This window comes from Chiloscyllium punctatum, chromosome 37, assembly GCF_047496795.1.
Source record: "Chiloscyllium punctatum isolate Juve2018m chromosome 37, sChiPun1.3, whole genome shotgun sequence".
Classification (NCBI taxonomy): domain Eukaryota; kingdom Metazoa; phylum Chordata; class Chondrichthyes; order Orectolobiformes; family Hemiscylliidae; genus Chiloscyllium; species Chiloscyllium punctatum.
Window position 1 is genome coordinate 17729233 of NC_092775.1, and position 144179 is coordinate 17873411.

Below are 144179 nucleotides of genomic sequence, written 5' to 3' on the forward strand. Positions count from 1 at the left end.
CTGTGAGCATGGCTTGTGGCTGCTGTGCCTTGACTTTGCCAGTGAGGGTCAATGCCTGATTGCCAACATTTGCCTGGATACACAGTGCTCTTTAAAAGATGGCACAGGCACAAGGGATGTCAGTCTTTCAGCAGATAACCACTGTGTGGCAATATGTGCCAGGAAGGGTTGCTTGATAAGGTGGGAATGGAATTGGATGTGAGGGATACCATAAACATTGGTTAGGTATTTAATGAGATGCGTTTAGGTAGATACTCAAACTCATGCTGAAAAATCCATCACAGATCCAACCAATGCAACTGTCACTTAACCAAGATTCTGAATGGAATGTCAATGCAATGGTTGAATTAAAGAGCTATGGATGTCCATTGACAGGATAAATGGGTTCCTGATGCACTAACAACATTTTCACTGCATGAGGATTTGTGATAAGGAGATTCCATTCAAAGTCTTAAAAATGCAATTACAGTTTGCAGTAGAGGAAATAGAAAGAGACTTTTTTTCAGAGTGCCAGATCATTGATGAGAACAGTTCCAGGTCATTGGCAAAAGAACCGTAGGGAAGAGGAGAGCAAAACATTACACAGCAAGCTGTTACAGTTTAGAATGAAAGATGGAAGTAGATTCAATTGTTGCTTTTAAAAGCCAGAGGATGTTCTTTCCAGGTGAAAAAGTTGAAGACCATGGTGAATAAATAAACGAATGGACCTAATCAGACAACGTTATAGAAAAAAATACTGAAGGGCCTCCAAAATGAATCTATGATCCATTCCAAGCTGTTGTTCCATACAATCTATAATATGACAAACAAACAAACAAGCAAATAAATACATTATCGGGAGAAGGTGATGCCATTATTTGCATGTCATCATTGTCTTGTCAACAGGACTGGAGCAATCTTGCTTATTCCTATTGACTTAAGCACTGCTCTCAATGAGCTAGTCCATTTATCACTGCTGGTGTCATGTACCAGCAGCAAAGAGAGTCAGAGGTGTGCAGACATGCGTTTTGACACATCAGAAGCTGTCCTAACACAATCAGCTTTATCCCTAGCTAAGTAACACAATACATGTGTGTGAATGTGTTCTGTGAAAAACACCTCACAATTACCTCAACCTTAATGAGTTTTTTTTTGCGCAGGTTCATGTGTTTCATCTTGTCATTGTTCCCATGTGGGGAGAAAAATAAATAAAACTGAATATTTCTGCACCGAATTTCTGGCATGTTCCTCCACCCTCCCTTCCTCGCCCCTCCCTCCCCCCACAACAACACTGATTTCTTCAGTTTGCTCTCCTCTCTCCTGAAAGCTTTGAGTTTTGCTGAGATATTGTTCAATGGGGGATTTCAAGGCCACAGAACCTTACACATTTGAGACTCTTAGTGTTGAGGAGATTGACAGCAGGTTTAGAAAGTCTGCTACCTCCCCCGATGGAGTAATTAGTTCTGATAGTGACTAATTAAAGCATCTAGGTCAGGAGAGATCTGGATTTGCTCAGTTGGCTGACCAAGTAATCTCCCCACCACCTTCACTGGGGGTGTTGTTTATGTTGTACAGATCGAGTTTTACTTCCATGTTATTAGGATGGGACAAGCAGCTTAGTTTCCTGCTCCTGACTGATATCTGCCAATCCTTGTTGAAGTGCATCTGTGTGGATATCATTGTGGGGAGAATCAGATTTGGTTATGACACATTTCCACATTGAACAACCTGTTAGCACTCTGTCAAAGCTCAAAACAAATGTTGAAAAATTCTCAGTAGAACTAAACATTATTACAAATCTAATTCTAATACATTCTGATGAAGCTTTCAAACTGTTGCAGAAACATTTTTGCATTATAACCTTGACACTATAATAGGATCTAGTGCACAAATCTTCGATTGAAGTAAATTCTGTCATGAACTGTCCTATCGAGGTTCATTTCTAGCTCAGTTTTAGAGTCATAGAGTTACAGAGGTGTGCAGCACAGAAACAGACCGTTCAGTCCAACTTGTCCATGCCAACCCAGATATCCCAACCCAATCTAGTCCCACCTGCCAGCACCCGGCCCATATCCCTCCAAACCCTCCCTGTTCATGTACCTATCCAGATACCTCTTAAAGGTCAGATTTAAACTACGCATTAATCTAACTCCAAATGAACTTTCATTAATCTCACAGATTTTAAAAGGCACCAAACCCATAAATAAAAATTAAAAAGGTAAAGGCCAAACAGGAAATGAATATTTTAATTTCTGTGAGAACAAACAAACTAATTTATAACCTTAGAGATAATAGATTAATAATGTCACTTTTTAAAATAAAAAAAGTCAAATTTAAAATGAATTGAATGAAAGTAAAATGACATTTTTACTTTCTCTATTTTTTAGTCATAACACTAAAGCATTGTTCCAACAAGCACTCCTGGGTCCTGAACAGCTTGAATTAAATATTGATTAAAACATCTTCCACATTTTTGAAAGTGATTCAGGCTTTATTCACTTTTTGTAAAATATTCTTCAACAATGAGCTGCCAGAGGAAGTGGTGGATGCTGGTACAATTGCAACATTTAAAAATCATCTGGATGGGTATGTGAATAGGAAGGCTTTGGAAAGACATGGGCCGGGTGCTGGCAGGTGGGACTAGATTGATTCAGGATATCTGGTCGGCATGGACAGGTTGAGCCAAAGAGTCTGCTTCCTTGCTGTACATCTCTATGACTCTATGACTCTAAGTCCAATAAGAGTCGAACAGTATTGTCCAAGAAAGTTACCCGGCAAGTGATTGAGCTGTCGACCAGAAGGTCACAGACTTGATCCCTGATCTATTCTAATTTAATTACTCACAATCAGCACCTTTCACACTGATCTTATCCCACATTGACTTTTACAATTTTTTTTCATTCTGAAGAGGATACATCCAGCTTCTCCTTCCTGCATTGGCAGTGCCTACTTCTCCCAGTGGTGCTACAGATCGCCCAGAGGCTCAGATGATCCAACTGACTATTTGTAGAGTGCTTTACCTTCCATAATGCACCACATGGCCTATCAATTGACTACCTCCAGGAAGGTTGCCGAGGTGTAGGAGGCAGACATCATTCAGGCTAATGTGAGTTTACCTCCAGCAAGGTGTTTTACCTGATACAACAATATTTGTTATCTTCCACAAAATGAGAAACTGAGCGTGGATATCGTGTTATTGAAGGATCCAACAGAGTTTACTAAAACTAACTATTGTGTACAAATATTACATTCACAGGCACGTAAGTACCTAAACCAGAATTAAACAATTAGATTACAATGAGCAACATGTTTCCAGCAGAGTGTCATGCTTCAAGTGATCTCACAGTAAGAGTCTTACATGTTTATATTTAATTACTCTATGATACAGTGATGATATCATGAATAGGTCCCTTAAAGGTACACTGATATACTGACCATGAGATAGGACACAATAGGGATCAGGATTTGCATATGCTCCTAATACTTTAAAACTTTCTAAGGTCCAATAATTCTGCCCATTATTAAGTCTTACACATGAATAATGATATTAATGTCAGATACCAAAGTACAACTAGGTTCACATGAACTGAAGCAAAAGAGTCAATATCCTCAAGAGAAATAGTTACTGAAAAAGAATTCTTTACTTTATCATATATAATCGTAGTTTGGTAATACTGAGTTTTAAACCCATGTCAATAATATCATTCAATGTCATTATAAGCTATACAGTGATGAACTGTGTCTTATCCAGTGATAATTCTTGGAACGTTTAGCAGTGGATGGACTAGTTTATCAGTGCACAATCACACACTGAAGAACCATGACAAGAAAATAAATTTTGTTGTGGCTGTGTTATAAGAAATTTCATGCACTACAAGTACGGGCCACTGATCAGTGTCAGACAAGATAGATTGGCAGATCCTTGAGGCTGCAGTTCATTCCTATCATTGTGCTGTTATGGTTGAGAGATTTGTTTGATTTTCCATCAGATGTGAACAGAACGATTCTTTAACAACTAAAAAACAACCAACTTAGTCGTCAGGATTGTGCTTTATATTCTGAAGTGCTGAGTGGAACAAGAGGAAAGAAAGACGCTTCTTAGTTATCACTTACGTGACTGCATCTCTGGAGCATTCACACTTTATACAGTGTAATACCTGACAATCTATTGTATCAGATGGTAATGTCAAATATAAGAATAAATTGACATGATATAACCTGAGTTGTGTTTTTTTTACTATAAAGTTGAATAAGTATCTGTGATCTAAATAGCAGATGCCCAGATTCATCCCATCAGCAATAATCGCAAGGTTAGATCTCTGGCCTTTTAGAACACTTTAAGGAACAATTGACAGCTCCAAAAGATTTTGTCTGTCTATCCCTGTTGACTCACTAGCCTATTGCTTGTTGGCTTATGTTAATAAGGATAATAATCTTAAATGAGAGCACATGTTGCCATTAGGTAGCCAGGCCAGTCTTTCAGGAGCTGGGGAGGGGAATCTCATAGAATCCCTACAATATGGAAACAGGCCATTTGGCCCAACAAGTCCACACCAACCCTCTGAAGAGTAACCCATCCAGACCCATTCCCCTACATTTACCCTTGATTAATGTACCTAAACTGCACAGGGCAATTTAGCATGGTCAATTCACCTAACCTGCACATCTTTGGACTGCATGAGGAAATCCATGTTGACGTGGGGAGAACATGCAAACTCCACACAGACAGTCACCCAAGGCTGGAATCAAACCCAGGCCCCTAGTACTGTGAGGCAGCAATGCTAACCACTGAGCTACCATGTCGCCCTGGATGCTTGTGGAAACCATGTTGATTGTTCCTGGTATTGTGTCAATATTTGCTGAGGCTCCTCGATACAGTAAAGTTTGATAACTGCTAATGTGAGAAAAAAAATGAAGGGGAATTGAACCAAGATACAATTTTGACAAGAAAGATATCATTTGTATACAATTTAAAGATTCTGTATTCCCATCATGTCTATGTTCCAGAGCAAATTGTAATGTATGTGCCTGAACCTCCACTAACAGGCCCATTATGTCAAAAAAGTACAACTTCAGGTACATGTCATAGGGATAGTCCTGGAAATTCCTCTGAATGCATTTCCTATCAACAGGTGGGACCCAAACCTGTTCCCCTAATATTGTTTTAGCAGAAACCAAGTGCTGACCACATATCTACCAAAGTTACAACAAATGGAGGGAGAGAATCTTGATTTAAAATGTATGTGATTCAATAATCATCGACAGTGGCATGTGAAGGTTTTCCACAAGCAACTGGCAGTAGTCTTTCTGACAACTTACCAAAATGTTTCCTGAAGCACACTGAAATCACTTCCTGAGAAAATTTTGGAATAAATTTACAACAGGAAGTTCAGGAAATTAAATGGCTTAATTAAAGGCTCTAGTCACTGATTGCACCTATTCAGGAAATTCTGAGTTGATACATTCTTAAGTGAAGAGGTTGATAATAAATATCGACCACGATGAATCAGAACAGTTCAGAAGAATGGATATATGCGTGCACCTCCGTGGATGCTACAGCAATTCGAAGTTCTAATCAATCTTTTGATGTTACTTTCTTGCCATCAGATATTTGCACACGACCATTCCATAAGCCTTCTGGCAGCTCCACCCCTCCATCGGTTGGCATGGTAACACCAGATGTGGTATTATTGTTGTTTGTTTTGTTACTGCATCTGACAGCCCATTCAGTTCTCTAGTGTCCATTGGAGAAGAAATCTGCCATCCATACCTGGTCTGGCCTACATCTGACTCCAGACCCTCAGTAATGTGGTTGACTCTTAACTGTTGCTATGCAATTGGTGATGGAAAATAACTATCGGTCTAGCCAGCAATGCCTACATCACCATAAATGAATAAAAATAAATAAAGCTCTTGATCACCTTTGAGGAGCAGGTAATGGAGTTGGCAGATGAATTGCTGCTCACATTTTCATTGATAGTCTACCCTACAACCACCTCTAAATATTGAGATGCATCCTCCATGACCTGGTTTTCCCATTCTTCATACTGCCCAGTCTTGATCTTTATATTGTCATTCATTCATGTGACAATTAGTTGAATCTGACTCTTGGGTAGCCTTCATTATCCCCCTACGATACAGCCATAGAATCATGGAATCCATAGCCTGCACATATCCATACCTTTCATATTCATGGGCCTGTGAATGCCCCTGCATGGACCTGTGAGTAATCTCCCCACCACCATCACCACTAATAGTGAACTTTAGATGCATTTCTTCTCAAAGTGTAAGAATGATGGGGTAAAGTTGGGATGTTGGTGTTTGAAACTTGCCTTTGTGAATGTTTCCCTTTGATTCGAAGCTCTTGACAGAATACTTGTGCAATAATATTGTTCACTTTCTGTTCCGATTCCCACTCTTAATGAGCTTGCATTGTGCAAGAGCTCCTGCAGACAACACAGAGGCCTTGCCATTTGTATTACATATTTTCTTCTGTGATCTGATTTTGGAGAAAAATGGGCCTTTGACAGTTTTCACTCTCTGCCCTCGCCCTCTGGACAACCCTTCACCCCTATCACTGTAGATGAAAGGCATTCACCTTTTCTTTGAGACCTTCTGTGTCCTCCTTCAATCTGCCCTGTGACCATTGGCACTTCCATTATGTTCTTTAGTATTTCTTTTCTTACCCCAATCCCAATCCTACCTCGATCCCAATATCCAAACATCAACCATACACTGTCCCTTATTCAATTCACTGGTGCTTTCTCTCCCAGCACATATAATTTACCCATGTGTTCCCACCTTAAATATGTTTTGGTGACCTTTGCCTCTAGCACTGTGACTCTCGTCTCTGCATTGTGGTTTGCTCCATACCTTTCAGTACCCTCAACAACTAAGTGGACATTTAACCGTATTGTTTCTTTGCATCTCCATCTCATGTTTTTGTTTACTTTTATTATCTATCTTGTGTGGCTGTGAGTGCGTGAAAAGCAAACACATTTATCTAGCTAAATTCAAAATGAGTTTGTATTGTTTGCGATATGGTGCAAGGATCATAACTAAATTGCGAGATCATTTTTTTGGAATGAACTCTTTAATGACTTTAAAAGAAGACACTCTTTATGTTCCCATTAATGATTCAGATAAATATCATAAAATCACAATAAGATGGTCATGTAAGTCCCTCCCTGCGCAGCAAAATAAACCAATGTAGAAGAGACGATTTTGTTCCACATTCAGGATCAAGGAGTTCCTCCTGATATAAAAAAAAAGTGTCTACTTTTTGATACAAAGTGAATCAAAACAGGAAGTTGTTTTCTGTCATTCTATCCTGCAATGTAGATGAACATGGAACTGCTGTTCTGAAAAGTCAGAAGAATATGCAGGAAATCGCTTTTCTACTTCTCTTCGAAGTCAGCTAGTGAGATATGCTAACTCGTTCAGATCAATGTTACAAAATAGATCTGCGCAGAAGAATGTCTCAATCTATCCTGTTCTGTAATGTGGCCCAGTGCCTGAAAGCCCATTTTGATCCCAGTCATGCGTAACTAAATTAGCTGGGAGTACTTTAGTTTAGAACCATTGGCAACCCCCCAGTGAGTAATTCCTTAGTGCTGCTCTGTGTGCACTGTGCGTCTCTACCTGACAGCAGGACTGGCAGTCAGTACACAAAAGAAGTGCTTTCTAACAGCCTGATGTGTTTTCCATACAGGAAGCGGCTTATGAATAACTCTAAACTGTGATTCTCAACTCCCAGTGCAACACTTGAGAGCCATGTTCACAATATAGAACACAAAGCAATTTTAGTTGGGCTAAAGAACAACATAATGTAGTTATCACTTCCCTGTGATTGAGTTACTTTCTCTTTAGGGAGAGAACATTTAGATGCTATCAAAGAAGAGTGAGCTGAAATTACATTCCAGTTCAATTTATTTTTGTAATTTTGATGATTCTGTTAGACAAGAAGCAACTGCTCCAATTAATACCAGGTTATACTATTTATCAAACATGTCAGCATGAGTTGGATGCAACATAAGTTCGATTCACTTGTCAAGGATTGCTAATCCTCCGAGAAGGAGGGAGGCTATTTCTCATGAATGCATGGACTAGAAGATAAAAAGGATTTGAACAAAAACATTTATGAGATTAGATAAAGCACAACAGGAAGGAGAATCTGATTGGTCTGATAAACTGATCTCTGAAAACTATGTTTACTATGTAGTCAGCCAAATCCCACATCCATTAAACAGGCATTATCCATTCCTAACATTAGACATAAACTGAGCTGAATTGAGATCTGGCTACAAAAATCTGACAGTAAGGATTTTATAATGTGGGATACATCAATCCTTTTGCTTAAATTTACGCATAGTTACAATTTAAAATAAAGTCATCATTGTGCCATTCTCTTATTGTGGTGAGTTTAACCTGAGGAAGCCGGATCTACATGGCAACCGCAGCTAGTGCAGAGATTGAGCCCATGTATTTGGCATCACTTTGGAAACCAGCCATCTAGTCAACTGAAGTCAAGATTAGAGTGGTGCTGGAAAAGCACAGCAGGTCAGGCAGCATCCGAGGAGCAAGAAAATTGACGTTTTGGGCAAAAGCCCTTCATCAGGAATGAGCCAGGGAGCCTCCAGGGTAGAGAGATAAATGGGAGGGGGGTGGGGCTGGGGAGATGGTAGCTAAGAGTACAATAGGTGGATGGATGTGGGGATGAAGGTGATAGGTCGGAGAGGAGGGTGGAGCGGATAGTTGGGAAGGAAGATTGGCAGGTAGGACAGGTCATGAGGATGATGCTGAGCTGGCAGGTTGGAAGTAGGGTAAGGTGGGGGGAGGAAAATGAGGAAACTGGTGAAGTCCACATTGATGCCCTGAGGTTGAAGTGTTCCGAGGCGAAAGATGAGGCGTTCTTCGTCCATGTGTTGGATGGTGAGGTATTAGCGGTGGAGGAGGCCCAGGACCTGCATGTACTCGGCAGAGTGGGAGGGGGAGTTGAAATGTTCAGCCACAGGGCGGTGGGGTTGATTCGTGCGGGTGTCCCAGAGATTTTCCCTAAAGCGCTCTGCGAGAAGGTGTCCAGTCTCCCCAATGTAAAGGAGACCACGTTAGGAGCAATGGATACAATAAATGACATTGGTGGATGTGCAGGTGAAACTTTGATGGATGTGGAAGGCTCCTTTGGAGCCTTGGATGGAGATGAGGGGTGAGGTGTGGGTGCAGGTTTTGCGATTCTTGTGGTAGCAGGGGAAGGTGCCAGGAGGGGAGAATGGGTTGTTGGGGGGGCGTGGACCTGACCAGGTAGTCACGGAGGGAAAGGTCTTTGCAGAAAGAGGATAGAGATGGAGAGGGAAATATATCCCTGGTGGTGGGGTCCGTTTATAGGTGGCGGAAATGTCGGTGGATGATGCAGTTTATGCGGAGGTGGAAGGTGAGGACCAGTGGGGTTCTGTTCTTGTTGTGGGTGAAGGAGTGGGGTTTGAGGGCGGAGGTGCAGGACATGGATAAGATGCGTTGGAGGGCATCTTCAATCACGTGGGAGGGGAAATTACAGTCTTTAAAGAAGGAGGCTATTTGGTGTGTTCTGTGGTGGAAATGGTCCTCCTGGGAGCAGATACGGGATAGCATTTTTGCAGGAGTTAGGGTGGGAAGATGTGTAATCCAGGTAGCTGACCAGTCAACTGAGCTAACCAACCATACAAGCACAATAATTAGAACTGATTGATGGAAGAGTTTTTCCGATGCTGTTGGTGTCTTTCCCAATTAAGGCCGAATTCAGATTTCAGGCTAATAAGAAACTGGTATCATTGGCAAATTCATCCTGAGAAAATGGATAAGGAGGGGAGATAGAAATTATGTCAAGGATGCACAGTTTGGGATGGATAAGCTGGTTTCAGTCTTTCCAATGTTAAATTGGAGGAAATTGCAGGTCATCCAAAATGATGAACAAGCATTCTTACAATACAAAGATGGTGGTGGATGTCTGAAGGAGTAGAATCCAAAGAGAATCTTTCAGTACATTGTGGGCAAAAGAGTAACTAGACACAGAACAGAGCCCTTTAAAGATCAACAAGGCAGTCTATATGTGGAAGATGACTGAGATACTAAATGAGAAGTTTACAGCAATATTTATTGTGGTAAAGAATATGAAAGCTGGAGAACTTGGGGTAATATATACAATAGTTATATCTTGAAAAATATCCATATTATAGAAGCAGAGACGCTGAACATTGTAAAATGTATAAAGGTGGATAAATTCCCAGGACCTGATTAGACGTATTCCAGGACTTAGTGACAAGCTAGCGAAGACAATGCTGGACCCCTTGCTGAGATATTTACATCATCGATAACCACAGGTGAGGTGCCAGAAGACTAGAAGTTGACTAATGTGGTGCCATTATTTGAGAAAGGCTGCAAAGAAAAGCCAGGGAACTATAGAATGGTGAGCTTGACAACAGTGGTGGGTAAGTTGTTGGAGGTGATACTGAGGGACAGGATTTATATGCGTTTGGAAAGGCATGGACTGATTAGGGATAGTCAACGTGGTTTTGTGCGAAGGAAATTTTGTATCTCACTAACTTGAGTATTTTAAAGAGTGATAGAAAAGATTGACGAAGGCAAAGTGGTAGATGTTGTCATTTGAACTTCAGCAAGATGTTCAACAAGGTTCCTCATGGAAGAAATGTCAGTAAAGTTAGGTCACGTGGAATCCAGAGGGAGCGAGCCAAGTAGATACAAAATTGGCTTGAAGGTGGTGGTGAAGGGTCGTTTTTCAGACTGGACACCTGTGACCAGTGGTGTGTCTCAGGGATTGGTGCTGAGTCCACTGCTTTTTGTCAATTATGTAAATGATTTGGATGTGAATATAAGAGGAATGGTTAGTAAGTTTGCAGATGACACCAAAATTAGAGGCGTATTGGATATTGAGGAAGATTATCTCAGAGTACAATCAGACAGATCAATGACTAAGAAGTGACAAATGAAATTTAATTTAGAAAAATGTCAGATGTTGCATTTTGGCAAGGCAAATCAGGGCATGACTTAAACAGTTAATTGTGGGGAGAGTTGCTGAACAAAAAATGACTTAGGGTACATAATCCCTTGAAAATGGAGTTGCAGCTGGACAGGATGATGAAGAAGGAATTTGGTACGTTTGCCTTTATTGGCCAGTGTATTATATATAGGCATTTGGAGGTTACGTTGCATCTGCACATGACATTGGTTAGGCCACTTTTGGAATACTAAGTTTAATTCTGGTCCCCCTACTATTGAAAAGATGTTGTTAAACTTGAAAGAGTAAGGTTTGAGCTATAGGGAGATGCTGAACAGGCTGGGGTTATTTTCCCTGGAGCTTTGGAGGCTGAGGGTGACCTTATAGTGGTTCATAAAATCATGAAGAGCATAGATAGGGTGAATAGCCAAGGTCTTTTTTTGTCCAGGGGAAGTCCAAAATTAGAGGGCATAGGTTTAAAGTGAGAAGGGAAAGATTTAAAAGGGACCTAACGATTAACTTTTTCACAGAGGGTGGTGTGTATATGGAATGAGCTGCCAGAAGAAGTAGTGAAGGCTGGTCCAATTACGACATTTAAAAGGTATCTGGTTGGGTCTACGAATAGGAAAGATTCAGAGGGATGTGGGTCAAATATTGGTAAATGGGACCACAGTCAGTTCTGCTTTAACACGATATATTCTCGAGCAATCCCTTATTATAAGAAAATCACGTAATATTTAAACTAATTAGGCTGGAATTGAGTTATAACCAATACATGCTCTAAAAGTTCACGCTATAGAAACAGAGCCCCCAATTCGTCAATCGCATTATAGCCTATTCTCGTTAACGAAACACACGTTATAGCAGAACAACCTGTCTCTCTGTTTAGGATATCTGGTTGGCATAGATGAGTTGAATGGAAGGATCTGTTTCTGTGCTGTACTTCTCTATGACTTGTTGATCCTAACTGGGTGTCATCAGCATAATTAAAGATGCAGCAACAATGTCCCTTAGGAGAATCCTATAGATGCCAGATCAGGTCAAGTACAGATCATTTCTTAACTTATTTTTAATTGGCTCATGGGATCCGAGCATTGCTGGCCGGGCAAGCATTTATTTCCATCCATTACTCCCCTTGAACTGAATGGCTTGCTAGGCCATTTCAGTGGGCAGTTATGAGTCAAGTGCATTGCTTTGGATCTGAAGTCACATTTATACTAGACCAGGTAAGGAGGTTAGATTTCTTTCCCGAAAGGGCATTAATAAAACTAAATGGATTTTTACAACTATGGTCACTATCCCACTCGCTTTTAATTTCAGACTTCTATTGAATTCAAATTTCACCATCTGCCTTATCCCAGAACACTCAGGCCTGAGGATTAGTCATCTAGTGACATGACCACTACATCACAATCTCCCATATGGTCATAATGAATGGGACAAGGAAGAAAAATCACAGAAATGTTATGTGTACAAACAGATAGGAAAGAGTCAAATTAATTAAGGATAAGTCCATTGAGCTGAACAATGAAAGAAAAAAACTGCCTGAAGGGAGAGTGTAAGGCTACTGCAAAAATGGCAGAGAAGTCAAGGAGGACAATTTGTACAGAAGAGTTCGTCACCATTTTTCTCAAACCTTCCCATTTTTAAAATATTCTGACTGTGGATTTACAGTCTAACTTTCCATTATTAAGAGTCACATTTACACGTTAAATTGGATATTCTCACTCATCAACAACACTGAACCTCATGTTCACCACAGTACTATCGAATCAAATCTAAAACAGAATGATACTTTTCTAAAAACCATCAGAAACTTTGGATGTCCTGTATTTATTTTGGCTGTGTCCGAGTTGTGTTCAGTGTTTGGGACGTTTTTTTGCCATGAGGCCAAGTATATTTTCTCACCCTTTCTTAACAAGCCAACTTCATCAGTTAACGACCACATCCCAATGTTGTCTCTCGCGTCTGATTGCCACCTCCATCTTACTTTGCCAAACACCCTACTCAGTGGATATCTGTACAAGGACTGATCTCTCATGTGGTCTGCACCATGTTTAAAATGTGGCAGTGCACCTGGATAAACACTGGCATAGATGGATATTCAGACAATAGTGGAGAAGGGAATGATGGCACCACATTTCTCCAACAGGGACATGAATTCCTAGGTGGGCAGGTTTGAGCAGACAAATCTGGAAGAAGAGACCACAACACCAGACCTTGACAGCCAAGCCCAAGTGTCAGTGCCAGCTCCCAGATGCAAAGGGACAGTCAGCAGAGCAGAAATGAGGTTAATGACCTTCTCCACTTTCTGATGGTAAATGCCACTCTCTTCTCTCTGCCACCTCACACTCACTCTGTTGCTACTATTACACCCATTACCCACCAAAGCTCATGTCCCACCACCATCAATGGTACCTACTCCACATTCTCTCACCTTTTCTTTTCGCCTCGGTCACACGCACACCCATCCTCCTTCCCCTCTGTGCTGCGTCCTCAGTCTTTTGGAACACATCATCGCCTTCCCCTGACATGCACCTGCACTAACAGCCATGTCACCCATTTTCATCTCACTCATCCCCCACTATTTCGCATTACAGGTTAAAGAGACCTTTAAATCCAGTATAAAAGAAGGTGAGAGTGAGTGCTCCTCCTCCAGTGACTCTCAGCGTGGGGTTCCCTCCATGTGCTCTAGCTTCCTCCCACCCTCCAAAAATGTGCACGTTACATGGATTAGTCATGCTAAATTGCCCATTGTGTGCAGTCTAGGCTAGGATTAGCCATGAGAAATGCAGGGTTAGAGAGTATGGGGCTGGGGCTGGGGCTGGTTAGGATGCTCTTCGGAGAGTTGGTGTGGACTCATTGGGACGAAAGGTCTATTTCCACACTGTAGGGATTCTAAATTTAAATAAACAAAATAAAATCTAAATATCCCTGGACGCTACAGGGTAATTTAGCATTGCCAATCTGCCTAGCCTGCACATAGATCTTGGGACTGTGGGAGGAAACCCACGCAGACACGGGGAGAATGTGCAAACTCCAAAGCAATAGCTAGCTGAGGCTGGAATTGAACTTGGGTCCCTGGTGTTGTGAAGCAGCAATGTTGACCACTGAGCCACCATGCGATGACTCTGCTAGCTTCACAGCTCATGTTCTGCTTCTGAAAATCAGGTAGAAACACTATCTTTGTGATAAATTTGCATCCCCTAACCGAGAATTAAACCCACACTTTGGCGGTGAGAGTACCGAATCCTAACCACTACAGCACCGAGGAAGATGAGATGAGAAGAGGAAGCAGAGTCAGCAGGATTGAAACCTGTGCAGGCAAACCCCAACAGATTTACAATCCATCGCCTTAACCACCCACTCGGCCACATAACTAACATAAACACACATAGGGACTGAATAAACGTGCCCTCATCAAGCATTTACTGAAGCAGTGACAATAGTGGGATTTGAACCCACACGTACAGGGCAAAATAGATTAGCAGTACATCGCTTTAACCATCTCATCCCATTCCTTGAAACATTGTTGCTAGTATCCAGCATGAAGGTCAATTAAAGCAGGTGGACAGTTGAATCCACCAGGTACACACTTTGGTTTCTTTGTCATGTTTTCCCGATATCTAACTTTTCTTTAGCAAATTTGAGAGATGGGAGTCCAAGTCTTAATTGGGCGGGTTGTGGCATTAACAAGATACTTATTTCCTGTCAATCGGCATCTCACCACCACCTCGCGAGAATCTCTCCGTGCTGCTCATGAAAAGCATAACAAATGGAGCAAGATCATTCTAATGTCGAGATGGGCGTCATTGGACGTATCACCTGATTCTTTCACATATCTGCAATAGCCCACATCCTTCAGGCCCCTAAATGGTTCCACCCAAAGGAATAACTCCACATCTATAGCTTTAGATTCAGTTTACATATTTAAACCACTCAACACAAGTCATGCAATTGAGATTTACAAAGAAAACCTTATTAAAGTCTTTATATTTTATTTATTTCTGCATCATGTTATTCCCCATATGCACTTTTTGAATCCCTCATTGAGATTATTGTAGCAAATTGCACTTGATATGTGTAATTTGCAAATACATAATTATTTATTTGAGAAAATCCACAAAATTGCCATTACATAGAATAGATTTCCATTTTTTTGTGTCAGAGGCCAAATAATTTTTCTATTTTCAAAATACTGAAGTTCTTTGGATGTCATCTTTTTGAATGATAGCATAGACGCTGATCATTGTGCAGTGTTCTGTAGAGTAGCTATTAATAACAGAGCAAACATTGTCACTGGCTGAAAATTTGCTTAAGGAAATATGATAGGCTGGGAAAGGTTACAAAGTTTAGCAAACATGCTAGGTATTTTAACTAATGTCCATTGTTCTACTTACAGAAGAATAGACTGGCAACTGAGCATACTGTACACAATTTAGCAAATGATGAATCTACATGGGAATGGCAAGAGCAGGAAGCAAAGGCTGATGGGGCTTCCTGCAGCCTTTTCCTCTGTTGGTCACAGGACTCATTCTGCTTCAGTTATCTACGCTCAATGAAAGTTGATCCATTTCCTACGTTCGAGTTCTGTCACTACAATTATAAACAATTATGCACCCTTACGATCTTCCTTCCTCTTCAGTTCTCTTGGAGAAGCCAGGCTGGATTTTTCAGGTTTACCTTTCATCGTGCAGACTAGTCCCAATGGGCTTGCTTCACCTTTTGTTGATGGAAAACTTTCAGCCTGCAATGGAATCTAATCTTGTCAGACCCAGAATATCCTGGAAATAAACAAAAGCTGCAGCTTGGTGATGAACGGGTTTTTATCGCTATTATTCCTTCCAGTTTTTCTAACTTTGAGAATCCTAGTCCATTCAGAAATAGGATGCCTGAACTGATTTAAGAAATGAAATGACCCCATTTCACATGTTTTTGAGTACAGTTACAGGCAGGACTCTGTCTCACAACAATTCAACATTGAAGATCTAACATGGCTTCAAACCTATTTTGCACTTATTATCATTGGGCCATCCGAGGACTTCACAGATGTACCTAAGCTTTTTTTTTACATTACTGAAATGTTACAGTGCTGAAGGAGAATACACAGGAACCTTGATTATTCGAACAAGATGGGCTGGCACTATTACGTTCGGATAATCGATTTTACTTTAAACAAAGGTAAACATAAGCATACTGATCTAAAGCTGTGCTCTACTGGAAAATTTGTTTAAATCTATAATTTTAATGCATCTGCCATTTAAATAAACTAACACTTGCAGTCTGCAAATTACAGGTTAAAATGAGAAGGACTTACCATCACATAAATACTGTATATAAATCCCAGCATAAAACAAGGTGCCGGACAGCTTCTTTGATCGCAAGAGCATTTGTCAGTTTTTGGGAACTCAGTCTCACGATAGAGAGACAGAAGCATCCAGTCGCTGATGCTTGAGCTGCTTGTGTTTCTTTGTTTTTGCCAGCGTTTTCACATGCTCTTCAGTACAGGTAAATCAAATACACTCACCTCTTTGATGTAACATTTTTGTGAGACCTTGAGATCTTGTTCGGATAATCCGAAAATTGGATAATCGATATTTGGATAATCGAGGTTCCTCTGTATTCGGCCGTGTACCAATATGTTTGGAGACTTTAAATATCACACTCATGGTGACAGTATGATTAGAATTCAATCTCTGCAATCACAGCTCAGTTTGGAACATCAAAACATAGAAGGTAGAAGCAGGAGTAGGCCATTCCACTCCGAGAGCCTGCTGCATTATTCATGGCTGAGCATTGAACGCAATACCCTAATTCTACCCTCCATCTATGTCCCTTGATCCCATTAGCCACAAGAGCTATATCTACTTCCTTCTTGAAAACACCTGGTACAGAGTTCTGGTTTGGCCTTAACCATTTTCTGTGGAAGTGAACTCCATAGGCTCAACACTCTCTCGGTGAAGAAATTTCTTCTCATCTCAGATCTAAAAGGTTTACCCCTTCTCCTTCAACTATGACCCCTGGTTCTTCCCCAGCATCAGGAATATCCTTCCAGGATCTAACCTGTCTAGTCCTGTTAAAATGTTATTGGTGTCCATGAGATCTCTTCTCATTCTTCTAAACTTAAGTGAATACGATCCTAACCAACTCAATCTCTCCTTATACGTCAGCTCTGCCATCCCAGGAAGCAATTTGTACAATTGTGATATTGTTACCTTTACCCCAACAACAAACTTTATCACAAATCTAAAGATGCTGTCAATATACCACCTGTACTTTATTATCTACGTTACCTAGCTAGTGCATAGGGTTATGAATTACTTTACATAGTCTGCAATGTTTATACTCCACACTCGTGTCTGTCACTATCAAGTATGATAGAGGCCAGCTCCAACATGGCACAAGAGTAGAGTAGAGTAGCTTTTATTTTTCATTTCTACCATACACAACTGATACAGTAAAAATGAGACAGAGTTCCTCCAGGACCACGGGTGCTACCTGGACACAAACTCCACAATCGTACACGGCATAAAGTGCACAAGGAGTGCAAAACACGCAAGTTACAGTGTAATAAGAGAATGATAAATAATAAACATTTTTCTAGCAGCAATTCAAATTCATGCAAAGAACTTCTGATGGGAAAGAGTCCAATCATAAGGAGCCTGATGACTTGGGGGAAGAAACTGTTGCACAGTCTGGCCAAGAGAGACCGAATGCTCATGTATCTTCTGCCCGTTGGCAGGAGGGAAAAGAGTTTGAGTGAGGGGTGTGTGGGGTCTCCAACAATGCTTTTAGCCTTTCGGATGCAGCGTGCGGTATAAATGTCTGTAATGGAGGGAAGAGAGATCCCAATCTTCTCAGCTGTCCTCACTATCTGTTGTAGGGTCTTAAGATCCAAAATGGTGCAATTCCCGAACCAGGCAGTGATGCAGCAACTCAGGGTACTCTCAATTAATCCTCTGTAGAATGTGGTGAGGATGGGGTGGGGGTGGGAGGTGGGCTTTTCTCAGTCTGCACAGAAAGTACAGATGCTACTGGGCTTTCTTGGCTATGGAGCTGGTGTTGAGGGTCCAAGTGAGATTTTCCATCAGGTGAAAGCCAAGAAATATAGTGCTTTTCATGATCTCCAAGGTAGAGCAGTCGATGTTCAACGGAGAGTGGTCGCTCCATTCCTTCCTGAAGGTCAACAACCATCTCTTTCGTCTTGTCCACGTTCAGAGACAGGTTGTTGGCTCTGCACCGGTCCGATAGCCGCTGCACCTCCTCTCTCTATGCTGAGTCGTCGTTCCTGCTAATGAGACCCCCCCCCCATAGTCGTATTATCAGTGAACCTGATGATGTAATTCGACCTGTGCATCACTGCACAGTTGTGTGTCAGCAGGGTGAACAGCAGTGGACTGTGCACACAGCCCTGGGGGGCCCTGTGCTCAGTGTGATGGTGTGGAAGATGCTGCTCCCAATCCAGACTGACTGAGGTCTCCCAGTCAGGGAGTCCAGAATCCAGTTACAAAGGAAGATATTTAGGCCCAGCAGACTCAACCATCCAATCAGGTGCTGAGGAATGATAGTGCTAAATGTAGAACTGAAGTCTTTGAACAGTAGTCTGATGTCGGTGCCCTTCTTCTCCAGGTGGGTGAGGGTCAGATGGAGGGTGGTGGAAATGGCATCATCTGTTGAGTAGCTGGGTCGATATGTGAACTGCAGGGTGTCTAGTGAGGGGGCTGCAGGGTCTTAATATGACTCACCATGAGCCTCTTTAAACACTTAATGATGATGGGTGGTAGCACAACAGATAGGCATTGAGACAGACGCTGAAGACTTCTTTAGCACGGGGACGATGGTAGTGGTCTTGAAGCACTTTGGAACTATGGCACAGCTCAGGGAGATGTTAAAGATGTCCATGAGAACATTCACCAGCATGTCAGAGCATCCTTTGAGCATTCTGCCAGGGATGTTAGCTGGTCCAGCAGCCTTACGTGGGTTGACTCTGCATAGGTTGGTAAAACATAGCACTTGGTCCTTGGGAGGGGGGTGGACTTCCTCACTGCCATGTCATTCCATGTCTCAAACCCATGCATAAAAGTTTTCAACTCATCCAGGAGGAAGACATCACCAGCACAAGCAGGCGATGCTGTTCTATGGTTGGTATGGTCTCAATTCCCTTCTACATTACTGCTCTGTCCTGAAAGTGGCTGTGTATTCTCTGTGCGTGTGCACTCTTTGCCTCTTTGATGGCCCAGGTCAGGTTGGCCCTCGCTGTTGTTAGGGCTGCCATGTCATCTGCTCTGAAGGCACTACACAGAGCTTTTCTTTTTGTTCATTCATGGGATATGGACATTGCCAATGCCGACTCTAACTGTCCTTGAGAAGGTGCTGGTGAGTTGCCTTTTTGAACGACTGTAATCCATGGGGTGGGTGGATATGCTCATAGTTCTATCAGAAAGGAGTTTCAATGTAGAGACCATACTTTCCTCAATGGTAGTGATGGCTAACTCCATGACTTGTGAATCTAGCCATGGTGGCTACTGCTGTGTCAGCTTTCACTGTAGGCCAGGCAGAAACCACCTGCATCTTAGTTACATTAGAAGCTCAGACAGACATCATGAAATTCATAGTCCCTACCATACAGTTTCAGACTGTTGTCAATAGGTCCACACATGTTAGTTCAAAAGTGGGAGCTGGTAGTATACTGGTAATATCATGGCATGCGTAACATAAAACCCAAGACAAATATCTGAGGGACATAGTTTTGAATCTCACTATGGCAGTGAACATTTGAATTCAATAACAATCTAGAATTAAAAATTAGCCTAATAGTGACTAGGTAACTTCAGTTAATTGTCCTAAAACTTCATCTGGCTGACTAAGGTGCTTTACAACAGAAAATCTATCATCAAGATCTAACTTCAAAGTCACCAGTGAATACAAACAGATTCAGTAGGCTTCAGGAAGAATTTACTTACTTCTTACAGATTAGGATTCTTCTCTCAGAACATTCAGCAATTTCTTTTTTAAACAGGACAGAAAAAGAGAGTATAAAAAACAGAAGCTCGTCCCAAAGTTTCCAAAACTCACTCTGCCCCTGCCAAAGTCAGTTTACTCCTTCCCTTTCATTTTTTAATCAATATTCTCTGTAGTTGACTATTTAACATCAGTCCTCCCTTGATTGACTAACTAAACATCCAACCAGCTGCCAACCTTGGGCACAGCCACACATGGTGTCAAATCGTCCACAATGCTCCTGAGTTAGGTCTGTTACAAACTGCCTATAGAATCCTTACTGTCCTTACTGACATTTGGCCCATTGAGTCCACAATGGCCGTCGGAAGGGAACAACGCCAGCCAGACCCATCCCTGTCACTTTGCATTGCCCATGGTTAATCCCTGGACACTATGGACAATTTGACTTAGCCAACCCACCTAACCTGCATACCTTTGGACTGCAGGAGAAAACCCGTGCAGACACAGGGAGAATGTGCAAACTCCATATAGACAGTCACCTGAGGCTGGAATTGAACCTGGATCCCAGCCACCAGCAGCAAACATGCTGGCAGGTGGAACTAGATTGGGTTGGGATATCTGGTTGGCATGAGTGGGCTGGACTGAAGGGTCTGTTTCCATGTTGTGCATCTCTATGATTCTATGACTGTATCTGCATTTGTTTTCTTCCCTTTTTAAAACACAAACCTGTTCAAAGTATGACTAACCCTAACCTCAGCACAGATATCAACCCAAAAAAGTGAGAAAAGTAAAGGTAGTAAGGATCTCCACACACGCACAAATCCACATTAATAAGCTTCCTAATTTGGAACTGCATTGGGAATGCCAGAAGCAGTGGCTGCCAGGGAAATTGAACCGGTGACACTGTGGAACCTAATTACTCAGTCTTTGATTCGGATTGTGCAGTGCTAGTCTAGTTACTTACAGCATCGCTGTAAATCCATTTGTCCCTGATCCCAATTGCAGGCATATTAGGTTTTCCACAATAAAACCCAATATGGGTTCCAAAAAAAAACCGTGAAATCATTTCTGTCACCAGGTTAATATACCAAGCAGATTTCAGCTCCCTGGGGGATAGGGAGTTATATTATCTACCAACTCAGGAGAAGGCAGTCCTTATTTTAGAAAACATTCTCTGAAGCATTCTTTTTCTCCCTAGCACAAGCTGCAAGGTAGCAAAACATAAGGGTCCAGAACACTGATGTCCATTTTAAAATCCAATTTGCATAAGGTATTATCACTGAGCTGCAGAATTATTCAAACTGCTTTGCAAAGTTCACTCACAAATCACATTTCATTCTGCCCAACTCTGCACTTCCATCTGAGTTTTGAAAAAATAAATTCAACTATTGAGCAAATATACCCAATGAAGATGTATGGAGGTTGTTTAAATGTTCCAGACTGCAGAACTAGGATCACTCAGCTAACCGGCTACATCGACAGTAAAATCCTGGATCACAGAACTGCAGCCAAATTAACCCTTCAGCAGCAAGGTTACTGCAAGAATTCACAGTCATAAGGAATAAATATTAAAACAGAAAATGCTGGAGAAACTCAGCAGATCTGGCAGCATCTGCAGAGAGAGAAGAACAAAGTTTATGTTTTGAGTTTGAAGATGAACAGAATCACAGAATCCCTACAGTGTGGTTGCAGGCCATTTGGCCCATTAAGTCCACACTAACCCTCTGAAGAGCAACCCACCTTCAATTCCTTATGTTTGATAAGTTCAAAGCATCTCAAGCCTCTGGTACATTTACACAGCACGTGATCAGAATCATCTCATGCATTAAGCAATGATACCCATCACTGATCACCAGGTTGTATGTAATGAAATGCCAACCACTTCTTGTGGTTAACATCGTTTTCTGCAAACATCCGTCTTCTTTGACTAGGCCTAAGAGCCTGCTTGATTTACAGTGGTATGTGATGACTTTCTTTTTTTTTGTTGTATCCATTTGATCTTTATACAACAGGGAAATTAGCCCAGTAAAGCAGAGATCACAAAACACAGAAAGAAGTGAAATTAACAAACAGTTCATTAACACAGTAATATCGCGGAAGAGAAATTGACTAAGCTGAAACAGCACAGACAGTCTGTCCAGGTAGCCAAAACTCTCTTCCCTGAGCTGAGAATCAAGCCAGGTTTTATAGGAATCTTGTACAATGAGGTTAATTTAAAATAGGAAAAATACATTGTATTTGATAATTAAGTAATCCAGTTACAATGGTGATAATCGCAAAGCAGTTATCAGAAGAATGTCCTGATTATAAATACAATGTAGCATCCTGACAGCATCAAACCGTTTTTAATGGGATCAGGAAATTCCAGTTCTCTTCAAGGGTAGGTGAGAATGTTCCTTTTCTTGGCAGTAAGATGTTTCCATTGTTTCTGTCCTGTGAGCGAGGGATTGTGGTACCTCTCCATCTGACCTGTCCTTTGTGCGGCTTTGGTATCACTGGGGTACGAGACTGCCCTTTGGGCTTTGGGACAGCTGTGTTCATTGGGTCCAGGAAGCTTGGTCCCTGGTCTGCGAGTGACTATGGTCATGTCTGGTTTCTCTTGTCAGCTTGTTTGCTCAATGCTGAGGCATTCTGGTGTTCCTTGTCTGGCTTGAACAGGCTTGATTTCTGTGTTCTGTGTGGCCATGCTGTGGGTAGGTCAGGTGGCAGATCTTTTCCCACAACATAGGAGCCAGAAATCTGTGCATTGTAATACTCAGGCAATCGGATGCTCCAATGATTGCTAGTGGCTACATTCAAACTTGCTTTAAAACAAAGGTGAATTTATTGTGAGGTTTTCACTAGGTCACTAAAAACAGCTCAATCGCCACAGCTCAAAGGTGACAGACACGGTAAGACCATGTGTGAATGTGTGAGTAAAATAGTGAGAGAAAAGAGAGAGGGAGGGAGGGACAGAGAGAAAGAGGGAAAAGCAGACTCCATAATCAGCAGTATAGCTGATTTAGATAACTGAGCTGCACTAGTTCTGGACTCAAGAGGAAGGAGTTCCAAGTATACAAGGGGAGTTCTGTGCCATTAAGTTTTGGAAACTGCATGATGCAATTGAGAACAGTTAGAGCTTAGGAAAGTGTCTAGGGGTAATACTAGCTCAGTGAAGTTGGCTATCAGTGAAAAGCCTGAGTTGTGTGAATCAGTCAGTGGCCGCAGGAGTGCAGTTTCCACAATCCAGGGGAGCGTGGCTCAGGGAAAGGCAATGATCAACCAGCATGTGACCTGTTGTTGAGGCATTCCATGATGGAATAGCTCTAGAGGGAGTTTCAAGACCAGAACATGATAACTGAAGGATTGTTAACTCTTGTGAAGCTTAAATGAGATTTGATGGCCACTGCAACATTGACTGCTGGGCGAGATTACTGAAAAATGGTAGCTGTCTTGATGACATTTGCTATTTGATGTGCGTTGTTGTTTATACAGACACATTTTATCACTTTTTTATCTCATGTGATTTCTGGACTTTAGAATATAAGTAGCTTATATATAGTAGATTACACTACTATTTAACTTTATCCAGTAAAGTTTAATTTGTTTGTACAATACCATGGAGCCTTCTGGCTTTATGATCTAAGTAAATCCAACATTGTCTACTTTTTAAAATATGTACTGGTCACTAGCCTAATCATACCTGAAAGTTGGTGGTTCAGTCCAGAAGCACAGCATAAGTTGAGGGCTCTTATGGAGTTTGAAATCCATAGACAGATACATGATCTGGGATTTGTTGAGATTAAAGCGGTAATATTTTCACAGTGAATGTTCCTGTACATATTGAAAATGAAAAGGGCATTGTCATTTGCTATGTGGAATAGAGTACAGGGCTAAATATTTATGGTGAACATGTATAAAGGCACCAGTTAGACCTCAGCTGGAGTATTGAATGCAGTTCTCAGTACACCTTTTTGGAAAGGTGTCAACACATTGGAGAGAGATCAAAAGAGGTTTATGGGAATGTTTCCAGGGATAAGAAATGTCAGTTATCAATATAAGTTGAAGAACTTGGGATGGTTTTTTTTGGGTGGAGAGGCAAAGGGGAGACTCCATTGAAGTTTTCAAAATCACAAGGGGTCTGGAAGAAATAAGTAGGCAGGAACTGTTTCCTCTCACAAAAGGATCAAGAGTGAGAGGGCACAGATGTACAATGCTTTGCAAATGAACTAAATGCAATGTGAGAAAGAAACTTTTTCATACAGTGAGTACTGTTATGACATGGGGCAAACCCCCTGCTAATTTAAACCAGCAACACAGAAAAGATTTTCCCCATGCGGTAATCTGTGAAAAATGTAACAGGCAAAGAATGATCCCAAAAGTCATTATTTACAGTAAAAAATAACAACTTTTTTCAAGTCCATCAGAGAATATTAACAACTGTTTACAACTCATTTATGTAAACCTATCTATTACCTTCTCCAGTACAATACTGGTCCAATGAAACCTCCCCCCCACCCCCACCCCCACCCCCGATTATGATTTACCAAAAAATGCAAATTTCAAAACCAGCCAGCTGTGGAATCTTCTCTTTGTATCTTCCTCTGTAGATTTGCTCTCCAGGTCGGTGTTGATGTTTTTTCTGTGCAAACCTGCTCTCTGGACAGGTACCTCTCTGAGAGGTCTTACTAGCAGCTTATATCTGTTGGTTTTTTTCAGTAGTTCTCTCTCAATTGTTCATTTTTTTCCAGTTTTTTTCTCAAAACATCAGTTCATTTCATTGGTTTTAATATTGTCAAAATATTAAATTCAAACTCGATTGGCGATTGGTATCTTGGAGTATAATTTAAACTGATTGGTGAATTTGAATTTGTTTTTGTCTCATAGCAACCCAGCCTGTGCTAGCTGCTTTGACCAAGTGTTACATTCTTACCTTGTTCAGGACTCCCTGTGCCTCTCCGAGTCCTTGCTAGCTTTCAACTGTCTTCAGGGTACAGAACCCGTTATACCTTCATAACAGTAGTTAAGTTCTGGAATACATTGCCTGAAAGTGTAATGGAGATAGGTTTCAGTTTAGGCATTCAGGATAGCAACAGATGGTTATTTAAATCAGAACAATATTCAAGGTTAAGGGGAGAAGGTAGGAGAAGACCCTCAGTCATAATGCACTGTCAGAACCACAGCAAACACAATCGTCCAAATAGCCTCCATTTGTGTCATAAATATTCCGTGATTCTGACTTTTTACTGGCGTGGAAAGATTTATTCTGAGTCATGTACAAAGGCGAACCAAGGCTAGGATAACTTTGGGGTTAGGTGGGGGCAGGGATGTGGTTGTGGAATTGGAGTTAGAGCTAAAGCAGGGGCTATGAAAGCAGAAGGAGATGAGGTAGTAGAATAATTTCTGGGATTGGAAAATAAATTCTAACCAAAGTGGAACACAATTTAAGTTAGTTGCAACTCAATTATAGAAAAAGCAGTTTGAAATAGACAGGAAGAAGAAATGAGAACATTTGAATTTGAAAGAGAAAGGTGTCTATTTGTACTTGAACTCCACAGGGAGAACTTGGCAATGGAGGAAAGGGATAAGGGAACTGTAAGAGAACTTCAAAGGCAAGAGGAAATTAGAAAGCATGCACTGGCAAAGGAAAAGTTTAGGTTATATGATTCAAGGGAAGCCATTCTAGTCATTAGAAATAATAGTACAGAGAATAGAAGTGATGTTGGGAAACCATGACTTTTGTTTTACCACAAGACAAGGCATGTAAAAGGAAATTGTTGAAAGTCTATTAATAAACCAGTGGTAATAAGAATGTAGAAGGAGTCTTCAGAAAAGATAGTAGCACTAACTAAAATTAAAACATTGATAATGGTGCATGTGAAATATGTTTCCTTATAACTTACTAGAATGGGCAATATAGTTATAGGATAATTATAGGAATTCTGTCTTAGATACTCCAACAGAAAGTCAGATTACTGGAGGTTTTGGCTTTAAGGGAGAAGTGTTCCATTAGTCGCAGCAACATTGAGAGTTACTGGGACAGGTCAGTTGCTGATCATGGCTGATGATGCATGTTGACATTCTAGATGGTTTGCTGAAACAGGAAGTGTTAACAATGTATTGCTATGGGAATTATGAACATGTTCTTTTGTACAAAGTGAATTTAAGAAGTGACTTAGTGAATGGAATTGTTAGGTTGGAAATTGTTCCTAGTTCACATTTTGAAGGGGTAGATTTTATGCCAGGCAATTATTTACAGATTTGACACATTATTAACATCAACTAGGTAAAAACAATGACTGCAGATGCTGGAAACCAGATTCTGGTTTTCCTCCTCCTCCTCCTCCTCCTCCTCCTGCTCCTCGGATGCTGTCTGAACTGCTGTGATCTTCCAACACTACTCTAATCCAGAACATTGTTAACATCTCCAATTGTTTCAAGAGAGCCAGCTAAGGTGAGAGAAATGGAGATTTTGTCAAAGGAATATCCTGGACTGTTCCTGATTGCACGGTAACTACACACCAAACTTGAAAGGCTACACAGGATAAAATGGAAAAAGACTATCCCAGGAGTAAGAAAGGTAGAATCAGAAATATTAGAATGTCAAAGGCACCCTCAGGAACTTGAGTCTCCTAAAGAAAAATAAATCAGAGCAGAGAACTAACTTTCATGCCTGAAAGATGAGTTTGCCATTGAGAAATTTAAACCGGTGCCATATTTTAGCACCAGTCACAGAAAATAAAACACTTGAATGAGACTGAAAACATCTAAATGATGAATGTTTAGAAGCAAAAGCAACCAAGCTAGATCTTCAACTAAAGCCTGATGAACTTCAAGTATCATAGGTCTCTATGAGTACTAAGAACAATGTTTTGAACAGGAGAAGGACTGCTAATGAATCAGAAAAATTGGCTGAATGCAGAATTAAAAGCTTAGATTGACAAATCACTGGAACTTCATCTTGAAAAGACCAATGAAAAGTTTGAGCCAGTCTGGTGCAATCTGAAAGAACAATGTGGGAGAGCAGATCCAGACTTTAAAAGCAACTACAAAACTGTTTTAAGTAAAGGGAGGAGTGGCATGTACAGTGAAAGTGTCTAAGGAGCAGTCAGAAACTATGGAAGAAAATGTCCAAAATGAACAGAATATCCACGTCAATTGGTCAACCTTAAGAAACATTTGACTCTGAAACCAAGGCAACTAAACTGATCAGAGCTGCTGCTAAGCTGAGAGGAAAAAAAAATCAACAAACTGGCAGATGATTTGGAAATTAGGAGATTAAATACATTTTTGGAGGAAATTGTCAAATAATTGAAATTGAATGTTCCGCTTTTAAAATATCCATGGGAGTAAAGTGAATGTGCGCAGTAAGTTAAGATAGTGAATGACTCGAGTAAAGAGAGCAAAACTCCATCAATGTGAGTTTAATTCATCTGAAGTGGCAGGATCTAACACAGAGGAGCTAATTAGAGATGATAACTCTGAAGTTGGCTGTCAATCAGCAAACTTAAAGGATCCAGTGAAGCAAGTTTTTCTTTCAACAGAGGCAAAAAATAAGAAGAAATTGACATTCCTCTGTATTCAAATTGAAAAATTTAGGCAAAAATCATTTGTTTAGACCAGCTTAACATACATCCATATGTGAAGAGGGAGGGGCCAGCAAAGTATTGGTCTGCAGTTACACCTGAAAGGTTAAAAACCATTAATAAAAGTATAAGTTGATCAAAATGTTTCTCACACAGATTGCCACTGTGCTCCTTTTTAACTAAAGAAGGGAACTCCGCATTTCTGAGAGAAGATTCCACCCAGAGCTCCCTCAGAAATGTGGAGCCACACATCCATTCTAACAGTTCGATCATAGCCCAGAACTGTAAGAGGAAGGCAAATCACATCTTGGTTTCACAGCAGTCATTTCTGGATTCAGAAATGAAAATGTCTGGAAACACAAATAGACACTTTGACAGCTGCTGACTAAAAATCAGTACGTAAAGTAAGCATGATGTCAGGGTCCTGGGAGGGTACAGTGCCAGCTGGGTGGAGGGTGCAAGATGCAAGAATGTCACTTAAGTAGGGTACCAACTGAGTCAAATGCCAGGTGTGTAGGAAACAAAAAGGATAGGGTGTCAATTGGTTAGGGTCCCAAGGTGCAAGGTGGCAATGGAACCAGGTAAGTGGTGCAGCATTTAGGATAGGTCACAATGGGCAAGATGAGCCAGGTTGAATGAAGGTGGAGCATGAGTTATGGGGGAACTAGGGAGATGAATATCAGATTCAGAGGCTGTGGTTTAGAGTGAGTTCAGATCAGGTCTAGCAGTATCAGTGGTGGGGGAGGGCCAAGGCTTGAGTTTGATCTGGTGGTGGGAGAGGGAGGATATGGATCAAGGTGGGTTTTGGACATGTCAGGTGATAGAGTTAGGATTTTGAATACCAGGGTGGTATCAGTTGCAGAGAGGTATGTCACATTCCCAGGGTGGTGTCAGGTCTCTGAATGGTTGGGGGTGGGGGATGGAGGGTAGTGTTAAGTTGGGGTGGAGAGAAATCAGGTCCTGGAGTGGATGTTGGTCAGGGTTTAGAGAGTTTGAGGCATCTGAATAAGGTGTAGTTGGAGTATGTGAGGTAACTAAGGGTATTTTAGGTAGTTCCTCAGGAATTAGGCCATGCATTTAATGTCTAATTATTCCTAAGTAACTGTTTTACTTAATTTCACTGGAACCATCTAAATTCTCTGATTTAAATGGAGACTTTACAAGGGTTCCAAGTTTAGTGGAATTGTCCATTGGAAAATTCAATTTCCCAGGCAATTCCTTCAGAGTTTACTACAGAGAGGATTCCGTGGGGTCACCATGCTCATGTCAGATCGATGTTGACATAACAACTGTCAGGCCAGCAGAAAATCCAGGCTAATATCTCAAAAGCTATTTCTGAGATATTTGTGATGATAAGCTGTTGTTGTATTTTCAAATTGTCATTGTAAGGAACTCTTTATTACTGTGAAGCTCTGCTTTTTCCCAAAGAAGATGCTGTGATGATTTTTGAAAAGTTATATCCATTTGATCTCTGTAGGAGCCAGCAATGTATGAATTGTGACATTCGGGGAACTGAGTTTTTCAATGGTCACACAAGGATGGGGCTGGTTGTGATGTTGTCACTTGATTATGCAAAACAGTTCAAAGGTCATTTAATGGCATTCCAAAGGTGACAGACACAGTAAGAGAGACTGTTTGTGTGTGTCTGTATGTATAGAATCATAGAGATTTACAGCACGGAAACAGACCCTTCAGTCCAACTCATCCATGTCGATCAGATATCCCAACCTAATCTAGTCCCACTTGCCAGCACCCAGCCCATATCCCTCCAAACCCTCCTATTTATATATCCACCCAGATGCCTTTTAAACGTTGCAATTGTACCAGCCTCCACCACTTCCTCTGGCAGCCCATTTCACACACGTACCATCCTCTGCGTGCAAAACTTCCCCCTAGGTCTCTTTTATATCTTTCCTCTCTCATCCTAAACCAATACCCTCTAGTTCTGGACTCCCCCACCTCAGGGAAAAGACTTTGTCTATTTATCCCATCCATGCCCCTCGTGATTTTATAAACCTCTATAAGGTCATCCCTCAGCCTCCGATGCTCCAGGGAAAACAGCCCCAGCCTATTCAACCTCTCCCTATAGTTCAAATCCTCCAACCCTGGCAACATCCTTGTAAATCTTTTCTGAATCCTTTCAAGTTTCACAACACCCTTCTGACAAGAAGGAGACCAGAATTGCACGCAATATTCCAAAAGTGGCCTAACCAATGTCTTGTACAGATCCAACATGTTCTCCCAATTTCTGTACTCAATACTCTGACCATTAAAGGAAAGCATACCATATGCCTTCTTCACTATCCTATCTACCTGTTACACTACTTTCAAGAAGCTATGAACCTACACTCCAACATCTCTTTGTTCAGCAACACTCCCTAGGACCTTACCATTATGTGTATAAGTCCTGCTAAGATTTGCTATCCCAAATTGCAGCACCTCACAGTTATCTACATGAAACTCCATCTGCCACTCCTCAGCACAATGGCCCATCTGGTCCAGATCCTGTTGTAATCTGAGGTAACCTTCATCGTTGTCCACTACACCTCCACTTCACTCAGAAATAGTTCCAATGCCTGAGAAATCTAAGACTCTCCATCCTGTCACTATCTTTCCAACCACACATTCAACCTTGCTATTGTTCTTTTCCTTCTGCTCACTACTGTGTGACACTGGGAACAATCTGGAGATGGAGAGAGAGAGAAAGAAGCAGGCTCTATGATTAACAGTGCTGCTGTTTTAGTGCAGTGTTACAAAGGCAACTGAACGATCCTGATTCATTTTGTTGGAGTTCAAAAAGAATGAGGCTATAAAGGATTCCAACTACTTAAGCTTATTAGTTACCCAGGAAAACACAGAGGTATTAAGACTTGTTCAAACTCCTGGGTAACTATTAAACTGAACTCCCACCTCACCACCGATACCCACCACAAATTCCCTCCTGACTCCTGACATCCCCAGACCTAATCATCCTCCCACTCTAAGATGTGACCTCTATCCCTGATCCTGCTAGACCTGATAATGCCTCATGATCCTGCCTGCCGTCCAAACCTGACCCCCATTACCCAAACTGACCCAACCACCAAACTTTCCCCAACCCTGCTGGAGCACCCCAATTTCCACACAGATTCACCTTAAAGTGACACATTCACTACTAACCCAACATTCCGTCACCCTCGACCTGACTTTGCCAGGCTGACTCTGCCCCACTAGTCGACCTGATTCCTTGCCAACACAACACCTAACTGATCTGATACATCCCGTCACTCACCTGCCCTCATCAGGCCCCACACCTCCCTTCTGACCTAACTCCAAATACAGGAGATATCCACTCACCTATCACTCTGCATCCTCACCCACCTGGCCCCTTCCTCACCTCATCCACCTACCATTCTACCCTCCCTAATGCACCCCTGCACCCCCCACCCTGCCACCACTCTACCCCACACTTAACTTACTCAATTATCTTCTTGCTCTAGTCTTCAAGGTGAGAATCAGTGAATATGGTATTCACTGCTGGAAAAGTGAACATGGTTTCCTCACTGATACTCTATACTCCTATCTTAGACATTAGGATATAAGAGCAGAATTAGTCCATTCAGTCCATCAAGGTAGCTGCTTCACTATTTGATAATGGCTGCTTCTGATTCTCAACCCCATTCTCCTGCCTTCTCCCAATAGCCCTTACTTGATCCCTTAAATAATCAAAAATATCTGTCTTAAATACACAATGATGTGGCCTCCACAACAGTCCGCAGCAATGAGTTCCACAGATTCACCCCCTCGAGCTGAAGAAATTCCTCCTCATCTCAGTTCTAAATGGTGGTCCCTTCACTCTGAGGCTGTGCCCTCGGGTCCTAGTCTGTCCAACCAGTGGAAACACCTTCTCCACATCTATTCTATCTAGGTCCCTCAGTATTCTGCACATTTCTATGAGATCCAACCTCATCCTTCTAAACTCCATTAAGTGCAGACCCAGAGTCCTTTACCTCTCCTCATATGACAAACCCTTCATTCCTGGGATCATTCTTGGAAAGGTAAATTCTTGTCACGGATTACTGCATTTGTCTATGCTGCTCTTAAAGGGATGGCTTTCGGCCAGGAAGGAGCAGGAAAAACTCCTTTGAAAGTTTTTATGTGTCCAATCAAGATGGGAACTAAGGTTTTTGACTAATATTAAATAATTCAGAAGTACAAAAAAGAAGACAGGAATTAAAAACAGGAATACGTGAATGGAAGTTAACAATATTTGATCAAAAATGTTCAAAAAATTAGAAAAGGAAATGTCATTGAAGAGAAGTACACTGCCATCTGGAGTATATTCCTTCCAAAAAAGTCTAATTGGCACTGTAGGAAGAGGAACATTCTGGTAGGGTAATGGCTTTGGAAACTTACTTTTGTAATGTACACAGCATGTAGGGAGACCCAACCTTTGCTTCAGATTGGAATATATTCCACACACATTGTAGGGAGAGATTGTGAACTGATTTCATTCTTTCATTATTCAGTCCTCCCTGAGTCATTTCTGGGCAAGAATCATGTTTCAGGTCCAATTGTCCAGCGTTTCAATGGGTTGTCTGGAAATTTCGAAACTGAATGCCAAGTCCGATTTTTAAAATAAAAGGCCTACTTCCACTCACTTGCTTTTGTGTCTAGTGGTTTTGAAGCATTCGCTGTTCAATCTTTTTGCAAAAATTCATCATTGGCAAAGCAAGGTTTTGTCCCGGCCATTGTTCAGTTTGACGAAGAGCAACTTTAATAAATAGGCAGTGAATCAGGGCAAGCATAATTCAGGGAAGGTTCATAAAAGTAACTCTTCAAGTTTGAAGGAAAATTACAGTCAGTGGGAATATGAAGAATGGTCATCAGCTATGAAAAGTCTAGCGTAACAGCAATCTCCACACAGAGAGAAAAAGAAATCAGACAAGAGCTACACATTTTATGCAGCGGGGGAACAAAAGGCCGTATTGAAGACCATTTTAAAAGTTATATTGTGTTGTAATAGGAATTTGTACACTTGTAACTGATTTCAAACAATCAAACATTGCAGTAGAATGACAATTTTTTGAAATTCCAAACCAAGTAGTCCAGTTTCTCCATTTTTCCCCGATAGAGTCAGTTGTCGCATAGTTGCCTCTGAGTCAGACGCTTGTGGCCCAATCTAGTGGCTTAGCAGCTAATGCTAAGTTGATACTTCAGGGCAATGCTGAAGAAATACTATGGCAAGAGCTGCCATCTTCCAAAGCAGAACTGATTGATTATGTGAGGTGGATGTGAAAACATCTCACTACACCATTGAAAGAAGAAGAGGGAAATTCTCCCCAGTCTCTTGGCTAAAATTTATCACTGAGTCAATAATGAAAATAGATGATCTGGCCTTTTATGTTAGTGCTGTTTGTGGTAACTTGCTGTGTACAAATTGGCTGCAGTCTTCCTACATTACATCAGTGACTGAACTTGAAAAGTACTTCTTTCAGGATTAGATAATAACAAAGAACTGCATAAAAATAAATCACTACATCCATTCTCTATGTCTAATTATCTTAAATATGAGTCCTATCATTGATGGCCCATCCATGGGGAAAAACAGCTTCTCCTTTAAAAGGGGTGGCACGATGGCTCACAGTGCCAGGGACCTGGATTTAATCCCAGTCTTGGGTGACTCTCTGTGTGGAGTTGGCACATTCTCCCTATGTCTGTGTGAGTTTCCTCCGGATGCTCCTATTTCCTTTCACAGTCCAAAGATGTGTCGGTTAGGTGGATTGGCCATGCTAAATTGCCCGGACTGTGCAGACTAGGTAGATTAGCTATGGGGAGTGGTGGGGAGGCGGTGGGGGGGAAACCTTCTGAGGGTCAGTGTGGGTTCAATTGGCCAAATGGCCTGCTTCCACACGGTAGCAGCTCTTTCTTCCATCAAAACTCTTGCAATTTTGAACACCATTATTAGTCCGCTTTGTGCATCTCGGCTTTAAGATTCTTTAGTTTCTGCACAATTGGAGTCCTCCTTGCCTTTTATTCCAACCCCTCCCCCATGAACACCCCACTCCCCCGTAAGACCTGGGAGCTACACTGATCACTAATTGTTACCTTTAGACCTGATAGCCACCATCTCTCATCAGGAACAGTTATGGTGCCCTTCAGAAGGATACAGCTGTCAACATTGTAGAACCAGCCCCACATCTTTTGAGCTGCGGCCTGGAAGTTGTCAATATAGGTGAGTAATTGTGAAGACAGCATGGAGCCAGATACACAGAGGATCATGCAGGCTATCCATATGGATACTATTGACTCACAGATATTGACCACAAGGCTGATGCCCGGACGATTTGTACAAAGTTCAAACAAGGTGTCAGGAAACAGTTTGACACTGAGATGTGACAAACACATATGCTGCAACAACAGGACATCATTTCAATATTATTCTAGCAACTATCATGTCAGCAGCTCAGCAATACAGTACAAAGTCTTTAGAAAAAAAATCACCTTCTCAAAGTTGTGCTTCTGAAAGGAAAAGAGAATGGCTGAATCAAATTAATTTGTTCACTTCTTTACACATCATGTTTATCTGTAGGGTATCTGCTGAATTTATAAAATGAAAAGTTAACAAGGCAGGAATTAGTGAAAAGGACATAATACAGGAAAAAAATTATATTACAAAATATTGTGCACAGTGGGAAATATAAAACATACAATATAATATACTCAAGCCGAGAGATTACCACATTAAGGTATTTCTTTGTCCATTGTTTTAATAGATGGATGTTAGTGTCTCTGTCAAAGTTAGGCAAGTTACTTTGGTTCATTAATTGTTCAACCATCATATGTAGGTCAGAATAAATAGCCAAATGCTGATCCACAATAAAATCCTTCCAGAAATAGACAATAGCTAAGATCAAAACAACAGCTACTACAAGGCACAAATTGTGGACTTATACAAACAGACTATTTGGCACATCATACCTATGCCAGCTCAATTCATCCCACTTCCATAGCAGTGCAATGTTGCACCCTTCAGGTATTTATCCAATCCCCTTTTGAAGATTACTGATATATTCAGCACCTACCTTCCTTTTGAAGCACCACACACCAAATTGCATCAAACTACTTTTAAAAATCATCTCACCTCATGCTTATCCATAACTTCAATACATATGGGCGGCACGGTGGCACAGTGGTTAGCACTGCTGCCTCACAGCGCCAGAGACCCGGGTTCAATTCCCGCCTCAGGCGACTCTCTGTGTGGAGTTTGCACTTTCTCCCCGTGTCTGCGTGGGTTTACTCCGGGTGCTCCGGTTTCCTCCCACACTCCAAAGATGTGCAGGTCAGGTGAATTGGCCATGCTAAATTGCCCGTAGTGTTAGGTAAGGGGTAGATGTAGGGGTATGGGTGGGTTGCGCTTCGGCGGGGCGGTGTGGACTTGTTGGGCCGAAGGGCCTGTTTCCACACTGTAAGTAATCTAATCTAATCTAATCTGCTGCTTACCAACCTACTTGCCATTTGATACATTCCACCAGAAAAACCTACACCCAATATCAGATAGACAGTATTGCAATAAACAATGCAAAAAAAACACTATAAATTAGGTGTTGAATTGCAAATTGAAGTGTTGCTCCCAGATGCAGACAAAAATGGCAATATGCTTTGGACCAAGTTCAACACACAGAAAAGATAAACAGCATTGCAATACATCTGAAGCAAATTCCTACATGCTTCAGTGGGCTTTATAAGTGTATAATGAATAATTTGAAGTCAATTCTTTGCATCTTGAAAATGCCAAGTTCCATGTGTTGGAGAAATTATCGAATAATACGGCCAAGCTTTCATAAATATGCAAATGAGTTTGTGTGTTTACATGCATATTTGTAGATAAACACATGTTAATTTTCACAATTATGAAAATTCGCTAGCAGCCCTGATAATCATGGCTTTTCATTATCACAATTACCACAAAACTAATACAAATACAAATGATCATTTATCACAATAATTCTATTTGAAGCCAGCAATGAGATTTAATTTGTTTGTAGGTGTTTATTGACCATGACCATGTAATTACAACATCAGGTTAAAATGAAGAATGCTAAGGATTTTTTAATTTAATCATCATAATGCAACTAAGGTGACCAATATTCAATTTTCATGCTTTGATTTCAACACAAAAGACTTTCCTGGACTGAAGATAAAGTAAAATAAAACACCTGCTGACCTAAAGTGGCTGCTGTAGAACCTAAAACACCTGGCAGAAACCCACACAGACATAGGGCAAACATGCAAACACAGTCACCTGAGGCTGGAATTGAACCCAGGTCCCTGAATCACTGAGCCACCACACCATCCCAATTAGTTGCAACAAATTTCTGTTTGACTCTTCAATACCATGATAACCAATCTCAGTTAACACTGCCGCATTAGGTAAAACACCCTATTAGAGGCAAACACACAGCAATTGGGATTTCAACAGTAAAGGAATAATTTAGAGGAAGAGACAGACTTTGCTGTACAGTTCAAAGCAGTCTTAGTGATGGGCAGGATGCAGCATTTGAAAGTCACCTCCACATCAAAGAGAATAGTACATTGATGAATTATATCTGATTCAGTCAGAGAGTCAGGGACAGAGATGGAATCAATGGCAAGAGAAAGCAGGTAGTGGCCTAATCCAAAAGGTGTACCTTCAAATCAAATCAAAACTTATTTAAGACAGTCCAGTAAGGGGCAAGTTCAGCAGCATTTGCAGCTTCAATCATAGTCTGCCATCTCTCCTGTCTTTTCTATAATATTAATCTGATGGGTCACCAAATTGCTACATGTGAAAGTCCTTTTAACAACCTTTAATCGTTTTTAATGATTTTTTTTTAAGGGACCAATTTTGTGAAAAACCAAACCTACAGCCCAGCTCTTTAATATCTACTACCTTGTCATAAAACCCAAGGTGAAATACTACATTTAATCACACACAACACTTGTACACTGTGCAAATTAGCTGCCATCTTTATTTATGGCTCTCTAAAAAAATACATTTATAGAGCACAAATTAAATTTTGTAAGATGCTGCTCAGTGTTTCTGCAGCTGGCCAGCGCATTTTAACATTGATTTCTCATGGAATGAAGTGAGGCCTCTGTCTCTTTACAGGAAGCACTCAAACTACAAACAGTGGCATTTAAAAATGAACTATATTCCGTCTAACAACTATAAGGTTCTTGTAGATACAATTAGATGCTGGGAGCTGAATGGAAGTGTCAATCAATGCACCAGTCCGCAAGTAATCCATAATGTGGAGCAGATTATAAGTTAGCAGGACAAGACATATGTGGATGCACCTCCTCATAGTAAGTACACAAATACAATCAAGCTAGCATTATAATGAAGAACATCTAACCTCAGTGGAAAGAAAGGGTTTCTAATATGAATGATAAAACAACCCTACAAGATTCCTCTTTTCTCCAGATGGTTGTAGGGCAGCCAATGTTCCCACATCCCCACTGACCCTTTAGCCAGGGGTTAGGGAAACGGCACCTAATATAATTCAGTCCTTGAAATGCTGTGAATAATACATACTGTAAAAAAGATATTGAGACACTGGAGAAACTGCAGATGATATTTGCTAGAGAACAAAGAGACCAGAACTGACAGGTTAGATCAGTGTTAAAAGTTTGAGCAGGCTGGGGTACTGTTTCATACAAAAGACATGATGAAGGGATGGTCCAACAAAAATGTCCAAGATTATGAAAGGATTTGTTGGGGTGGAGATAGAAAAGCTGCTTCTTTTTATTGACCAGACCACAACCAAGGTCTACAAGTATGAGACCATCAATAGTAAATTCAACAGGGAGCAATTCTTTACTGAGAGAGTAGTGAGACTATAAAACATGTTACCTCAGGGACCAGGTGAGGCAAGTAACATGGGTGCTTTCAGGGAGAATCTAAATAAGCAAATGATGGAGGAAGCAATAAAATAATCTGTAGTTACAATCAGATGAAGAATGAAGCAAGTGGAACATACACACTGGCATGGATCTACTGGGCTAAATGGCCTGTTACTGTGTAGGAATGCTTTGCAACCATAAACAGGAAAAATAGCCAGCTTCAACTAAAGTGAAAGGAGGCAGAAGTAAAAAGCTGCTGCTGAGAGCAATGAGTCAACTAGGCAACCATGTTGAACCTGAACAGCTGCTGTAAGTATCATATGAATATTCACTGTCAAGGTCCTGAGGATGTGTCAGCTTTACTCTTTCTGAGTGATGGAAAGTATAGAGTTGCAATGGTTGGGGTGAGGTGTGGGGACTGTAATGGAGGTAAGGGTAGTGAAAATGGGCTCCTGTGGCTTAATTGGAAATCCTCTTCCAATTGTGGGTAAGGACTCGATGATAAGGAGTTCTAGATATTCATATGTTCATTGCCTGAAGTGTAGTTACACGCCAAAGTCAGTTTTGCAGTTAAGCAGCCCAGGAAGATTCTGCTGTTTAATCAGCTGTACAAAATGCAATATTATATCTTTCAATTTCATTTCATTATACATCAGAGGATTTCGATGAAGCATTTAATCTGATAGCAAGTGCTGTTGACACTGATTTAATAAAACAATAAAAATAGAGCTACATATGTAAAACAATCAAAGCGACAGATAGATATTGAACATGAAGTGAAATTAGCACCATCTCTCTAATTTATACACAGACATTTCATAGTAATCAATTGGGACCACATTAATATCTAGATATAGCTATTCCGTGTCTTCTGGGCTTGGAATCTCACTTGGTGTGTAACTGCACATGTCCATACATAATTAAGTGGTGTATTCTCATCCTGCAGATGTAACAGAAAGCTAATTGATAAAGGAGTGTAGCCCCACGATATTTCATCATTGCTCAATCATTTTGTGTAATCCATGTGGTATGATATTCATTGTTCCAACTCAAAGAAAGTTGTGGAGTATGTTGAAATAGGTAAAGGCTGTTCTGGAGCTCAAATTTATCCCTGACAGCTGCATGGTTCCTTTCAAGTTTCCAAATTTTCCTCATTGGAAGGTCTGGTCTGCTCAACAGCTCGTGTCTTGGGTCAGGGTAGGGGTAGGAGTGTCACTTAGTGCATAGGATTAGTGAAGCGAGAGACATAAATGGGATGGTGTTGGCAAAAGGAGGAAATGGGGGATGTTGAAGTAAAACAGAGATGAGGGGTGTTGGTGGGGAAAGGGGAAAGGAAAGTGTTGGTGAACAGTAAGAGGTAGATGTTGGGATGTTAGAGAAGGTGGAGTGAGTGGAGGTGTTGAAGAAGGGATGTGGGACTGAGGTGTGGGTAAAATGAATGGGAGATGGTGGATTTTGGATGAAGGTAGCGGATGAGAAGTATTTGTGAAGGGAGGGGATTATGGGAGTATTGGTACAGGGAGTGGAAGAGGATCAGTGATGGTGAAGGGAGGGGTGTGTATTCATGAAGGGAAGTTTATTTCTGAGGGAGGGTCAGTGGCGAAGAGAAGGGGAAGAAGTTTGTTAGTGAAGAGAATGGGAGAATGGCTGTTGGTGAAGGGGGAGGGATGAGGGGCACTGGTGAATGAAAAGGGGGTTAGGTGTAGGGAGGGGGAGATGGGAGATACACTCAACTCCTTTTAAGCTTCACTGCTAAAATGAAAGCCCTCCTCCTCAGGCCCTGTTCACCAACACGGCGTCATATGAAGTCTGGGGCATGGAAATGGGATCACACCAGAAGAATGTTCAGGCAGCACTGCCTCACCCAAAATCAAAGCAAGATTCCTTCCTTCAGTGATGCTGTATGAGCTGACAAAGAGCTACCAGAACCATTCTAAGGAGACAGCTGATGTAGTTTCGAGGAAAAGCACCCCTGTCAGCATGATATAGTCTGATTGTTCTGTATATGTTAACCCTTATAACATATACCTCAAAGATTGAGTTCTTGATGTGATAAATGTCTTGAAGTGTATTAATGATGCCAACTATTAACACTGCTATACAATCTCAGCATTGCATATGGCTTGAGTTCTGAGCTTACTGACCACATCGAGCAGATTGTTCCTTCATCTACTCATACTGATATTAGTGCTGAGGTAAGTAACTTTATGCTGGAATGTCACAAGTTATTATGTTATCTAGCTGTCTTAAAGATACATTGTCTGTCAAGTCTGGGAGCTATCTGATAGCACAACATTCCCCCCTTTTACTTTTAAAGAATGGCGACTCGATTGCAAAAAGCAAATTATCTCTGCACATCAAGGTAATCCCTTAGCAGGCAAATGATATGATCAGACCTAGTCCATATGTGGTTCTCACACTTTGGCTGTGTAGTTTCAATCTGCAATGTATTGCCTGTCATTGTGGATAGATACGTTTGTCGTACATGTCTGAATGTCTTCTAGCACCAACATAATAATTTCTAAACCCAATATGACATCTCATGTGAGAGATCATATGCATATAGAAATGTTGTCTATTCCTTCAAGGGATGTAACCGTTGCTCATTATAAAATGAGGAAGAGTTAACATTATGAGTTCCGTATGACTTTTCTTCAGAACTATTGTTTCTCTCTCCAGCTACTGCCAGACCTGCTGAGTTTCTCCAACATTTTCTGTGCTTGTTTCAGCTGACTTAATGAATTATTTAATCCTTATAAATGCTGGTGACATACAACACAGTTTCATTATGCAATACACATCCCAATCTCAATCTTGCATTGGAAACAAGAACTAAAGACAGAATCACATATTACTTTGACTGGGACAACAAGAATAGAATGACTCAAATATTCTTATTAGGAAAACCCTGTTTCTGATCCTGATTGTATTAAAAATTATCCACTCGTCTGTAGATGTCTTCAGCAGTGGAGATACCTGAACTCTCTCCTGTTCTGAACCTGTCCAGGAATCCACAAATCCAACAGCAAAGTAAATCTTTGTAGAAAGCATATCCCTTCTTGCAGTTGTCAATGTGTCATGGAATATGATTGAAATGTCCAAGTGCACAAGCAGACACTTGGATAGCTCCTGTGAAATACTGAGTACGCAAAATAAGGCTAGACTGCCAGCTGACTGAGGGGAGATAAGTGGCAAGTTTGTGAGGCCAGTAGAATGCCAGTCAGAAAGATACCACGTGGCTGCAGTGCTGGGTCTGGGGGCAGTGGGGTCAGGTCATTCGGGGAGGAATCTTAGTTCAGGCCACAGTCCATTTGGTGGTGAGAGGTGTCAGATCTTACACGTGAGTGGTCAGATTTTATATGTGAGCAGTAATTTCAACTCCAGGAGCTACCAGAAAAATGGAATGCAACGGAAGAAGATAAGTATGTGTAAATTTGTTTGTGAGTGGCTGTCTCTATGTGTGTGTGTCTGAGTGTGTGCGTGTGCGCAAATGTGTGTATGTGTATGCGTGTGTCTCTGTGTGTATGTGTATGTATATGTGTCTGTGTCTGTCCGTGTGTGTATGTGTTGCACGTGTGTGTGCGTGTCTATGTTTGTGTGTATGTATGTTTGCCTGTATGTATGTGTCTGTGTGTTTCTATTTGTGTGTATCTGTGTGTGTGTGCGTGTGTGTGTTTGTCTGTGTGTGTATGTGTCTATGTGTTTGAGGGGAGGGTAGGGTGGGGATGTGGTTGTGTAAGACGAGACAGGTAAGTTGAGGTCAGGGTGTTAGTCTTTGGAAGATATTGTTTCCAGCTGTTGGGGGGTGGGGGCTGCGGTGGTGTGAGGTGTCAGGGCCAGCAGGGTACACTCAGAGGGCAGAGTGTTTTCAAGTTGGGTGAAAGAAGGATTGTCTTGACGGTGGGTGACAGGATTCAGGAGAGTACAAGGGGAGGGGGGGGGGTGATGGTGTGGGTCAGTGATGAGTTGTGGGGTAAGTTTGGTAGTTTCTCAAGAGTTAGAGTAGATTTTTAAACTTCTAACATCTCCTAGTTATCTGTTACATGAAATGAGTTGGAACCCTCTAAATTCTCTGACTTTAATGGAATCTTTTGAAGGGTTCCAGATGCAGAGCCATGGTTCATCAGAATGTTCAACTTCCTGGGCATTTCCCATGGAGTTGGCTGGATTGGGGAATTCCACATGGTACTGACGCACAATTGCAGACTGTGCTTTTCCAATGACCTATTGGCAATCCAAGTATCTGGACCAATGTTACAAATGTGAGATGTTATAAAACAACTATGTTTTAAGCAGCCTCCAGTAATTCAAGTCAAAATGGAATAGTTTGATGGGGGATTGAGCCTCCTATGAAATCCATATGATCCCATTCTAAGTGTGCCTGGAGACAAACCCATGTAACCTGCTGTTATGGAGAAAAAAAACACAAAGAAATTTATTGAAGGTAAGGTGCAAATGTTGACACCAGGATACAAAGGAAAAGGCAATTGGTTTTGCTATGCCAAGACTGACTGACTCTCATTCTGGATTAGTGGTGCTGGAAGAGCACAGCAGTTCAGGCAGCATCCAAGTAGCTTCAAAATCGACGTTCCGGGCAAAAGCCCTTCATCAGGACTCTCAGTCAGTGAAATAGCGAGATACAGGGAAGCAGGACTATAGCAGTGCTGCTATATCAGCGAGAAGAAAAGGGTTGTTTCTGAATGGATCAACGAGCAGAGTGCTGGTGAGAACAGGTCTCCTCTAGAAATAAATAATGCTTCTTTGAGAGTTCAAAACCAAAGATTCACCACAGGATATTTTGTGATTGAAAGTCGTTTCGAATATGTTCAGTACATTGAGTGAGGAGACTTTCTTTGAAAGGAGATTCACTCTGGTGGATCAGGGAGGAGAGATCACATTAAAGCCTCGAGGAGTTTATTCATAAAGCTACATTTCTATAGAGAATGTGGTATAACGTGTAAGTGTTTTTTGGCTGTATTAAGGAGTTAATGGAGACAATCTTGTATCTAATTTTTTTTGTATTATTAGTTGCTTACAAAGTAATATTTAAGTTGATTTTATTTCCCATGTTATAGCAGAAGTCTGAACATGTGAAAGCTTGTTATGTAGTTATTTACTGGGAATTCATACCTCATTTTAAAAGTTATCAGTCTCTACAAGGATTGTAATAATATAACACCATAATAGACAATAGACAATAGACAATAGACAATAGATGCAGGAGTAGGCCATTCTGCCCTTCGAGCCTGCACCGCCATTCAATATGATCATGGCTGATCATTCCTAATCAGTATCCTGTTCCAGCCTTATCTCCATAACCCTTGACTCCACTACCTTTAAGAGCTCTATCCAATTCTTTCTTAAATGAATCCAGAGACTGGGCCTCCACTGCCCTCTATTTACTGCTGACTTACAGTCAAGAGACTGATGCCTATCCTAAGCCATAGAATATGTCAACATGGGCAATAAATACTGGCCTAGACAATGATGCGCATATCCCATGAACAAATCAAAAAAATAATTCAGGAACCAGAGAAACTTAAAGAAGGCATCCTTAAAATTTGTGCTATTTACAGAATTAGAATGATTCCCATGTACGCTTTGGAGAATATCCAAAAGTGCTAGTTCAGGTAGAAAAACCGAATCTTAATGACTCAATTTACTATATTCTCTGACTATTACTGCCTCTGGACCTCACTGTTGTATGGCACAATGCTTGCTTTCATGTCACAATTTGTACATAAGGTAGGGCTTGTGATAAAAGAATGTATGAAATATGAATTCCATTCTCATAAATTAGAAATAATTGCAAAACATATGAAATTCTTAATGGGTTTGCAAAATAACTGATCAAAAGTCTATGAACATATATAATAGGTATCCACATTCTGAAACACTTGAACTTCAAACTGAAACGTATTTATGAAAGATTATTAATTTACAAGACTACTTATTTTGGATACATTAACGTGTGTGCCATAAGAAGTCCATACCATTAGGCTTGTGTTATTTAGGGTAAGGTGTCGGTGTGGATATTTCCAGAAAGACAATACAGTCTAGAATTAATGTCAATACATCCTGGCAAGATTGGGGAGGGTAAGTATATATACCATTTGTAATACATAAATTGCGCAAAAACCATTAAGATCATTGGAACACAGATGAAAATTGAGTGAAAAACAGATGTTTCTACTTACATCATTAAAAAATAACCTTGAGGACAAGCTGTGTTCCTTGTTCATACGTCTGTCTGTTGTCATGAATGTTGGTCATGATTATGACTCAATTTCTCCTATTGAAAATTGGTTTCTCAACATTTCCTGTGTAATATTGTTTTGACAACAGTCACAATATATTGTAGGCTTTGCCTGCTAAAATGATCCAGCTAACTTGTACATTAATAAAGTCTTTATTCAGCAATTGGCAATGAGGAAAATCACTGATATAACGATAGGCCTGTATTTGTGCCGTGAATAAAGTTCAAGAATTAGATCATTTCATTACAGGTTGTTAATTCGTCTTCAAAGAGATGCATCTCCACAATGTGTTTGAACTTTTAACGGCCCTCTAAAATGGCCTAGCAAGCCATTCAGATCAAGGGCAGCTAGAGGCAGGCAATAAATGCTGGCTGATTGATCCCAGATCCCATGAAAGAATTAAAACATGTACATGCAAAATCTTAAACTGGCTGGGATTGTCAGGTAGCTTTGCTGATGGAAAATATCAAATTTGGCAGAGTTTTCAACTTCTGTTTTAATATCTCACAGAATCCAGTGCTATAAGAGTAGAGTAACATACAACAGCCATTGTTTACTTTATTCTTTTGTAGGGACTTAGGAATTACTGGATGTGAAAGGACCATGAAGCATCTAAATCCATGTTGGTAGTCACATGATACAAGGATCATGGAGTTTGTGGCTAGGCCTAAGCAATTATTGTCTGTCAATCATTCTACAAAAGCTGACACGAGATGAGTAACGATATAATGGAACACTTTAGGACCTAGAAGCTCAAAGCCATCTGTCCTGCCAAACATAGTACACTAACCACACAGATTTTTGTCAAGACATCAGGAGAAAGTCATCCATACCTTGCTCAACTCAGGCACTTGACCAGCATTGGGCTTTCCCCCCTTCCTCGGATATTAATTGTCCATTTTCTTTAGATTGCCTACAGTGTAGAAACAGGCACTTTGACCCAACAAGTCCACACCGACCCTCCGAAGAGCAACCCACCCAGACCCATTTCCCTCTGGCTAATGCAGCTAACACTATGGGCTATTTAGCATGGCCAATTCACCTGACCTGCACATCTTTCGACTGTGGAAGGAAACCGGAGCACCCGGAGGAAACCCACAGAGACACAGGGAGAATGTGCAAACTCCACACAGACAGTCACCCAAGGCTGGAATTGAACCTGGAACCCTGGTGCTGTGAGGCAGCAGTGCTAACCACTGAGCCACCATACCACCCATGGTGCCTCAATTAGCAATCATGCAAAGTCCTCTGTGCTATGGCGTTAATCAGGTTGGGGATGAGAAGGTGTTTCTATTAGTCCCTCATGCTCACAACTGAACGCCCTCTCAAACCCACCACTCTGCCAAACACAAGATTCCATGCCATGTTCAATTTCTCAAATTCCTTTATTAATTCCTGGTGAGAGAAAGTCAAAAACAGATAATGTATAAACTGTTTTCATCTGGAAATTAAATTCACAAACTTTCAGCCTCACTCAACAGAGAGATATCAACACTGGTAAAGGACTGACACATTTGTTGGATTGATTGAAGCATTTACAACCATTGAGCTCCCCCAGATTACAACAGGAACATCTCACAAAGGCAAGGTATAAAGCTAAAAAATCACTGTTTCGTAAATTGGCAGTTTACAAATGATTATCAATGAAAAAAAAAGTATGTGCATTTATAATTGTGCTCCTCATAGTCTCAAGACACCTCAGAGCGTTTTGTATTCATTGAAATGTAATCACTACAGTAACGTACAGCTAATAGCCCCAGTACCAACAGGAGGCAAAAACAATAGCTGATATGGTTGGAGAATGGATTTTCATTTGCCTTTAAGTAGGAAGAAAAAAATCTATACATTAAAAAATCAATACATTAAATAAACAAAATTGCAAATCTATCTCTTACAAAATGTTGTATGATTTCATATCAACTGCACCCATATTGGGAATAAAAACAGAAATTGCTGGAAAAGCTCAATAGGTCTGACAGTATCTGTGGAGAGAAATCAGAGTTTTCTCTCAGAACATCTTATTGGGAACTGGTTCCTAGTCTCAATACTCCATTACAGATTGAAGTACTTGGGATTCAACCAGGATCTTTAGAAACACACCATTCTAACCTTAATTTTTTATGAATGAGCCAAAAGTGAATTCACAACCTCTTTTTAATATACAGAGGTCAGAACCATATTCCAGGAGCTGAATCCATAACCTTTATCATTACTCTCTTGGGCCTGAATGTGAAAACATGGAAAGAAGTCTTTTGGTAACAAACTTCAAAAATTAGATAATCCTGACCAAAATACAAAGGCACCTTGCAGTCCTACCATCCACTCCCTCCCCTCAAATTCCACCCCATACCTCCCCAAAGCTCCAATCCCTGGCTTCTGGTTGAATATTTTGACAGCTAACTCAAGACATCTTCACTCCCTGGTGTTTTCATGTCAAGAGAAATGGAAATCTTTTCATAAAGCGTTGGTGATAAATTGATCCTTTCATCAATTTTACAGTAGATGGTGGATGAAATTTGTTATCACAACAGAGAAAAGACAATTACTGCCACCTGAAGTGTCGAGCTTTTAGCTGGAAAGGTGAGGGAATAACCACAAACATCGACATTGTGCTATTCTCAGAAACAAATGGATATACATGTTCAGATTCCCCCACGACAACTTGATGCATTATTTGAATCTTGTCAAAAGATGTCAAGGTGATAAGGTTTTACTCTTGTGCATTTAGTCCCCTGGGTTAAAGTTCAGTCAGTACATGTCCACTGAGATGAGATACGGTCATTCAATTTGTCATGATGGAACCACTGAGACATCCCCCTCTCATTCATAAATTGTCCCAGCTGTTTGTACCAGCACAGAATTACCCAAAGTGATGGCAGATGTAACTGTAGAAGATTAGATTTTCGATTTTATTGTCACATGTGCTCAAGTACAGAAGTACAGTGAAAGGTGTATAATGTTGCCACATATGGCACCATCTTAGGTACTTAGGTACAAGAAAAGCTGAGGTTCAAAGTAGTAAGAGAAACAAGAGTTAAAAAGTTAACCATTATTTCATAAAATAGTAGAAAAATAAAGAATTAGGTAATAGTTTACATTTAAGTCTTCCATAATTGAAACTAGGAAAATAATGGAATAAGACAAAGGTTCAACAGTCTTTGATGAGTTCTCCAATTATCTCGCTCTGTTGTCTGTTCTTGGCACTATACTGCAGATACTGTCACTGCAGCTGGCACCACTGCCTCTCTGATCTTTTCTGGTGCCTGGAACATGTCCAGTCAGGATCCTCTCGTTCACCAAGCCGAGATACCACCATGTGCCGCCAAGAGACTAGCTGACATACTCCTGAGAGACCAGGCCGAGCGCCGCCGAGAGATCAAGTCTGGGACCCACCACTGAGAGATCAGGCTGAGAGCCACTGAGAGACCAAGCTAAGAACCACGGAGAGACCAGACTTTGGACCTGCCACCCCAACGAGAGACCAAGCCGAGAGCCACCGACAGACCAGGCTGAGAGCCACAAAGAGTCCAAGCTGACAGCAATTGAGGGATCAATCTGAGAGCCACCGAGAGACCAGGCTGAGAGCTGCTGAGAGACCAGGCCTGGGACCCGCCACCCCAAGGAGAGACCAAGCCAAGAGCCACCAAGAGACCATGCTGAGAGCAGCAAAGTGACCAGGCTGGGACCTGCCATCCGGCCAAGAAACCAGGCCGGGAGCAGCCGAGAGACCAGGCCGGGGGCAGCTAAGAGACTAGACTCGGGACCTGCACCTTGCCGAGAGACAGGCTAAGAGCCACCAGAGCTGCTGGGACACCAGACTGAAAGCTGCCGAAAAACTAAAGGGAGAATAAAGAAAGAAACAGAAGGAGCGGTGGAGCAGTTGGAGTGTCCTAGTCCGCTGCCATCTTGACCAGAAACAAAGTTAGCAAGGAAAATCAAAATTGTTTACAATGTGTGAAGCAAAAATCTGCAAAATATAGCAGAGCAGACAACACCTCAAAGGAAACAGAGAAGTCTGCATTTAAAAGGAAAGCTGAAAATGCTGGAAGCATTTCCAGCAAATCTAGCAGCATATGTGGAGAAAGAATCAAAATTAAATTTTCAATGATTATTCTCCGGATTTGGGAATGTTCAAAATGAGACAGATTTTAAACAAGTGGAAGGAGTGGGGCAAGGGTGGGGAAAAAGAACAAAAGGGAAGGTCTGGGATAAGGTCCTAGGCAAGAGAAATTAATTGAGTAAAAAGTTGGCAGTGCAAGGTCAAAGGGAATGGCATTAGGACAGATAGAGAAAAGAGGAGTTGTAGGTGGCAGAATTATGAGCCATTACAGTGCAAAAGCAAAATCAAGAGGAAAAAAGTTGAAACTAAAACACGCAAAGAAAAAGGAAACAAAACACGGGCTGAAATTACAGTCTGAAATTGTTGAACTGAATATTCAGTCTGTAAAGCTGTAAAGTCTTATTAAGATTAATCTTCCGAGGAGTGGCGATCGCTGTCAGATTTCCACTTCACTGCTTTTCTCTTGCATTACTATGGAGCTCCATGCATCTGTCCTGACCTTTCTACCCAGGCTACTTAGGAAAGGTAGAACACACCTGTTCCTGGTGTGCATCCTCAGTGTGTAAAATCATCAGGAGATGTAACTCCTTTCTATGGCTTTAATTGTCTTGCTTTGGGAATTAAGGGTGACATGGTGGCTCAGTGGTTAGCACTGCTCCCTCACAGCACCAGGAACCTAGGTTCAATTCCCGCCTTGGGTGACTGTGTGGAGTTTGCACATTCTCCCTGTGTCTGCGTGGGTTTCCCCTGGGTGCTCTAGTTTCCTCCCACAATCCAAAGATGAGCAGGTCAGGTGAATTTTGTTTAGGGATGTGTAGGTTAGGGTGCATTAGTCAGTGGTAAATGTAGAGGAATGAGTTTGGGTGGGATATTCTTCAGGGGGGGCAGTGTGGACTTGTTGAACTGAAGGGCCTGTTTCCGCGCTGTAGAGATTCTGCTCTATGCTCACCAGGAGACCTTGGGTTGGGATAGAGCCGCATCCGTCTCATCCTGCATTGCTGCTACTGCTGCTTGCCTCTACCTTCAATATTTACTCGGGCTTGTGCCGTCGTCTTTGTCCACCATTCTGCACAAGGCCCGCTCTTGCTGATACCACTGCAGCCCATCTTCATAACTATGGAGCCTGCACCAGGACATCATCAACCAACCTTTATGTCATTTATCCCTTAATTACAATTTTGTCTTTGATCTGATAAACTAAATGGATTTTATAACCTTTCAGTGTTCATGCAATGCTTGAAATTAATTCAACTCCAACATCTATAAAAAAAATTGAGGAGTATGGGCAAGGTGAATAGAAAGCAACTGTTCCCCTTAGTTGAAGGGTCAATTATAAGGAGACATTGTTTGTTGGGTGAAAGAGAGGAGGTTCGGAGGGGACTTGACGAAGACCTTCTTCACCCAGAAGGTGGGGGAGTGAATGGAACTGATTGCCTGAAAGAGTGGTTAAAGCAGGAATCCTCACAACTTTTAAGAAGTACTTGGATGAGCATTTGAAAAGTCATAACGTTCAAAGCTATGGGCCTAGTTCTAGAAAATGGAACTGGTGTCAATTTAATGTAGCTATGGCAGTACAAAACTTGATGGGCTGAAGGCCTTGAAATTACTCCACAGAGGTGGGTATTCAGACACTAAATCACAATTTATTTACATATAGAGAGTCCTTGACACTAATCCAGCTCCCCCAGAGCCAGCTCTCAGAGACAATTGGATAGCTGACACTCTTGCTCTTATCTGTCAGCGAGGACTCCCTGATTGAACCAGATTAACAGCCCCAATCAGGGAACTCATATCCTATGAGGTCTACCCGGCTGACCTCATTACAAGAAACATGGTAAGGACAAGCCAGATAACTATAGACCAGTGAGCCTGATGTCGGTGGTGGGCAAGTTGTTGGAGGGAATCCTGAGGGATAGGATGTACATGTATTTGGAAAGGCAAGGACTGATTAGTGATAGTCAATATGACTTTGTGTGTGGGAAATCATGTCTCACAGCTTGATTGAGTTTTTTGTAGAAGTAACAAAGAGGATTGATGAAGGCAGAGTGGTAGATGTGACCTATATGGACTTCAGTAAGGCGTTTGACAATGTTCCCCATGGGAGACTGGTTAGCAAGGTTAGATCTCACTGAATGCAGGGAGAACTAGCCATGTGGATACAGAACTGGCTCAAAGGTAGAAGACAGAAGGTGGTGATGGAGGATTGTTTTTCAGATTGGCAGCCGGTGACCAGTGGAGTGCCGGTGCTGGGTCCTCTACTTTTTGTCATTTACATAAATGATTTGGATGCGAGCATTAGTTAGTAAGAGGTTTACAAAATTATGAGGGGCATGAAAAGGATAAATAGGCAAAGTTTTTTTCCTGGGGTCGGGGAGTCCAGAACTAGAAGGCATAGGTTTAGGGTGAGAGGGGAAAGATATAAAAGAGACCTAAGGGGCACCTTTTTCATGCAGAGGGTGGTATGTGTATGGAATGAGCTGCCAGAGGAAGTGGTGGAGGCTGGTACAATTGCAACATTTAAGAGGCATTTGGATGGGTATATGAATAGGAAGGGTTTGGAGGGATATGGGCCGGGTGCTGGCAGGTGGGACTAGATTGGGTTGAGATATCTGGTCGGCATGGACGGGTTGGACTGAAGGGTCTGTTTCCATGCTGTACACCTCTATGACTCAATGACTCTATGACATCAAAATTGGAGGCATAGTGGACAAGTGAAGAAGGTTACCTCAAATTACAACAGGATCTTGATCAGATGGACTGAGAAGTGGCAGATGGCGTTTAATTCAGATAAATGCGAGGTGCTGCATTTTGAGAAAGCAAATCTTAGCAGTTCTTATACACTTAATGGTAAGGTCCTAGGGAGTGTTGCTGAACAAAGAGACCTTGGAGTACAGGTTCATTGCTCTTTGAAAGTAGAGTCACAGGTGGGTAGGATAGTGAAGAAGGCATTTGGTATATTTTCCTTTATTGTCAGAGTATTAAGTACAGGAGTTGGGAGATCATATTGTGGCTGTACAGGACATTGGTTAGGCCACTGTTGGAATATTGTATGCAATTCTGGTCTCCTTCCTATTGGAAAGATGTTGTGAAACTTGAAAGGATTCAGAAAAGATTTACAAGGATGCTGCCAGGATTGGAGGATTTGAGCTATAGGAAGAGGCTGAACAGGCTGGGGCTGTTTTCCCTGAAACGTCGGAGGCTGAGGAGTGACGTTATAGAGGTTTATAAAATGATGAGGGGCATGGATAGGATAAATCGACAAAGTTTTTTCCTTGGGGTGGGGGAGTCCAGAACTAGGGGGCATGTGTTTAGGGTGAGAGGGAAAAAATATAAAAGAGACCTCAGGGGCAACTTTTTCACGCAGAGGGTGGTACGGGTATGGAATGAGCTGCCAGAGGAAGTGGTGGAGGCTGGTACAATTGCAACATTTGGATTAGATTCCCTACAGTGTGGAAACAGGCCCTTCAACCCAACCAGTCCACACCGACCCTCTGAAGAGTAACCCACCCAGACCCATTTCCCTCTGACTAATTGACCTAATGCTATGGGGCAATTTAGCATGGCCAATTCACCTAATGTGCACATCTTTGGATTGTGGGAGGAAACTGGAGCACCCTTTAAGGCATTTGGATGGGTATATGAATAGGAAGGGTTTGGAGGGATATGGGCCGGGTGTTGACAGGTGGTACTAGATTGGGTTGGGATATCTGGTAGGCATGGACAGGTTGAACCGAAGGGTCTGTTTCTATGCTGTACATAGAACATAGAACATAGAACATAGAACAATACAGCACAGAACAGGCCCTTCGGCCCACGATGTTGTGCCGAACTTCTATCCTAGATTAAGCACCCATCCATGTACCTATCCAAATGCCGCTTAAAGGTCGCCAATGAATCTGACTCTACCACTCCCACGGGCAGCGCATTCCATGCCCCCACCACTCTCTGGGTGAAGAACCCACCCCTGACATCTCCCCTATACCTTCCACCCTTCACCTTAAATTTATGTCCCCTTGTAACACTCTGTTGTACCCGGGGAAAAAGTTTCTGACTGTCTACTCTATCTATTCCTCTGATCATCTTATAAACCTCTATCAAGTCACCCCTCATCCTTCGCCGTTCCAACGAGAAAAGGCCGAGAACTCTCAACCTATCCTCGTATGACCTACTCTCCATTCCAGGCAACATCCTGGTAAATCTTCTCTGCACCCTCTCCAAAGCTTCCACATCTTTCCTAAAGTGAGGCGACCAGAACTGCACACAGTACTCCAAATGTGGCCTAACCAAAGTCCTGTACAGCTGCAACATCACCTCACGACTCTTGAATTCAATCCCTCTGCTAATGAACGATAATACTCCATAGGCCTTCTTACAAACTCTATCCACCTGAGTGGCAACCTTCAAAGATCTATGTACATAGACCCCAAGATCCCTCTGTTCCTCCACCTGACCAAGAACCCTACCATTAACCCTGTATTCCGCATTCTTATTTGTTCTTCCAAAATGGACAACTTCACACTTGGCAGGGTTGAACTCCATCTGCCACTCCTCAGCCCAGCTCTGCATCATATCTAAGTCCCTCTGCAGCCGACAACAGCCCTCCTCACTGTCCACAACTCCACCTATCTTTGTATCATCTGCAAATTTACTGACCCACCCTTCGACTCCCTCATCTAAGTCATTAATAAAAATTACAAACAGCAGAGGGCCCAGAACTGATCCCTGCGGAACTCCACTTGTAACTGGACTCCATGCTGAATATTTACCATCTACCACCACTCTCTGACTTCGACCGGTTAGCCAGTTTTCTATCCAATTGGCCAAATTTCCCTCTATCCCATGCCTCCTGACTTTCCGCATAAGCCTACCATGGGGAACCTTATCAAATGCCTTACTCTAAGACTCTATGACTCTAATCAATACAGGCCATTTCTGTACTGTACGATTCTGTGAAAATTACCTCTTTGGACTGCCCAAGCTCTCCGGATTGCAACCACTGCAAATATCACATCTACAGTGCTTCAGCAAGGTAAGTCAACCTGCTGAGGTTGTAGCTCTGACTCTTCTATTCTGTATTTATTTTTTAAAATGGCCACCTTCTGAATTGCTTGCATTCAGCTTCCTAATAATCCCAGAGTTAACTTCTTAAGGTAACACAGCCCAAATGTCTCAGCATACTAGTCTCCAAGCCTGCTTTAATTGTATCCATCCCATCTCTACAGTTAAGATTTAATTCCCAAAACCAAAAGTTATCCGCCAAAAAGGTTGAACCATGAACTAAATACTTGCAACATTATACTGAGCTTCACTGAGACACTGCAGAAGGCCATGAACAAGCAAGGGGGAAAATTAAAATTACAAGTATCATTTGGAATTCGCAACTTGTCTTTTCAAATGAACTGGTTTTAGGTGTAGCTGGTTTAATCCCTTTTTATGTCCGGTGATTTCCTATTGTTGTATATTTATGTGACTATAAATTGTAGATGAATGTTTTGCTGTTTTCTGTGAACCTCTAGTTGTTTTTTTTTTAATAATCAGAACTGCATGGTGTTTGTTACTTGGCCACATTCCAAATATTCTACACAGCATTGTATGACAATCTGAACGGAGGCTAAAGAACTTTCATAGGAAATCCTACTATCGTCATCACATTCTAGCCACACTGCTTCCTTTTGTTCTTCTCCAGTTGTGATACCCTATGCTGAGAAATGGACAGATAGAATGGCCCTGTAATGGTGAGAACTAACTCACCAGGTATTGCAACCTACACTGTTTTCTCTGAGAACTATTGCTTGGCACCTCTTCCATTACCATGTCCATGTAACAGTACACAAACCCAAACCCCACCATTCTGTGATATGCTGCATTAGAGTTAAGATGCACTGACCACAAAGGTTAGACCTTAATGACTAATAACAATGTGGTATCCAAATGAGTGAGGTATTGTGACGACAACAAAATGTCTTCAACACCATTATCAGATACATTAACAAGAAGGTATTGTCCATTTAAAGAATATTCAATAACAACCAGTTTAATTAATGGTGCACAGAACTGCTGCTTCAAAGCTGAAGATGTTAGAGTTTATAAAATGACCTATTGGTTGGTCTCAACTTACAGAAAATATTTACTTTGAACCTTGATATCACATGCATTGCTTTGAAACATGCTTTTGGTTCGTTGTCTGGTGATGTTTCGTCCTAAACCATTTTCTTGTTTAGTGGTGGTTTGCCATTGTCTTTCACTCCCAGGTGAAGGACAAGTGGTCTCATTTCTACCTCAGCCTGAAACAGGTCCATACCTGTTCTGTTGGCATTATTCCAAACAAATCTCTGGTCAGCGAGCCAACCTTGTAAATAGAAGCAGGGCCATTTGGCCCATCCAGCCTTCTCTGCCATTCAATAAGATCATGGCTGATCCTTTTGTGAACTCAGTTGCACTTATCTGCCCACTCAATATAACCCATAATTTCTTTACTGCTAAAAAATCTACCTTTGCCTTAAAAACATTCAATGAGGTAATCTCAACTACTTCACTGGGCAGGGGATTCCACAGATTCACAAACCTTTGGATGAAGAAGCTCCTCCTCAACTCAGCCCTAAATCTGCTTCCCCTTATTTTGAGGCCATGCCCCCTTGTTCTCGTAAATGGAGCTAAGTGGCTCATGTTGTGAAGGTCGATACAACCAAAATAATAAATATATTGTCCATCACGTCCTTTTCTCTTCTCAGTTTGCGACACAAGTAGTCACACAATTACAAATACACTGGAAGTTCAAAACTGTGGACCCAATTTTCTAATTTTTTAATGAACAGTTCATATGTGACTAACAGGCGACCAAGAAATCTTGACTTATTATGCACCAATCACCTGTTAAAAACTGACAGGCGCATTTGAGTCTATTATAGTCCTCCATACAGGATCCTGGGTTAGCCAATCAGATCAAGGGAAGTCCAGGAGACCAATAAAACCTTCTACACTGAAATTAGCATTTTATCTAAAGTCACTAAAACCAGTCAATTCATTCAGGGTTAAGAAATTTGCAACTCCTATTCTAATGCACATTGTATGATAATTTCACATATTAGGTGATGAAAGGCTCACCTGCCAGTTAGCCAGCTTTGAAAGACAATGAAGCCAGATTCAGGAATATACCTTGAACCATATTTCAAATAGCTCCTTGGTAGTGTAGGAAAGAGAATGAACATGTATTGATAATACACTGAAGAATTGATGTATGGACCGAAGGATTCTCCCTCCAGTTCCTTTTCATCATGTCAGAAGACAACACCCATTGAAAAGCAACTATGACCAAGATGTCAAAGATGTCAGAAAAGTTTGGATCTGCTCAGGATACCAATTATCAAATTTTTAAAAAGTGGCTTTCGGTTAAAAATCTCAAGGACTCTAAGAATTTTTTAACTATGTAACCTTAATTTTCCTATCCTTTTTAAATTCAATATCTATGTTTGTGCATGTTTGATGCTGCATTTAATCATTTTTTTGTTGGAGTTATTACTACCCTTGTATGGCAACTGTACCATTCAAGATCGGAGACCGTTATAGAGAGTGGTGACCTCGGCCTGGACAATCACAAAGGCCAACCTCCCATCTATAGAATCCATCTACCAGGCCCGCTGTCAAGGAAAGGCCGCCAGCATTCTCAAAGATCCATCCCACACTGGCAATGTTTTTCTACAATCTCTACCATTGGGGAGAAGGTACAGAAGCCTGAACATATGCACCAGCCGGTTTTGGAACAGTTTCTACTCTACTGTTGTTAGAATACTGAATGGACTCACAAACTTGCCTGTACCCTGTGTTTTGGTTTTTGCTGCTATTTACCTATTATTTATTTATTTATGCTACTTAACTCTGTGATCTGTCTGTATTGCTCGCAAGACAAAGCTTTTCACTGTGCCTTGGTACACTTGACAATAAATTACATTCAAATTCAAATTCAAATTCAATTCAAATAAAATTCCTCTTTCTTTCACTCAAATACACCTTGTATTGGTATGCTTTCCTTTATCAATCAGAGTATTGAGTACAGGAGTTGGGAGGTCATGTTATGGCTGTACAGGATATTGGTTAGGCCACTGTTAGAATATTGCATGCAATTCTGGTCTCCTTCCTATCAAAAAGATGTTGTGAAGCTTGAAGGGGTTCAAAAAAGATTTACAAGGATGTTGCCAGGATTGGAGGATTTGAGCTATAGGGAGAGGCTGAACAGGATGCGTCTGTTTTCCCTGGAGCGTTGGAGGCTGAGGGGTGATCTTATAGAGGTTTACAAAACTATGAGGGACATGGATAGGATAAATAGATAAAGTCTTTTCCCTAGGGTGGGGGGAGTCCAGATCTAGAGGGCATAGGTTTAGGGTGAGAGGGGAAAGATATAAAAGAGACCTAAGGGACAACTTTTTCATGCAGAGAGTGGTATGTGTATGGAATGAGCTGCCAGAGGAAGGGCTGGAGACTGGTACAATTGCAACATCTAAAAGGCATTTGGATGTGTATATGAATAGAAAGGGTTTGGAGGGATATGGGCTGGGTGCTGGCAGGTGGGACTAGATTGGGTTGGGATATCTGGTCAGCATGGACGGGTTGGACCAAAGGGTCTGTTTCCGTGCTGTACATCTCTATGACTCTACTTCGATCTAGTTATAAATGTACAGGGAGCAGAATGAATCCTTGTGGCCCTTCCAGCCTGCTTCACCATTTAATGAGATCATGACTGATCTGATTGTAACTTAAAATCTGTATTCCCACCTCCTGCTGACAGTATTACGTCTCCTTGCTTAATAAGAGCCTACCAACACTGCCTTAAAAATATTCAAAGACGATGGAACAACGTGGCCCACAACAAGATACACAGCAGAACCAGGTGACAAGTGGAACAAGATCCATCTCAATATCAGCAGCATTTTGTGCCATCTTTTATGCTTTTCACAATTGGCAAGGCACTAGGCAGCAGTGAGATATTAATTAAAGTGGATTATTGCTAATTAAACACCTCGATTATGGCCCTACCCACCACATTAATATTCAGACTCCCATCTTAGCAAACTCGCCAAACAAGCTAGACATAGAGAAAACTTGACAACAAAACCAGAACAGGTACCAGGCAAATTCAGCTTGCTGCCTGCTCTTAACAATCTCCATGTTGGACCCCAGTATCCAGCATCTCAGTGTATGCTCTACGAGCACCAGCCACATGCACCCATGTCCCACAGCCGATGGCATCCATCATGTTCCAGACTGAGAACCTTCAGAGCACATCTCCACTCCATTTCCAAGGTGTTGCTGCACCTTGAGAAAAAGCTAAACAAAGTACCCAGAAGAACCAAAATTACAAAAATCGTACAAAAGTGTTTACCCCTTTAACAGCATCATAATTCCTGAAGGTTTCTATTTCATCCACTCCAGGTATATAGGTAGAGGACATACACAATATGATCCCATTCTAATTGGATGGGAATTTGCCTGGTATCTTATTGACACAGATTTAGATAGACCGTAAAGCTCTTTTGTATTTCATGCAAAGTTTGCCCTGTCCATATTTGCATCTTCCTCGTCTGTTGGCTGGACCATATAACCCAAAGTATGTGTCTGCTTTCCAGGGAACCAGGGTGCAAGGATTCATAAGGCCATCTCTTTCACAACACAGTTGTGAATATTAGCATCTTCCCAAAACAACCAACATCCCAGAGCTTTACAACAGCGCTTGAGCAGAAAAATCTATTCTAATTTCTGCACCATCCACTTAAGTAGTAAGTTTGATGCAATATTATTGTTTCCTTAGAAGTGGTTAACTAACATGGTTAGTTACAGCACAACACAATAAAGTATCCAGCTATACTTCAGTATAATCTACAGACTGTCCACTCAAACTATCTGCACACTGATGGCGAAGTATGTGTGATCTTCAAAAAAAATGCAAAATGTAAATGTATGCCTATGGTGTAAATCTCCTTGCTCAAACTCTGCAATTAAGTTAAGGAATGATTTAGACCACTTTTTCAATCAATCTCTGCAATTATAGGACAGCATAATCTGTACAAGATCTTCATGATCAATCCGTGTAATTATGGTATATTGTAATCCTCTCAATCTGTGCAATTTGTCCTGTTCTGTCTAAGTACAAGTTTAATTCAAAGAAAAAAATAAAAGTCTCTCTAAATACATATTTATCATATTTGAACAGCGAGTTTTACTTAAATTGAACATCTCATTTATTTGAACAGTAACATTTGCAAAAGCCTGAGGGCTAATTAATGCATTTTTTTCATAAAGAACATCAGTTTCCCTTTCATGATGTATAATAATGAGTTATCCAAATATTCTATTATGGTAGCAGTGCCAATATGATTTCAGTTGCAATGCATTTTTAGGAACATTTGAATGACTGACACTTAACGAAGAATCACTTGCTGAACTCTCTTACTCCAAACTGACAGAAACACAAGCTCCAGCACATTTCACACGTTTCCCTTTTTCTCCTCTTCAGTCTTCACTTCGGGCGAGCGAATCTGTGCCATCTGTTGAGATGTCACAATAACGCCACTTAATTTGTCGCATGATTAAAGACTTGTTTTCACCTTGCAACTATCAGAAGGTTAACGCTTGCTGTTTTTTTATAAAAAATTTGCTCATTTTGCTGAACAAAGTGACACAAATGTGGAGAGAATGTAAAAACAGTGTAACAGGAATTTCTAAGGTGATTTTTTTTTATAATAGAATAAAACAAACCAATCTCGATATGATTGACGAGCTGACAAGTGGGCTGCTCTTCTTCCACAATTTCATAGGTTTAATTAATGGAACAAAGTGTAGCTAACACTGAACACTGCACACTTTCATGACTATAACATCTATCTCTGTGAAGCTGGCTTGCAAAGGTGACTCACTTCTCAAGCTTTTTAAATTTAGGGGTTTTCGCTATGAGAAGGTTGCCTACTTTCTTCTAAACGGAAATATGTTTATTTTCTTCCATCTCCTGAGAATATTTTCTTTGTTTTATACAAGGAGATTGCAAGAACCCTCAGAGTTAATGGGAATTATGTCAGATGATGGGCCTGCGCATGCAGATTTTGAGGAGATAATATTAATACAAGTTCTACTCAATTCACCAGCTAGATGTTATCAATAAGGGTACAGTTTCATTAAACAATTGGACGGGATGGCACCTGGTGTCATTTGAGTTGAATGGGACACAGGTACAATAGCACAGTGCTGACAATCCACAGCCCTGATTTCTGAGAATTTTAATTCAGCCCTCATTAAGAAAAAAAATCTGAAAATAAAAGCTGGTATCAGTGAAAATTATGCTGAAGCTGTTGGACAGTTAGAAACTGGTTCGCTACATCCTTCAGATGCAGAAACCTGCCATCCTTTCTTACCCAATCCAACATATGAATCCAGCGTCATCCAAACAGGTTGAGGCTTACCCTCAGAAGGGGCCTAGCAAGTGATTCAATCGTATCAAATGACTCAACTAGGGATTGGAACAATAGAATGTCTGCCTTGCAAGAACTGTCCACATCTTCAGAATGAATTATTAAAATTGTTCTCCTGACAATGTATTGGTTCTGAATATATTTGCCCAGGAAAGCCTGTGAGAAATCTGATTGAGAATGAAAAGTAAATAACAGCAGCAAAAAGCCATGTGACCATGAGACTTGATGTTATTCACTAAAAGCCTGTAAGGTTACATGTATGATTTATAAATGTGAGGGTTCAATGAGCCAGCACATCTTCTGTTTGTATCTGTAACTTTTTACCATTTCCTTCAATGAAGGTAGAGACAAAATCTAAAGTTAAATTGATTCCTAACACAAATTACATCTTTAAATTTAAAAGTCAATTTAAGTTCCATTTAAAACAAATAGAGTAATATGTATTTGTTTAATTGAACTGTATTTCACAATACCACCTTTTAATACTATCCTCACCCATAATTAATTTAACCTTTTTTCTGGAGGTTTATCAAACAAATTATTTGTTACAACTGTTAATACATTGAGATTAGATTTTTGAAACCATGTCACGGTGTGTAAGTACTTAGATGGTTCGTCAGTGACATATTGTAAAGATAGTAGATAATTCATATTGATATAGAGTGTACATCTCATTTATACAGTGGAGAGAATGATCCTAGTCCCTTCTCATGAATAGAAATCCCTCTTGTTGCATTTTGTCCTAAAGAGATTTTTCTATAACAAATCCATTTACAATTTAACACTAAAGCTAATTCTCTGGATTTGCCTCCAGCAAATCTATTTCTCTACTGACACAAACTACAGCCAAAACTTACTTTTATAGCATGTTTCTCACATAAAACAGCATCTCAGAGAGCTTTACACCGGGGAGAAGTGGGTACCAACTCAGAAGTGAAGTGAGCTTGGTGGGGGAGATCAAAGGAGCAGTCAGAAGAGAACTGTTTTTTTTTCTCTCTCTTTTAAAGAGGTTTTTAAAGACAAGAAATGCAGTTGCAAAGCAGAGTGGTTTTTGAAGCATGTTCCAGAAGGATTAATGTTGAAAAATTGGCTTCTACTGAATCGGGGAAACTGAAAACAATAGCAATCCAGAGGCAGAGGAACATAAGGCTCAGAATGGGGAACCTGACCTTGGAGGAATAACAAGGGTTGGGGGGGTGGGGATCATGAATGTTGAAGTACAGAGAGCAAGTGCACCATGGTTGAAATAAGATTTATGAGTGCCAAGATAGAGGAGATGACGCAGTTATAGATTACCAAAGTCAATATGGATAGAAACAGGGACAAGAGCATTGGTAACAACACAAACCTTAATGTTAAACAGAGCACAGTGCAAGCAGCCATTGTTTCAAAGTCGCAAAGTCAACCCTGGCAATAGTTCAGATGCAGATCTGAGAGTTCATGTCAGGCTCGGGCAGAACAGTGAAGTTGTGTTCCACATACGTTCAACCTCAGCAAACAATCAGAGAAGGTGGCAGAGGTGAAGCCAGTCACACATAGGTGCTGGAGAGATCCAAACTGAGCTAGTTCAATGGTACTAGTGTTAAGGAATGGGAAACATTGAGTCATCCAGAACAGGTAGCTAGAAAGCATAGGTGCAACTCTGGAGTCAATGGTTTGCACGAGCTTTTGAGGTTGTCAGTGCTGCCATTGATGTCAGAATGATACAGCTGGTGGTGAAGGGAAGGGCTGTGAATGCTTTGGCAGTACCTCCTGTACGTTGTTGGTTAAGTGGTAAAGCTCTTCCAAACAGTGCAGAAAAGTGGTTGTACATGTAAACTCATGCTTCTAACAGTACCTTCTTTGTTGAATGCCACAACCTCTCTTTACTTTGGCTGTCCAGGTGAGGTCATCGAGTTTCTTTCAGCATTGGAATGGTGGAGGTGGATGGATGCCACAGTTCACTGCCAAATATTTACTCTCTCTTCTGTTTTACTTGAGCTAATAATTTTTTCACAGTTAGAGAATCTGGGGGCTTGAAGACTTGCAAGGGGACATGCAGGAAAATTTAAGCAATGAGTCCACCTTTCTAAAAAATGTTAAACACAAACAGAATTTGCTGGAAAAACTCAGCAGGGTATGGCAGCATCTGTGGAGAGAAAGCTGAGTTAATGTTTCAGGTCCATGAGCTTTCCTTGGAACATTTTTGTAAAAACCATTGGAGCCCGCCCCTTTAAACTATCACAGGTGTCGTGAATGTTGCAGCAATTTAAAAATTCTGGTCACCACTGTGGCAATGTCATACCACAGATTAACCAAATTAAATAAATGAACCTGCCACGAGAAAATACATAAAGGTGAGAGCAGAGTCAATGGAGTAGGTGGGTATCTTGCCCAATTGTACATCCAGCTACTAAAATACCTCAGTAGAATATCGAATCTAAAATGTAAATTGACCAATCAATTGCAGGGCATTAGAGTGGAGCCCAATTCTGACAATTTCTAATAACCACGCATGTGTACCTTGAACATTTGGAATAAAAATTGCTTGCCCGAAACTCTGGTCTTTTTTCAATCTTTAGACCAGGGGTCAATTCTATCAACCCTCTCACCTTTCACATTATTGCTGCCGATGAAGAACTAAAGCCTCTGAGATTCTTGCAGCTTCAATTTTGCTCTCTAGTCTATTCACTTCTCCCTTTGCCTCCCTCTTGCCTAACCCTCTCTCACTTCCTTGATGATATTCCTCAAAACCCATCTCCTCAGAATCACTACAGTACAATGTGGAAAGAGGCCATTTGGCCCATCGATTCCACACCAATCCTCCAAAGAGCCTCCTACCCAATCCTTGTAACCCAGCATTTTCCTGCCTACGCTAACCCACCTAGCCTGCACATCCCTGAACACTATAGGCAATTTCCCATGACCAATCCACCTAACCTGCATATCTTTGCACTGTGGGAGGAAACCAGAGCACCCTGAGGAGAATGTACAAACTCCACACAGTCATCCAAGGCTGGAATTGAACCCAGGTCCCTGGCACTGTGAGGTAGCAGTGCTAGCCACTGAGCCACCATGCTGCCCTTAAACAAACGTTTTGACACAAATACAAATGTTCTGTGTCTTTGGGTATTTATGTTCCGACAAAGTGCCCTGAGACATTTTGCTCTGTAAAGTCACCCTATAAGCCCATGTTTTGTTATTATAGTTGAGAAAAAGCGTAAATCATCAGTCTGACAGAGGTTGGCTGCATTATGATTCATTATTCTCTATAGTTATACGATCCAGATATGTGCTGTGTTTGATCACTGACCAGGTTTTACAGAATTCTCTTCCACCTTTTTAACACTGTCAGATAAATAATCACCAGGTAACAAATGGTTTCTGTGATGATTACCGACAAGACCCTGGCAGTAATTACAAGACAATGGAGAAAATTACACATTGTGGAGTTGTTTTTAATATGTAAATGTCATTAAAAATAGTGAAGCCATTTATTAAAAAAATGTCTTCTTATGAAGGTGCAAGAAAATCAGTCGAAAAAAAACCAAAGGATTTATTTTAAACTGTCAACAGAAAATGGCCCCTGAAGGGATGTGTCAAACCCAAGCCTTTTCTTCTTGTAGATAAGGGGACAAAATACATTAAATGTTGATGATTTGAATGTTGAATGATAGCCTTGATGCAGTCCTGGCTTTATTAATACAAATTGCAAGCACAAAACATGATGGACAGACATATTATTCCTTGAAACTGTACGTGGAAGCTGCAAGAAAGTTAACTCTAACAACTCTCACAATCATGAGAGGAAGGGATAAAAATGCTGGGTTCATTTACTGCTCCTGATTCCCAGTTATTGCAGAATGTTTTGAGAAAAAGTGAAAAGGAACAGTAATTTAGAGAATCAATGTGACCATGTTGCAAGCTATCTCCAATCCATAATCATTTCACATTTGACATGATAAATCTGCAAGAGCTGTTTAGCTTCTTGAATTTCTTGACTGTATTGCATAATCTGTTCCATTCTGAGATGAACCACCTTAGACTCACCACTATGCCTTTAGGAAATGCAGAAACCAGTTTCCAGTAACATAGGAATGTAAGACTTAGGACCAGGATTGGCTAGTCACCTGTTCTACCCCTACTCTTCCATCCAATAAGATTACAGTAATCTATTTGTGTTCTCAACTACAACTTCTGGTCTGCTTCTAAGAACCCCGTAGTCTCTTGCCTACAGCTTGTATAAATTCCATGATGCAACTTCTGCTTTTTTTTTGCAGAAGAGAATTCCACAGATTAACAACCATGTGCAGGAAAAATCATTCTCCACATCTCCACCTTAAAAACAAGATCTCTTATTTTCAATCTGTGTCATGAGATAACATCTCAAAATTCACCCTGTCAAATCCCCTCAGGATCTTATGCATCTCAATTAGATCTTCTGAAGGGCATCTTATTCATTCTTTCTTCATAAGATAACATCTTCATCCCAGGAACGAATCAAGTGATTCCGTTCTGAATCGTTTCTAATGCAACAGTATCTTTTTTCATATCCTTGTCCAAAATTGCACTTTGTACGGTCTCACCAAGGCCCTCTACAGCTGTAATAAAATTTCTGCACTCTCATATTCAATTCCTCTTGCAATAAATGCCAATATTCCATTTAACCCTTTGTTAAATGTATCAGGATATTCAGGTTGTTCTGTACCTCTGAGTTCTGCAAACTCTTGTCACTGCTTTTCTATTTGTCATACCAATGTGGTCAAGTTCACACTTCCCATTTTATAATCTATCTGCTAAACGTTTGTCCTCTCACCCTATCTCTTTTCCTTTGCAGACTCTCTATCTCCTCTTGACAACTTACTTTCCTACCTATCTCAGTGTCATCAGCAAATTTAGCTACAACCATACTTTCAGTCCCTTTATCCAGGTCGTTGATATAGATTGTAACTAGCCTGAGGCCCCAGCACTGATATCCATGCCATTTCACAGCACAGCGAGTTACCACAAACAGTAATCTATTAACAGAGAACAGAGAACATAGAACAGAATGGCACAGGAACAGCCCCTTCAGCCCACGATGCTGTCTTGAACATGACACTGAATTAAATTAATCCCTTCTGTTTGCCCTTAGCTTATATCCCACCATTCCTTGCATATACATGTGCTTATCTAAAAGCCTCTTAAATGCCCCTGTCATACCTGCTTCCACCTCCACCCCTGGCAACACATTCCAGGCTCCCACAACCCTCTATGTAAAAAAAACTTGCCCTTTTCACCTCATAGAATCCTAAAATGTACAGCATGGAAACAGAGCCTTCAGTCCAACTCCTCCTTGGTGACCAGATACCCTAAATTAATCCAGTCCTATTTGCCAGTATTTGACCCATGTCCCTCTACACTCTTCCTTTCCTTTGAACTTTCCCCCTCTCACCTTAAATGCATGCCCCCTTGTATTAGACATTTCCACTCTGGGAAAAAGATTCTGATTGTCAATCCTACCAATACAAATCTATAAAATTATGAGATGCATCAGGTCTCTCCTCAGTCTCCGCCACTCCAGAGAAAACAATCCTAGTTTTTCTAGCCTCTCCTTATGGCTCATAACCTCTAATTCAGGCAGCATCTTGGTAAAACTCTTCTGCACCCTCTTCAAAGCCTCTAAATTCTTCCTGTAATGTGGCAACCAGAATTGAATGAAATACTAAGTGCGGCCTAACCAAAACCTTATAATGCTGCAACATGATACTCAGACTCAATGCCCCGGCCAATAAAGGCAAACATGCCAGCCACCTTCTTTACCACCTTAACTACTGGTGTGACCACTTTCAGGGAGCTATGGACTTAAACCCCAAGATTCCTTTGTACCTCAGTGCTGTTCAAAAACCTGCCCTTAACCGAATACTTTTCCTTAGCATTTGGTTTCCCAAAGCGCAGCACCTCATACTTGGCCAGGTAAAACTCCATCTGCCATTTCTCCACCCATATTTGCAACTGATCTATATCCAGCTATATCTTTTGACAACCTCCTACGCTTTCCACAATTCCACCGATCTTTGTGTCATCTGCAAACTTACTAACCCACCCATTTTCATCCAAAAGGACAGATAACGCAGTTTAGTGATTTTGATTGAGGGACAAACATTGACCAAGTCAGATTTACATTTTCATCATATTCTGCCCTTTGCATTTGCTGACGTCAGAATTATGGATATAAGCTTTGGCATGCTGCAGAGTATTTGCAGATATATATTTTAGAAAATGTACCATTTGAATATTGATGATTGGGGAGTCATTCTTTTGAAGGCAGCCTGAGTTAAAGGCTACTGTGGAAGAGTTTAGGTTAATCTTAAACATGTATCTCTAATCTCTTACTCTGGTTCACAACCGTCTCTTATTTTTGATTTGGAGATGCCCAACCACCTGATGAAAAAGCAGCGCTCTGAAAGCTAGTGTGCTTCCAATTAAACCTGTTGGACTATAACCTGGTGTTGTGTGATTTTTAACTCTGTCTCTTATTTTAGCTATCTATCTGCAAAACAAACTGCCTTATGTGTTAAAATGAATCTGTGTTGAAATTTAGTTCAGTCTATTTATCAATCCTGCTAATTTCTCTGGTTTGGGAGATTTTGAGGAAGTAAGATGGCATGTGACTCCAGGTAATTTTGGATCCACAGTATGCCAGCCTTGGGGAGGAAATAAAGATATCTTCAGGAGAGCTATGTACATTCTTTGTCTATCCCCACTCTTCCTCTTCCTCAATGTAGCCAAGCTTTAAGCTCTCAGATTGATGCACATCTATGCTTTCGACCTGTTCCTTTTTATGTGCTTTTTATATTTAAGGAATATACACACTCATAAAAATTCAGACAAATGGGATTTCCATCGCAGAGTGCTGCCCATTTCTTCTGTCTGTTACTTCATACAACTTGCCGGTTTAATACAAAATTGCGGATGGCAAGGGCTCCTTTGCCTTGTTAAATGGAAGCAGCAGAAACATTGGCAACTCTTACATTAAATTGAAGAAGCAGCTTTCAAGTTTCATTTACTTGCCTCAATATTTTATGAATAAAAAGGGAAAATTGAGGAGGTATCATGTGAGATATATAATTTGTACTTTTAATAGTCCAAAGTTATATTTTTCTGACATTATTAATCAATAATTCAGCCATGCTCTGATTGTTCTGGCGTCAATCTTCCATATTATATTAATTTCATCCAAACTGCACTAACTAGATGTGCTTGAAGATGAACCCTTGTGCTCAATCAATACCGTCATGCAGATAGCAGCTGTCATTTGCTAAACAAAATGGATGGATCTGAGACCCATAACTATGATAAATTCACTCACCATTCCACTGACTAATGTATTCACTAAAACACTCCATGAATATCCCGCTTTGAAACGTGTCATATTTTTGAGCCTCTGATCAATCACTAGCTGCTGTGAAGCACATTAAAATAAATTTGTCACTGTAGTTTATGAAATATTGATGACTGAAGGGAGACGGATTCGAGCTACCTGCCATCTTAATGAATTATCTGCAGGGGGAAGGCGAAAAGATCAAGAGCCTTGTTTACATCGGGAACAACAAGGAGCGGATCACATTTGGTTATAATGAGAGTGAGGAAAATGAAGGGAATGGATAGATTGGCACTGTAGTCATTCTGAATCCTTGAGGTAAAAACAATGCACTGCCTGAACCCACAACAGCCCTCATAAAACACAGGTGGCAAATCTTCCCTTTTGCTGACAATCCATCTTTTCTGCAACTTGACTTTTTTCAATTGAGCACAATTGAGGGAAAGAAATCACACAGTTTGCATGAGAAGATATCAAAATTTGCTCCAGGCAGATGTGTTACTGAGAATTAGCTTTACTGTTGACTCTTAAATGGGGTCGTTGTGGAAAACCTTTTTTGCACCAAAGTGTGATAAACAGAGCTGAATATTGACAATTTTGTTAGGTTGTTAGGTCTCTTTGTCTCAGATACAGCATTCATTTGTTTGTAATGATTTATTAACTTTCAATCTCATTGATGCCAAGACAAGATAAAGATTCCATTTAAAATGAAACTTGCAGAAAACACGTGTAAGTTTAAAGGGCAAACTTCAAGAAAACTGTGAAGTAAAACCAATCCAGCAAAAACAACAAATGCATTGCAAAGGTGAGGAAGCGTTTGCATAAACATTTTAATACATGTGCACTGTCACCAGTTCATACAATAGGTGATAGAAAAAATGTCACAGTACTGTACATATATGTATGAGCTGAAAAAAGTACTTGTACAAGAAAATAGTGTGTTTGACATCACCTATCATTGCTCAGAGATCTTTGAACAGTAAGAACTGCTACCAACAAAATGAATAGTGTGCGCAATTTGTGAAACTGTCAAAGCTGGATAATTCTCAAGAGTGAAACTCTCATTGCACAACCTTAACCCTCATGATTAAGAAATAGATGAAAGCCATAAGCTGTATTGGTCACGAGTGTCAGAGGTCACAACCAATAGGCATTAATGTAATTCAGTCTCCAATCTCCTTAAGGTAGCCTGTGTACCTGATTTGGACTTTTGATTTGAATTTTGTTTTCACTTTTTCCAAGGAGTTGAGCTATCCCAGTATCATTGTCTGCAGTGAACCACCTCTGCTCAAAATGTAAAACTGCTTCAATTGAAACATGTGTTATCAATAGAGAACTCAAGCCTGACAGAACTCTCCAGTACATGAGCACTGGAACTCATCACTGAGATATTGACTTAGTCTGACACAGGAAATCTAATGTCAGTTAATTCATGTTATAAGTGTGGTGACCTGGGTAAATACACACTTACTAAAGTAAGAGGTAAGGGGTTAAAAGAGATCCAACTAAAATGCTATTTTTAATTATCTCCCTAAGAGAACATTGTGTTTAAAGTTGAGTTTAAACCATACCCATTTGATTAAAAGAGCACAGTTTGCACTCCAACATAACAAAATCCTTATTATTCCAACAGTTATAGAATAAGTCGAATTAAAAACAGTCATCTTGTTATGCTACATTGAGCAATGTGGATTACATTGACTTTGCAGCACAGAAACAGATCATTTGACCTATTTAGTCTCAGCTGCTATTAATGCTCTACATGAGCCTTGTCCCACCCTACTTTATCCATCTCAATGTAACCATCCTTCTACTCCTTTCTCCCTCATGCACTTATCCAGATACAGTCAGTTCTGCTATAACTTGTTTCTTCAACATGAATTGGCTTTAACGGATTGAAGAATTTAGACCGTTATTTGTAGAATGGGAACTTTCCTTACCAGGATTGGCTATAACATGATTCTGGCCCCATTCAATTAGATGGCATGGTTATTGTGCGATTTGCTTATAGCGCGAGAACGCAGAAGAAAGGAACTAGCGCGTTATATCAGAACCGATTGTATTCTTTGAAAATATCTATGCTATTTGCCTCAGTTAGTTCATGCAAAAGCAAGTTTCACATTCTTGCTACTTGTGGGTAAGGAAGTTTCCCCTAAATTCTTTTCTGGATTTATTAGTGTCTAAAATATTTGTGGCTCCTTGCTTTGGATTTCCTAAGACTGTAAACAACATAATAAAATATGGAGTATTATATTCTCTGAATGTTTAGCATATCAATGGATTTCCCACAATAATACTCAAGGTTAGTCAAAGCATGCACTTCTTGTACCTATAAAGAGAACAAATTGCACAGTATATTATTCAGCAAAGAATCATCACATAAGAAATAACTGTGCACTAGGCAAAACAACCCTTAGCAACATATAGATAGCTATCAATGCAAGCATTTTATCTCTTTATTTGTAACACACTTAGGGGAAGCGATGGCCTAGTGGTATTATCACTGGACTGTTAATCTAGAGATCTAGGTAATAATCTGGGAACTTGGGTTCGACTTCTCCCATGCCAGTTGGTAGAATTTAAATTCAATGAAGAAAAGGGGGAATTAAGATGACCATGAATCCATTGTTAATTGTTGGAAAAACACATTTGGTTCACTAACCTCCTTTTGGGAAGGAAATTGCCATCCTTACCTTGTCTGACTTACATAAAAAGTAGGGTGGCATGGTGGCTCAGTCATTAGTACTGCTGCCTCACAGTGCCAGGGACCTGGTTTGATTCCCACCTTGGGCGACTGTCTGTGTGGGGTTTGCACATTCTCCCTGTATCTGCATAGGTTTCCTCCAGGTGTTCTGGTTTCCTCCCAGAATCCAATGGTGTGTGGGTCAGGTGAATCGGCCATGCTAACTTGCCCATAGTGTTAGGTGCATTAGTCAGGGGTAAATATAGGATAGGGGAATGGGTCTGGGTGGGTTACTCTTCGGAGGGTCGATGTGGACTTGTTGGGCTGAACGGCCTGTTTCCATACTGTAGGGAATCTAATCTAAACATATTACTCCAGACCCACAGCAATGTGCTTGACTCACAACTGACCTCTGGGCAATTAGGGTTGGGGCAATTAATGCTGGCCTGGCCAAAGGTGCCCTCATCCCATAAACAAATAAAAGGGGAAAAAAAACTATTTGAAGAAAATAGTTTTTTTTTAAATACTTACATGTTATTTACATAGCACTGCTCCATCTGCATCTTCACCTGTGCTTTCTCATTCATGATGTGGAGGTGCTGGTGTTGGACTGGGGTGGACAAAGTCAGAAGTCACATGACACCAGGTTATAGTCCAACTGTTTACTTGAAATCATAGGCTTTCGGAGCACAGCCCCTTCAACATATGATTTCACATAAACCTATATGAACATCTCTATTGAACATCTCTAATTAATTTGGAACCTAGCAGTCGTTTCTGTGGGTGGTTAAGATTCAAATGCATTGCTGTGGACTGGAGTCACATGTTAGTCAGATAGGCAAGGACTGTAAATTTTCTCCCCTAAAGGGCGTGATGTACCAGATGGGTTTTTACGATTATCAACAATGGTTGGATAGTCACCAACAGGCTATCTTTTAATTTAAATTGTTAAAAAATTTGAATGCCAATTTTACCATTTGCCATGGTCAGATTGAAACCTCTGTCCGCAGGACACAATAGCCTGTGAATCTGCATTACTCATCCAATGACAGTACTTATCATTAAATATAAATATGTTTGTTCTTGTCTTTGTATTCATGTCATTAGCACAACATGCTTCCTATGTTCATGTAACATAGATAAAATATTCTTCGGACAAATAGTACATGCATAGAATTACATTCTGTTATTTAAAGTACTTGCACAATTTATCTTTATATTTACAATAAATCTGCAATCCTATACTTTATATATTTATTTCATGTAGAAGGTACAGTAGTCCATATATCTATAGTACATATGTGGATGTATCCTAGTATTTAATGTAGACATATTTCAATCTATTTCCTGAGTTGATAATATCAATTTTTGCTATGCAGAGCTATTAAATAATCCAGATTTATTCTCTATGAAGGATCAGAGATTTAAAACAAATAAAATTCTTAAATTGCTCAATCAGGTGAATTCTGAGATTACATTTCCTCTGGTTGGGAAATCTGGGATGTGAGGCTAAGAGGATCAGAATAAGGGGCACAAAGTGGATAAATTTCTTCACTCAAAGGGTTATGAATTTTTGGCATTCTCTACCCTACAGTTCTAAAGGTTCTCAGTCACTCAACATATTAAAATCAGAAATTGATAGACATTTGGATACAAAGGAATTGAGAGATATGGGGCCAGTACAAGGAGATAGAGCTAAGATTGAAGATCAACCATGACTTTGTTGAATGGTGGAGGTTTAAGGGACCAAGTGGGTCTTCTTCAGCACCACTGCTTACTCCTTACTCTGTTTATTTACTTTGCACCAGTTTATAACAATTGTGCTGGGGTTTATTGTGATGCAATGGGTACGTTGAAAATTGACAGCCACACAAAATTAGTATAATCATTAGGCGTACTTCCATGAGCACTGGTGAAATTAGCAACTGTGCCAGCATACCAAGAGAACATGTCACCCATATCGATTACACTTTGAGATGAGTTAGAGTGAGTTAAGGGCACGTGTGATTTATGTCAGCTCCATTCAGAGAGACTCTTCGAAAATCAACACTGAAGCCCAGCCTGTAAATGTTTGAAAAGGGACTAGGAGTTATTAAGTGGTAACTGACATCTCTAATGAATCACAGCTTATTCCTTGCTACAAGACAAATGATGCTATTGAAAGTGAGATGGAGTGGTTAGCAATGTACTGGGAAAGTATTCGTGTGGCTGCCCTTCATCTTTTGCTCCCAACCCACAGCAGCTGTTGCTGCTAATTAAGATCGGTGGAGAAGAATGGGGATTGTTTCATGTTGAATTGGGTTCACCCCTCACAATGACCAAATAAGGGTTAATCACCAGACATGCCACCTATATTGTAAACTGTGGCCAGCCCATGTAATTCCAGCAGATAAACATCAATTTAGAAAATAAATCAATTTATTTTCTCAGGTGCACCCTGCGCTGCCTGAATTTAGACAAGTCCATAACACTGTCTCATATATTTCCCCAGTCCCTCATTCCGCATTTGTTCGACTCAGAGTTAAATTTCCTGTTTGTTCATCTGATCAATTCTTCATCAAACTTTAAAATAGGCTTAAGATCATCTGCAGCAGTTTAATTAGGGCCGTGACTGGATGGAGTTAAGCATTCAGTATAAATTGAGCAGATCAACACTGGCCCTGAAACGGCTGCTAACCAATTAATCGTCATTTAGATGAATTGTGCTCTCTAGTGGTCACAGAGAAAAAACGGCCACTTCTTTAGAAACCAGGCAGGATTAATTATGGCAGTCAGCTAATGGTCGAACAGGATTTTTCATTTTTAAATTAGATATCCTCACCAATGCTGTATCACCACATTTCTCTAAAGTCATTTTATGATTTCTTTCCAACTATATTTAGATTTTATTTTAAAAATGGCTCTTTGTTGGCTAATTTGAAGATAAGGCTTGAAGCTTGTGTCATCCTGAGTGACTTGATCCAAGCTTTAAACATCTTCAATAAGTAAGGTGTCTTTTCAGATTAGTGAAGATGTATTAGTGGCATGCCATACCTAAGATGGTGTTCAGACATTAGTATTAATTTTTCTTTACAGTATTGTCAGGCAATATTTCCCGACAATAAGAGAATCCGTCAATCCAGTTTACTCAATTGTTCGGAGAGGGCCCTTTTCCGTTTAATTAGTCTCAGAAGCCAAAGCTACCCTAAGGAAAACTTCTTTCATTAAGAAGCTTGAAACGAACCTCATGACAGGCCAATGTGTTGCATGAGGCCAATCTCGACATAATAACAGATACATTATTTTAATGGTTTATCTAAATATTAAAGTGTTTCAATCCCATGTGTTTATACAAGTGTGCAGAATATATCGTATCATGTCTTTGAGTGCTCAGTGTGACAGGGGAACCATTCTGGTCACTGTGGGTGAAAAAACTCTATCTCCTGCCACCATTCTATAGTGCGCAAGACTCTGTCAATATTTATGAGGAATTATAATCATTTATAGAGATATATAACTGTAATGAATATTACATTTATAGGTGCCTCACTATTGATATGTTTTTTTTTTGCTTTGTTTTTAACTGTCAATTTTAGAAAGTGACTCTGCAGCTGTATGTATGCCAAAGTCCTAAGTGTTTGGAATATTTTCTTCTGAGTGATACCACATTTTCTAAGCATGAAATGAGAGTAAGTGCTTTCTTGTAATGGTTATCTCAGTGGCCAAGTTTTGCAGTAATAGCCACATTGAAACTGACAGAGTTTGTCACCATAATTTCTCTGAAACTAATGTCAGCTGGGAATCTGCACATTATACTCAAATCCAAGAAATCAAGAAGCTGTTAACGATTCTAGACTTTTCCAGAGGGTGCACAATTGAACACCCCTCCCCTCTGCGATCAAGCAGAAGGCAGTAAACTGAGGAGGATATGGCCTTTGAAGCTGTTCGAAATGTTATGAGAATCCTTGGCAAAGTTGCACCTTCCTGATTGAGTGGCAGCTTGTATTTTTAACAACAGAATTATTGTACTTTAACCTCTCCAACTCTACAGATTTAAATCTTATAGTTGTACAATGACAGTTGCTTTTCCATTCTGGAACTACAAAGTACAACCACAAAAATACAGACTTTCAGTGCATTTTTAAAACTTTATGATACTTCAGTTTCTAATGTAGGTGTTCCAATCATTTATATTACTCACTGTAAAAGTTAACAAAGGTAAAGCATAATAATGCATTCTACTTCTAACTCGCTATCTGTGAGAATACTTCAATGTGTTTGGCTGCCAGTCCTACTTGATGGTATCACTGTTATTGGAAATCACTTTGACTTGGCAGCAGATTCAAACTAATATTAGGAATGGTGAAATCCACACTGCAGAGATAACTAGATCTTTATGCATAGCTTTCTTTAAGGTCCATTTGCCACTGACTATAAAATTTGGGTAAAGCCCTTGAATGTAAGGTCAGGGACAGAGTTGAAGGATAGCCTGTTGAGGAGACTCACTGGCCAATCTAAAGCCAGCAGCTTTACATTATGGGCAACAGCACCAAGATCAATGGCTGCTATCACTAATACACTTGGGCCTTCATGGTGGCTCATTGTGATTAGCATATTTCACTACAGAAGCATTGGACTTGAAGCAGATGATTACACAATGAGAAACTACACCATGTTCTTCACAGCCTGCAACACATTATCAATGAGGATGAGCGACTTGCCAAGACTTTCCCCACACCTCCACTTCTTCGCCAAACCTTAAACAGATGATTGTTTGCACAAACTGCCCAGCCTACAGGACATCGACCACAACACGGTACAACCCCGTCATGGCAACCACTGCAAGACATGTCAGAGGGTCGACATGGATACCCTGAGGCTTAATACATTGGCGAGACCAAGCAGACTCTATGACAACGAATGGATGGACACCACACAACAAGTGTCAGACAGGTATGTTCCCTTCCAGCGGGGGAACACGTCAGTGGTCAAGGACATTCATCCTCGGATCTTCAGGTGACAATCTTCCAAGGTAGACTTCGGGATACGCAACAACGAAGACTAGCCAAGCAGAGGCTGACAGCCAAGTTTGATACCTATGCGGATGGCCTCAACTAGGATCCTGGGTTCATGTCACACTATAGGTGACCCCACTACACTATACACCCTCACATATACACACACACACACCTTTACATACTTACACATTCTCTCACACACATGCTCTCTCTCAGAAACACACACATAAACACCCCACACTCATACCCACGTGCACACCCTCTCACAGGCTTATACTCCATCACACTCACACATGCACACACATATACACACACACACACACACACACACACATACTTTTTCTCTCCCTCACACACACACACTCACACACACACATATAAGTCTATGGGGTGAATTTGCATTTGCAGAATTGTATTTGCAGATACATTCTACTTTGTTCAAAACACACAATCGGCAGGCAGGAGAAAGTGAGGACTGCAGATGCTGGAGATCAGACTGAAAGTGTGTGGCACTAGAAAAGCACAGCTGTGCTTTTCCAGCACCACACAATCTGCAGGCCGTCAATCCAGGCAGTCAATCCATGTGACATTTTATAAATTGCTACTTTGGAAATAGAACCAGTCTGACTCAAGGTTGGCATACAGACAGACTCTAACCTCACACCTTTAATGCATTGCTTGAACTGAAATGTCAGCTTTTTTTTAATAAAACCTTAAGTTATCTCAGGTATGTGCCTTGAAAGAAATTCTGGGATTTACGTATCACTGAATTGAAACCTGCAACCCATTCTCAAAGATGAAAGACTTAACACCAATGTAAGTTGGTTCAATATATCATATCGGTTGCATGACACTATGATCTTATGCTATAAATTCTGTGTCTTATGATCCTGCCCCAATAGCAACCTGATGAAGGAGCAGCGCTCCGAAAGCTAGTACTTACAACTAAACCTGTTGGACTAGAACTGGTGTTGTGTGATTTTTAACATCAAGAAAAATAAGGCTTTAGATGAATAATTTTGTTCTTCCTTTACATATGCCACAAATTGTGTGGCTTGGTTAGTGAACAGTCAGCACCAAACTGTGAAATATTTTTCTGTTAAAGGTTAAGGGAATCAATATGGAGACTTTGCCCTTACCAGTGATAATCTCTGCTGATATGACCAAACACAACTATAGCACACACCTTTTAATAATTAGAATGATGATCTCTGCAAAGTGTTATGACCACGGCTGAGCAGTTTTAGTAAACAGCTTGTCTCTCAATGATTTTACCAAGGCTGTCTGATACACAGAGATGTCTATTGTTTTTATTGTTATTCAGAGCAGCATTAAATGGGCCAACATTTATTGACCATCCTTAGTTACCCTTGAGTAAACGGTGGTGAGCTGCCATCTTGAGCTGCTGCAGTCCATTTGGTGTCAGGACACCCATAGTTGCTGCTCAGAAGCGAGTTCCAGAATTTTGACCCATTGATACTGAAGGTGTCTAACTATGCTGCTTGGTGCTATTTTTCAGTGGCCTCATTCTTGCAGTATTCAAGAATGCTAGCTGCCTGAGGCTAGGATATTGCCATTATAGTCAGAACTGAAGGGATTGAAGGGAATTTTGATTATTGAAATTTTTGTTCTGCAAAGACCAGGGAAGCATGACAGATTAGAGTACAGTTTTAAAGAGTCCAATGTGGGGGTTTTAATCAATATGTGTCTGCCAATAAGACTGACCAGATTATTGACATTGCTTCCAACATGAATACACAATTACCACAATTAACAGTTTCCAATCTTTGATATAACCTCTCTTAAATCAAATGCATGGACCAATACAGTTAACAAAGATCTAGTTATTGCTGGTACCTTACCAAGAATCTGTTTCAATTAACATTAACATAATAAAGGATTTACACTTACATGACAGTATAAATCTAGTTTCTAAACATTTATTTTTGTTTTTATCAACTATAACTCTTAAAGTAGATATCCTGCTGGGCTGGGTACACGATAGATCATAACAGGTATGAAACCTACTACTTCCTGCCTCCCTTTTGAAAGGCACTTTCACAATTAGTTTTAGGTAGAACTAGAGATGACTACCTACAGGAATTGAAACTTGTTTGGCTCTGTGTATTTTTAGCTATATTCTACCAAAGGCTAGTTTTCTGAAAATATATGTGTACTTTGGGGATAGTTTATTTGCGCTAATCAGGAACATTTTCTACATTTGGCCATATTGTTATTAACAAGCAGACTAATCAGGTATAACATAGGTCAAATGAACAGGGAAGCTATGTGTAACTGGCTAAATAGAAAGCCTCAATTCCAACGTCAGAGGAGCACCCCCTACTGCAACAATGCAGTATTTTTAAAATTCCAATTGCAGGCACTTTACAGTCTCGAAAGGCCAGATTGCCATTTTAATGATAAATTGTGCACAATCACAGGCTGGTCAACACAAAAAGAATTTTGCTTGAAAAATCATTTCAGAAGATATCTACACTGCCATCAGAATGGGAAGACTTTCATCCAATGTTCATGGGTCAGTCTTGAACTGCATCCTCAACAAAAGCACTGTGGATGGATTTACACCACATGGGCTGCAGAATCTTTTTAAGGGCAATTACGGATGGGCAACAAATCCAGTTAACAATGCCCACATCCCTGAAGGAAGTTTAAACAGTTACTGTTAGTACAAAACCCCAATCAATCGCGATTCTTTTACTGCCCTTTTAAAAGATATAGTTTCAACTTTTTCGCCCCTTTCTGAATGTTAAGCATTCTTATGTCAAGTATAGTGTGAGTCAAATGAATAGGAAAGCTCCTGCTATCTGAACAAATTGATTCAACAGCTTGGTATTTTGTAACATGCAGGCTTAGAAAATCCATGCCAATGCATATGTTCAGAGATCTCGGAATATTTTTGAACAAATGTAACCTAATCCCTAATCCAAGTCTTTTTATCACTGAGGCACAGAAATCTGAAAGTAATAGTGAGAAAGCAAGTCCAAATCTATTACTTGTCCCTAGTAGAAATATTTCTCAATCTGATGCTCAGGAGCAAAGGGATTTGGGGTGCAGAAAGGAGTGGGGTTGAGTGGACAGGAGAACAAGAATAGAAGTATCCCTGGGATTCAAGAATGAATGAAGCAGCACAATAGGATCTCTACAATTTATAAACACATTTATATAATTATTTTTAATTTAATACTGTAAGTCTTTGAATATTGTTCGTTACATCCACGTTACCTCAGTTCGAGATTAGAAGTAAAAATTAATCATCTCTCGATATAATTACATCCTTTCCAATCAAAATTACCTCTGATCAAACTCCACGCACAAGCACAGTTTTCATGCACATGTTTATGATTTCACTACAAGTACCAAACAGAAGAGATCATCATTTGTTATAGCTGGATGGATAATTGTTGTTCTGTATTTTCTCCAATCAGACGTACTTACGCATTTGACTAAAAATAAGTTAAAAGGAATAATCTTGGCTATTATCATATTCTGAATGCTCCAAATGTTCATTTTGCATTAGATCATCAAAAGCAGGCATGTAAGGTTGTGCACAATGAAATATCTATTTCTCAAAAAATCAATTGAAGTTGTTGTCACTGAAAATTCTTGCAGCTTTTGTATATCATTGTAATGAATGAGATTCATCTTCCAATCTATACAGCTCATTATAAATGGGAGGTTTATGGACTGTCAAACAAGTCAGGGCAATAGTAAAACTGATAGTATGCAAATAGAAACAGGAAAATAATTTTATTAAAATTGAGGTGGTAAGCCTTTCTCAGAAGACCAAAGTTCATTTTTTTCATCAGTCTTTTGCAAGTATATTTTACATACATTGGTTGCAAACGATTAAGCTGAACAAATGTTTTTACTCCAATGCTAATTGCAAACAATACTTTATAAATTTTTGCAAAATCATGTTAAGATTTGCCATTTAAAATCCAATTAATAAATATGGGTAGAAAGAATGTCAAGCTTATGAACGTGACACAGAAAAGAAACACAGACACCTGTTCTTAAATGGAGGTTCTGGGACCTTTTTCCTTTAGTATAAACACAGCACTCAATCTTATGAGACATCATCTCTTTGAAAAACACGCAGTTCCTGGATCAGAAACAAACTCTTTGCCAAATGGATTTCCTCACTTCTCAGAGCTACAACATTGGTAGTGAAACTGATGATAACGGTATAACGTGCTGAGGCTTTCACCTCAAAGATTTCACAAACTGTTTGATGCAATTACTGCTTTCTTCCTTTAATGTGGCTAATTAAGAAGTCACGACATTTCACAACATTTTATAGAGATGATTGCATGTCATTTTGCCTCTAAATATAATAAAATGTGCAAGCTAGAAAGAAAGGATTGACTTAACTAAAATAAATGGCTGCAGCGATTCAGGTAACATGAATGAATGGGTGAAGTATCACCTGAGACCGTTTTTTGATTGTTCACAAAGGCAGGATGTCAAGTTGTATTTGGCCAGTGCTACATCCATATAAATGCAAAATTAAGTCTCCACAAGAGAGCAGCTGCACCTAGAAGATCCAAGCTCACATCTTAACACTTACAGAAAAAGAAAGAAAACATGCATTTATTTTCCAACCTTCACTCATTCAAGATATTCCAAACTACTTTTAATATGGGTTAGTTGTTGTTGCAATGGAGACAAATAGCCAGATTGCACATGGAAAAGTCACAAGATAATTAATCATATTAAATGGTGTACTGGCTTGATTAAGGGAGCAATGTTGAACAGGGAAACTCCCCCAGTCTTCTTCCTTGATTGGTGATTTTGAACCTTTTACACCCACATGAGAGCTCAAGTCATTTAATGTGGTCAGAGTTTGCTCTTCCCTGCTGATGGGTTTGAAGGCAGAAAGGCAGCTTGTTAAATTCAGTGACTAAGGTGACTTGTCTATCATCTTTCTGCCCACCCTTACCCGGCCCCTTGCAACTATAGACAGAGGTAGGGATGGCATTGGGCAGCCGTCCAATAGGGGACAGTTGAATTCTTTAGTTTGCAATTCATTTCCATTTAAACCTTTGCACGGTGAAGTTGGCATTTAAGCCATGCTGGGCCAAGCCAAGGGCAAGGTCTGCAGTATTTCCTGTATGGACTGGTGCTGCATACTGGAGTGCCCTTGAACAAGCCATTGAACGGAGCCCATTGAAAGGCTCCACAATGTCTAACTCTGACCAGGTTACCATCCGCTCCTCACACCAATTAGATTTTCAAACCCCAGTCTCCAACCACTTTGTAGTCCCAATCCATGACCAGAATCTGTGAGCTTGGCACCTGGTAAAACCAGCGACCACTTATCAAATCCACATCCTGTTCCACAGACTTGCGTCCTGAAGAGTTGCTGGCTTCTTATTGCCCAGCAATTCTCTGAGGCAGGAAAAGCACCCTCCTGCAGGGCAGCTATTCTTCCCCCAGCAAGTCACCCCTAGTCGACTACTTAGGGGAGTGTTGGGAGTTACAGGTCCTTGTAAAATTTGGCCTTGCTTCACTATGAAACATCAATCGAAATGAAGTGCCTAAGACCCTCAAGTGGGCTTTAGCACTTACTTCCTGCTTTTAGGGCAAAACTGCTTAATTTCCTAAAGACTGGCACCAAAGAAGGTCAAATATGAAGGTTCTAGCTGAAATAGAATAGCATCCACACCTACATGAAAGCTCAGCCATGAAAGTTGGCCCTTTCCCATCTTTATCAGCTAATTTGTTTACTCACACAGCAAACAAGTATCACAAACAAAACAACTCACATGATTTTACAGAACAGAAACAACTTCTAAACAAAGTCAGCAGAAAAAAAGTTTGATATGGCAATACATTTTACATGAAAAAAATTGTTAATTTGAGTAATTAGGCTTCAAGGCTGATGGAAGAGTGGTTGTTATTTTGGTGGGATTGACAGGCTCCATAGTATAGTAACAAACAGCACAGATGTACACCGTGATACAATCTCACTTTACAGTTCACAAAAAAAATCACACAGTCAACAATATTCCCAAGCAGAAATTAGCTGAAGTAAGGAGTTGCTGACAGTGAAGGCGAGGTTTTGCAGGAAGTTTTAATCTCAAGTACTTTTGTGTAAATAATAAACCATCTGCCATCGACTCTATACCGAAACAATATTTCACAGAATGAGCAGGAAAATAAGAAGCATGCTAGTGCTCTTGGTCCTGCAGACTGCCGAAGTCATTTATATTTAGAAAACCTGAATAATGAACCATTGTGGAAGTAGAATTGTAGAACACTCAAATTCATCATAAATGGCTATTTTTGAAATGTTATGCAAAACATAGTAGAAAAAAATGAATATTGCACTTGCAACAAAACATTATGATATTTATTTTATTGTTGACAGGAAAGAATGACAATGTTCCACTTAATTCTGGCCAATACATCCATTTATACTGTTGGTTCTTCAATTGGTGTCTTAGTGTAAATGAGATTATGACCAATTTAAAATTGTCCCAATTACACAAGAAGCAACAAATAGGATTACCTTGCATCCCACACATTGGAATGCAGATTATTAAAAGCAGAACACATGATTATTTGTCTCATACAAGGTCAAAGACCACGTTAAGCAAACTACTTACCTGAATTAGACAGAAATTGACCATTAAATTTCACATCTAAATTATTCAACAAATACATTAAACCAATCTGATCTTCATTCCAATAATTTAGAAACAATTGGAATGAGTCAACACTGCTATCACTTCTGTTGTGTTACTAGATCTATAAATAGGCAATCGTATTTGTACAGTAACAAATCCTTGCAGGAAAATGTTAAGGCTATACACTCTGCAACACATGTGGGCAAAACTTCCACAGTACATTGTGTCGCATTTCCACGGTTTTAGGGTTTTTTGAAGATTATGAGAAGTATACATATACACATGAAACAACTATTCAAGGGGCATGAGGCACATCAGGCAACTGAGATCATATCAACCCTGACCAATAGACTGCACACTCAGTCTAAATAGAGCAGAGGAAAGCCTCACCCTGGCCATTCATCATTTAACTAAAGTGCAGTGAAACGATCACCAGCTCCTGGCTAGTGGGCAAATGAAACTATGCCGTGTGAAGTAATATATGGAAAATGGGAATATGGAAGTAGAGACCGTGCTCAAAAGTACAGTGTTTTCCTCTTGAATACTAACACCACAGCTATCCCCATTCCAACTCCCTTCCCTGACCTCTAACAGAACCTCCATTCTGCATCCTGTTCCAATGGCCAAGTCTTCCATCCCAAATGTTGGGGGGAAGATCCTATGGAAGGGTCCACAGGGAATTCAAAACCTGCAGGCATCAGCCAAGAACACTTGAACAATCAAATCAGAGGAACCATTAACCTGCCTCAAATCTGTTGAAGCCACAGGGACAATATCATGTAGGAGGGTGTTGGTTAGCTCACTTGGCTGAACAGCTGGCTTGTGATGTAGAGTAAGGCCAATAGCATGTGTGCAATTCCCTAACCAGCTGAGGTGAGCAGAAAGAACTTTTCTTCTCAATCTCTCCCCCTACCGGAGGTGCAGTGACCTTCAGGTTAAACCACCACCAGTCATCTCCATCTAATGGTCCAATAGGACCACAGCATTCTTACCTTTTTACCACATAGGAGTTATAGGAAAAGGAAATGAAAAAGAAAGAATTTGGAGTTGCACAAGGGTAAACACTTAAGTACTAACACTATCATGTCAAATGATCACTCATGTTCAAAGTTTCCAATAATTATCCTTCATTTCAAAGCCTCATTTTCCATTTTCCCTGGTGTTACCAGTCACCCAGCAAATGGCCTTCAGTCTTGAGGGAAATGGTACAACAAAAACAGGAGTTGAGCAATGGGTGTCTGTGTTAGGGGTGAATTGTTGGTGACGGGACTGCTTTAGGCAGGACATGGATATAATGAGGTCAGTATTACTGTGGAGATGGCTGTAGGAAAAGGTGAGGACTGTAGATGCTGGAGATCAGAGTAGAAAAGTGCAAAGCTGGAAAAGCACAGCAGGCCAGGCAGCATCCGAGGAGCAGGAGAGTGGGAGATGGCTGCACTTCCTTGGATCAGCTGAAAAAAAATGCCTGAATTCTGGGGGAGGTGATGGCTTAGTCTTGTTACTAAACTATTAATCCAGTTTCTCAGGTAAGGTCCTGGGGCACCAGGTTCAAATTCCACTGGCAGATGATGGAATTTCAATTCAATTTTTTTTTAAAACTGTGATTAAAAATCTAATGATGACCATGAGACTGTTGGTGGTTGTCAGGAAAACCCATCTGGTTTACTAGTGGCCTTTAGGGAAGGAAATCTGCCTCCGGGCAATTAGGGATGGACAGTAAATACTGATCGGGCCAGTGATGCTCACATCCTGTAAATGAAAACTAAATAATAAATGAGCCCAATCTTTGAAGTCAATAATCAAATTTTGCAACCTCCTCCTGTTCCTGTCAGGACTCCTTCTTCAAAGACCAATCACCACCTTCCTCCTTCTGCAACCTCAGTCCTCTCTGTCACACACTGTGCTGCACAGAACATTGCTGTTGGATTCTGAAGACCCCCTGGATTTGTTCAGACATCTGAACCATGTCTTCAGCATGCCTTGATAGTTATAGAGACAGTGTTAAGAAGGCTTGTGTAATTCAACCTCTCACCAGTGGCAATCATCCCCTATCCCTGCCACAGGTGTTGATGGTGAAAGAGATGGAAATGGATCTGTGGTTGTAAGATAGGAAGGAATAATCTGGATGTTTCTTGTAAAATGTAGAACACAAGAAGTATATTTGCTCAGGCTTTTATTGATGTTGTGTATTTGCATTTGTTGTTGGTAAATAGGTCATTCACCCTTTGAGAATGCTCAACTGTCTAACTGAGCCATTGTTCACAGAATCATATGATTGTTGCCATGCAGGAGGCGGCCATTTGGCCCATCCTCTCTGCACTCGCTCTCTGGGCCAAACTCCCGTTTTGTTTTCCCTGTAACCCTGCACATTGTTCATATTTAACTAATCATCCAATTCCCTTTTACATGGCTCAATTGAACCTGCTACACCACACACATATTAGTGCATTCCAGACCTTAGCTACTCACTATCTGAGGAAATTGTTTTTACCATCTCACGTTTGCTTCTTTTTAAAACAAACATTTTAAAACTGTGCCCTCTGGATCTTGATCCTTTCATGGGCATGATCAATTTTTCTCTACTAATTCTGTCTACACTCATAACTTAGAAAACTTCAGTCAAATCTCCTCTTGGTTTTCGCCTCTGCAAAGGAAACAGTCTCAACTTTTCCAAACATTCTTCATTGCTGAAAGTCCTCATCCCTGGGCCTATTCAGGTAATCCTAACCCTAACTCTCTCCAATGCAATCACATCCTTCCTAAAATGTGACACACAGAACTATAGACAAAACTTCAGGTGAGGTCTAACTGATGCCCTATACAGATTCAGCATAACTTCCTGCTCTTATATTCTACACCTCCATGAATAAAAATTGGAGCACTGTTTGATTCATTAACTGCTCTCTCTACCAGTCTTGTCACCTTTGACGACTTGTGTGAATACATTCTCTACTACAGCACGTCGTTTAGAATAATAACCTCTATTTTATACTATTTGTCCATGTTCTTTGCATCACAATGTGTTGCCTTAAACTTCTCTGCATTGAACTTCATCTACCCCAATCCACCATCTTGCATATGTCCTTTGGAGTTCTACAACACTTCTTCCTCACAGTTTATAATGCTCCAAAATTTTATATTATCCACAAACTTTGAAATTGGCAACTGCATTGTTAATCTACACATATAATTTAGCCATCTTTGTTCTCCAGCCCTTCATTTTCTATCTAACAAAGATCTATCGAGTTCAACGCTGAAAGTTCAAAATGACTGTTTGAAGCCCACAGTCTATTGGGCTATAAAACAGCTGTCTGCCAGCTGAGAGCTAGTTTTAATAACCAGGGAAGGGAAGGGGCTGAGAGCTGATTCTGCACTGCCACCCTGATGAAGAAGGTCAGAGATTGGGATTGCTCCCGGGATGCATTTCTGTTAATGCAGGACTGCTCTCAGCTCTTTTGCGCTCTTGCATGAAACAAAGCCGAGCTCTACACCTGAGCAGTCTAAAAAGTGCCAGTGTGGCTGTTTTGCGGTTTCTGCCACTAGTATGATGGATAGTTTAAAAATGAAGACATCTGAAAAACACCAGATGTACACGTACCGGGACCAGATCAGCTTGATGGAGTTTTATGGGTGATAACAGGTTCGCTTAAGCATTACCTATTCTAATAATAAACAACTTTATAATCTCATCAGCAGATGCTCTGATAAATCTTTAATGCTTTCTATTTACACTTGTCCATATATTTCCTGCATTCAGAACAGATAACATTAACTGGAATCAGGAAACCCTCTTCTCTGTGTCAATCCTTCGTTCAAGTACTTCCAATGTAACGAGAGAGCGACATGAGAATCGGAGGTCTAAAATTAAATCTTTTCTTCCATCTTATTTTCTTTAACACCACCCTCTGCTACCATCACTACTGATTTCAACTCTCCTTGTAACCCTCATCACCACAAAGAATGGAACATCCTCTCCAATGTTTGTTGCATTACCTCTGTTTGGGAATCGTTCTTGGGAAAATAAACCAAAAATCATTTTATTTTAAAGGGTTTGATAAATGATTTAAAAACACTGTTGAGGAATTCCCCCCAGATACAATAACCAGCTCTGTTTGTATAAGCTCACAACAAAACCTACTCTCACCACCCTCCAGCTTTCTGTTACCGCACAGTACTCAGCCACCGCGTTGGAGGTTGTGGGTTCAAGTCTCACTCTGGGAATTGAGCAATTAAGGCCGTCAACACATTATATTTTGTAGGGACTGTTCTACAGATAAAAGATGGAAATGAGGTTGCATTTGTTGATTGAGATGGATGTTAAAGATCCTCCGACCCCCAAAATATCTCGAAAAAGAGATTTTTTCCAAGTGTTCATACCAATATTCTGCTCTCAATGAACACCATCAAAATTAGATTAACTGATCATTACTTCATTGTTATTGTTGGGATCTTACAGTGCTCAAAATAATTGCCTGCAAAAAAAAGCTGCCTTAACTTAATGGAACAAATTATAAATGAAGCGCTTTGAGGAAGTTTTAAGTGATATGGTGAAATGTTTTATAAATACAGCCATGTCTTTAGCTGCAGAAGAGAGGAAGAGGTCCTCATTAGGTTTCTGCCTATGCAGTCCTGAATGATGCAAAGGGTGTAGCCTTATCTGAACTACCCACCGATTTATTATTTTTTTCCTTCCCCTCTCTCTGTCACTCTTTCTGTCTGTCTGTGAAGAATAATCTAACCTCACCTCCAACAACTGGCTAGTTCTGAGAGCTCGTCCAAGAATGGGATTCGACTTGTAGGAAATGAGTTCTTAAGTGGTCAAAGTATACCCTGAAAAGAAACGAATTAAAACAATATTTTACATTGACGTTGTTCTGGACGGTGGGTTTGTTCAGCTACTCCAAAGTATTTGACGAGATTAGCAATTCACCCTGTTGTGTTTGATCCATTTTGGGGGATCGATGATAATTCAGCCTTAACCTCAATCCAAATGAGCTTTGTCCACCTTTTGGTGCCACTCTACACCATACAGACCAAAAAAGCAATCTGCAAAATCTTGTCTCTGACTGAGAATATGGCACAGAGGAGTGCAAGGAATGAGAAGCTCAAACAAGTCTGAGATTAGTATGATTCAGTATTGGCCAAACCTTAAGCTTTCCACCTCAGCAACGCGTCACAGTCTCAGAGTTTGCTTTCTTGCTGTTAAATTTTGAACATGTGTAATTACAGAAGCCTTTTTTGCTGCAATCTAGAGGGAACTGCTGAATGTTAGTTGTTATCTGGTGGATAATTAACCCCATGACTTGCACGGCTGTGTTCTCTGAAAGTCTTGCCTCGCGGGACTCGTTATATTTGTTTGTTGTGATGTTTGTTTGCAAGTTAATGTTCATTTACTTTTGACCAAGTTTCAATAAATAATTTGAATAGAAAGTACCTCATATCAATGAACCCATTCCAGGTCCAAATAGATTCAACTCTGAGAGGGGCATACAATGCTCCAACTGGAGATAAGGATATAAGTTAGCAATCTGAAACCTGACTGGATAGTCAGTATGATAGAAATCGAGAGCTATACTGATAAACAGCTGACATGATGATAGCACAAATTATCCTTAATAGATTAAAAAGCATTGTGGAAAACTCTTACAATTGACCTGGGTTTACTTTACAGCCAGAAAGCAGCAGTTACTGGTTACTTTGGCCTGAGATAACTAAAATCTAAACTAGGTAACATGACCACTTCAATCTGTTTTTTTTCTCCTCACTATGGGTCATCTTCTGTTGAGGAAAGCCTTATGTCCAAAGCCGCCCATAATACAAATCTAGTCTTTTGGAGAATGTTAGGGATGATAGTAAAATAGCCCAGAAGTTTATAGTCTTAGCCATACTGTCATAGTCGTCATAGTGAGAGACGGTACATGTGATTAATATTACAGCATCAACACAGCCCTTTCCAAAGTGGCTGTGGCATGTAGTGAACTATATCAGCCACACATTGTGATGCAGCCACTATACAGTGAGGACGTCCCTTTAATGATTACAGTATATTGCATCACAATCGATAGCATTAGACATAAATTCAGTTCATAAGAGAAAAACAGAAGTTATACTTGAAAGAAATAATCTTAAATTTATTCCTCTTGTTACCGATCAATAGAAGAAGTCCCAACATATGGCTACATGTGCCATTGAGACATAATAAGGAGCGAGGAGCAAACATTTTCAGGAGAAACATGAATGACGTTCCCAAGAACTTCTAAAGAGTCTGCTTTAAAACCTGTTCACTCTGAGCCTGGTGTTGGGAGGTTTACTATCATTGGTTGGAGAGAGATAGGCCCAAATCATTATCACTGGGAACAGAGGAGTACATCTAGAATCATAGAAAGCATAGAATCCTAACAATGTGGAAATAAGCTATTCGCCAACAAGTCCACACTGACCCTCCAAACACAGCCCCTATTACTCTACATTTTTCATGACTAAGACACTTAATATACACATCTCTGAACGCTGTGGGCAATTTTGCATGACCAATTCACCTAGCCTACGCATCTTTGGACATATCTGCTCCCCATCAACAAAGAACCTTTAAACATATGTAGAAAGAACCTTAGTTTTCAGTGGTCTAGATCCCTGCTACTAGAAGGTATTTTTTACTGGCTGAAGACATTGAGAAGAGATCCTAGATCCTCTGGATTAGATGGCCCTCATATACCTCACTTTAAGCAAGTGAAAATGTTGGACTCCAGGAAATTGGAGCCCACTAACTTTTGAGCCATTTTAACTTCTTAGCCTCATGGTTTTAGCCATATGGGAGAGAAAATTACTCTTTAGGCTATTCCTATTCTGTTCTTAGCATCTGTATGGAAAAACATGGGTTGACCGAACTCCATATATCATTAAAAAACCTCAAGATCTTCAAACATAAAGAGATACTCTCATTTGTAGTCACTGTTGTTGTACAGACAAATGCAGCAGCCACTTAATTCAAAGAAACATCCCATAAATAGTAGTGAGGAATGTAATCAAGATATGTTTTTTTGGTTGGGGAAAAATATTTACATGGAAAAACAACAAACTTTTTCAATCTTCTCAAATGAGAGTTTTTAAAACATACTAGTTGTACCTCCCCAAAAATCCTTTAATAGCCTCTTAAAGTTGCTCATTACACTATGAAGGTAGAACAGTTATGTGGGATCATGAAACTCAGCCAAGCATTTGTAGTTAATTATCTTTAGAAAATTGTCAATTTAGGATTCTAATCAAACTACTCAAAGAGTTATCAGATCAGCTAACCTGTCAATTAAATCAGTCCAGAAGGACTTAATTTTAAGCCATTAATGCCAGCTGCAGCCAGTACTTTTTTACAGTTTCACAGATAGAGGACACAAAATGCTTTAAATCTGCTCATTAAACAGCTACTGGATTAGTGGTGCTGGAAGAGCACAGCAGTTCAGGCAGCATCCAATGAGCAGCGAAATCAACGTTTCGGGCAAAAGCTAAACAGCTGTTAGTCCACCCTTCAAGCGTATTGAGCTATTTTCTAATCAAACTGTTTAGTGATGTCACTGGACATTTCTGAAGCAGATAGAACCTTAGCCTACCACTGTCCCACAAGCCCCCTCTGGCTCCGAGGTGGATATTTTCTAACCAACCTGTTCAGAGATGTTCTTACTCACATCTGCGGCATGTGGGACTAGAATTCACCTCTCAAAACTCAGAGATAGGGACACTACCACTGTACCACAAGACCATTCCCTAGCTCAGAGGTACTTCAGTGGCAGTGCAGGTTAAAGGGCCTTAGAATAGTCAAAATGAGATTGGTATGAACTCAGCACTCAGTTTAAATAGTCCTGTTGAAAATAGAACAGAGTCCATGTGAATCATGTCCTTTCCTCTTTCCTCTGCTGGCAAAAGTGGGATTTGTGAGAAATGGGGTCAGGACTCCCATGTCTGTAAAAATACAGCTCTAAAAGTTTTCTTTTGATTTTAAGTTGCCACAAGGATCGGTGCTAGGTCCTCTACTTTTTGTCATTTACATAAATGATTTGGATGCAAGCATAAGAGGTACAGTTAGTAAGTTTGCAGATGACACCAAAATTGGAGGTGTAGTGGACAGCAAAGAGGGTTACCTCAGATGACAACAGGATCTGGACCAGTTGGACTAATGGGCTGAGAAGTGGCAGATGGAGTTTAATTCAGATAAATGCAAGGTGCTGCATTTTGGGAAAGCAAATCTTAGCAGGACTTATACACTTAATGGTAAGGTCCTAGGGAGTGTTGCTGAACAAAGAGACCTTGGAGTGGAGGTTCATAGCTCCTTGAAAGTGGAGTCGCAGGTAGATAGGGTAGTGAAGAAGGCGTTTGGTATGCTTTCCTTTATTGGTCAGAGTATTAAGTACAGGAGTTGGGGGGTCATGTTGTGGCTGTACAGGACATTGGTTAGGCCATTGTTGGAATATTGCATGCAATTCTGGTCTCCTTCCTATTGGAAAGATGTTGCAAAACTTGAAAGGGTTCAGAAAAGATTTACAAGGATGTTGCCAGGGTTGGAGGATTTGAGCTATAGGGAGAAGCTGAACGGGCTGGGGCTGTTTTCCGTGGAGCGTCGGAGGCTGAGGGGTGACCTTGTAGAGGTTTACAAAATTATGAGGGGCATGGATAGGATAAATAGACAAAGTCTTTTCCCTGGGGTGGGGGAGTCCAGAATTAGAGGGCATAGGTTTAGGGTGAGAGGGGAAAGATATAAAAGAGACCTAAGGGGCAACTTTTTCACTCAGAGGATGGTACATGTATGGAATGAGCTGCCAGAGGATGTGGTGGAGGCTGGTACAATTGCAACATTTAAGAGGCATTTGGATGGGTATATGAATAGAAAGGGTTTGGAGAGATATGGGCCGGGTGCTGGCAGGTGGGACTAGATTGGGTTGGGATATCTGGTTGGCAAGGACAGGTTGAACCGAAGGGTCTGTTTCCATGCTGTACATCTCTATGACTCTATAAGTACCTATACCTACTTTTCCATCCTATATTACATGTAAGATTTAATATGTCCCTCAAAATGAAGCTAGCCTACATATCCTTCTGTTCTAAATATGAGTCTGCTGTGTGTCACTTAACCAATAGGGCTCAATATCCTTCACTGATATGCATTTTAATTACTTTAGGCAATGGGTGATGTTTGAAATTTGATTGCAGTATATGACATGCATGACTTAAAGGGACACAGCTGATATTAACATAATGTCACTTCTCACACTCTGCCATATTTTGTAACAAATTAATTGGCGTCAGGCAAGTCACCTTCTCCTGCATATTTTATGGAAATCAGAACTTGGAAGGTGGAAGAGCAAAAAATGTAGCAAAGCCTTCAAGGAACTGAACTCGCAATAAGGAATTCATCTGTATGGGGCATTTAGCCTGAGTTTTCAAAGTTACACAGGGGAAAGAATCTGTATAAAATACTCATACGCTTATCTATCTGTTTCAAGGAATGCATTCCTTTTTAATCATAATTTCTTGCAACAGCAGAGAAATACTGATAGTAGGAGGACTCATTTGATGTTTCTTTGCCTTCTTTTTGTCCACGCCATGTCGAATTTGTATCTTTATAGCTGCTGATAAACAGTCTTCGTAGAGAAACTCATAAAGATGATAATAGTGCATTTTGCATCATACAAACGAAAGCACCTGCTTTACATTGTTAGTGACTCAGAATATGCTTTACATAAATATGCATCCCATGATTTCACACCAAATAGTTCCTTAATTTTTCCCTCTGACTGCTCGCCATTGCACACTTACTCAAAATAACAAGTGATATACAGATTATGGCTGAACACGTCAGTAAAATTTCTTTCCAGCCCTACACACGAGCCCTGATTTTTTTAACTCCAGAATGGTTTTGGAGAGGTGTATATGAAGGTCAATGAAAATTTACCACTACTGTGGAATTGAAATTGAAATTGAGGCTTAAATTACCTCAGGGGCGAACTTAAACCTGAACAACTGACTTCTCTCCTATTTTAAGCTGGAAATTGTTGGGAAGGATCGGAAAATTCCATGACCTGAAGGCAATCTGTCAACATAAGGTAGATGGCAGAATCAGGCAAAAGTGAGGACTGCAGATGCTGGAGATTAGAGTCAAGAGTGCGGTACTGGAAAAGCACAGCAGGTCAGGCAGTATCCAAGAAGCAGGAAAATCGACATTACGGGCAAAAGCCCTTCATCACGAATGAAGATGGCAGAATCAACTAAACTGTAGAAATACTGAGTTTAATTAAAGAAAAGATTTGCATCGCTAAAGCATCATTCACAAATTTCGGGTATCCCAAAGCACATTCTAGCCAATGTTAAATAACACAGTGCAATGTTTCATAATAATAATAATGAAATAGTGATTAGATAATTGTTTTAATTGCGTTTTTTTATTCACTCATTGATGTGGGCATCGCTGGATAGGCTATCATTTATGGCCCATCCCTAATTGCCTTTGAGAAGACGTTGATGAGCTTCCTCCTTGAACCACTGCAATCCATGTGCTGTGGGTAGAGACATTATGTTATTAAGGAAGGATTGCCAGGATTTTGATTCAGTGACACTGAAGGAAATGTGATATATTCCCAAGTCTGGAAGATGAGTGGTCTGAAGGGGAACTTTTGATGGTACTGTTCCATGCATCTGCTGCCCTTAACCCTCTAGATGGGAGCTGGTGATGGGTTTAGAAGGCGGATAAATATTTGAAAGGATACAGGGAACAATTACCTCTTCAAATCAACACCATTGGATATTTTTTATTTGCACCTGAAAAGGCAGTCAATTCATTGATTTAACATTGCATCCCAAAATACAACACCTCTAACTACAGCAATTCAACAGAGTCTGCCAACCTGCATTGTGAGCCCAAGTCTCCGGAGTGTGACACGAAAATAAGACAAAGAACAGCAGATGCTTGAAATCAGAAACAAAGCTCTGAAAATGCTGGAGAAACTCATTAGGTCTGGCAGTGTCAGTGGAGAGAAAACAGAGTTAACATTTCGGGTCCAGATATCTTTTTTCGGACATTCTAGAGTACTGGAAAATGGTCACTGGATCCATAAGGTTAAGTCTGCTTTCTCTCCACCGATGCTGCCAGTCCTGCTGAATTTCTCCAGCAATTTCTGTTTTTGTCTTTGGCGCGTGGCTTGAACTCACACTGATCTGATTTCCACTATCCACTGAGTCACAGGTGAAAGGTGGTGTGGGATGGGTGAGGAGGGTGTGATGAAGATGCTGAGTAAGGGACATTATAAGGTCTGGAAGAACACATCGCTTTCCTCTGCTGCCAAAAAAGAAAACAAATAATAAATTTATCAGGATCTCCTTCCTGGCAGATGATAACCAGCCTTCTCCTGGCCTGAACGTGGCCCAGTTTCCTTAACAAAGCATTAATTAAAACTGCGATCTGGTCCCAGTTACATCAGTGAAATGTGGCACCTGCAGTTAAAAAAGGGCACAAATTGCCAGTTCAATAGAGTAGGGACAAAAAAACTACAGATGCTGAAATCCAAAGTCGACAAGCAGGAGGCTGGAAGAACACAGCAAGTCAGACAGGATCAGGAGGTGGAGAAGTTAAAGCTGCAGGTATAACCTTTCTTCAGGAATAGAGGTGAGGGTGGTGGGGGGGGGGGAAGCGGTTTTCAGATAACTAAGTAACCTGACCATTTTAAAGCCATCCCATTGTGTCAGTGGTGTGTTAACACAAAGAGTTACCAATTAACAATTGCCCCATCAGCGGAAAAGCTGAACAAATTCAACATAAGGAAAACAGCAAAGTCATAGAATAAAGATTGAAAAGCATTACTATGCTTGCAGATCATACTGACTCGTAGAACAAAGCCCAACGTGTACCACAGTCTATTAATTCAATTGTAGTCATGAAGTCACTGAGCACACTGACATAGATTAGATTAGATTACTTACAGTGTGGAAACAGGCCCTTCGGCCCAACAAGTCCACACCGCCCCGCCGAAGCGTAACCCACCCATACCCCGACATCTACATTTACCCCTTACCTAACACTACGGGCAATTTAGCATGGCCAATTCACCTGGCCTGCACATTTTTTTGGACTGTGGGAGGAAACCGGAGCACCCGGAGGAAACCCACGCAGACACAGGGAGAATGTGCAAACTCCACACAGTCAGTCGCCTGAGGCGGGAATTGAACCCGGGTCTCAGGCGCTGTGAGGCAGCAGTGCTAACCACTGTGCCACCGTGCCGCCCACATAGTAGAGTGATGAATTAGATATATGATTACCCATAGATATAAATGTAACTACGGTAAGAAATATACCAAGTTGCATGTGAAGGTTTTAAAATGACAATTGATTGCACTATTATTAATTATAAAAATGGTCAATTGTTACTCATTGAGTAGTTCTGATTTCAGTAACACAATTTTCTATTTCTTTCATGATCTTGTCTGTTTTGTGCTCATTTCTTGTAGTATTATCATATTGCCCAACTGAATAATAGCCACATTTTTCTGTCATTACACTTTCACAAAATTTCTGTGGGTTTTTATACAAGAACTGATTATGATTAGGAAATTATTTTAATTGAACACCATCTACAAGGGCGAGAAGACTTTGGTGAATAGGGTGAGTAGTGGTTTTATTAACCAATTAAGGTGAAGAAGCACCCTTTCTCAGGGATATAGCATTCAAAGCAGGATGTGTCAATTTGATTCAATGTCACATATCACTTAAAGAAAGCAAAATAATGACAGGGAAAAGGGATTAAGAGGAAGAGGTCAAAAAGACAGAAAAATGGTTTACAAAAAGCACTTTTTAAAAAGGTTATCATCAAAAATTCAAATCTGGAGGATAACATTCCCAGTCAAGAGTGTGTTGCTGGAAAAGATTCCTGATGAAGAGCTTATGCCTGAAACATCGATTCTCCTGCTCCTTGGATGCTGCCTGACCTGCTGTGCTTTTCCAGCAACACACTCTTGACTCTGATCTCCAGCATTTGCAGTCCTCACTTTCTCCTGGAAAACATTCCCACACTTGTAAATTTTAGGTTTCAGTGCCCATGTGGTTGGTCATAAGTATTAAAGATGCAGAAAATAGAAAACAGTTGCAGTAGTAGGCCATTCAGCCCTTCAAGCCTGCACCACTATTCAATATGATCATGGCTGATCATGGAATCTCAGTATCCATTCCCACTTTCCCTCCATATCCCTTGATCCCTTTAGTCACAAGGGTCATGTCCATCTCCCTCTTGAAAATGTCTAACAAATTGACCACAACAGTTTTCTGTGGCAGAGAATTCCACAAGTTCCAAATTCTCTGAGTGAAGAAATTCTTGCTCATCTCAGTCTTGAATTGCTTACCCCTTATTCTTAGACTGTGACCACTAGTTCTGGACTTCCCCAACATCGGGAACACTCTTCCTGCATTTGGCCTGTCCAGTCCCATCAGGATTTTATATGCTTCTCTGAGATTCCCCTGTCATTTGTCTAAATTCCAATGAGTACAAGCTCAGTTAGTCCAGTCTTTCTTCATGTTTCAGACTTATCATAAAGTTAAATATTTATTTTATTTTGACCAGACCCTGGGCAAGGTTCTTGGCTGTTTTTTTCTCCCCTCCCAAAGAAGTTGAGGGTGAAATGTTGACTTTGTGCAATAATGTGAAGAGGTGATTGTAGCTTCAATGGAAATGACAATCAGGAACAGGGGACAAACTGCTGTTGACTAGATATCAGACAAAGTCATGACCTAACATGGAGGATTCTGGCTCACAGTCCCATGGTACCAGCAAATCACATGAGAGTGGAAGCAATATGGCCATTCATGCACATACGTGAAGTCCCCGTGAGTAGTTTCCAGCAGCAATTCCCAGACCATGATCAATAGCAAGGAATCTCAATTTATTTTTTTTATTCATTCACAGGAAGGGGGCATCACTGGCTAGGCAGCATTTATTGCCCAGAAGGCAGTTAAGAGTCAAGTACATTGCTGTGGGTCTTGAGTTATATGTTGGCCAGACCAGGTAAGGATGGTAGTTTCCTTCCCCAAAGGACACTAGTGAACCAGATGGGTTTTTCCGACAATCAACAATAGATTCATGGTCATCATTAGATTCTTAAGTCCAGATATTTATTGAATTCAGATTCTACCATCTGCCGTTGCAGGATTCTCAGAATGTTATCTGGATTTCATGATTAAAGGCCCAGCAATAATACCACTAGACCATCACCCACAAACCCCCCCCCCCCACCCCACACCCCCAATTTTACATTTCCTACCATATCTCAATGGCTCCCTGGGATAGGAGAGGTTAACGTAACATAGACTGAAAATTGTACTTAAAAATTCTAGAGTCAAACTGTATGGAAGAGGCCTTTTGGCTCATCAAGCTTCTACCACCAAAAAAAAACTACTGCCTACACTAGTCACACAGTCCCACACAAGGTCCATACCCTTCAATTTGAATGCACTTCAAGTGCTCATTCAAGTACTTTTTAAAAGGTTATGAGGTTTCCTGCCTCAACTACCCTCCCAGTCAATGCATTTCAGGCCCCTATTCTGAACTCTACTGACAATGTTAAACCAAGCAGTATACTCACTGTTATAGAAGCCTATTTTTCTCTTAATTTGGCACAACATTTCAACGTTTCATTACTGGAAAGTGGATTTGAAGCATTACTGTTCCATTTACATGCATGTGGCATGTGGCTTTTCTGCTCCTTTTACTAAATTCAATACTCAAATGCATTTGAATGAATACTGCTATGTGAACACCAGAATTTTAACAACAGGAAAGATCTTTGGAGTGAAAGAATCTCATATCCACTTAATAAATCAACAGAACTTCCTAACAACATCATTCCTATTTGATTCGATAAATGAATTAACACCAATTTACACATTTATTATCATATTGCAGCACATAAGAGATCAATAGGATTTTTCACTGTGGTATACAGCAGCAAATGGCAAGCACGATCTGTGGATTTGCCTGCTGTTTGAACAGAGAAACTGAAGAACCAGGAGAATGGAAATGTTTAAAGTGTTCATGTGAAGTGAGGTCTCTACCTTGGTAAGTCTGCCTTACTAACATAAACATGATCTTGTTACAGAATATGAAGAAACAATCAGAAATGCATAATAAACCCCAGGTGACACCTTAACAAGGAATTAATTCACTAGAAGTGCCCATATTTTTGAATAATATAAACAACTGGTGACATACTGACATAATAATGAGGAATTAGTATTTTTATTCTAGTAAAAATAATGGGTAGTTCTTCATTTTTCATTAACCTGACAAGATGTTAATCCTCTCATTCCAGTGTAACAAGGAGCTAAGCCTTCCATTCTAATTAAATAACAAAAGTTCAACCTATTAAATACAAAGTTCATAATCTTATCCAAATACTACAGCAGGAGTCCATCTTCTCATTCCAATAAAGGACATAAGGAGTTAATTTTAACTTTCTACTACAATAACAAGGAGTTAACCTTTTCATTGTCGTATAATAATGAAATCATCACTGCCGCATTCCTTATTCACCCATTGAAGCATCAGATAAATGTGATTGAAGGTAAAATTTGCTCAGTAGCTAGATTAATAAAGTAAATAGGTTTTTCAATTGGTCTAATACTCAGGATAGAATGGCAATCACAGAACCTGCAGAGACAATCTGCATTGCATAGGCCTATCAGGCAGGGGCAGGGGTGCATCTTCACCCAGGGAGATGAACATTTTGCTTTGAGTTTAAAAAATTCCATTTTCATTTACCAAGTTTCCATTGATATTTTGATTTTTGCTACAATGCCTCACCAGTGGCTGTCAATCTCATTGAACGTTTTACATCAAAATGAACAGATTACAAACCAGAGGATGCAATCTAGAATATATGACAACAGGTAACTTCCACTCCTAATTCTGCTGGAATATGTTTGGTATGCTTTCTTTTATTGGTCAGAGTATTGAGTACTGGAGTTGAGAGGTCATGTTGCGGCTGTACAGGACATTGGTTAGGCCACTGTTGGAATATTGCATACAATTCTGGTCTCCTTCCTATCAGAAAGATGTTGTGAAAAGATTTACAAGAATGTTGCCAGGGTTGGAGGATTTGAGCCATAGGGAGAGGTTGAACAGGCTGGGTCTATTTTCCCTGAAGTGTCAGAGGCTGAGGGGTGACATTATAGAGGTTTACAAAATTATGAGGGGCATGGATAGGATAAATAGGCAAAGTCTTTTCCCTGGGGTCAGGGAGTCCAGAACTAGAGGGCAGAGGTTTAGGGTGAGAATGGAAAGATATATAAGAGACCTAAGGGGCAACGTTTTCACACAGAGGATGGTACGTGTATGGAATGAGCTGCCAGAGGATGTGGTGGAGGCTGGTACAATTGCAGCATTTAAGAGGCATTTGGATGGGTATATGAATAGGAAGGGTTTGGAGGGGTATGGGCTGGGTGCTGGCAGGTGGAACTAGATTGGGTTGGGATATCTGGTCGGCATGGACAGGTTGGACCGAAGGGTCTGTTTCCATGCTGTACATCTCTATGAATCTATGAATCTAATACAGTGGCTAGAATATCCAAATGGCTTACTCCTAATTTGTATGGGGGACTTCCTCAATAGAGATTTTTAAATCAACCTGCTCAAAGGTGTTATTACATGCACTAGAAGACATGGCACTTTTACCCAGACCTCCTGGATCAGAGATGGAAACACTATCACTGCAACACAAACTCCTTACAACAGCCTCACATTTGCCTTACATCAACTTGTTTAGAGATATTATCACTCACCTCTGGAACAGGTTGGACTTGAACCCAGCTTCCTAGCCCAGAGGTAGGTATATTACCACTGCACCACAAGAACTCCTACTTTACTTCAATATTGCTGATAATCACATCAGCCACAGATGTTGCATTTTAGTCTGGGGAGGGAGGATGTTAATACTGATCAGAAAGATTTGAGAAAGTAGCTTGTGAGTCCTCTTGTGAAGACTGTGAAAAGAATGCTAAAAATAATTTCAGAGTCTAGACCTTGATCCAGGCCAGAATCCGAGTGGGGTGGGGAAGGTGTGTTTTCAGGTACAAGTGTAAAGTACTTATTAAGCATGTATCTGTCATTTGACTGTAATGGAAACATGGTAAACCTTAATCTGTACATCCCTTCAGCACTCTCACCATTAGCCACATCTCCTCTATCTGGGTGACCTTGTTTGGGTTAGACAGATAATCTGTTCCCAACTATAAGACTTGGAGTTAAACTGCTTCCCAAATGGAAGATATTACACAAATGAAGATTTGGGTAATTGTATCAAAAAGTTCAAATGGAGATACGTTGGAAAAAAAACAATCTAAACACTACATTTTTGCTCCTGGTGGTTTTTTTTAGATTACTTACAGTGTGGAAACAGGCCCTTCGGCCCAACCAGCCCGCCAAAGCACACCCACTCCCCTACATCTAACACTACAGGCAATTTAGCATGGCCAATTCACCTAACCTGCATAGTTTTGGACTGTGGGAGGAAACCGGAGAAAACCCACACAGATAATGTGCAAACTCCACACAGGTCAGTTACCTGAGGCGGGAATTGAACCCCAGTCTCTGGCACTGTGAGGCAGCAGGGCTAACCACTGTACCACCATGCTGCCCACCAATAAGTAAGTGTTGTGATATTGAACCAGACTGACTGGAAAGCTCCATTACAAGCCTATGCTGAGTTTTCAATCAAGGAACAGCTAGGGTTCACATTTCCCCACAGACTCTTGTACTTGCTAAAAAAAACTACCAGAATTTTCATTCTAGGTTTCTGGAAAGTGCAGATGTTGAGTGAGGTGGGATCAGTTTTACCTCTGATGTTGCTATCATAAAATTGTCTAGTCAGGTGAATAGTTGACGTTAAAGCCACAGCTTACATGTGTGAAAAACAAGCATTTGGCTTAGCTTGCCAGAACCTGTGGATCACACAATTTCATGAGTTAGCATTTCTAGGTAAGACATTAATAGCCAAAAGTATTAATATTGTAAAAAGCCAGTTGTTGCAGGATAGAACTGGAACCAACCTTCACACTAAATAAGAAATTATTTATGGAGTCACACATTACAAGCCTGCCAAGCCAACAACCGCAGGTTTAGTTTGTCTGGATTTATAGGGGCACAATGAATCCCCAGTTAATGCCCACCACCTGCTGAGAGTAAAACAAAATAGAATTAAAAAGAAGTAAATATGGGAAAGACACAGCTAAGTTGCTCGGCTTGTTGATGCCAAAAACATTTCTTCTTGCACACTGTGTCAAGGAAAGTGAATTGAAGTACAGATCCACCATTATTTAATTAAACAATAAAGCAGGTTTGGAAAGCTGAATGGCCTTCACCTGTTTAAGATACTTCAGGCATTGGTTCTGCATAATTGGTGGTGCATTTAATTTTTCCAATTTCACATGTGATGCCTCCCTTTTCATTTTCCGAACTAGTAGACAAATAGAGACTGATCCCTTGGGCCTTCATTCCTTGCTCACTCAGATTTGACATTTGCACACAATTGATTTTGCAAGAGGGGTGTAATGCAGGTTCTAATATTCAAACATATCTGTTTCCGACCGCATGGTAAATCAATAACTTAGTAATTGCAGCTTTTCAAACAAATCTATATTCTGTGTGAATTTGAATCGGGTTTCCTTTTACTGCGAAAGGAATTCAAACGCAGCTTGCACCCTCTTAGGAGCAATGTCATTGACTGCAGACAAGTATCTAAAAAGGATAAGAGAATAATGAATGGAACTGGTCTCTTATCCATGGTAAATGCCAATAGAAATATTTGTCTAAATGATGAATTCGTCAGTTTGGCACCTAACTCTTGGATCTGTTATGGCAACATCGTTCAACATGTCCTCACAGACTAGATTGGACAATTGTCATCACCTAGTCCTTATTCAGCTTCTAGAATTCACAGCTTTCTTTCTCACTCCTATACAATTTGCAAACATGTTATAAAGTAGACAGCAAGAAATTCATAGTCATTCTGAGGCTTATGTTGAAATGCAAGGTTGTGAACCTCATGACAGAAAAAAAATTAGAAATACTAAATAAAAATGAAAATATTCAACATTAATTTCTAGACCTATACTATCCTGGCTGACTAAGTTCAGAAAGGTGATTGCCTTTCTTAGAATAAGTCCATTAACTTTATGAATGGAAAATTCAAAATCAATACCGGAAGAACTGTGGATCAGAAACAAATCAGCTGTAAATCAGAAACAAAAACAGAAGTTGCTGGAAAAGCTCAGCAGGTCTGGCAGCATTTGTGAAGAGAAATCAGAGTTAACATTTCAGGTCCAGTGAGGAAGTGGGGTTCTGATGAAGGGTTACCGGACCCAAAACGCTAACTTTGATTTCTCTTCACAGATGCTGCCAGACGAGCTGAGCTTTTCCAGCAACTTCTGTTCTTGATTAAACGTCAGTGTTCTGTTGATCTTTCATTAAATAAGTGGGTATCACAGCCATTTGCACATAATACAGAATACCCCATGAGGATGAGAAAGGCTCATTGTGGTTACTAAAACTGCTACATGAAAGCATTAGTGCAATCACCCCCATCATTAAAGGCAATACACTGTAGATGCTGGAAATCTGAAGTAAACACAGTGAATGCTGGTTCTCGAAAATAAATTTATGGTCATCATTACACCCTTAATACCAGATTTTTTTAAAACTTGAATTCAAATTCCCCCAGTGACCATGGCATGATTTGAACCCAGGTACAGAACATTACCTCGGTCTCTGAATTAATAGCCCAGTGAGAACATCACTAAACTGGCACCTCTCCCATATTGCATTGGCCCTGAATTTTCCTTATCCCTGGTATTTCTCAGTTAAATCCAAGTATACCTACTTTAAAACAATAAATTTTTCTAACTTACAGCAATCTAAAGTCTCTAACTACAGATTTTTTAGCATCCAACAACTTTACAAATTTTCTGTAACATCACCACAGTTTTATCACTCCCTTTTTGAACTCAGCATTGGCATTTCTGAGCAGACGAATGGTGTGTTGACTCTCGGGTAAGTGGTGTGGGACTTGAGACTAGTGTGTGATTTATCGCTTACCACCCAAAGCTGTTCCCGTGCAAGTTCAATGTCGTTCTGACTCCATAGTTAATTCACATCAGCTGCAAGACCGGTGGACAATGTAAAGATGCCTGCTCTGAAGTGCTCCCTCAAAAGGTCCCACACCTTAAAAAACTCCAGGTAAGTGGACAAGGCCTTCAAACTCACCCACAATTTATAGCTTCCCACCTTGAGCTGCTACCTAGCAGACCAGAGAACTGTACAACACAGGAACAGTACAACACCCTTCAGCTCATTATGCTGTGCTAAACATGACACCAAAGTAAACTGATCCCTTCTGCCTGTCCTTGGTCCATATTTCTTCACTCTTGCATATTAATGTGCTTATCTAAAAGTCTCTTAAACTCCCCTATCATATCAGCCTCCACCTTCACCCCTGGCAATACGTTCCAGACTCCCTACCACTCTCTGGATAAAAGACTTGACCCTCACATCTCCCTTGAACTTTCTCCCTCTCACCTGGAATGTATGCGCCCTAGTATGAAATATTTCAACTCTGGGAAAAAGATTCTGACCATCAACCCTATCTACGCATCTTATAATTTTATCAAGTCTCCCCTCACCCTCCATGGCTCCAGAAAAAAAAATACAAATTTTTCTAGCTTCTCCTTATAACTCATACTCTCTAATCAAGGCAGCTTCCTGGTAAATCTCTTCAGCACCTTTTCCAAAGTCTCCACATCCTTCTTGTAATGTGGAGAGTCGAGAGTGTGGTGCTGGAAAAGCACAGCAAGTCTGGTGGCTCAGTAGTTAGCACTGCTGCCTCACAGCACCAGGGTCCCAGGTTTGATTCCAGCCTCGGGTGACTGTCTGTGTGGAGTTTGCACATTCTCCCTGTGTCTGCGTGGGTTTCCTAAAATGTGGCCAGCTACAACTCCACCGATTGTTTTATCGTCTGCACACTTACTAACCCACCCATCTATATTTTCATCCAAGTAATTTCTAAATATCACAAACAGCAGAAGTCGCAATATGGGTCCCTGCAAAACACCACTAGTCATGGTCCTCCAGCCAGAAGATTATCTTTCCACCACTACCCTCTGCCTTCTGCAAGCTGATTCTGAATCCAAGCAGCCAAGTCACTGTGGATCCCATGTCAAATGTGAACTTGTCCGATAACTGCTCCTCCCAATTAACACTCCCTAGCTCCTGCCTAATACTGACAGAATTTGCCCTCCCCCAATTTAGTATCTTCCACAAGATCCTGACTTATCCTTATTCAGAGCTATCTTAAACTTAAGGAGTTGTGATCACTCTTTCATGTTCATCACCCACTCTTGGATGGATATAAAGGAATTGTCTCTACTTGTGGGTGAGTGCAGATCAGAGGAGCATAAATACAAATAACGACATTGCAGATAAAGTACAGAATTTAGAAGAACTATTTTACAAAGATAATGGTGAGAATGTAAAATTTGCTGCCAAATAGAGTGATTGAAGTAGATAATATTGATTATTTAGGGGAAGGTTTGATGTTTACGTGAGGGAGTAGGAAACACAGGGGTACAGGGCAGAATGAGAAGAAGAGATTAGTGTGGAGGGAATGCTGTGTGGAATATAAATACTGATGTAAAGCAGTTGGGCTGAATAACCTGTAATTCTGCACTGATTTTCTTAAAAGCGTTACTAAATTGTGACAACGAGAAATTGGTGAGACAAAAAGGAAGTGTAAAAAATACCATATCCATACGTACCTAACATGAAATTTTTAGAAGGCCGTCTAATTTTTCACATTATTAATCCATTTCTCAGCTAAAGTGTGGCCTGACTCATTTTCAATAGCACTATTACATGAGTCTACAAAAGCCAACCACAACATTATATCATAACAGAAAAATAAAATACAAACACATTATCATAGATAGCAGAATGACATTTCAAAAAAACACGAACAAACATATGTAGATGTTAAATCCATTGTTAAACATCTGCCTTTTTGAAATATTTTTAGTTTCTGTGTTTACTCCCGATGACATCCCATTTTTATATGCAACATTACAATATAAATTTGTTTCATGTAGAATATTTGAGAACATACTTGTGGCTAAATCTCAAGCTTTCTTGATTTTTGAATCCCTGTCCAAAATCTCTTGTGGTCTCTCTCTGGCAGAGGATAGTATTTATCAGTTTGTCAGAACACATTTCCCAGAGTGGTCAAAGGGCCTGTTAAATTGATCACTAAGGAAACACTGTGAGCCTGTACAGTTTTTGATTGCCTCAGATCATGAGACCATTGGGTATTTTATGTTACAGAGGTCTGACGAAGATTGATATGGATCAGGCAGTCTGTGCTTTTTCCACCAGTTATCAGACATCTGACTTCTTCCTGACTTCAATTAAATATTGTTTATTTTACAAATTTCCTTTTGCTTTTTAACAACAATCTGAGTTGTGGCATCAACAATAGTGTTGGGGATGTGAACAACATCCAAAATGTTATGTTTGTTTGGAATCTGTGTTGAAGATCATGGCTGACAATATTTGAACATTTAATCTTTTCAGAGTGTTTCCAAGTATATGAAACACTGCTTAAAGCTTAAACTCCCCCTGCCAACACTTACAAAATGTTACTAGAGCAATGCTGCCTCCCTTCTCTCCAGTCTATGAATTCCAGCCACCAATCACACAAGACAACTTTGATATTATGGGGGGTGTCAGTTCATATTCTTTACAGACCGAAGTAAAATTTTTAACATTACTGTAAAGAAAGAAAGAATTTGCATTTCACAAACATAGGATGTCCCAAAGTGCTTTACAGTCAATGAAATATTTTGACATGTGGAAAACATGACAGCCAACTATTACATGGAAAGATCCCAAAATGAGCATGACGATATCATGTTTTTGGATGTTGCTTTACATATAATTAGTGATCAGGACACCGGGGTGAACCCCCCTCAAAATACTGCTGTAGGAATTCACCTCAGATGTCAGAGTCCGCGTTAGGTTAAATGCCTCATTCAAGAGATGTCACCTTCCATAGTGCAGCACTGCTCCTGTAGCAGTCTAGATTTTTGCTAGAGTAGAACTTAAAGCCACAATCTTCTAACACAAAGAGCGCTAGCAGCTGAGCAGTTGAAGCTATATGACAAGGTTCTCACACACACTTTGTTCATTATATGATATCTGCACACAATTTCATGTCTAAAAACTGTTAAGGTGATGGGTTACAATCTGATGGTTCCCGCAAGCTTAATTTTTGAGTTTTAGCATGAAGTAACAAAAATATCAGTGTAACACAGTGAGCAATAGCAGACAAAAGCTATACAAATGGTACTTGTCACAGACCTAAAAATCTAAACACACCATGACTTAATTATAAAATTTCAAAGACATTCAAGTTGGAACAGCACAAGTGTCCCCTACAGCCCTGCATGTTGCTTTCTCTCAGTCATTAACGTGCTGTCAGAAGCACATATTACATTCAACAAGATCACTAATGGACTGAAAACAATGGCACTTGAAATGTACCAAATAAGGCAAAATGTCTACTCCAGCTTAGCGGGGCGTTTTGGCAGGATATCAGGGCTGCATTGACAGACAGTGGTTGTACTAACCTGCTGAAACTGGTTTTAACCACATGCCAGCTCACAATGATTGCTTATAATGATCCTTGGATTAACATGAGATTATAAGTATTTATTTTGACAGCTGATTCCAACTAATGTGAGATAACAACTTTGGACAAATCTGCAATTTAGCATGCATAGGCCTATCTACACCCAGGTTACAAAGTAACATTGTGGTATTTGGGGTTGAGCATCTGCATTGGTTGGTATTTCAAAACTGGGAGCTAAACAATACCATACTAACAAAACACTTGGAAGGAAAAATCAAACTTAAGTGTTATCCGTTTGGTAATTTTTTTAGAAATTAATAATTGGAGGAACGCATTTGGCATGTTAATAGACTTACCAAATGTTAAATTAGTTTTGAAATCCGTGCAACTTTCAGTGAAATCAGTTCCAATGAAATGTCCTTAATCTGAAATATTGGACTGGGTTTTCCCTTTTTTTAGCAAGTGTTTTCTCAAATGAGATTCATGTGTCAGCTTTTCTGATGGAATCTTCTGTTCTTCAGCTTGTTATATATGCAACTAGTGCCCGTCTCATGGAATCATGCAACAGGAGAGGGCCAAGTATTCACCGCTGCCAGGACTTTGTCATGTTTGCACCATTGGTCCGATCATTAAACAACATGGTGTATGGTATTCCATCGTATTTCAGGTGCTGTATGCCAGCAACTGCCCTTCACACTCTGGTCCTGCATTGTTATCCTGAAGAAAATGACCCAGAAAAGCAAGTTAACTCCTCAGTTCATCCACAGGGATCTAGGTTTGCTGGTGGGCAGTGCAATGGAAAGGAGGGGAGAGCTTTTTCCTGCTGACCAGCAAATGAGGTCACACCCCATCAGTCACAGCCAGCCTGGACTGAAATAGCGACCTGGGTCAGTGCAACGTTCTGAGTGAAACCCACACATAACAAAGCAGCAAGAAGATTAATAACCTTTTGCAGTCCACAAGGATAAGTATCACCATCTTTGCTCTGCCACCTCATACTGACAGGGCCACAACAAAAGAATGTAAAAATAGGAGCAAGAGTAGGCCATCTAGCCCTTTGAGCCTGCTCCGCCATTCAATAAGATCATGGCTGCTCTTTTCCTGAACTCAGCTCCACTTACTCGCCCCCTCACCATAACCTTTCATTCTTTACTGTTTAAAAATCTATCTTTGCCTTAAAAATATTCAACGAGGCAACCTCAATTTCTTTAGCGTTTAAGTTCAACACTAGTAGTAATAGCTGTTTATCTTCCTGGAAGGGAGGAACACAAACAGGGTAACTTAAAGATGATACATCTGGTGATTGTGGTCACCACCAAATCTGCTCTAAAACATTCTGTGTTCTGATACTTGATTTAAACTGGTCTACAAATCAGTGATTGATTGACAGATGAGCACGGCTCATTTCTGAAATTAAAAGTGTAGCCCAAGAGAGATCAACCTTGAGAGAACCGGATTCCTTTCATTTGTCTTCAGATAACCTTGTAACTAATAAGGTCAGTGGTCCTGACCAAATACAAGAAAGATTAGCAGCAATCGGTATTGGTAAATGACATAGTTTTAGACTGATTAAATAGTGTTGTTGTATACGCATGGTTTTAGATTGGTTAAATGTTATCAATGTATCTGCACACATTTTAGATGCTTTGTGCTTAATTGTGCTATTCATTCTGGTTCGGGTCTCCTAATGTAATGCAAATCTGTTCTGAACTGGAAGCAGCTTTCTGCAGTGACCCCTTTCTGCAAGACTGTGCATTTCTTCACTTGGACTCTGAAACTAGTTTGGGTTAGGTTTAAGCCAAGATCCCAAAAATCGGATAGAGTTTAAACAGATGCCATGTTCCCAAAGAGCATCGTGAGAACTTGTTATACCAGGCGATCAATGGATAAGATCCTCAACTCTGCAGAAAAGTAAATGGAAGAATAATTCTAATTTAATTTCAAACCTTTTTTTTAATTTCACTTAATCCGATACATTAAAGGGCTTCGTTTAATTGGAAGTGACTTTCTCAGGGGAGAATCTGCTGGTAAGTTAACTTCTCACTGACTTGTTCATAAGAAAATGAGACAATATAAGATTTCAACCTCACTCTCTCATCAATACGATGTTAGTTGAATTCCCACACAGAATGATTAGGGATTGGGTGGACAGCCACTGGAAAACCAAGTAGCCTTTAGTTGGGACATAGCAGATGTGAGGAATGGAGATTTGGAAGATTCTTCACGTTCTTCTTGGCCTCGCAATTGAGTCAGCTGTGGCTCAGCAAAGCAATCCTACCTCTGAGACACGCCAAAATTTTAGGTTGAACTCCCACTCATAACTTGAACACAGAAATCAAGACTGCACTCCAGTGCAACACAGAGAGAGCACTATACTGTTAAAGATGTAGTTTTTTGGAAGAGGCATGAAACTGAGGTTCTGTCTATCTGTTTGGTGGTTGTGAAAGATTTTATGGCACAATTTTTAAGAAGAGCAGGAGAGTTATCTCACTGTCCTGGTCAATATTGAGTCATTGATCAACATCACAAAAGATCGGAAGATCTGATTGTTATCATTTTGTTGTTGGTGTCAGCTTACTGTGCACATAGTGATTGTGCGTTTCCCACATTATAACAGTAACTGCACTTCAAACAGTACTGCATTAACTGTAAGATGCTTTGACTTGGCCAGTTTTTGCAAAAGTACTTCTTAAATGCATGATCTTTTACAAATTAATATGAAAATAAACTAGTTATTGGAACTTTTTCAATCTCAACTGGCTTAATTCAAGTGGGAAGCCTGAGTGCTACTATCCCATTCAAACCTGGATTAAAAATTTACAATAGGGTCCAAATTATCGGTGACAGTTTGGATATTTAAATAAAGACACCATTGGGTTCAGAAATGCGACTTAGTCAAAACTCACAACTGGAAGACTCCAGGCATCTCTTCAGTGATAAGTTGCCCAAGCCATTTTAAGGAAGTACAAATATTGGAAATACTAGCAGGAGAAGACGAGATTGAGCATGCTCCACTATTCAATACATTCATGGGCTGCTGTTGGGCTTCAACCCTGCTTTTCCACTGCTCCTCATTCATGAAAAGAACAAAACTATGTCTATCTCAGCCTTAAATTGATGATAGCCATGATGTGGAGGAGCCAGTGTTGGACTCAATAATCTCTGGGACAGAAAATTTCACCAATTCACAACCCTTTAAGTGAAGAAATTTCTCTTCATATCCAGTCTTCAATAATTAGACCATTAGATATAGGAACAGAAATGGGTCATTCAGCCCATCGAGTCAGCTTCGATCATGGCTGGTACGTTTCACAGGCCCATTCTCCTGCCTTCTCCCCATAACCTTTGATCCCCTTACTTATCAAGAACCTATATCTCTACTTGAAATATATTCAATGATTTGGACATCAGAGCCTTCTGTGGCAATGAGTTCCACACATTTGCCATCCTCTGGCTGAAGAAATTCCTGCTCATTTCAGTTCTAGACGATTGTGCCTTCACTCTGAGGCTGTGCCTTGGGAAACTAGTCTCCCCAACTCATGATAACATCTTCTTCACATCCACTCTATCCAGGATTGCCCTGTTGAACTTGCTCCCCCGTGTTCCCTGGACAGGGGAAACACCAGCTCAGTAGCAACCCTGTAAAAACATTTGACAATCCTGAAGGACTTGATAAGATCATCTCTCTCAAGTTCAGAAAATGTGAATCCAACATATTCATTCTTTGTGGCGACATCTGACCACCAGACAGTCAGGGTGAAATGAGTTATTAATCAAGCCTCACTGATTCCATTGGGTGGATTTTAAGTTCTCCTGTCTGCAGGCATGAAAACAAATGAAGCTTATAAAATTCGGCCTATCTGCCTGCCTCTGGCCTCTCTGAAACTTTACAGCCAATTAATGACCACTTAAGGGGCTCATTTTCCAGCCTCCTCTGGTACCTTAACCACAGTGAGGGGACTCCATGCCACACAGGAAGAATGCCAGCTTTAGCTGCAGTGACCAGTGGTAACCAAGTGGGATGGTGATCTCTTATAAAGGGGAGGGTGGGGGCTGACTCTACCAGAGAGGCACCAACCCAGCAAATCAGTCCTCCACCACTGTCAACTTTACTCTCTTTTTATTTAAAGAACAATGGAGACAAGGGCCTGTTTCCACACTGTAGGAATTCTATGATTCTATAATGTGAGATGATACCCTATATGTGTAGTCTTAAACAATTTTATTTGCCTTTTGTGAGGTTACTGAAGGAATCAGTCATGGCTCCCCATAATGAAACACTCTAACGTTTGATATTTTTATCCAATCTTGCTCAAATCATTATTGACACCTTTGAATTTCTTCTAATCTACTGTAAGGACCTTTGATCCCATGGCTGAGAGAGAAAACCAGATCTATAGAGCGAACGCGAGGCATCTGAATTGTAAAGTTCCAACAACTATTATCCTGATCAGTTAACATCACCCCTGATGTGAGGTGTTGCATTTTGTAAGGCAAACCAGGGCAGGACTTGCTGGGAGTGTTCCTGAACAAAGAGACCTCAGTGTACAGATGCATAGTTCCTTGAAAGTGGAATCGCAGGTAGATAGGTGGTTGAAGAAGTCAGTAGGCACGTTTCCCTTCTTTGGTCAGAACATCAAAGTATAGGAGTTGGGATGTCATGTTGCGGTTGTACAGGACATTGGTGAGGCCACTTTTAGAATACCGCATACAATTGCATTGGTCCTGCTATGGAAAGGATGTTGTTAAACATAAGAGGGTGCAGAAAAGATTTACAAGGATGTTGCCGGGACTGGGTGGTTTGAGTTATTGGGAGAAGCTGAATAGGCTGGGGCTTTTTTCTCCTGGAGGCTGAGGGGTAACCTTACAGAGGTTTCTAAAGTCATGAGGGGCATGGATAGGGTGAATAGCCAAGGTTCTTTTTCCTAGGGTGGGGGAGTCCAAAACTGGAGGGCATAGATCTAAGGTGAGAGAGAAAAGATTTAAAAAGGTGAAACTTTTTTCATGCAGAGGGTGGTGCACATATGGAATGAGATGCCAAAGGAAGGGGTGGAGTGGGTATAATTCCAACATTTCTTTCACTTTCAGGTACATATCTAGCTTCCCCTTAACTGCATCTATGTTGCTCACCTCAATGCGACAGTAAGTTTTATACTTTCATCACTCTCCAGATAAAGGAGTTTCTTGCACACACCTCCATGGAATTTAGTGATTTCCTTAAATGATTGCATTTAGTTTTGTCTAATCCTTCAAATTCTTTCATAGTTTTAAAGACCTCCATTAGATTTCTGTTCAACAGAAAAGAGGCTCAGCCTCTTCCATTTTCCCTGGTATTTGCACCTTCTCAGTTCTCACACCATCCTGTGAAATCATTATTACACCTTCTCCAGTGCTCCTATACCTTATTTTGTATATAGACCAGAATGTGTTTTAAATTAACAGATTCAGCATGAATGGCTTACACCTCATGGATATCAGCCCCTGAATCTACTTGATTTCTACTTGCATACTCCAATTGTGGCATCAGATTCAAGTAAATGTGCAGTCCTTCCTATTCTATATCTTTCCCAAATAAAAATTGGTTGAAAACTGACAATATGATTTCTCAGCCCTAACTAAAGGAGATTTTTTTTGTGCATGCTTGATTCTTATTAATGTGAAAAATTGACCAAGAGTGCAAATGATACTGTATGGAAAAATAATAAACATTAAAATCGGCAATCATTTAACCATGACCATTATTGCAAAAGTTCTGAAATAACATTTCACAAAAAAATTAAATGAATATTCTGCTAAATTATAATGACAATGAATATTGCAAAGTGGTTGGCACAGTTATAATGTAAGTTATTATTTCTCAGTTGCAAAAATAAGCCCATATTCTGTTTTTGTTCTTTGTGTCACATGCATTGATTTGTTCGTACTTATTTGTGCATATTTACACTCAAATGTAAAAACTTACTTACCAGCACTGGTTAAAAAAAATCAAGGATATGAATAGTTTTACTTGTCTCTGGAACAGATACTTCAAACTATAAGGAAATTATTATAGCATGGTGGGGCTCCCCTTTGGGTTACTCTGTCTTCAGAAAACCGTTGTGCAGAAACTGTGCAGAGTAATTTCACGAACAAATGTGTTAATTCCTTCAAATTAAATCCCTCTGTCACCAGTTTTAATAAAAACATTAATATGTTTCAGATAAGAAGATTAGCACCAAAAATAACTTCATCTGAATGTCAGAATATGCTTGATACTAATATTGTACCACACAGTTTCACTCTTACTGAAATAATATCTTAAATGTCAGGCAAATAGCTGTCAGCTCACTTTGCCAAAAATAATTTGTACTAAAACAAAATACTTTCAAATGAAATGTATTAGCAAGGTGGCCAGCTGCAGATACATATATGTATGTAACACAAGAATGCTTTGGCAATTCCTGTGACAGAACTGTTCTTCTGAGTAAGTCTCTGATTATTGTTCTCAAATTACTGCAATAAAATCAACTTTTGTACATAGGTTCACCAGATATGCAATACTTTTAATTTCAGAAGCGAAGGGCGAAATGTATCAGGCACTAACCCTCAGTGCAACATCTACTCTGCAGCAGTGACTATGCTCCAGTTGCCTTCTGTGAAACCTGACCTGGTGATAGCAGTCACATTAGCAACAGGTATACATTATCATCCAGGATCTATCCCTCACTCCATTTCCCGCAGGTGGGTAAATACTGAATTGTGTAACATGCAAGCTTATTGGCATTTCTTGCATGCGGTCTGTGCAAAATGGTTTTGTTCTACCAAACGCAGACAAGCATATAGATACTACAGAAAATGAGGCCATTTTGGTCCATTATGCTTGTGCTATCCAATTAATTCCACACCCCAGTTCTTTTCCCATTGCCTGACAATTTCTTTTCAAAGTTATGATTAGATCTGCTTCCCCTACCCTTTTAGGCAACAATAGTTTGCTATGTAAAACAAAACCATTCTACATCTGCCTTTTGGCTCTTTTACCAATTATCTCAAATTTATATCTTCTGGTTACAAATCTCCCTGCCAGTGGCACAGATTCTCCTTATTTTTTTCTCCATCAAAACACTTCATGTTTTTGAACGGCTCTGCTAAATCGCTTATATAATCTTCTGAGGCTCGATGAAGAAATAATCCAAGCTGATGTAGTTTCTCTGTGTAACTAAACATGTACATTCTCGAATGCACTTCCCTGCATTCTCCCCAATGCCTTGCTGCCCTCCCAAAGTATGATATCCAGAACTGAACACCCGTATTCTAGCTGAGTTCAGTTTATAAAGGTTCAACAAAGTCTTCTTATGTTTATGTCTTTATTTACAAAACTAAGGGCACCAAAGTGTTATCCTGCCATTTTCAAAGATTTGCCTAAATGAATCCCCAAGTCTCTCTAACTGGATATCTACTTTAAAATTCTGTAAGTTTATTTATATTATCTCCTTTCCTTCCAAAACACATCAACCACATTTTCTGTATTAAAAATTTAATCTGCATGCTCATTTCACCCCTCTGACTATACCATTTGCCTGTTTCCTCATCAATGTTTATAATCTGGGCTTTAGGTAAATAGTGACCTTTTTGATTTATGTAATAAACTGGCTTTGTCCAGGGAGAATTGAGTACCAGCTGTAAAGCATTGACTATCCCTGCATTCTTGAAAAGCCACTGACCCTTGAAATATTAGGATCCCTTCTCTGTGCTCCACCATGAATGTGATACATTTGATAAACTTCCCAGCCTTTCAGCAAAGTGTTTATGACCTTCTGAACAGAGGGCTCCATGGATCCCTGACTAACATTTCTAAGTTTCGATGTTACTGCATGGCAGGATCCAAGCTATAAAAGCTAACAGCCATGGTCACAATTATCAAAGGTAATACAGTAGCAAACTCTTTGTTGCCAGGTTTGGAGGATTTGAACTATAGCGAGAGGCTGAACAGGCTGGGGTTGTTTGCCCTGGAGCGTCGGAGGCTGAGTGGTGACCTTATCGAAGTTTACAAAATTATGAGGGGCATGGATAGGGTAAATAGGCAAAGTCTTTTCCCTGGGGTTGGGGGGTCCAGATCTAGAGGGCATAGGTTGAGGGTGAGAGAGAAAAGATATAAAAGAGACCTAAGGGGCAACCTTTTCACACAGAGGGTGGTACGTGTATGGGATGAGCTGCCAGAGGAAGTGGTGGAAGCTGGTACAATTGCAACATTTAAGAGGTATTTGGATGGGTATATGAATAGGAAGGGTTTGGAGTGATATGGGCTGGGTGCTGGCAGGTGGGACTAGATTGGGTTGGGATATCTGGTCGGCGTGGGAGGGTTGGACCGAAGGGTCTGTTTCCGTACTGTACATCTCTATGACTATAATTGCCCGATGGTTACCTTAGTAAACCACAGCCATGACTTGATCAACTTCCCCAATAGTTGCTCAGGTGACAATCTCAGCCCAAAACGTCTGTGGGTGGAATGGCAAGAACAGGGTTAATAATGTGTGACCAATTGATATGAAGACACATACTTCTTATCTTGCTATCTTTCTGGAGATGTTGACTTGCGCTAAGGTTAGGAGACAATGGTCTTGGGCATTAATTTATGCCTATTTTGAGCCTGTAATTTTGAGGAAATTCCTTCTTTGCGCTCATTGATGCCAGGACAAAGTCCTGGAACACCATCCTATCACTTCACACCTTCTTAATAGCACAGTTAGTATATTCATACCCCAAAGACTAAAATGTTTCCAGAAGACAGCTCACCACCAAGGATAGGCAGGAATGCACAATAAAAGCTGGGCTAGCCAGTGAAAGCAGCAGTCTGTTGACAAATATGAAACCAAATGAGGAGCTGTGTAAATTATTGACAGAGAATATTTGTCTGCAACGATGGGCAGCATGATGGCTCAGTGGTGAGCACTGCTGCTCCATAGCACCAGGGACCCAGGTTTGATTCCACCCCCAGGCGACCATCTACATGGAGTGTGCACATTTTCCTCGTATCTGCTCCAGTTTCCTCCCACATCCAAAGACGTGCAGGCTAGGTGAATGGGCCATGGGAAATGCAGGTTTATAGGATCAGAGTATGGGGTGGATCTGGGTGGGATGTTCTTAGGAGGGTCTGTGTGGATTTTGATAGGCCGAATATCCTGTTTGCACCCTGTAGTGATTCTGTGGAAGATGTGCAGATGCAGCATAAGATGAGGATAACACTTTCGCCCAAATGTTCTTGATCCTTTTGCAAAGGAATTCAACTCTTGAAGTAAAGGGAGTCAGATGGCTCAGTTGGCTGGTTTGCACAATAGGAGAAAGTGAGGACTGCAGATGCTGGAGTTCAGAGTCAAGAGTGTGGTTCCTGAAGAAGGGCTTATGCCTGAAACGTTGATTCTCCTGCTCCTCAGATGCTGCCTGACCTGCTATGTCTTTCCAGCACCACAACTCTGGTTTGGACAGTAGGGTGATACCAACAGTGTGGGTTCAGTTCCTACAACTACTAAGGTTACATTACAGTGTGGAAACAGGCCCTTTGGCCCAACAAGTCCACACCGACCCGCCGATAGCGCAACCCACCCATACCCCTACATTTAGCCCTTACCTAACACTACAGACAATTTAGCATGACCAATTCACCTAACCTGCACATCTTTGGACTGTGGGAATTCGGCACTGGTTGAAAGACCCAGGTATGTCAGTGGAACAAACTGAATCCAAAGAAACTAATGATCAGAGTTTCTGGCCATTGGACTTCAAATCCAGAGATTGAAGAGAGCTCAAATGTCAAATTGATAAAGTAATGGGTGCACTTACATGAATTAAGTCAAATTTCACTATCAACAAAACATTAGTTGCTTTATTCTGGTTGGGGTAGGGGCTTAATGCCAGACAGATGTGGTAGCAGGTTTTTCATGGGTGAAGCAAAGGATCATTGCTACAAAGATGAGAACTGCTGAATGAATGAATTGGAGCTTCACTACCAATCTGTGGAGCAATGGCATTTAGGGTTTGTTGCCAGGCATATCATGCCAGTTCTTCCACTAGATTAACTATTTGACTGGCAGTGAACCATCAGTGAGTTTTCTTCCAGTGAACATAATTTTGCTGCCAAACAGTGGGCGATTGACATTCCAATTCAGACATGTTTCCAAGCTAATACACAGGCCTTAACCAGATCCAATTTCCCAACATTTTATGCCTAATTAAACATTATAGCTTGACGCAAACAATGGCCATTACTTGTACTTAGTGACATTAGCATTCTTGAAGTCAATATGTTCATGTTTTCCAAATGCTTCCAGCTCAGATTCCATGCATGACACTGAAAGTCGTTCCATCATCTACTTTTTCAGAATATCCAGCTTTAAACAGGAGAAGGACCTTGAGGCAGAAATGGAACATCCCTCTACCCTTTTCTGGAATTAAACCGCAGACAATGCAGGCTGCAAAATTTATCAAAGGAAACATTCCCTCTGCTCAGCCCAGCAGCATCCCAACACCCCGAGACTATATTGTACTCGTATCATATTTTCCACATTCCAGAACGTTATGATCTCCATAAGAACGATTAAGTAAGATTCAAAGAACAATCCATCACCAAGAGAACGGTTGGCTTATCGAATTGGAGCTGACTCTTTTGGAGAGTAATCTAGCTGTTCCCTGACTCTTGCATTCATCTCTACATTTCTTTTCAAAGATTTTTGAAGTTAACTATTGAATCTGCAATCCTAATACATCAGATATACTTATTTTTTTTTATGCCAAAGCATATGAATTTCATGGTGTGAACACCTTCCTGCAAGGAACTGGGTTGAGGTTATGCTGAACTCATTGATATACAGTCCTTAAAAGTCATCAGTGGAAAGAGGCTATTATTCACTCAATTTGGTATAGATTCCAATCCAGTTCTAAGTGCTGAAGGACAACGTGCTCATCTCACTGCCATCAATTATCTTATTGGTCATAAAATCAAGTTTGCTAATTAGGAAATAAGAAAAAAAGTTGCATTAATACATAGGAGCCTTCACATTTTCAGGGTATTCCTAAGTAATTTATATCTAAGTAAGCACTTTTTAAGAGTATGGTCACTGTTGCAAACAGCGACAAGATAATCTATTTTGATAAAGAAATAAATGATGATCAGGACAATGAGTGATTTTCCTTCTCCTCAAATTGTAATACAATGTCATAATTCCACAAGGGATAATGGACACAGCATTTGACTATACCTCTTCTGAAAGGCAGCACCTTGAACAATTCTAACCTCTGTAGGCACTGAACCAATATGTCAGCCTGGATTACGTGCCAAGGTGTCTAGAGTGGGACTTTAAAGTATAATCGTCTAACTCAGTGACAGGAGTTACACCACTTAACCAAGTATCCACAAAGGTTTTGTGGGGTTCCGGGTTTGGGATCTAAGGGCAGGTTTGGATGGGATGCTCTTCAGAGGGTCTTTGCTGCAGGCTCAATGGGCTTCCATCTGCATGGTTTGGATTCTGTAATTCCATAAATCTTGTGTGATTCAACAAGATTAGATAGATTTCTATTAGATTCCCTACAGTGTGGAAACAGGCCATTCTGCCCAACCAGTCCACACAGACCCTCCAAAGAGTAACCCACCCAGATCCATTTCCCTCTGACTAACGGACCTAGCGCTTTCACATAGCCAATTTGCATAGCCTGGCAATTTTGCATAGCCAATTCACCTGACTTGCCCATCTTTGGACTGTGGGAGGAAACCGGAGCAAACCCACGCAGACAATGTACAAACTCCACACAGACAGTCGCCCAAGGCTGGAATTGAACCTGGGACTCTGGTGGTGTGAGGCAGCAGTGCTAACCACTGAGCCACCCTTTCAGATCATCTGTCATTCCTCTAATCTCCAATAATTATTGGCCAATCTACTCAACCTGTCCTCATTAGACAATCCCATCATATGCAGGATCAACCTGCTCTGGACTCCTCCAATGCCAATAATTCTTTCCTTAGATAAAGGGACCAAAAGTATTCACTGTTTTCCAGCTATGTTCTAACCAGTGCTTTTTATAGATTTAGCAAGTCTTCCCTATTTTTATACTCCATTCTCTTCAAAATTAATGCAACCAATCCATTTGCCATGCCAATTACCGACTGAAATTGTATACTAGCATTCTTTTTCATTCTTATATGAGGAATCCCAAATCCCTCTGTGATATACTTTCTGCAGTTTCTTTTTCCATTTAAATAATAGTCAGCTCCTCTATTCTTCTGACCATGATGCATAAGTTCACATATTAAAGACCATCTGCCATGACTTTGCTCACACACTTAACCTGCCTATATCCATCTCCAGATTGTTCATGTCATCCTCAGCCTTCCCAAGTATTTTGTATCATTTGCAGAACATTCACTTTCCTCATCCAAGTTATTAATATGGATATTGTAACTAACTATGACTCCAGCACTAATCTTTGTGGCATTTTAACAATTACAGGTTGTCCCCATATCCCAGCTGTCTGCCTTGTATGTATTAGCCAATCCTCCACCCATGCTAGTATACAGGTTCCATCACCATGGGCTCTCAACTTATTAAGCAGCTTAATGCTGGTAGCTAACTTATCAAACGCCTCCGAGAAATCCAAATACAGGTGGTTTCCCCCTCCCCCACCCCACCCCCCCATATCCGTGGGCTATACGTTCCAAGACTTACCGCGGATGCTCAAAAACAAAGATAGTAGCAAACCTATAATTTAAATTGTAAATTTACATCCCCAGCAGCTCCCTGGAATTATTTCTGGAATGTTCCATATAATATTTTCGATTTGGTAAACCGCAGATAACTGAAACCACGGAAACAGAATCTGCGGATACGGGGGTTCGACTGTATATTACATGCACTTCTTCCTCTTTATCTAACCTGCTTGTGACTTCCTTAAGAAAATCCAATCAATTTGTTAGATATGGTTTCTCTCCTTCATTAAGCCATAGTGACTCTGCGTGATTATATTATGTACTTCTAATGTCCTGTTATTGCATTCTTTATAATAGACTCAACATTTCTCAATAACAGATGTTAACTGTCATCTAGTAGCATTATCTTCTGTTACATATGAGATGTTTGGTCTTACACAAAGGAAGAATTAGAATAATAATCAATATTGTCAATAATGATCAAGTCTCTATTAAACTTAAAGTCACAACACAAGAAAAATGCTTATTCTCCACTAACCACAGTATTTAAAATGGCATAAGACAACAGGCATAGCCCCAATAAAAAGTCATGCATGCCAGCCAATGGTGGCATTCAGTTGCCTTGCTCATTCCCACTGGATCTCGGCTCCTGGCTCACAGGAAGAGGTCCCATAACCCAATTCTGGCCGAAGGCATTGTTTGGTTCGCTTGGCAACTGCTCCGGTGGCAGCACTGGCTTTCTGAATGGGCTTGCTGCTCCTCCAATCACAGTTTGTTTTGTTTCTCTCACATGTTTATTGCTGATTGTCTTACTAGTAAGACAATCAGTAGCAATCATGGACCAGAACCAGCCTGTGATTGGTGAAGCAGCTTCTCACTATGCCCTTCCATTTTATTGACACTGGCAATTTTTCTCTGAACAGCAGCCCCTGAGACTGAATCTTTATGGGTGATTTGGACATTTTGGGAGCCACCCCTGTGTGTTATGAACCTTCTCTGAGATCACTTACAGAGTGATAACTGAAATGTTTTGGGTGAACTGCTGTGAAGAGACTGCCAGCCAACCCTGAGAAGGAACAACATGTGGACTGACCTGACATCATCCTTTAGGCTTCTCATTTTCTTCCTTTGACTGACTTTCCCAAACCCATGCTCATCTTACCCATGATGACAGGTGCATCCCTCTTCCTGTCCTGCATCCTCACCAATCCCACTCCACATCACCTCCTCCCTATCACTGGTCCGAGGCTCCAATTAAATTGCGTTCTTCTGCTCTCCTAGTTATGCCAAAGATTCAGACAAAGAAAACTACTGGTGACAGGTGAACTCACTGTTTAAACAAACAGGACCAGGCACCAATAGATTCACATCCACCACTGACATTATCTTGAAGCTCGGATGATACTTTTAAAACTACTTGAGTTAATGAGTCCTCACAGCACCCAACATGACACATGGTGAGATCCAAAATATGCTGCTGAAGTAAGGGGAGGCATGGCAGTAATATTATTGCTAAACTGTTATGGATGGGCAATATCCCAAGCCAGCAATGCCCTCATTGAAAACATGCTTTTCATAAATAGGCACCTTCACATGTAAACATAGGCAGCGAGTGTTAGCAAGCTACTTGATGATGAAGAGCATTGAGTCTGATCCTCACTTGCAACCTGTCAGAGTAGAGGTAATTGGATTGGGGCTGGGGATGGAAATCCTGGTTGACTTATCCTCCAGTAATCGTTGGTTGTGAAAGCCCTGTTAGTGGCCCAGCCAGCTTAACATTGTACAGCGGGTGACACTGTCTGGCTCATTTCCACATAACTGCAAATTTATTTTCAAAATACTAAGCCATTTCATTAAAGCTATTTGGAATGGCATGAGAATACCAGAAGCCAAATCGAAGGCTTCATCATCATCAACAGTAATTGAAAAGAAGATTGTATTTAATTTTATTATTCATTCAAGAGATGTGGGCCAGCATTTATTAACCATTCCTGGTTTCCCTTGAGCAGGTGCTGCTGAGCTACATTCTTAAACCATTGCAGTCCATTTGCTGTGGGTAGAGCCACACAGCCGTTAGGGAGGGAGTTTCAGGATTTTGACCCAGTGACACCAAATGATGCATTGATCTTGCGGTATGTTCACACCTTCCTGAAATGGAAATGACAAGTCCAGGGCAGCACAAGTACTTGAGCTTTCGGTGAATGCAGTGCATCATTGCTTCTCAATTCTTTCATATGAAGAAGCCCATTGGTAGAGAGCTGCTCTTCACAGACTTCCACCGCCAACTATCTTGACTTGGATCAACATTTACATAAGCAAGAGTGAAATATTAACTCGATTTCTCAAACACTTGGAGCTTTTCGTGATCAAAAGGGATAAAAAGAGAAACCTGTTAGCGGAGAATCATTTGGAGTGTGAAGAGATAAGAGGAACAAATAAGCCTTGTAGAACTTCCGATGGGATGCCTTTTCTGGTGGGACACCTCTTCCATCACTCCATATGTCAGCTATTGCTTCTCTTTATGATTTATATTTACACTTTAACCTCTGTTCTTTATTAATCATCAATCTTCACACACTGACAGTAGGACTAATGCTACTAGATTGGTAGCAGAGGAAATGGAACACTCAGACACTTAATGTAGAAAGCTGTGAAGAGTCATGCATGTGAGTGGTAGAATAAACTGTATATTAATCTTATTTCATTGTATTTTAGGCAGGGGGTCCAGAGGGACCTATGGATATGCATAAACATGATTCAGGACTGGATACTAAAGCTATCATGCTGGGTTCAGCATGTTTCAGACAATTTGAGTATTTGTCTGAAATAATTTTCAGACAAATACTCAAAAAGATGAGAAAGCCAAAATGGTTGTGAACAGAAAGAGTAGTTGAGGCGAAATCACAAGGTTAGTGAATGAAACTGGATGATGTTACTGAAAAGGGAGATGTGTTGCTGAAGCTTTTCAGCAGTGTTCAAATTCTGCAAAAGTATATGATGCTCTGTAACAGGAGATGCAAGGGTTGATATTCTGAAATTTAAATGAACATAAATGAGCTGGGAAGACTTCTGAACCAATTTGGTTTCATTTATGTACATCAACATTCTTCTACGATTCCATTCTACAAATCATCAACTGGTGATGCTGGATTGTCTACTATATTATACACGATAATCTACAAGCACAAATCTTCAAATGTAATTAATGGCTCTCTAACCTTCTTGTTTATATGAGCCGTGTTTGATTTAAAAGAACATTCATATCTTTTAACACACAGCTTCTAAATGACTTATTAACAGCTCCTATTTTAATGTGATACCCTTCATAACATTTCCTGATTCCATCTCTGCCTTGGACATTGCTGAAATACTCATCTATGATTTTGTTTCCTCTCGACTTCGACATTTCAGCGCACTTTTGGTCAATCTCCCATATTCCACCCTCCATAAACTCCATGTTCCATTCATCATTTATTCCCATTCCCAATGATTTACATTGGCACCTGGTAAAGAAACGCTTCAATTTTAAAGCTCCCATTATTTTATCAAGTCTCCCCATTCTCTATAATCCCCTTCAACCCATAACTCTCTGAGACATTTGCATTCATTTAAGTGCGTCTCTTGTGCACTCTGGATATTATTGATTTAGTCATTGGTGGTTGTCTTTTCAGCTGCTGAAGCCCTGAACTGTGGAATACCTTCCCTTGACCTCACAGTCTCCCTTACTCTCTTTTCTTCTTTAAGGTACCTATCCCCATAACCCCACATTTCCCCGTGGCTAATCCAACTAACCTGCACATCCCTGGACACTAGGGAAAAGTTATCATTGCCAATCCACCTAACCTGCTCATCTTTGGACTGCAGGAAGTTATCGGAGCATCTGGTGGAAACTCACATAGAAACAGGGAGAATGGACTAGAATCGAACCCAGGTCCCTGGCACTGTGATCCAGCAGTGCTAATCATTGTGCCACCATGCCATCTATTCCTGGGACTTGACAGGATTGATGCTTTGATAGATGCCAACAACAACCCACAAATAAAATTATATTTATACAAAATAATAATTTAGACGTTCTTACCAAACAACCATGCACATTCAATCCCAGGTCAAGTTGAGTTTGCTAAAGGAATTTATACATTCCTAATACAAAAGGCAAACTGACTCACTTAATGAGAATCCAGTTTCAGCTGGTTCTTGGTTAAGATGTTCTTCCACTGGAACCCTTGAAAAACCCCTGCCAGTAACTCAGCAAGCACAGCTTACCAGTTTTCCGAAATCTGCACCAGTGCTAATGATTGTGCCATCAACTTTCATCTTTCTTAATCTGTCCCTTTCTCTAATTGCAAGAGAAACTGGCTCACATAGGCAGAAAGAGCTAAGATGGATGATGGGGTACCCAAGCCACTGGACTGGTATCAGAGAATGCCCTTGATGCAATATGGTGGGAATCTCTGATTTAAGAGTGTTTCTCTTGACTTGACTGAGGATTAGTCCCCTGAGACTTTACAACATGGCCATTTGGTTAAAGTATATTCAGTGTCCTTGCCACTGTCACATGGTGCAGGCATGAGATTGACATAGCACAGTACCATATAGTAACATGTCCATCTCTTTGAATGAGCTGAAAAATGAAGAAGGGCTAATGCCCAAAACGTCGATTCTCCTGTTCCTTTGATGCTGCCAGACCTGCTGTGCTTTTCCAGCAACACATTTTTCAGCTCTGATCTCCAGCATCTGCAGTCCTCACTTTCTCCATCTCCTTGAATGATCACTGCTAACAAGCACGACAAGCTGCCTGACTTTGTATCTGCATTGAACAACAAGGCAAGGCAGAAGGACTGTGAAGCTGTTAGCTTTGGTTGAGGTATCAAGCACAAAAAGGCAAAGCAAAGATGCTCAGTATCGAAATAGGTTCAAAGTGAGGGAGCATGAAGGAAACAGAAGAACAACCCTGAGATGCTACCTGGTCCAGTTTGTGAGTGAGGCGCCTGTTGTTCCTCATGGCAACATTGTCCTGATAGGTGCAGAATTGAAGTGGGGAAGAACACCATGGGTGGATTGGAGATGTATCATGAGGGTGCTATGAGGCTGGTAGACATCAAATGCCAAGGTCCATGCACATAACACTTTTGTGGACACTACCCATGGGGTATGCCCTGAGACATTGCTGTCAGGTGTCCAAGGTAGAGGCTTAGACAAGCAAGGAGCGAGTTGGATTCGCCAGGTATCCGCTCTGACTTCCACAACAATAATTCTCGTTTCTATCTAGATGGGTGGTAGAAAGCAAGACTGCATATTAATGAGGCAACAATAAATAATAATGGTGATAATGAATGATATTTCCTGGTAATAAATGCTCTCACTGTTGAGAATCTTGACCCAATGTCTGGGACTTGCACGGAAAGTGTAACTTTCTGGTCTTGATTGATATCTCACCTGATTTTCCCAAACTTCTCATCACATTGTTCAGGGCCTCGGAAGATTCCACCTCCTTACCACAGAATGAAAAGGTTCTGAGCTTAAGTTCCTGTCCAGGACATGATTATATAACATAGACTGACATTTCAGCCTAATACCAGATGAGTTGGATGTGCTGCTTTTCAAAGAAAGTATTAAACCCAGCCAAACCTGCTTTTCCTTGCAGATACAGAAGATTGCAATCTAGTATGCATTGAAGAGTGGCTATGATGGTCTAACATCTGACCCTTAACAGCTGCTCCAAAACAGATTGTCTCCCTCACTGCTGTGGACAACGTGACTGCCACTACACACATTGTACAACAGTGCCTACACCTCAGATCCATTTCATTAGTTGTCAAGTGTTTTGGGACATCCTGATGACAGATAGATAGCTCTGCAAAGATTCTTGTCAGCCTCAGTAATTGCTATAATGAGAGGCATGGCAGACAGCAAAGGGCACTTCAGTAAAACACAGCAAGTGCGTCAAAGATAATTGCTGAATCAAGTTACATCAGACATTTGGCTTTGCCTCATCAGGACAAACACAAGAATGCCAGATTTCAAGCAATCACAAGTTATGAAGAAAAGGGATATTGATTGATTGGCAAGTCAGGAGAAAGTGAGGACTGCAGATGCTGGAGATCAGAGCTGAAAAATGTGTTGCTGGAAAAGCGCAGCAGGTCAGGCAGCATCCAAGGAGCAGGAGAATCGATGTTCCGGGCATAAGCCCTTCTTCAGGAATGAGGAAGGTGTGCCAAGCAGGCTGAGATAAAGGGTAGGGAGGAGGGACTTGGGGGAGGGGCGTTGGGAATGCAATAGGTGGAAGGAGGTTAAGGTGAGGGTGATAGGCCAGAGAGGGGGTGGGGGCGGAGAGGTCGGGAAGAAAATTGCAGGTTAAGAAGATGGTGCTGAATCCGAGGGTTGGGACTGAGATAAGGTGGGGGGAGGGGAAATGAGGAAGCTGGAGAAATCTGCATTCATCCTTTGTGGTTGGAGGGTTCCTAGGCGGAAGATGAGGCGCTCTTCCTCCAGGCGTCGTGTTGCCATGGTCTGCCGATGGAGGAGGCCAAGGACCTGCATGTCCTTGGCGGAGTTGGAGGGGGAGTTAAAATGTTCAGCCACGGGGCGGTTGGGTTGGTTGGTCTGGGTGTCCCAGAGGTGTTCTCTGAAATGCTGATACGGGAGGGGAGGGAAATATATCCTTGGTGGTGGGGTCTGTTTGGAGGTGGCAGAAATGACGAAGGATGATACGATGTATCTGGAGGTTGGCGGGGTGGTAGGTTCTGTCCACACTAGTGGGGTTCTGTCCTGGTGGCGATTGGAGGGGCGGGGTTCAAGGGCGGAGGAGCAAGAAGTGGAGGCGATGCGGTGGAGAGCATCATCAACCACGTTTGAGGGGAAATTGCAGTCTTTGAAGATGGAGGCCATCTGGGTTGTTTGGTTTTGGAATTGGTCCTCCTGGGAGCAGGTGCGGTGGAGGCGAAGGAATTGGGAATATGGGATGGCGTTTTTATAGGGGGCAGAATGGGAGGAGGTGTAATCTATGTAGCTGTGGGAGTTGGTCGGTTTATAGTAAATGTCTGTGTTGAGTAGGTCGCCCGAGATAGAAATGGAGAGGTGTAGGAAGGGGAGGGAGGAGTCTGAGACGGTCCAGGTAAATTTGAGGTCGAGGTGGAAGGTAAAGTGGATGAACTGTTCAACCTCCTCGTGGGAGCACGAGGTAGCGCCGATACAGTCATCGATGTAGCAGAGGAAAAGGTGGTGCCAGTGTAGCTGCGATTGGCAAGTCAACTGTGATTGGCTGAGATATGCTATGGAGAAAACAATAGGAAGCAAAAGGCTCCCCATGCATCCAGGTAATTCAGGAAAGGTGCACAGCTTGGACATATTCACTTTGTTTGCAGAGGACCGGTCCCTGCCGACAAATGCATGTCATCTCTCGTAAGCCTTTACAAGCTCGATTCATTATCTTAAACTAATTTTTACCATAGCTATTACCACACAGGATTATTCAACGATACAGAAAAAATTATTAGTTTTACAACTATACCGTACAAAATGTTACAATGAGACATGATGAAGATTATTTAGGTGAGGCAGTGATTGATAGCAACAATTTGTTATAGCAGGTAGTATAAGTGATAGCCAAAGGTACTACAGTGAGGAATCATAATTTAGATGAGAGGAAATGTGATGGCGATATAATAGTAACAGCAATTAACATTTCAAATATTCCAGAAAAGGATGTATAGTATTGTGAATTAGTACTATATATAAAAAGTATTGTTAAGTATTTTTTGCTACAATTTTTCCCATCATGAAGAAACGTGGAGGAGCTGCGGAGTTAGCAACAGCCATTATTTACATGTCACAGCTTCAACCACACAGAAAATAAGGAAAAGCAATCCAGGAAAATTACTGAGCCTGCTTTGTAGTTTCACACCATTTCAGTGTTTGGTCAGTTAAACGGAAGCACATTAAGAAAGCACTATGATACAGCCTTGTTATCTTTAGCAAATAGAAAATATTGGCAAATGTATTTGATAATTTTGGTTCTGGAGTGAGAGACGGTGCATTAAACACCTGAATCATTTAAGCTGATGGGAAGGTGAGAATTAGTAGGCTGATTGATGTAGGTGTAATGTGTCAGCAATATTGAACTTTAAGGTAAGTGTTGGTGTTCAATTTAGCACTTAATTAATGTACAATCATTCACAATGCATAATGTTTGCTGAATCATTTACATGTAAGCCTTGAAGCAAATGGGAGGGCCCAAAGGCAGGAGGTAGAGAAAGGGAGGTGATGGAGGAGGGGAGTTAATGCAAGCAAAGGGGTTAAAGAGGATGAAATACAATCATCAGAAAGACAATTGTCTTTTTAGTGGTTAAAGGCATGGGGCACTCTTTATTTCGGGTCTGAATTTAAACCAGAACAGTAGTAATATCAGTACTCCAAGTACATCCTTACAGAAAAGCTGAGTCTCTGTTTAGCCCAAAATGTGAAACAGCAAATGCTATTGACATGAAGCAGTGACCAAGCAAGCAGCCAAATCCAGTTTATCTGTGGTAAAATCCAATGGTCCTATAAAATATGAGATATGAAAATAGAAAATGTAAGAAAACTCAGTAGGTCTGGTAGCACTTGTGGAGAGAGAGAAACAGTGTGGAATTTGGTAGCAGTCTGAGCAATGTGGGTTATGCAGCAGAACCAGGAAGAAACCGTAATGAGATCCATCTTGACATCAAGAACATCTTACATCATCTATTGTACTTTTCACAAACAGCATGGCGAGATTCTCATTAGGCAGCAGCAAGACATCCATTGATAAAAATTGAAGCTTGTTCAACACCTTATAAACAGCCCAATGTCCCTTGTTAATTTTACAGAGTACCAAGAAGCCTGGATAGAGTGGACGTGGTCAAGATGTTTCCACATAGCAAAACTTCTTGGACCTGAGGGCAGATTCTAGGACCTGAGGGTAGAGTCTCAGAGTGAAGGCACAACCCTACAGAATGGAGATGGGGATTATCTTCAACCAAAGGGTGGTCAGTCTGTAGAGCTCATTGCCACAGAAAGCTGTGGAGGCCAAGTCTTTCAGGTTTTTGATTAGTAAGGAGATCAAAGGTTAGGAGGTGAAGGCAGTGGAATGGGGTTGAGAAACAAATCAGGCATGATCGAATAGCAGAGCAGATTTGATGGGCCAAGTAGTTTAATTATGCTTCAGTGTTTTATGTCGTTATAATCTAGCCTCCCATCTTACCAAATTTGCCAAACAAGCTCAATGTCAGGAAAGCTCAACAAGGAAACCAGAGAGAGCACCTGGTGAGTTCAATTAGCCATTTTGTCTGAATGACCTTCATGATGGACACTGGGTACAAACATCTCAGGTACTGACCACATGCAACCACACCCACAGACATTGCCTTCTGACATGCCAGCCTCAAAGAATCCTTGTAGCACATCTCCAATCCACTTACAGGACACTTCTGGACTTCAATGCCGGACCTCATGCTGTACCGGTAACTCTCATTGTAATGCTGCAGCAAGGACACTGTGTGTTCAGGGATATATACCCATCTCAGGGACTGGACTAGGCCACAGCTCTGAGTCCTTCATTCATTCTCATGGTGCTCACTCATTTTGACCCTATCTAGATTTCCACGCCTTGCATTGCCTTGCCTTCCCTTTTTGCACTTTGTTCCTTCAACCAGAGATATCGGGATCATAGTACTGCTGAAGAAGAGTCACAGCACCTGAAACACTAACACTGCTTTCTCAAAACAGATGCTGCTGAGCTTTTCTAGCAATCTCTGTTTGAGTTTCATGCTACTGCTGTCTTGCTTTTACATTTAGTACAAAAACTAAGCCAGGAGGTGAGTCAAAGTTGTTAGCCAGCATCAGTCAAGTCAAGGGGTATAGCCCTTGCTGACGGGTTCCCAACACATTAAGGCAAGGGCAGCCTCTGATATGAGACCAGGACCTCAGCAAGGTGGTCGGAGTCAGAATGCTGTCCATATAAGGGGTGAAGAGCCAAATAATAGGCAGGACACCAATTGCTTTGACTCTTTCTGCCCCATTGTGAGCTATTTAGCTCCTAAATGAGGGAGGGGCAGGTATTACAGAAGATAAAAATAGGTGGCACAGTTATTCATGTGATGCAGGTGGAGAGGTGTCCCAAGTGAGTGAGTAGGCACAAGTGGTGACAATGTTCCAGCCTATAAAGACAGTGGTAGAGCATGAGCCTTGGTGGGAGGTGGCTGCAGTATCAGAGATGGAGTGAGTGTGAGGCATTGTAGAGAAAACTGTGCTATTTACACTGGTGAAGTGGAGAACACTGAGCCTCTTCTGACAGTGCAAGGCACTCCTTCTAGTGGCTGAAAGTGCATTGGCCTGGGTAGCAACCTCAGACCAGGTTGACATAATCTCGTGTTGTGGTTTCCAGTGATGGACCTGGAGGAGGGGAGAATCCTGCCTCAGCACCACACACCAAAACTGGATGCCAATTATCCCCTATCTGCATGGTACAGGGCAAAGGACTGAAACCATGCAGGGCATCTTTGGACTGACACTGCTTGCCTAGGTACACAACAGGTTCTCAAAGATGGCAAGGGCACAAGGGATGCCAACCTTTCAGCTCAATAGCTTGCAAATTCACTTCCCATAATTTTCTGATCTTTCAATTTAAATGAGTATAAAATCATGCACTGGGTTTCTGCAAGTATCGTTTCCCAATGGGTGTGCTAGATTACAGGAGCAGTACACATAAATGGACTTCAAGTGACGAGAGCTTCATGCAGTCTGCAGCGAATCTCTATTCAGGTTCACACATGAAGAATGGCCAGAGACAAAGTGCTCAGTAAATTCACTCACTCTTCCTCCAATACCATACACTGCTACCCAGATAACGTGGACAAGCAAGTACTCTGTCAACGCTGTTCTGTGACCAACCCCTAAGAGATGCCCACACAATTTTATTACTTTATATTTAGTTTCATCACTGAGGCAAAGAGTTGGAATTTTAGTTACGTCACCCCTGCTCAACACATGTGAACAAATCATGGTTACACTGCATTAGTTGATCCACACACTGAGTATCAGGTTGCCACCTGTAAACACCAAGTCATGTATCCTGTTGAAGCCCAGGGCATCTTTAATCACGGCTCTCTAAGCACTGAATCCCATTTTATCTGCAAGTACAATGTTTCAAATAGAAATGGGCTCACTGCACAATGGCTAGGGAATGACAAATTACCGGAGCTTTCTATCCTCCCAAATCCAGCATGCTCAGAGCTGTCACTGGAGTGGAAGCTTGCTTCACTTTCCAGCTCTGTCAAACACTCAGATCCACCAGAACAAACTGTTCTGTTTGTGAACGGATTTAAATTGAGATATTTCACATATTCTGACCTGACACAAGCATCCTTCGCAAGTGTTACTGGGACAACAGAATTGGGTAATGGATCGGAAAAGGTCTCTCAAATATTTGCAAATGTTGAAAAGCTTAGCATGGTTTTTGAAAGATGGATTAGCTGAGCAAAGTGGCTGTTCTGTGACTAGAAGCACTGACAGAAAAAGGAAAGGAAATACCACTCAATCTGCTTTGTAACAGCTCCCAATCTGTTGTATTCAGCAAGTATTATTGCCCAAATCTCAGCTGGAAGGTGAAGAGCATGTTCCAACACTTCACTTTAATCAACTTAATGTTTTTCTTAACAAAACTCCAGCTGTGTTAAATGTAGGCTCCCGCTGCCTCAATTATCATTTGCAAACAACACTCAGTCTGGATTTACACGTTCTCCCCAAATAAACACATTGTAAAGCTTCTCACTGTCCTTTTCCAAATGGATGCTGTTATAAATTGTGTTTAAGTAGTGTCACTTTCTTTTGTTCCATGATTCACATTTAATACCTAATTGACTGGTTCAGGAACTCACCTGTGACTTTACCTTCATTCAAAAGTGTTCAAAGTAGTCCTCAAATAAATAATAATCAACTTGTTTCAAGGCATAGAAAATATAACTCCAAATGAGGAAGCATTTCAGAATCTATTCTATCAAGAAAAATAACTTGTCCTGGGTAGTTGAGTTGTGTAATACATATTCAGTCCAGATCAAAAGTCTTTCTCCAGCCATGATTAGTCTGAAGTAAGACTAATATCTAGAGGCCTTAAATTCAAGAATGAAATCTTTATGTAACTGAAGCACAAATAACTATTCAGAGAATTAAAGAAATATTGTACTGCAAAATCAGGCCATTCGGGCCATCAAATTTGTATCAAGTTTTGACCAAACATACCTTCAAGAGCCTTTTCAGCAGAAACTGGGCTATTTCAAACCACACAGACTACTAACCCAATTTATTAATTGAGCTGGCAGTAAGAGTCCTTTCTCAAAGTCAGTGGATATAAAATATCCAATCTCATCAATCATATCTAATGATCCATTAAAACCCATTCATAATTCTGATCAGTTATATCGAGATTCACCCCAGGCCGAAGTGAGGACTGCAGATGCTGGAGATCAGAGTCAAGATTGTAAAAGCACAGCAGGTCAGGCACCATTTTAATCTTCATCCTAGGCCGACCAATTAGGGGAGAGGATGGGGGCCAAAGGATATGGAATTTCTTACAAAGTTTTTGTTGCTTGTAAGAATGACCCTCAGCAGATTACCAATGGAAATCACAGACTATCCCCTCCACCCAAGTCCCTCTCAATTACAAAACTGCAATGGGAACCCCTCTGCAACCAGTCCAAGTGGGCTGTCAACTTAGGAGCTGCAAGATTCCATACCACGTCCTGCCAACTTCCCAACTGGAATGAGTGGGAAATCAGATGTCAGGATTCAAGTGAGCCCCAGGAGTTAAAATTTCTTAATGCAGGAGTAGCAGGTGAATTTCTACATCATAGCCGCTGCCAAGAAGCAGCCTTCAGTTACACTCAGGTCACAAATCTAATGACACTCTTGAGGTCACTGTTCACACTGTCAAAAATACTATTTGGGAAAGAGAAGGATTCAAGGGAGAATGGTAGGTTGGTATGGGAGGGAAAGCAATTCACTTCCAGCTTACTTGTTTGCACTTCAAAAGTCATTTCTAATTAATGCTGACAAAGAATCCCTGAGCACAAAAATCCTGCAGTCCATCTGGGACACTCTTCCATCAGAGTTTGCGTGGAAAATTATAGCAAAAGTTAAAAGGAGGAGGTCTCAGCAGAAGCTATTAAGTTTTCCAGATCAATTATTAAGACAGAGAGTCTTGGTAAGGGTCAGAAATCTAACTTCAAGCACAGCTGAAGAGGAGACAACTTTGAGAAGGAGGACAGTCAACACAGGACTGAGGGTGTTGTACTGAAAGGCAGGCAGTGATAAGGTGAATGTGCTTGTAGTGCAGATTGAAATTGGCTGGTGTGATGTGTGTTGGGTATCAGAGACATTACTGGAAGGGGATCATTGCTGGGAACTAAATATCCAAGGATACGTGTTCTATCAAAAGTACAGGCAGATGGGCAGAGGGGGTGAGGCTGCCTTGTTAATAACATATGAAATTAAATTGAAAGCAAGAAGTGAAATAGAGTTGGAAAGCGTAGAAACTGTGTAGGTAGAGTTGAACAACAACAAAATAAAAGACCCTGAAGGAGTAGTGTACAGGCCTCCCAGCAGTATCAGGATGTGAGTCAGAAATTAAGTCAGGAGATAAAAAAGGCATGTCAGCAAACCACTATTACAATGATCATGGGAGATTTTATTATACGGGTTGGCTGGGCACATCAGGTTGATAGAATATCGCAAGAAAAGGAATTTGGGGAATGTCTACGAGATAGTTTCTTGGAGTAGCTTGTGGTAGAGACCATTAACAAATAGGTAAAAACAATAACTGCAGATGCTGGAAACCTAATTCTGGATCAGTGGTGCTGGAAGAGCACAGCAATTCAGGCAGCATCCAATGAGCAGCGAAATCGACGTTTCGGGCAAAAGCCCTTCATCAGGAATAAAGGCAGTGAGCTTGAAGCGTGGAGAGATAAGCTAGAGGAGGGTGGGGGTGGGGAGAGAGTAGCATAGAGTACAATGGGTGAGTGGGGGAGGAGATGAAGGTGATAGGTCAGGGAGGGGAGGGTGGAGTGGATCGGTGGAAAAGGAGATAGGCAGGTCGGACAAGTCCGGACAAGTCAAGGGGACAGTGCTGAGCTGGAAGTTTGAAACTAGGATGAGGTGGGGTAAGGGGAAATACGGAAACTGTTGAAGTCCACATTAATGCCCTGGGGTTGAAGTGTTCCGAGGCGGAAGATGAGGCGTTCTTCCTCCAGGCGTCTGGTGGTGAGGGAGCGGCGGTGAAGGAGGCCCAGGACTTCCATGACCTCGGCAGAGTGGGAGGGGGAGTTGAAATGTTGGGCCACGGGGCGGTTTGGTTGATTGGTGCGGGTGTCTCGGAGATGTTCCCTAAAGCGCTCTGCTCGGAGGCGCCCAGTCTCCCAATGTAGAGGAGACCACATCGGGAGTAACAGATACAATAAATGATATTAGTGGATGCACAAGTAAAACTTTGATGGATGTGGAAGGCTCTTTACAAATAGGCAATTCTGGATTTAGTGAGGTGTGATGAGGCAGATTTGACCAGGGACCTTATAGGCGAAGAAACTCCTTGAAGGCAGTAACTGTAATATGATAGCATTCACGCAGCAGTTCGAGAGAGAGAAGCTGGAATCAGACATAATGGTGTTACAATTGAATAAAGGTAACTAAAAACATGAGGGAGGTGCTGGCCAGAGTTGATTGGAAGAGGAGCTGAAAATGTGTTGCTGGAAAAGCGCAGCAGGTCAGGCAGCATCCAAGGAGCAGGAGAATTGACGTTTCAGGCATGAGCCCTTCTTCAGGAATGAGGAAAGTGTGCCAAGCAGGCGAAGATAAAAGGTAGGGAGGAGGAACTTCGGGGAGGGGCGTTGGGAATGCGATAGGTGGAAGGAGGTTAAGGCGAGGGTGATAAGGTGAGGGTGAAAGGCCGGAGTGGGGGGGGGGCCGGAGAGGTCAAGAAGAAGAATGCTGAGTTCGAGGGTTCGGACTGAGACAAGGTGGGGGGAGGGGAAATGAGGAAACTGGAGAAATCTGAGTTCATCCCTTGTGGTTGGAGGGTTCCTAGGCAGAAGATGAGGCGCTCTTCCTCCAGCCGTCGTGTTGCTATGGTCTGGTGATGGAGGAGTCCAAGGACCTGCATGTCCTTGGTGGAGTGGGAGGGGGAGTTAAAGTGCTGAGCCACGGGATGGTTGGGTTAGTTGGTCCAGGTGTCCCAGAGGTGTTCTCTGAAACGTTCCGCAAGTAGGCGGCCTGTCTCCGCAATATAGAGGAGGCGACATCGGGTGCAGTGGATGCAGTAAATGATGTGTGTGGAGGTGCAGGTGAATTTGTGACAGATATGGAAGGATCCTTTGGGGCCTTGGAGGGAAGTAAGGGGGGAGGTGTGGGCACAAGTTTTGCATTTCTTGCGGTTGCAGGGGAAGGTGCCGGGAGTAGAGGTTGGGTTGTTGGGGGGTGTGGATCTGACGAAGGAGTCACAGAGGGAGTGGTCTTTTCGGAATGCTGATAGGGGAGGGAAGGGAAATACAGCCCTGGTGGAGGGGTCCATTTGGAGGTGGCGGAAATGAAGACGGATGATACGATGGATATGGAGGTTGGTGGGGTGGTAGGTGAGGACCAGTGGGGTTCTGTCCTGGTGGTGATTGGAGGGATGGGGCTCAAGGGCAGAGGAGCGGGAAGTGGAGGAGATGTGTTAGAGAGCATCGTCGATCATGTTTGGGGGGAAATTGCAGTCTTTGAAGAAAGAGGCCATCTGGGTTGTACGGTTTTGGAACTGATCCTCCTGGGAGCAGATGCAGCGGAGACAAAGGAATTGGGAATATGTATTGGCGTTTTTCCAGGGGGCAGGGTGGGAGGAGGTGTAGTCTAGGTAGCTGTGGGAGTCGGTCTATTTATAGTAAATGTCCGTGTTGATTCGGTCGCCCGAGATAGAAATGGAGAGGTCTACGAAGGGGAGGGAGGAGTCTGAGACAGTCCAGATAAATTTGCGGTCAGGGTGGAAGGTGTTGGTAAAGTGGATGAACTGTTCAACCTCCTCGTGGGAGCACGAGGTAGCGCCGATACAGTCATCGATGTAGTGGAGGAAAAGGTGGGGGGTGGTGCCAGTGTAGCTGCGGAAGATGGACTGTTCCACATATCCTACAAAGAGGCAGGCATAGCTGGGGCCCATGCGGGTGCCCATGGCTCCTCCTTTGGTTTGGAGGAAGTGGGAGGATTAGAAAGAGAAGTTGTTCAGAGTGAGGACCAGTTCAGTCAGTCGAAGAAGGGTATCAGTGGAAGGGTATTGGTTGCTACGGCAGGAAAGGAAGAAGCGGAGGGCTTTGAGTCCTTCATGATGGGGGATAGAGATGTTACAGGGACTGGATGTCCATGGTGAAGATAAGGCGTTGGGGACTGGGAAAGCGAAAATCATGGAGGAGGTGGAGGGCATGGGTGGTGTCCCGAACGGAGGTGGGGAGTTCCTGGACTAAGGGGGACAGGACCGTGTCGAGGTATACAGAGATGAGTTCGGTGGGGCAGGAGCAGGCTGAGACAATGGACCAGCCGGGGCAGTCAGGTTTGTGGATTTTGGGCAGGAGGTCGAAATGGGTGGTGCGGGGTTGTGGGACTATGAGGTTGGAGGCGGTGGATGGGAGATCCCCTGAGGTGATGAGGTTATGGATGGTCTGGGAGATGATGGTTTGGTGGTGGTAGGTGGGGTCATGGTCAAGGGGGCAGTAGGAGGAGGTGTCTGCGAGCTGGTGTTTAGCCTCAGCGGTGTAAAGGTCGGTGCGCCAAACTACTACCGCGCATCCCTTGTCTGCCAGTTTGATAGTGAGGTTGGGTTGGAACAGAGGGAGTGGAGGGCTGCACATTCTGAGGGTGAGAGGTTGGAGTGGGTGAGAGGGGTGGAGAGGTCGAGGAGGTTAATGTCGCGGCGGCAGTTGGCTATGAAAGATCGAGAGCAGGTAAGAGGCCAGCACAGGGTGTCCAGGTGGATGGGGTGTGTTGGAGGCGGGAGAAGGGGTCGTCAGAGGGTGGGCGAGAATCCTGGTTGAAGAAGTAGGTGCGGAGGCAAAGGCGGCGGAAGAATTGTTCGATGTCTCGCCGCGTGTTGAACACGTTAATCCAAGAGCGTAGGGGAACGAAGGTGAGGCCTCTGCCGAGGACTGATTGATTGGAAGAGGAGCCGAGCAGGGAAGATCGTGAAGCAACAATGGCAGGTGTATCTGGGGGTAATTTGGGAAGCACAGCACAAATTCATCCTAAGGGAAAAGCGATATACGAAGGGGAGGGCAAGGCAACCATGGCTGACAAGGGAAGTTCAGGGGGTAGAGAAGTCGTGTTTCGGGTGTAAGCCTTCTTCAGCCCTGAAGAAGCATTACATTCGAAAGGTTGATTTCTGCACCTATTGATGCTGCCTGGCTTGCTGTGTTCTTCCAGCCTCCTGCCTGTCGACTTTGGATTCCAGCATCTGCAGTACTTTTGTCTCTAAGGGAAGTTCAAGGATTAGATTAGATTAGATTACTTACAGCGTGGAAACAGGCCCTTCGGCCCAACAAGTCCACACCGCCCCGCCGAAGCGTAACCCACCCATACCCCTACATCTACATCTACATCTACCCCTTACCTAACACTACGGGCAATTTAGCATGGCCAATTCACCTGACCTGCACATCTTTTGGACTGTGGGAGGAAACCGGAGCACCCGGAGGAAACCCACGCAAACACGGGGAGAATGTGCAAACTCCACACAGTCAGTCGCCTGAGGCGGGAATTGAACCCGGGTCTCTGGCGCTGTGAGGCAACAGTGCTAACCACTGTGCCACCGTGCCGCCCACATAGCATAAAAGTAAAAGCAAAAGCAAAAGCAAAAGCAAAAGCAAAAGCATACAGTATGGTAAAGGTGAGGGGAAGCAGGAGGATTGAGAAGAATTTAAAAACCCGCAGAGGATAACTAAAAGAAAGCAATAAAAGAGGGTAGAAGATGAACTACGAGAGTATGCTAACTAATAATATAAAAGAAGTTTGCAGGATTTTGATGTCTAGAAGGTAAGAGAGGGGGAGGATTGGACTATCAGAAAATAAGGCTGGAGAAGTAGCAATGGGGAATAAGTACTTTGCATCAGTTTTCACAGTGGAAGACACCAGCAGCACACTGGAACTTTAAGAAAATTGGGGACAGAAGTGAATGTAGTGGCCATCACTATGGAGAAATTGCTGGGGAAGCTGAAAGGTCTGAAGGTGGATAAACCATCCAGAGGAGATGGACTACCCCCCAGATTGTGCAGGCATTGGTGGTCATCTTTTCGGAATCACTCGAGTCAAGGATGGTCCCAGAAGACTGGAAAATGGCTAATGTAACATTCTATTTCAGAAGGGAGGGACAGAAGACAGGAAACCACAGGCCAGTAAGCCCGACCTCAGTTGTTGGTAAGATTTTCTAGTCTATTATTAAGGAAGAGCTTTGGAGTACCTGTGCTTGCATTTTAAAATAGAGCTGAGTCAGCATGACTTCACCAAGGGGAGATCATGCCTGACAAATGTGTTGGAGTTCTTAAAGGAGGTAATGAGCAAGTTAGACAAAAGGAGAGCCAATGGACACAATGTATTTGGATTTCCAGAACGGTTTAGAGAAGTTGCTGCACAGGAGTCTACTAAATAAGAGGCCGTGGTGTTAGGGCAAGATAGAGGATTGGCTGATTGGCAGAAGGTAGAGGGTAGGGATAAAAGGGATTTTTTTCAGGATGGCAATTATGAACTCAACTATTCATGTTATATATTAATGATCTAGACGAAGAAACTAAAACCTGTTGCTCAGTTTGAAGATGATTTAGTATAGCAGTTGGGAAGTCATATTGCCGCTGTACAGGAATTTGTGTTGCAGACGTTTCGTCCCCTGTCTAGGTGACATCCTCAGTGCTTGGGAGCTTCCTGTGAAGCGCTTCTGTGATGTTTCCTCCGGTATTTATAGTGGTTTGTCTCTGCCGCTTCCAGTTATCAGTTCCAGCTGTCCGCTGCAGTGGTCGGTATATTGGGTCCAGGTCGATGTGCTTATTGATTGAATCTGTGGATGAGTGCCATATCTCTAGGAATTCCCTGGCTGTTCTCTGTTTGGCTTGCCCTATAATAGTAGTGTTGTCCCAGTCGAACGCATGTTGCTTGTCATCTGCGTGTGTGGCTACTAAAGGATAGTTGGTCGTGTCGTTTCGTGGCTAGTTGGTGTTCGTGGGTGCGGATCATTAGCTGTCTTCCTGTTTGTCCTATGTAATGTTTTGTGCAGTCCTTGCATGGGATTTTGTACACTACATTGGTTTTGTTCATGCTGGGTATCGGGTCCCTCGTTCTGGTGAGTTGTTGTCTGAGAGTGGCTGTTGGTTTGTATGCTGTTATGTCCTAGTGGTCGCAGTAGTCTGGCTGTCAGTTCAGAAATGCTCTTGATGTATGGTAGTGTGGCTAGTCCTTTGGGTTGCGGCATGTCCTCGTTCCGTGTCTTTCCCTTAGGCATCTGTTGATGAAATTGCGGGGGGATCCGTTTTTGACAAATACATTGTATAGGTGTTCTTCTTCCTCTTTTTGCAGTTCTGGTGTACTGCAGTGTGTTGTGGCCCTTTTGAACAGTGTCTTGATACAACTTCTTTTGTGTGTGTTGGGGTGGTTGCTTTCATAGTTCAGGACTTGGTCTGTGTGTGTAGCTTTCCTGTATACCTTTGTGGTGAATTCTCCATTCGGTGTTCTCTGTATCATCACATCTAGGAATGGGAGTTGGTTGTCCTTTTCTTCCTCTCTAGTGAATCGGATTCCTGTGAGTGTGGCGTTGATGATCCGGTTTGTGTTCTCTATTTCTGTGTTTTTAATGATTACAAAGGTGTCATCCACATATCTGACCCAGAGTTTGGGTTGAATTTGCGGTAAGACTGTTTTTTCTAATCTTTGCATTACAGCTTCCGCTATGAGTCCAGAGATCGGTGAGCCCATGGGTGTGCCGTTGATTTGTTCATATATTTGGTTGTTGAATGTGAAGTGTGTTGTGAGGCACAGGTCCAGTAGTTTGAGTATGCAGTCTTTGTTGATAGCTTTGTAATCATTAAAAACACAGAAATAGAGAACACACACTGGATCGTCAACGCCACACTCACAGGAATCCGATTCACTAGAGAGGAAGAAAAGGACAACCAACTCCCATTCCTAGATGTGATGGTACAGAGAACACCGAATGGAGAATTCACCACAAAGGTATACAGGAAGGCCACACACACAGACCAAGTCCTGAACTACGAAAGCAACCACCCCAACACACACAAAAGAAGTTGCATCAAGACACTGTTCAAAAGGGCTACAACACACTGCAGCACACCTGAACTGCAAAAAGAGGAAGAAGAACACCTATACAATGTATTCGCCAAAAACGGATACCCCCACAATTTCATCAAAAGATGCCTAAGGGAAAGACACAGAACGAGGACATGCCGCAACCCAAAGGACTAGCCACACTACCATACATCAAGAACATTTCCGAACTGACAGCCAGACTACTGCGACCATTAGGACTCATAACAGCACACAAACCAACAGCCACTCTCAGACAACAACTCACCAGAAGGACGGACCCGATACTTAGCATTAGCAAAACCAATGTAGTGTATAAAATCCCATGCAAGGACTGCACAAAACACTACATAGGACAAACAGGAAGACAGCTAATGATCCGCATCCACGAACACCAACTAGCCACAAAACGACACGACCAGCTATCCTTTAGTAGCCACACACGCAACATGACAAGCAACATGAGTTCGACTAGGACAATACTACTATTATAGGACAAGCCAAACAGAGAACAGCCAGGGAATTCCTAGAGGCATGGCATTCATCCACAGATTCAATCAATAAGCACATCGACCTGGACCCAATATACCGGCCACTGCAGCGGACAGCTGGAACTGAAAACCGGAAGCGGCAGAGACATACCACTATAAATGCCGGAGGAAACATCACAGAAGCGCTTCACAGGAGGCTCCCAAGCACTGAGGATGTCACCTAGACAGGGGACGAAACATCTGCAACACAAATTCCCAGCTCGGCGAACAGAACCACAACAACGAGCACCCGAGCTACAAATCTTCTCACAAACTTTGAGCTGTACAGGCTACTTTTGGAATATTGTGTGCAATTCTGGTTTCCCTTGTATAGGAAGGATATTGTGAAACTTGAAAGGGTCAGAAATGAACTACAAGAATATTGCCAGGGTTGTAGGATTTGAACTTAAAGGGAGAGGCTAAATAGGCTGTGGCTGTTTCCCCTGGAGTATTGGAGGCTGAGAGGTGGCCTTATAGAGGTTTATAAAATCATGAGGGGCATGAATAGGGTGAAAAGACAAGGTCTTTTCCTTGGGATAGGGGAGTCCAAAACTAAAGGGCATAGGCTTAGGATGATGGAGAAAAATTTAAAGGGGAACTAAGGGGCAACTAGTGCATGTATGGAATTAGCTGCCAGAGGAAGTGATGGAGGCTGATAGAATACATTTAAAAAGGCATCTGGATGGGGATATGAATAGGAAGGGTTTAGAGGGATATGGGCCAAGTGCTGGCAAATTGGACTAGATTAACTGAGGATATCTGGTCAGCATGGACAAGTTGGATCGAAGGGTCTATTTCCGTGCTGTATAGTTCTATGACTCTATGATACAAAGATGGGTGGAGAGGCAGGTAGTGTCGAGGAAGTAGAGAGGGACTTTAAAGGTTAGGAGAATGGCCAAAGAAGTGGCAGACCTAATACAATATGGAAAAGTGTGTGATCAAGAGTCCTCGTTCAGGATTCAGGATCAACTGGTAGTTAGAAAGGCAAATGCAATGTAAGCATTCTTTCAAGAGGGATAGAAACCATCTTTTTAGAACAGAAATGTACTGCTGATCCCGTATAAGGCTCGGGTCAGACTGCATTTGGAATATTATCAATAGCTTTGTGCACCATATCTAAAGAAGGATGTGCTGACATGGAGGTGGCTCGGATGAAGTTTACAACAATGATCCCAGGGATTAAGGGCTTGGCATATGAGAAGCAGTTGAGGACTCTGGGTCTGTGCTGTATGGAGTTTGAAAGGATGAGATTGAAACCTACAGAATACTGAGAGGCCTGGATAGAGTGGATGTGGAAAAGATGTTTCCACTAGTAGGAGAATCGAGAACCCCAGGGCACAGCCTCAGTTTGAAAAAAATGACCCTTTAGAACTGAGATGTGGTGGTTAATCTGTGAAACTCATTGCCACAGAGGACTCTGGAGGTCAAGTCTTTGAATGTAAGTAAGAGAGATATAGATAGGTTCTTGATTAATAAAGGGATCAAGGATTATGGGAGAAGGCAGATGAAAAGGGTTGAGGAACATATCAGCCATGATCAAATAGTGGAGCAGACGAGATCAGCCGAATGGCCTAATTCTGACTCTATGACTAATGGATTTATGATCTTAGTAATTGTCAGAATTGCATACAGTCCCTTATTCAGTAATGTATGAAAACATAAACCAACAACTATGGGCCAGTCAGTTTAATGTCAGTAGTGAGGAAACTTGTGAAAGCAGTAACACAAGACAATGTTAACAGCCACATGGACAAATATTGGGTTCATTAGCGAGAGCCAGCTTGAACTTTTTAAGAAAAGGTCATTGTCAGAGAAAATTGCCTAAGAGGTTAGAGATCACAAAACACAGCTCAAAGTGAAATTGACAAACAGTTTATTGCAAGCCATGTGGCTGGAAGAGAAACTGACAAGGCTGACACAGAACTGACAGTATGTATAGGTAGATCAGATTTCTCTTCCCAGAGCTGAGGATGAGACCAGTTTTATAGTTATGTGCACAATGAGGCTGATTAAGAAATAGGAAACTACAATGTATCTGGAAATGGAGTAATCTAATTACAAGGGTGCTAATTGGAAAACAGTTATCGGATGAATGTCCTGTTCCTTCACACGATGCAACATCCTGACAATAACAACGGTTCTATTCCTCTTCACAGGTAGATGTTAATGTCTCCTCTGAAGTGGTGAGGTGCTTCCAATGTCCTGTTCCTGGAGCATGTCCTTGCTGGTGCCTCTCTGTCTGACCTGCTCTTTGTGTGGCTTTGGTATTGCTGGGCTGTGAAACTGCCCTTGGGGCTTTGCAATATCTGTGGTGCTCTGTCATTGTTAACGAGCTTAAAGTATATCCCCTTGTCTGTGTGCTGTCTGATTTGGCTTCTGAGCCTGCTTGGGAATTCTGGGGCTTTTTAGTACAGTTTGGCCAATTTTGCTTTTGTGGCCCTATCGTGTGTTAGCAGATCTTTTCCCACAGTCATATTGAACAAACATGGTGGATGTTTTGAAGAGCTAATGGACAGAGTTGATGAAGCATTGATGTTGATGTGGTGTACATATACTTAAAGTAGGTATTGATAGAGTACCGCACAACAGAGTTATAAGTAAAGTTATAGCTCATGGGGCAGTAACAACATAAATGTAGAATTAGTTGAGTGATATGATACAGAGAGTAATGGTCAATGGATGTCTCTTAAGATAGAGAAAGGTTTGTAGTGGAATTTCCCAGGATTCAGTGTTGGGCCCTTAGGTTTTCCTGATACACATTAATGACTTAGACCTTCGTGTACAGGGAACAATTACAAAATGTGCAGATGATATAAAACTTAGAAACATTGTAAATTATGAGGGGCAGCACAGAACTTCAAAAAGGACATGAACAAGTTAGTGCAATGGATGCATAGGTGGCAGATGAAATTCAGGATGATTTACTTTGATATGCAAAACAGGGAGAGACAAAATAAAGGGTATATCACTAAACGGAGTGTAGGAGAAGAGGAACCGATGGGTGTCTGTGCATGAATTATTATGGGTGGATAATAAAGAATGCAGTATTCTAGACACTTAATTATTGACAGGAGTACAGAATACAAGAATAAGGAGTTTAGGTTATACTTACATAAGACACTAGCTGGAGTATTACATTCAGTCCCGGGCTACACATTTCAAGAAGGATGTCAAGGTTTGGACAGAGAATGAGCGGAGACTTTCAGGAGTGGTTCCAGGTGCAATGTGCCGTGAACATCATGGTTTTAATTTCCACAATGACTGAAACCACCATGAAACATTTTACTTCTCAACCTTTCCCCTTGCGTGGTGACCATCTCATTTGACAGGACAGCCCTATGCTCCAAGTTCCGTCGCGGTTGACGGCAGCGGCAGCAGCCCAGTGCAGATTCATGGCGGCAGCAGAGATGAGTTTGGGTTCCAGGTGGCGTCTGCATCCATTGCAGATTCATGGAGGTGGTAGTGGAAGTGAGTTTGGGCCCCAGTAGGAGACCGGGTAGCATCAGCAGCAGCTGCATCAGTGAGGTGGGCCTGACACAGACAGTGGAGTCAGATTTGAGCCAGTGTGGTAACCAGCAGCATTGGCGATGTCTGCACTGGCAAGCTCCAGTGAGGGATCATAGTGGCAATGGCATTGGTGCTGAGGAGTGGCGACTTATGTTCCACAGTGAGGGTGCAGCTAAGAGGTCTTGTGCGTGACCACCAGGCCCATGACCCACGGTGGAACACTTAACAACAAAGGTTGTAAAGTTGTACACTTTTTCATAACTTTTTAAAAAACTTTTCTGCCTTTCTATTCTATGTTTTCGTTTATTTTTCTGTGTTTTAAGACGGCGTTGGAGAGTGGTGACAGTTTACAGCAATTTTCACTGTATTTTGTTACAAGATACATGTGACAATAGATAAATCAAATCAATCAGGCATGGGGAAACTTCAGTGACGAAGATCGATTAGAGACGTAAATCCCGTTGGAGAAGAGAAGGTTGCAAGGATATAGGATAAGGGTGTACAAATTCCTGGGAGATCTGAACAGTGTAGATCTGGGAGAAACTGTTCCTATTTGTGAAAGGTGGAGAACAAACTTTTAAGTGGTACGGCCACTCCCTCGGGTGAGTTCCCCAGCATGTAAGGGTTCTGGATAGGATACCTCAAACTGTGAAGCTGCCAGGTGAGGAGGGTGAACAGGCTCCACTTCTTCATCCATCTGCCTCCTCAGTTAGTCGCAACAAGATCAATTCCAGAAAGGACTTCTTCTTCCGTGGATACATTTTTTCCCCAGACCCCAGGTTAAAGTGTGTTCTGTCTGAGAGTGTGGTAGAAGCAGATTCAACCGAAGGGTTCAAATGTGAGTTAAGCTGTTATTTGAATAGGAGCAATGCATAGAGTAACAGAGAGAAGGATGGAGAATATCATTAAGAGACCCGCTTCAGGCATGCTGGAGTGAATGGCCTCCTCGTCCAAGATAGTTGTTGTGCATTTCTGTGATTCTGTAAAATATATCACTACACAGTCATCTTATAAAGTGGAGATGTTTCAAAGTATAATGGTCACTGCCTCTACAAGAGTTTGGTTTTCAAAGAATAAACCACATTAGAGTGGAGTTCCACTTTGTAAGGCATCAAGACTAATATTTAGACAGCAACGTATGATCTGCCTGGGGGCAGTCCCAAAGCACTTATGGCTTGGCTCTTTTAAGGACTGAATAACTAGGAAAGGATTTGGATGAGACAACCTTTTAAATAAATGATCAGAGCATAACTCTGGTCCCTACACAAATTAAATAAATGATCTAAAGTCGAACACTTGCACTCCTCATATCGAGATGGTTGTATCATTAATTTCTTATCTGGCAGTGTGAGAAAATGTTCTTGCAGCAGAATTTTCTTTGTAACCTAGGCTCAAAACAAGATCAATATCACCTCCTTTAAAAGTTTTCTTCTTGCCTTTGGAAGGAAGGCTGATCTAAAGTTAATATTTCATTCACTCACTAAAGATGGCAGGATGATATGGACATCACTCCAGAATTCAAATTTACCATTAACTACATCAAAGGTTACACATTGAACTCCTTCTTAGGTTCATCATTAGTGACAAACATTGATGTCATACAATTAATCCAAAACAAAATCAGACCTTGAGATTTCACACAAAGGCAATGAATTTACCTACTGGATAGAAAGTTCACAGCCAATTTGCTTCCACTGACCATCATCACCATGACTCTATTACATGTGGTCTAGGAAATCAGTTTCTTGAGGCCTTGGTTTCTACTTCTCAAAGGCAGATTGTCCCACTTCCAGGATGGGTTTCCAGTCAGCTGGCAGTTCTTCTGTTGCAGCAGAGCCACTGGGAGTAGTGGTCACTGCTGGAACTGCAATTGTATCTGCACCAGTGGCACTGGGACAGTCGTGGACTTCAGGCAGGTGAGGTCAGGAATCATCGTGACCAGTCAGGCAGAGCACAGATCTTCCTGGAGGGGTATCCTGTGTCGTTGGGTGGAGTGAGAGCCCTCAGTGGACAACATGGTATCAGATCAGAAGGGACACCCCTCACAAGCCTGTAGGGAAGTCTCTACTTTTTCATCAGGTGGTCTCCATCACTGGCAAAGCTGCCCCTGTTGTAGGTAAAATACCTACAGAAAACAGGATGGTATTTGCCACAGCACTCTCTGGGTCTATATTGTTTGGTGTTTGGAAGATGCAATCTCATTGTACACCCCTATCCTATATCCTTGCAACCTTCTCTTCTCCAACGTGCTTTACGTCTCCAATCGATCTTCGTCACTGAAGGTTCCCCATGCCTGATTGATTTGATTTTTCTATTGTCACATGTATCTTGTAACAAAATACAGTGAAAATTGCTGTAAACTGTCACCACTCTCCAACGCCGTCTTAAAACACAGAGAAATAAACCAAAACATAGAATAGAAAGGCAGAAAAGTTTTTAAAAAGTTATGAAAAAGTGTACAACTTTACAACCTTTGTTGTTAAGTGTTCCACTGTGGGTCATGGGCCTGGTGGTCACGCACAAGACCTCTTAGCTGCACCCTCACTGTGGAACATAAGTCGCCACTCCTCAGCACCAATGCCATTGCCACTATGATCCCTCACTGGAGCTTGCCAGTGCAGACACCGCCAATGC